The following is a 144,179-nucleotide window of genomic DNA, read 5'->3' as shown; positions in this document are numbered from 1 at the left end:
GGTTCGGATACTGTATGATGGATCGGGGCTTACTCAACACCATTTTTGGCAGCACATGGAAGTGTTTTTAATCTCAAATGTAAGGCTCCCAAGTAGAGCCTAAAAATGATATTGCCCGTAACTTGAAATGGAAAATTATTTTTTGCATGATGTAAAGAGCGTACAAAGGATCTTCTTGTAAGATACCAACATCATTCCTAACTTTCAATCTTTGACTTGCCAATCCAAAAGAAAGAAAAATCAAGTGGGGGATTGATTTCCTCTCATGTTTTATCACTTTGTTTTTTTTTTTTTCTTGTATATTTGGGTGAATAAGATGTTACCTAAGAGTTATATACATGAAAGAGGCACTTTAGAGCTCAGAACTAAAAATTGTGACCAAAAAGCGCCATACAAAGTGTGCAGGTTGCACATGGAAGGTAATGTGTGGTGCTACTATTCAGCACAAACTATTCATTCCCATCGATTCCATGCAACTTGACAGCATAGTGGATTATCCAATTCCCAATATGAGAGAGAGAGAGAGAGAGATTTATGGGTAGCCTTCCACATGATTGTCACCTTCTTTTGTGCATAGAATCTTTCAAATTGTAATAATTACGGGGTTCAGCAACTGGGCATAATTTCTAAAAAGTACTCTTAAAGCTTTTAACGTGGACCGGTAATCGGTTGATCATGGAATTTCTATCTCCCCTGTACTCTGCATTTCACAGACACCAACCATGAAAATTCTGGTATCAAAACAATTATTTTTGGCAAACTGGATCCGTGATTCCAACTTTGACTGTGTTGCTATAGTCGAGACCAAGATGGCTACGTTTGATAAAAAAATTTATTGATGGCAATTGGAGGGGATGCAGTGGTTTCCGATTGCTTACCTCAAGCGGCAGATCGGGTGGTAGTTAATTTGCTGAAGTGGAGTCATCACCTCTCGGCATCAGGGTCCATGTTTGCTTGGTCTTATGCTAGATATTTCGGTATGTATCTGTAAAATTTATGAAAGCACACACACAAGAACAGGCACAAACATGTAAACACAATTTTAGAGTGGTTTAGTCCAAATATGACCTACGTTCACTGTAGGAATCTATCTCTCTCTTTGTTTCACGCCCCGGATAGGAGGTTCATTCTCCTTTTTATAGACAGCCTTAACTGTTACAAGTTTTTGGGGTCCCTTCATACACGAGGAGACCCAATTACAATAGTCATTTTCTTTTTTGGCTTCTAACTCTTTATGAGAAACGAATCCTTGCTCTCCTCAGAATCCTTGATCTATGCAACCACGGGAATACAAGTCTTTCTCAACGTGAGGCCCAGTAGGTCTCTTCTCAACATGTGACCCCTGCTAATGAGAGCCCACACTGTTGTATGGATCTGGTTCTGGACCTGAAACTGTCTTTGCATGCCCCTTCAAGCTAATCTCTCCAAGATTGAAATTGTCTCGAAAGTACTAAAATTTTGGTCCAGGCAATGTTTTGGTAAAGATGCCTGATATCTGATCTTCGAATGAAATAAATTATACTTCTAAATTATCTTGAGCAACCTTTTCTCTATCAAAGTGGTAATCAATTTCGTTCTGGAATGAAACATTGGATTAGCAGTTAAATAAGTAGCTCCCAAATTATCACACCAAAGAACTGGAGTTTTGATTTGACTTTAACTTCAGATCTTTTAGGAGTTGGTTAAGCCACATTAGCTCAGAGGTTGCACCAGCTATGGCTTTATATTCGACTTTTGTATTGAATTGTGCCACAGTTTGCTGTTTATAGGAACTCTTGGATAAGTTAGATATCCATTAGTGAATTTTCAATCATTTGGACTACCTGTCCAGTCTGCATCATAAAACCCTACAAGCTTAAGATTATCTTACTATTTGATGTGGAGCCCATAATTAAGAGTCCCTTTAAGATATTGTAAGTTACACTTCACATGAGTCCAATGATCATGAGTGAGCTCATGCATGAATTGACAAGTTTTGTTGACAGCAAAAGCAATATCTGTTCAGGTAAAAGTTGCATACTGAAGGGCCTCCACAATACTTATGTACTGAGTAAGATTCTCAAGTTCTTCAGTAAATTTGGACAGCTGGATGTTTGGAGCTGCAAGTGTAACTATACTTTTATAATCTATCATATTTATTCTCAACAACAAGTCTGTAATATACTTCCTCTAGGTCAAGACAATGTCTGATGAGTCCTAAATCACTTCAATGCCTAAAAAATAGTGTAGAGACCCCAAGTCCTTTATTAAAAATTCTCAACTAAATACCTAGATGATGTTTTTGACTTCTTGATGAGAGCTTCCTGTTATAATTATGCCATCTACGTATATCAAGATATACATTTTTACATCATGGTCATGACGGATGAACAACAACGAGTCGGCACCATATTCAACAAACTTTAGTTTTTCAAAGTATACTTTTAACCTTTCAAACCAAGCACGTAGAGCCTGTTTCAACCCATACAAGGCTCGATTGAGTTTTCATACATGATAAAGGTTTGTACTTGTCTTCAAATCCTAGAGATTGATGCATATAGACTTAGTTTTTTCAGAAACCCATATAGAAACACAGTATTCACATCCAATTGATGAATCTTTCAACCACAACTAACATCAATAAACAGAATGGTCCTTATAGAAGTGAGTTTAATGACAAGACTAAAGATTTCAAAATAGTGTATACCTTCCTGATAATTATACCCTTTGGCAATTTATATAACCTTATATCTGGCAATAGAGCTGTCAACATGATGCTTAATATTATATAGTCGTTAACAACCAACCAAGTTATAAACACTTGTAGGTACGGTGGAACAAGGGTCCATGTTTGGTTTATGTGAAGACGCCTATTTTTTCTTTCATAGCACATTTTTACCTTGGATCCTGAAACTGTTATCCGTATCTTTTAGTTACGGTTTTTAGGAAGGATTGGGAATACGTTGAAGATTTCCTTCAACGTTGTTTATTTTGTTTTTTGGGAAGGTACTATCCTAACATAGAAAGAGATAGTTGCCCATCGTCTTTTATGTACCCCATCTCTTCTTCTGCAGAAAATATCAAAAAAGAGGAAAAGAGTGCAGAGTTTTTAGTTGTAGACGTAGGCAAACAGCCGAACCACATTACATAGTCGTGTTCTTCTCTTCTGTGCTTCTTTTCTGTGTGTTTATGTTTGAATATTTGGTATCAGAGCTACGAAGATAACCTGCTGCCATTTCAGATCATCATTATGGAGTCGTTTATTGTCTGGATCTGATAGCAGACGTTTCTGCTAATCTCCTTTTTCTGTTGATTTTTTTACGCCTTCCAGCACACAGATCGGACAGCTTCTGCTGATCGTTTGTTGCTACCGTGTGTTGATCCATCTTCCAGCTTGTTGGTGTGACGTATCTTTATCTATGAACATGTGAAGGTTGCTGATCGTGAGAAGGCTGGTTGTCACATTTTCGGTGTTTCTTCTCTCATTGTCATCGTGGTAAGTCTGTGCACTGACTCACATCCTAGATCTGATTTTTATTGTTCCGATAGCGGATCGGATGATCAAAGTAGAAATTAGACATTGCAGCTTGGCAAGCTTGTGCTGTTAAGTTCAGTTTTTTGGGGGAGTCGTGTTCAAGTAGTGCTGCATTTTTTCGTTATTGGTTGTTTTTTGGCATAGCCATTTTTCATATGGCAGAATCTTCACGACTCGCTGGTGTAGCGTCTGAACCCGCTTCGCTGCATCTTAATGGCGAGCTCAGATCTAGCTACTTGAAGTCAGGCCACTTTCTTCGCATCACCACGTCGATGTTCTCAGAAAACAACTATATTAGCTGGGTGAAATCGGTGAAACTTTTTTTGAGTGGCAAATCAAAGGTGGGATATATCACAGGTAAAATAAGTAAACCTGATGTATCTGATCTGACCTATGAAAATGGGAATCAGAAAATGACACAGATATGGGCTGGCTTCTAAATTTCATGGAACCTGAAATTGCAAAGAGTTTTTTATTTATGGATACAGCAAAAGACGTGTGGGATGCTGTAAATGAAATATATGGCGAGAGGAATAATCTTGCTCTAGTGTATGAGCTGCAGATGGAGATTGCAAAATTCACCAGAGAAAACAAATCTTTTAACACATATATTGGTACGCTGAGAGGAATGTGGGACGAACTTCTTCAATATAGGCCACCATCCGGGGATGTTGGGATTAATCAGAAACGGTTTGAAGAAGACAAAGTCTTTAAAGTTTTGGCCGGCCTCGGTCCCGACTATGAACAATTTCGTAGTCAAATTCTAATGACTACTCCCCTGCCATCTTTCAATATAGTATGCTCTATGATTCAGCGAGAGGAGACTAGAAGAAAAGTTATGAACCCACCGTCTCAAAAAAACAAAGAGCAACCTGAACAAATGGCCCTTCAAGTGAGCGATAAGAAGGTAACTGATAATCATACTGGTTTTTTTTCTAATCATGATCGGCAAAAATTCAGATCTAGATTTAAGTGTACTTATTGCAAAAAGACCGATCACACAAAAGAAAGATGTTGGGATCTTGTTGGCAAACCGACTCATGAGAAAGACCAAGGAAAAAATACTGGATCAAATCGTGAGGCTGCAAATTTTGTCACCAGAGAAGAATTAGCTCATTTTTTCCAGCAAATGGGTAAAACAAATTTAGTGTCATCCACTCCCATTAACCCCAGGTGCTCTGACGACAAAGGTAAGAATACTAGTGCTTATGTCTCTTACACCTCTGAAATTGAGTGGGTTGTTGATTCTGGGGCCTCCAATCATATGCTAAGCAAGGATATACCTATCGATCAGCATACACATGTGAAACCTGTGTATACGGCCAATGGGTCTATCGTAATGGCAAAAGGGTCACAAAAATTAAAACTTCTCAATAAGTCTGATAATTCTGAAGTTTTGGTCATTCCTAATTTGGTTGTTAATCTTATGTCTGTAAGTAAGATCACTAAGTATCATAACTGTTTGGCCATTTTTTCTCCTAAGGATGTCGTGTTTCAGGACCGAACGACGAAGAAGGAGATTGGTAGAGGCGTCGAACGAAGTGGATTATATTATCTTAACTCATCTGAAAAAGCCTTGTTTAGTCGTGGGCATGCCCCGAATAACTTTAATGTATGGCATTCTCGCCTTGGTCATGCTCCTCATAGTGTTCTAAAACTTTTGATTCCTGACTTACCTTCTAAAAATACCTCTTGTGATGCTTGTGAGTGTGCCAAGGCTACTCGGTTACCTTTCCCTAAGTTAACTACTAGAAGCAATGTTTTGTTTGACTTGGTTCACTCTGATATGTGGGGACCCGCGCCTGTCGAGTCTGTGTTTGAATTTACATATTATGTTACCTTTATTGAAGATAAATCTCGTGTCACTTGGGTGTACTTTCTTAAACAAAAAAGTGAAGTGACTAAAGTCTTCAAAATGTTTTACAATATGGTGGTTACACAATATAATGCCAGGATTAAGCATCTTAGATCTGATAATGGGGGAGAATATGTCAATGAAGAATTAAAATCCTTCTTGGATGAGAAAGGCATAATTCCCCAAAACACTTGTGCTGGAACCCCCCAACAAAATGGGGTTGCCGAGCGAAAAAATCATCACTTACTTAATGTTGCTTGGTCCATCATGTTTCATATGAATGTTCCTCCTGTTTTTTAGTCTGATGCTATATTTGTTGCTTGCTACATTATTAATCGCATTCCTAGCTCCAGTTTAAGCAATCAAATCCCCATGGAATTACTTCGGAAGAAAGAGATTTCCATAAAGCATTTAAAAGTGTTTGGGTGTAAGTGCTATGTTCATATTCAAGAAAGATTCAGGAACAAACTTGAAAGTAGAGCAGTCAAGTGTATGTTTGTTGGATATTCCGTCTCAAAAAGGGGTTTTAAATGCTTTGATCCGATAAATAAGAGATTATATATATCTCGAGATGTCAAGTTTTTTGAAAATGAGTCATTCTTTATTGATCCTTCCTATGATAGTCGACATCACAAAGAAAGAGATAAGCAAGCGCCCAACATCGTCTTTCCCATATCTCACAATTCTGAATTGGTATGTGAAGATATTCAGGAAAGTATAAGTCCCAGTGGTGTTGCTGAGCCCGGTGAGAGTGGTTTTTCTGAGCCCGGTGAGAGTGGCTCATCTAATGTGCGAATTCAAGAGAGTGTAAGACGGTCTGAACGTGTATCTAAACCACCAGTCAGATTGAGAGACTATTATTATTACTGTTCAGATCAGACGCCCAAAAAGCATTCTATAGAAAATCTGTTTGATTTGACAAGATTGTCTAAGACTTACCTTGCTTTTTTGGCTAACACTTATAGACATCAAGAACCCATGTCTTTCAAAGAAGCTATGCAAGATTACAAATGGAAATCTGCTATGAAGGATGAATTAGAAGCATTGCTAACCATGGTAAATTTACCAAAAGAGAAGACGACAGTGGGGTGCAAATGGGTCTACAAGATCAAATATAACAGTGATGGAACTATAGAAAGGTATAAAGCTCGGTTAGTGGCAAAAGGGTATACTCAAAAAGAAGGAATTGATTTTACTGACACTTTTTCACCTGTTGCAAAAATGAACTTCATCCGGATTCTTCTCTCAGTTGTTGCCAATAAAAATTGGGGAGTATTTCAGCTTGATGTGAAAAACGCCTTTCTTCATGGTGATTTGGACGAGGAAGTGTATATGGATCCTCCCTTGGGATATGACCATGAACCAGGCAAGGTATGCAGACTTAAAAAATCCATATATGGGTTGAAGCAATCCCCACGAGCCTGGTTCTCAAAGCTAAGTTTTGTTCTTACTGATATTGGATTTCAACGTAGCACTACTGACTATACTATGTTTATCTCTTGTATGCCTCAAGGTATTGTTATCCTCTTAGTCTATGTAGATGACATTATTATGACAGGTAACAATGAACAGATGATGCAAAAGGTAAAAATCATTCTCCACACTAAATTTGAAATCAAAGACCTCGGGAAACTTCGATACTTCTTGGGAATCGAAGTGGCTCACTCTGACAAGGGTATCTTTCTATGCCAAAGGAAATATATTCTGGATCTTCTAAAAGACACAGGGATGATGGGAAGCAAGGAGGTGGATACTCCTCTTGAAGCCAATACCAAACTGAGAATAGATGATGGAAAAATAGTAAGTGAGGTTGAAAGCTTTCAAAGGTTAGTTGGAAAATTGATTTACTTGACTATCACTCGACCTGACATATCTTATGCAGTCAGTGTAATAAGTCAATTTATGCATAAGCCAAGATCTACACATGTTGAAGCAGCTCATCGTATTTTGAGATATTTGAAAGGAAGTCCAGGCAGAGGTATTATTATGAAAAGGATTTGGGACCTCAGTGTGCTAGGATATTGCGATGCAGATTGGGCAGGAGATCCAAATGATCGAAGGTCTACTATTGGTTTTTGTACGTTTGTTGGTGGAAACCTAGTTACCTGGAAAAGTAAGAAACAAAGTGTAGTGGCTAGATCCAGTGCTGAAGCCGAATATCGTGCCATGGCTACGTGCTCGTGTGAGCTTGTTTGGATTAAATCTCTTCTTCATGATATGTGAATTGATGTGAACGAACCGATGGATCTAAAGTGTGATAATATGGCAGCTATTTATATTGGAGCAAATCTTATTTTTCATGAGAGAACAAAGCACATTGAAGTTGATTGTCACTTCGTGAGAAAAAAATTCAAAACAAAGTCATCTGCATGTCTCATGTTGAAAGCAACGAACAATTGGCTGACATTCTTACAAAACCTTTGCATCGAGATAAACACATTGATATGTATAACAAGTTGGGGCAAACTAGCATTTGCGCACCAACTTGAGGGGGAGATTGTTATCTGTATCTTTTAGTTACGGTTTTTAGGAAGGATTGAGAATACGTTGAAGATTTTCTTCCGTTGTTTATTTTGTTTTTTGGGAAGGTACTATCCTAACATAGAAAGAGATAGTTGTCCATCGTCTTTTATGTACCCCATCTCTTCTTCTGCAGAAAATATCAAAAAAGAGGAAAAGAGTGCAGAGTTTTTAGTGGTGGACGTAGGCAAACAGCCGAAGCACATTACATAGTCGTGTTCTTCTCTTCTGTGCTTCTTTTCTGTGTGTTTATGTTTGAATAGAAACATGTATGGTTCATTTTCTTCTTGCAATACTTCAGACAAGTCTTGCATGTATAGGATATTTCATAGCTAAAAATAATTGTGGCTTTAATGTTCCATCCTGATACCTGGTTATCATGTGATGGGTTCTAACAGTACTGTGTGTAACAGGGTTTTCCTCAGTAACCTGGTGACTTGGGCTAGGATTTAATTCATGACTAGGCACATCCTGGGACTCTGTAGAAGATGTGGACATATCTGAGTCAGAGTCCACATTCTCTTGGTTTTCATAGGGGATATCTAATGGACGAGGAGGGTGGACGACCAGGAGAGACTGTGATTGCTTTGAGGTTTGAACACAAGAGGCTATTTATTTGTTTAGGATATGCACTCTTCCTTTTGTTCAAGCATTCAAAAAAAATAACTCATAAAAAAACATATATGGAAATAAAAGTTTTTCTTGTAATAGGGTCATAACAAACATAACCTTTGTAATTGGTATCATACCCAATGAACACACAGGCTTTAGATCTTGGAGATGATTTTGAGTCAACATAAGGTCTCAGATATTGGTAACACATGCAACCAAAAATTTTGAAATGGTTATACACAGGCACACATTTCAATAAACACTCGTATAGGGTTTTGTTACCCAGATTTGAACTTGGGAGTCTATTAATCAAATATGCAATAGTATGGAAAGCATCCACCCAGAACTTATTATGCAAAGATGCATGCATTAAGAGACTCATTCTAGTCTCACGGATATGCTTATGTTTACACTCGACAATGCTATTTTATTGATGTGTATAAGGACAAGTGAGACACCTCTTTATCCCATGTTCATTTAAAAATTCAAATAAAGTGCCACTACCAAGAGCAAGTGGTACACATATCCTTCTCTCGAAGGAGATGGAGTAGGCCCCCACATATCGGCATGGACCACTTCTAATGGCGAGCTGCCAGAAAATTTTACTTTTCAAAATAAAGTGTATGGGTTTTATTTATAATGCAACTAGAGCATAAATAATCATCACATGACCTATGTTTATCATATCAAATCAAATCATTATGTTTAAGTCAATTTAAAGTATTAAAATTAACACGAGTCAATCAACGATGCCATACATCCTTAGAAAACTTATAAGGGCCACGAGCAAAATTGACTTTACCTACAACAACTTCATGATTCTCTTTCCTACTCTGAGTCGGCCAAGGGTACAATCCTCATCTACATGTTCCTTATAAGAGAATAGTCACGTTCCTCTTATCCTTAACACAGAAACTGTCAACATTGAATTCAAGAGCAAAATTATTATAACAAGAAAATCTTGTAACTGACAACAGATTTTTCTTTAATGCATGGAACATTCAGAACGTCTATAAGCTCAAACTGATTACCATGAGAAGGTAAAAAAATATTACTTATGCTTCATATTGGGAGATTCACACAATTACCTACCACAACTTCAGTGATATTCCGACTTTCCCATAAATTGATCATCAAAAGTCATATGGTGAGTAGCTCATGTATTCAGCTACAAAAAAGAATCCTACGTACTATTAAGATTCTGACAGTGCAAATGTGATCTATGTACTTGATTTTATAGGGATCAACTCTTGAAGTGTTTGATTCCAACACATGGGTGAGTTTTATAAGGTTCGAAAAATCAACGGTCTAAAATCTTTGTAAATTTTCAAGGCTCCAAATATTTTTTTTTTCATCCAAAACACATGATCGAGGTGTGGATTCCTTGTAAATCGTCTATGCCCAACATATTTTTGGGGTAGAAACTGCCAAAAAATGCCAAAAGAGCAGAAAACCCATTTAGCATATATCATTTAATACTTATCAATTTCGCACCTCTCTCTCTCTCTCTCTCTCTCTCTCTCTCTCTCTCTCTCTCTCTCTCTCTCTCTATATATATATATATATATATATATATATATATATATATATATGATGACGCAGGAGCTAAGAATGGTAAGGATTCATTTGGATCTATTTGCGTTTTGTATTTCTGCTTGTTATTTTTCTTTTGGTTTTAAAAGAAATACGTGATCCACTTACATTGGAAATGATGATCACTTAATAATCATCATTCAGTGGTTGAGGTGAAAGCACTGGAAAATGTGATAGTGATTAAGAAATCGATTATCATTTTCTTTAGACAAATTAGATAAGCTACCGAAACTTATCTCAAACATCAGACAAGCAGACAGAACTTAAACAGAGCCTTCACATGACTGCCATGGAACTGAAAACCTAAGAATTGCATCAATAGCACCAACATGATTAAACTTAAGAAAATAATTGTCCACTATATGGCAAGCTTCACTTGCGTCGTAGAGGAAGGAAACAAAAATCTTTTCAAATAGAGAGGGGCAGATAAGGAGGGATGGGAAGTGAACCTAAGCAAAAGAAGAAGAAAAAGCAGAAGGAAATAAGCCTTTCTTAGACACTTTTCTTTCAACATAAACTACAATCACCTTTTTACTAACTAAACTAGACAAATCATAACTATAAGCCTCATCCTTGTAGTACTTGTTTTATTGTTAGAAAAAATGGTGGTATCAATAGTACCCACCTCCACCCAAACATAGACCTAAGGTGCATGATCCAACAACCCCAGTGCAGTCCATGTTCTAGGAACCTCATTTTAAAAATAAGGAAAAGGTCATTCTAAGCCTAACATCGTGAATCCTTCGGTTTTAAAAGAATTACACATACCTTGCTTCTGAAAGACAGATTTACCTGCATTGAATGGCAAAACTCTGATGATGATCACTTCATTGTTTGTATTGTTTGATGGTTGAGGAGAAAGCATTGCAAAATGTGATAGTGATTAAGAAACCGTCTCATTTTCTTTAGACAATTTAGATAAGCTACTGAAACTTACCTTTTGACAGTGGACGGAGCTCCAACAGAACCTTCACGGGGTTACCATGAAAGTAAAAAACTAAGAACAACTACATTAACGGCACTGAAATAATCAAATTGAAGAAAAGAGTGGTCATGTCAAGCTTTATCCTTGATCGATAAGAGCAAGAGCGAAGAGGAAGGAAACATAAAACTTTGTCAAATAGAGAGAGTGGGAGACAATGAAGAAAGGGAAGAGTGCATAAGCAAAATAAGAAGAAAAAGGAGATGTCATTTTTGCGCCTTGGGTGTGAGTGCTGCTAAAACAGAAAACTGCCCCCGCATTTTCCGTGAGAGGGTGTTGTGTGTTCTCCCCCGGACATGCACTGTAGCTACAGTGTGTGTTTGGGGTCCCGACTGAGCGCTGCGTGGCGCTCAGTCGGGTGTAGGGGTGCCGTGCAATTAACCTTGATCAGCAATCATCTCTTTACCAACTAAACTAGACAAATCATAACTATAAGTCCCAATATTCATGTAGCATTTATTCTATATATTGTTAAGAAAAAATGCGGTATCTTTAGTACTCACCTCCTCCCAAACAGAAGCCTATGGTGCCTGATCTAACAACCCTAATGCAGTCTACCTTCTAGGAACTTCATTTACCGACCAAAGCATATACATTAAGCACGAAAGGAAAAGGTCATTTCTTAGCCTAACACCATGCATCCTTTAGTTTTAAGAGAATTGTGTGACCTTTAATTCTAAAAGACAGACTTATCTGCATTGGTGGGCGAAACTCCGACGATGATCACTTCATAGTCTTCATTGTTCGATGGTTGAGGTGAAAGCGCTGCAACATGTGACAGTGATGAAGAAACTGACTCATTTTCTTTAGATAAATCTATAAGATACTGAAACTTACCTTCCTGTAGTAGGCAGAGCCAGGGGTGGGCATGGGTGGGCGGTCGCCCACCCCAGAATTAGAAACTGATTCAACTCGGGACTCGGCCGAGTCAACTCGACTCGGTGCCCAACTGTAATAACCGTGAGAAAAAAAATTTATCGGACCTGGGACGGGACCGGACCTGACCCAGATCCAAGAACCCAATAGGGTTCAGTGAGTAGGGTCACGGGGAAGGGCTCGCAACGCCTTTCCCTGCGTCACCCACCCCCTTCCTTCTCACCTACCGTAACGGCCATCATCGGCCATTGCGTTACTTCATGAAAGGAAACCCTTCTGGGTTTCCTTATTCAAACCCCCGACGGGTTCTTTATCATCAGAGGGAAGGGGCGGAGCTCTGCGCCTTCTCCCTCTTCCCTCCCCTCTTGTTCCCTCTCCTCGCAACTCTCGTCTCTCTTTGTCTCGTTGCGGCTTTCGACAACCCCAGCACCATCGGCTCCCTCTCGTCCTCTCTGTTTTCCCCTCTGTGATTTCTGGTGAGCTGATCCCCCATGCCAACCCTGCCGTGACGAGCACTGGCGCCTCCCATAGGTAAACCTCGACTTCTATTTTTCTTTTCTCCTTCGATCGGGATCGTCGGAGGACCGACAGAGGGTCGATTTTCTCTGCCGGAGCTTTCCCCTTCCCCCGTGACCATTGGAGGTCCGGCAGACGACTAGTGGCCTCTGCCAGAGCCTCCCCTTTCCTTTGGGGCCGTCAGAGGTCCGACAAAGGACCGAGTGGCCTCTGCCGAAGCCTCCCCCTTTTCCTTCGATGGTTGCCGAAGGGCCGGCAAGGCACAACTGCCTCTGTCAAACCCTCCCCACCCATCTGAGGTCAGGGGGGCTAGCAGAGATCCCGACCACCTTTGCTAGGCCTCCCCTGCCCCTTTGGTCTCTCTGACAGGACGGGGGAGGGGGGGGGGGGGCTCCACCCCTATCCTTGTGCCTGTCGGCAGGGGGCTTTGCCTCTTGCCCCTTTTATCTTTCTGGCAGGACAGAGGGCCTCGCCTCTGTCCTCGAGCCTGCCAACAGGGGGCTTTGCCCCCCTGCCCCTTTGATCTTTTCGGCAGGACTGGGGGCAAGACCAGTGTTTGCAGCTCTTAGATTTCAACAATGATGCATCAGTTTTCAAGTTTAAAATCTTTAGCAGAGCTAGCAGAGATGATGGTAGCAACTCAAAAGCACATTGTATTTTCTCATGTGTATCCATTGATTAAGTTGGCATTAACTTTGTCAGTTGCAACAACAAGTGTTGAAAGAGCATTTTCAGCTATGAACAATATCAAAAGTCATCTACGTAATAGAATGAGAGATGAATGAATCAATGATGCTTTGGTTACTTACATAGAGAAGGAGACATTTGATACCATCAGTGATGATGCAATTATGAATTGTTTTCAAAATATGAAAAAAAAAGATGCCCGTTGTAAAATTTTCATGAATTTAGTCCTTTGTATTTCTTAAGTGAACAATCTTTATTTTAGTTTAAAAGTATAATTTAAGGTTTTATCTTATTATGTTCATAAATTTAGTTGTTTGTGTTTGTAACAATTGTTATTTTAATTCAAAGGCTTATTTAAGTTTTATCTCTCCACGAACGATTGTTCCTCCAGCAAAAACTTTATGGCTTTGCCACTGGTCTGAATAAATGGATCATCCTTCAAGACCATAGCATTGTCTTCGAGACCCGAAGTCTACCCACCCAACGAAAAACTTCTGACTCTGCCACTAGGCGGAGCTCCAACGAACCCTTAACAAGGCTGCCATGCAACTGAAAACCTAAGGACAGATACATTAATAGCACCAACACAATCAAAATGAGGAAAAGAAGAGTCCACCTCATGCCAGACCTCGTCCTTGCTTGATGAGAGAAAGAGTGAAGAGGAACAAAAAAAAATCTAATAAACCACATGCACAATACACATTTTTGAGTACGCATAAGAAGGATCCATTTAATTTAACCTCTCAAGTTATACAAGTATTTTATTCTAGAGCTCTAACAAATAGCGAAATGCATATATCACAGAAGAAGATAATACCAAGAAATGTGTATAAGATTCTACCATCTTCATCTGAACCTAATAAAGAACAGAGCAATGATGTGTATCAAGAGAACGATTGCAGAGGGGTTGATTCATTACCCCCAACACCATTGACAAAGATTGCATGCCATTACACTGAGATGATTCAAATGATGATTGATAAATATTCTGATGCATAATTTCATTTAAGATAAAGGTTGCAAGTGAATCAAAATATCATCACTAGGCAAATGAAGCAATGAAAGGTTTCGATAACTATCAAGTTTGGTACGTCTTCGTACCTCTAAATCTATTATATGAGGGTAAGTTTCTTATTCTTTATTTGTTTATATAGTATAGTGCTTATCATGATAACTCTAATGGATTATTAATTTGTTGTTTTTAGACTAAAATAGATACACAGAAACTAACAACGAGTGTATTCTATAAACTAGTAGATCATCTTCGTACCTTCAGAGCTATCATATGAGAGTAAAATTCTATTTCCTAAGTTTCTTTTAAAGTATAGTGATAAATATGTTTAATTTAATAGATTTTTATTCTATTGTTTACATACTGAATTAGATAGACAAGAACACTGATGTATGTTTATATTGGAATATCTTTATATATATATATATATATATATATATATATATATATATATATATATATATTGATTTTAAATATATATGAACTAATTTTAATTTGTTGTTTGCAAACTGATTTTAAATATATAGAGAGATATATATATCTATAGGAAAATGTGTAGGTGCACGATAGACGCTCAACACATGTTTGCATCAAAATGCACCCTTAGCAATGACAAAAGTTGTCACTAAAGGTCCCTACTGAGACTTTTAGCAGTGATAAAAGTCATTGCTAAAGGTCCTAGACCTTTAGCGGCAACGTTTGTTGGCGCTAAAAGTCTTTTTGCAAAAACAATGACATTGAGCATCCATCGCACACATGATGAACGCTCAACACAAGTTTGTTTTGGTCATGTTCAGAAGTGATCATGCACCTGTGCACTACTATATATATAATTGAAGTTGATATCCTCTTGAATTTGAAAATATGTTTTGTTAATGTTATCTTTATGTTTTTCTAGATTCTCATAGAAGTGCAGAAAATGACGAAAGTATTATCGAGCATTCAATTGTAATGTGATTCAAATATTTGTAAGTTATTAGACTGAATTCTCATATTGCTATGTTTTTGTTGATAAAAAAAATTGAGACTTACTTTTAATCGCTAAAACTCCTTTTAAAAAGATGTTCAAGTCTCTGTCGTCCTTCTTTAGAGGGAATGTAAAGCCAAGACAGGTTTTTCAAACTCGTAGCATGAATCGCACCTCCATAAATTTAAGCATGCAAATAAGATAAAAAAAAATTATATGTTCTAAACAAATAAACTAAAATGTAACAATGAATCTAACTAACTTATCCGGGGAATAACATTTTTTGGACTTCAGGGTTCGTTTAGCTTTTAAGCTCATTTTTAGTTTGACAACACCTTCGCACAGGTTTGACGATTGTTGAAGTGACTTATAGAGCCCCTCTCGGTAGGTATGACTGCTTGAAAGAGAGGGGTATGGCAAGGCTTGATTTGTTCTCTCTAAGGACAGAACTCGGACAAGGAATTTTCAGATCCTTAGATTGTAGGGGTGAGCCCCTATTTATAACTTTGAAAATGAGATTCATATCATGAGATCTTTTGGGTCTAGATCCAACCCAAATGGATTTGAGTCTATCCCAAATGGAGGATAAGACTCATCCCAAAAGAGTCCTGCTTGGAATGAGAGTCCATCTAAAAAAGACTCCTCAAAAATGCATAAGAGGAAGATGAAATTAGATAGAGATAAGCCATTTTGGCTTATCTATATATTCAAGTGATGGGATGGCAAAACACTTTTGGTTGTCCCAACTCGGACCCTGAAATGGGTCTACCCCATAGGCAACTAGGGACAAAGGTAGGTGGGGCGGGACAGGCCGGACAATCAAAAGCTTTGGTCATCCCAGCCTGGATGGCCAAAATGGGTGGTCGTCCCTGGGATAGAAAGACCATCTAGGACAAGAAGGGCGGCCAAAAGCTTTGGCCGTTCCCAGAGACAACAGAGCCAAGCAAAAGACTTAGCCGTTGGGGACTATTTTGGTCATCCAGGACAAGGTGGACAACCAGGACAATAAGAGACTTGGTTGTTCGTAACAAGTTTGACACCCATAACAGCAAAATATTTCATCATTCAAGATTATTTTGGCCTTCTAGGACAAGGTGGACAATCAAGATGACTAAAGACTTGGTCATTCAGGACAAGTTGGACACCCATGACAACAAAAGCCTTGAATGTCCGGCATTGTTTTGGTCATCCGAGACAAGGTGGATAACTGGGACAAAAAGAGACTTGGTCGTTCGAGATAAGTTGGACACCCAGGACAACAAATGACTTGGTCATTCAGGTCGAGATAGCAAAAGACTTAGCAATTCAGGACAAGTTGAACACCCAAGACAACAAAAGACTTTATCATTTGGGATAAGGTGGACAATTGGGTCGACAGCAACAAAGAATTTGCACTCTGGATGCACGAGCTGATAATGTCTGTCATCCGGGTCAGGTTTTTGTTGTTTATAAAAACTTGAGGAAGTGTTTTCCCAATAATGATAGTATTTCCACATTGTGAAAAATTGGGTGTCTACAGTTTTACAAATTTTTTTGAATTGTTAGATTGTACTCATTCTTGAAGTATATTTGTTGCAAGTTTTGAGAGGATGTAGGGGTGGGGTTGGAGAGGATTTATATTTGTTTTTTAAAGTGTGTATATTATAGGTTTATAGAGGATGTATGTTTGTTTTTTTGAAGTGTGTTTGTTGCACATTTATATTTGAATTGATGTTTGAAGTGTATGTTTATGTTTGAGGATGTTTGAAGTGTATATATTTGAATGATTAGATTTAAATGGATGTCATTTTTTTAATGCAATGTAATTTTTTTTAAACTAATATAAAAAAATTATTTTTGCAGGTTTAAGGCCTATAACAGCAACATTCATGTATCGCTGTTATCTGCCTTAACCCTATGTTGCCATTATAACCTATATTGGTGACTTAATTATTGCCATTACAACCTATAATGGCGATATAATTGGCATTGTCATATCTTATAATGATGACTTACTTCTCGCCGTTATCGATTGTAATAGCGAGCTAATTCTCCTCATTATAGGCTATAACGATGACACATAAATGTTGTCGTTATAAGATGGTCGCCGCTATTAGTGTTCCCATTTTCGGCAAGATTCATCGTCAATGTCGGGTCACACATTAACGACAACCTATAAATGTCACCGTTATTACTCAACAAAAGTAAAAATTTGGAAGTCATTTTTGTCATTGTTATAGACCTATAGCGACAAGAAAAATCACCGCTATTGACCCTCATCTTTGTAGTGAAGGAAGTGGCTAAAGAGCAATAGTGTAAGTATAAAATAATATTGAAAAAGATAAAATAAGTGTATATTTAAGCGCTTTGCTTTAAAAAGCTCTATCATATATAGGTTTTAAAAAATCCATTTTTTAAAAAATGCTTTGTTATATGTAGGTTTGTATAACAATTGCTTTTAAAAGATAATGTGTTTCCCATATCAACGAATGTTTGATCGATTATGTATAATATATACAAAAATGTAATATTTTTAGAACCCATTTGGATCTATTTTTATTTATTGTGGTAGTGGTGATGATCAAGGTGGTTTTGGCAATGGTGATAGTTATAGTGATAGTGATGGCAATGGTGATGATGGTGGTGGTGGTGATGGTTATAGTGGAGAAGTGGTGGTGGTGATGGGGATGATGGGAATGAAAATGGAAGAAAATAAGTAGTAGTTGTATTATTTTTGTCTACTCTTGTGAAAGTTTTGGTACTGATTTTGAAAATGCAAATGCTTTTTATTTATTTTTGTTTGCTTTCAATTAGTAAAATTTTATAGATTTTCAATGATGAAACTTTCTTGAGCTCTCTACCACTGTGGCTCAAAATTTGAACTCCAATGAGTTTTTAAGCCTAGGCCATTGTGGCTTAAAATTTGAACTCCCATGAGTTTATGAGCCTAGGTGGAATGAATTCCTTCCACTTGTAAATTGTCAAACAATTGCTGATCAAATGATTTGCTTGTTTATGCTTCTATTGAGGTGTAACATTTTGTTAGTTCATCTAAGGTTTTAAGGTTTTGTTTGGGCTTTTTTAGTGAATTCTCAAGTGGGAATAAGTGGGTTTCATGTAATTTTTATTTCAGTGACAAAAATGGACTTCTTGAGCATTTTGATTCCAGCATGAATTGTATTATAGTTTTTTCTTGGTGTTCTTTGTAAAATACGAAGCTTTTGTTAGCTTTCATTCAACTTCATAACTAATTGGATGTTAGAACTAGGATGATAGAATTCGTGAGGATCATTTATATTCTTTTGATTATCAGTAAAGAAGAGTACAGTTTTATAGTTATTATCTTCTGGTTTCTGGCAGAGTTTCACAAATCCATGAAAGAAGATATTGCAATTCTCTTCCTCTTTGTCTGTCTTTCAAGTTTTTCTCCATCTTTTGTGCATTTATTTATTTTTTTCACTATTTTTTGGGGTTTCTGTGATGATGTGTGGTGAATAATGGTTATCCCAATATGGATGAAGAGGGTTATGAGATTAGACCACCAACCTTCAATATTTTTTCTTTACAGCCTATGCATGGAGACTCTCTTTAAAAGGTGGAGAACCATTTCTCATTTTTTAGACCTTTTATTTTTTCAATTTCTTCTGAGAACAAGAATTTTAGGTTTGTTTTTTTGTTGATGATGTGTGTAAGAAAGTTGTTCATCTTATGATGTTCTTTGCTTTGGTATTTTTTGTGCATTATATGACGTGTAATGAAGGGGTAGATGGCATAGTGAAAAATCATTGCACTATTTTTCAATATATTTTAAAAAATATTGCATTTTTCTCTATTTTATCACATAAATGCACTCAACAATGAGTGCCCATTAGATCCATATTCATAAATTTTTTATCCAATTAAAGATATAGAGTATAAAATCCCAAATTTTGTATCCTGAAAATCATGAATTTTTTTTTAAAATAATTTTATAAAATTACGGCAAAAAAATTCAAACGGGACAAAAACTTGGTGTGTTACTTCTCGATCACATTCATTTTCATTCATGCATTTAACTCAGAAAATTAAACATTCATAAATAAAATAAATGTTCACTATATATCCAAATTTAAGAATAATAATTTATTTAAAAATTTTAAATGTGAATCAGAGTCTTGAGCATGACAGAATGCTCACAGTCAAAAAACACTCAAAGGTTGGGAAAGGCTTGGCTCGATCCCCATCACAGCCTTCGGCCATCGCATGTGAATTCACTCGCTACCTGAAAGCATTTAAAATCAATAGGATTAGACAAACAATGTCTCAGTATGGTAGAGTTATTCAAAACACACAAATTAAAATATGCAAGCATGAATCATTTTGATCTTTTATAAATTCAATTATAACTAATTATATCAAAATTTTAATGTTTGCATATCTAATAAGTCATTTAAACATGCATTCATGAAATCATTTTCACTCAATCATTCACTTACATATGAATAATTAAATGTGCATAAACAATTAAAAATGCATGCACTTATCATTGCAGATATCAACTTTAAGCATAAGTCATCTATTATCTTTAATTAATTTTTTTCGTATATAATGCATGCCATGTTTATCTAATGCATTGTCAAATTATGTTACAATTCTTATCTCTATGGGTACAAACACAGGCAACAGTCTTGAGTCAAAGGCTATGACTCAGGCGGTATTTTCAATCAAAGGTAGTTTTGGCCTGGTCGAGTGTAAAACCTATAAATTTTTTATTTTTTACGAGAAATAATATTGAATTAAGGGTAAAATATTATTTGAGATTAAGATAAAAATTAATTTATAATTCTAATATTTATTAGGATTTAAAATAAATTTTCAATGGAGAATTTATTATGAATCGGGGTTTCAATTTTCATTTAAATTTGAATTTGAATTCGGATTTAATAAATATGTCTCAAATATTATAATCAAATTTGAGTTGATTCGAATCTAAATCAAGACTTAATTTAATGTTAATTCAAGTTTGAAATATACAATAAATTATATTTTTGTTGAAATTGAATTTAGAATCTTAAATTGAATGTAGAAGTAATATATGTGATTCTTTAGAGTATTTTTAATGAATAAAATATTAAAAATGATGAATTTTATGAGAAAAATGTATAAAAAAATAAATTAGCCTAAAATAAATTATAAGAAACATCCTATAAAAAAACAAGGTTGATTTGTGTTGATTTAAGTGAAATTCGCATTCAGAATAGAATTTTTGAAAAAGATAGAACTTAATAAAATAACTCGTAAATTTTATCAAAATAAAGTTGAATAGGATTACAAACAAATCTAAGCTAATTTGATATGTATGTAATATGAATTCAATAAATTTGAATTTAGTTTCATGAGTTTAAAGTCTAATCTATAAAAAATAAATTAAAATACTCAAACGGCACTCGGTCCTAATAACCCAGGTAGAGATCTCTTTTGAAGTTTATTTCGGAGGAAAGAATATTTCTAGAAGAAAATGATTTAAATAGTCTAGACAAATTAAAAGTAATAATGTGAACCAAGTGTCATGATATAGGAAATGTGAGACTTAGAAAAAAATGTTTAAGTGTATGAAAAATACCCCTACATGCCCAAGGGTTCCATCGACCTTATTGAATTTCATTTCTTCATAAATTATTTTTGAAGAATGCGAATTAGCCTTAGAAAGAATATGTAAAATAAATAATTTAAATACATAGAAATTCGAATTTCAATAGATGAAATCCATTCATATTTAAGCCTAATTCAAATTTCATTTAGAGTTATTTCACTAATTTCATATTTTAATTGAATTTGAATTTAAGGTGAATTAATTTAAAATTTATTTAATGGAATGGAACTTGTAAATAAATTAAATTTTATAATCTTGTAGGAGTCCATAGGTGGGCTATCCCATCCCATGTGGCACTCCATTTAAACCTTAAAAAAGGTAAAAATGTAACTTTTAAAATCAAAGGTATTTAAAAGTTTCCAAAACCAAGTGAAAAGTTTAAAAGTCAATACCTACTATATATTGCATTATAGAAGCCTCTGATGAGATAGGCATCCATTTCAAATTACATGGCTGGATCAAAAAGAATAATAGCAAGTGTGGAAAAAGGAAAGGAAAGAAAAAAAAAATTATATATAAACAAGACTGGTCAAAGCAAGCAAGTTTGACATTTTTAAACTTAGAAAAGGTTGGACTATAGGGGTCAACCAGCCCATATGACCCTTACATATATGCTATAAAAATTATATTATAGTATAAAAATAAATAATATAATGCCTAAGTAGCTTAAATGGAAACACAATAAAAAAAGAGATTAGAAAAAAAAAAGTAGGAATTTTTGAAAATCAAAACAATACCTTGATTGAGATCAAGGGTTGGAATTTCCTCCAACCATTGACCTCCCCTAGATTCTATTTAAGCATGGGAGGGGCTCACCGACCCCTATTTGCTCCATTTGATTTTTTTTCTAAGTCTTTTTCCCTTCTCTCAAACCCCCTTCTTCTCTCTTCCTTTCTCCACACCAAACCCTTGGTATCTTCACCCTTGTCTCAACAAGCGAGGCATCTACGTTCATGTGAAGAGCATAAGGAGGTCATGGGTGAGGCCGTTGTTTGTGTTGGATGGCTGGTTCGTGTTAGAAGAGCAATCTTCACCCATAAGACAGATTTTTCATCAAAAAGGTAGGGGTTTTATGCTCTACACGTAAAATAAAATTTGTGGGCACGAATTCCTTTAATTTTTTATAAGAATAGATCCTAAACCTTGCCTCTCACATGAGGGTTTGGCTTAGAGATATCGAAGTATGTGATAGAAAGGGGTTTTCGAAAGAAAACCCCTCTAAAAATCTTATTCTCTAAAAACTGATTTCTTAGAAAATAAAACCATAAAAATTTTGAAATACATGTGTTACTCAAATTTTTTTTGCAAATTTTAGTTTGGATTAGTAGGTCATACTAATATGGATGTACTGTAAAAAATTTGAATGATTTCATGGTTGATTTTATAGGAAAATACGTGTTTTGTAAAAATTCGGTAATTTTAGTGAAAACCATGATATTTCTCATTATTTTTATGTGAAAGTTAATTGAAAATTATAGTGTATGTGCATGTGAATATTCTAAAACTATGACATAATTTTTTTATTTATAGAAAAATTATGTGATTTACTTATTTTAATATAAAATTTACTGAATCCATTTCTGAGGAAATAGTCCATTGTGAGACGGGTTTGTTTTTTGGCCCAACGGCTGTGAAAATAAGATTTGTCCATTGTAGTTTATCTTATATAGTATAGTTGAAATTTTATAATTTTTCTTGCTTAGTTCATGTAAAAAAATTTAGAAATATGAATTCGGGTGCCCCCATTTTGGCCCCACCTGAATGCATATACTCGTTATTAAGTATTTTTTATCTGACACCCAACCATTTTGTATCTCCCTTGTTCGGCAAAGTTTTAATGAGAAGCCTATTGCATTGGATAGCTAATAAAATTTTACATCTACTATAAAATTTTGAGCTATGTTCATGGACTGAGCACTGTTCTGTGATAGTCGGAAGAAGAAAGTATAGGTCTACACAAAAACGTTCTTAACTCCCTCATACGGATAAATTTTTACGAATGGTTTGCGGCATCGAAAAGCTGACAAAATTTTCTACAAACTATGAAGACTATTTTTTTTTTTTGCAATCTTTGTAACATTCGGATAGAGTTAAGTTTTTACGAGATTAAAACTAGTTTCAAACTCGGCAAGTTAATTATTGTGAAAACTATGCATGTGTATGCATATTGTTTTGAATGAATGTTTAGTTGTAATAAAATGTTAAGTTGTTTTCTAAGGGGAATTAAAGTGTTCACTTATGAGACACGAATTGATAAAAAAATGTTAAGGCATAGGTGTGCTCCTGAGGCCTATATTGATTAGATGGATCGAAGTGTCCATTATGCATATTGATGCAAATGTTATGTATTATTGAATATGTTGCAATTCTTTGCATATGACTGACATGTACATGATATGAAAGAAATTTTGAAAAAACAAAAGGAAAATGGTTGTCAAAACTTACCAAAACACATGGTATGCCTTGGCTTGACTTGACCAAGAGTCAAGGGACTCTGTCTAGTCAAGCAAAAGCTAGGATGAGACCACATGGGGCATCCCTATCTCTGGCTCAAGCTAGAAAGAAAAAATTAAAGGAAAAAAAGAAGAAACAAGGAAAAAGGCAAGTATTCTTGCCACCCTCCTTCCTCCTTATTTTGGAAAGTTTACTCATGAGATTTTGTATCTCCATGATGCAGTCTAATGTTGAGGGTTCCCAAATCTTCGTGGCTAGGAAGGAGCAACCTTTCGTGCTCAATTTAATGCCCACGAAACTAGACTAGTACCACTTAGTTTCTCTTATTAAGTATTAATCTTTTAATGTTACACGTTTAAGCTTTGAAATTATTTGTTTTACATAAAATATTCACATAATAGTCTCACTTAAGGGATTTGGCCACTTTAAGGATTATGGATGCATATTTGAAACATTAAATTTGGTCTCATTGCACATGTTTCTTTCTTTTCAAATTTAAACACTTAAGCACAATTAGAGCAATGCACTTTTTGTTACACTAAATGTAGCAAATTATTCACATCATCATCATCATCATGTATATGATAGTCATATAAAAAAAATGCAGCATGTGCAATCCTTTAACATTCACACTTAATTTTCAAGATGGACACTTTGGTCCATTCATTAGCAAGAGGCCACAAAGTCGCACTTATGCATTAGCATATGAATAAGTTCATGCCTCATAAATAGGAAATAAATTCATGCAAAAATTTTTATTTTTAACATAATATAATAGTATGTCATTTATTCGTAAAGGCACATAAAAACATATAAGATTTACAAGTGTTTGATAGGTGGATCATAAACTGGTTTCAAACTTGCGAAAACTCAATATAGAGGTTACAAAAAAATTGCAGTCATCAGATAGAGCTAAAATTTTCATAGTTTGTAGTGAATTTTGTTAGCTTTTCGATGCTACAAACTATTCATAAAAAAAAAATTCAAATGAGGGAGATACGAACGATTTAGTGCAGACTTGTACTTTTTCGTTCTGACTCACTGCTCAGTTCTCATTTCATAAAATGAGCTCAAAATTTCACAAAAGTTATGAAATTTTGTTAGCTTTTCAACACAATAAACTGCCTATAAAAACTTCTCTAGATGAGGGAGATACGAGTAATTTACCGGTCAGGTGTCAGGCCAAAAATATGTATTAACTAGGATATGCATTCAGGTGAACCAAAATTGGCCACCCGAATTCATAATTTTAATTTTTTTATATGAAAATACCATATAAAATTCTAAAAACAACACTATACTACTTTTAACTACTCTACCATAGACAACTCTCATTTTTGCAGTGGTTAGATCAGAAAACATACCCATCTCCCTTATGCCTATTTTCTCAACAATAGTTTCGATAAATTTTGCAATAAAGCATATAAAACATGTATTTTTTCATGACAAAAATAAGAAAAATTATGTTAATCATCACAGTGCCTTCACATGAATATTAACTATAACTTCTAACTAAAATTTGCAGGAAAACAATTAGATATTACATATATTTTTCAAAAATTACAGATTTTATTTTTGACAAAATTGATAGCATGCATACATAATTCTTTTTCATTTTTAATTCAATATTTTGGTGACTTTTGGATATGAATCGATTTCTTCTAGAAAAAATCAAAATTAACCCCTTTTTTATTAAGTTCAATATAAATTCTTTCATAAATCCTCTTTTTAATTTTCTTTTATCAAAAATTGGAATTGGGTCTTCAAACCCGATTTTGGAAAAATCGATTTTTAGAGGGAGTTTTCTTTTGAAAAAACTCTCTTTCTTATATTTCGACAACCCTATGCCAAACCCATAAGTGGGAGACATGGTATAGAGTCGCTCTTTATGAAAAATAAAAAAGAACACATGCCTACGAGTACTTATTTATGTGTCGAGAATATAATTCCCTACCACTTTTTGCGAAATTGACTCTTACGTTTGCGAAATTAAACTTTGGTCATTGGTGTAATTTTTTTTTTTTTGAAATTGATTTTTAAAAAATATTTTCGATGAAAATGATTTATGCAAGCCAGACACCAAATACTAAAAACTGGCTCACAATAGGGTGGAGTCTGGGTCGATCTGAGGAAACAAGAGAAATGCTTTTTATTCCAAAGAAAACTAATCTACTCTTTATTGCCTTGAAAATAAAAATAATTAATTAAATAAATGAGAGTGCGACCCTCTATGGAGAGCTTAAACAAATAAAAATAATAATGAGTGACCTTATTACAAACCCAATTGGATTGAATCAAATAAAATAAAATCGTAAGCTAAAAACAAAATAAAAAGGTCTTCATTGCTTGAGTTGCTCATCCTCTCATTGCATTTTGTTTATACTATGGTATTCTTAGGGCTCCTTAAGAGACTAAGGGGGCTTTTGAGGAGACTTTTTTGTGGCCTCAGAGGGTTCTTTTAGGGTAATTTTGAGGGCTCACCGCACGATCAGTCGCTTTTCTGCAAAAATAAAACACAAAACAAGAACAAAATAACAAAAAACTAGACAAAAAATCAAGGTTAGTTTTATAAAAAATCATAAAAACATGAAATAAACTAACATGCAATACTCATACCATGGAACTAACCACTACACTACAAGACAAAATAGCACAATAAACTAACTAACAAGAACTAATTTGTAACAAACTAATGATTAACTAATTAAAGAAAATCAGAAAATAAACTAGCCAAAAATCAAGAAATAAATTGAAACTAACACATGGACTAAGCACATAAAATAGCCAACTAACTATTGTTATACGGTATCTAATTACTTCATTAACAAGATCTGACACAAAACTAACTAAGCTATGTCATCTAAATGAATCAAAAAAGTGATAACTAAAATAACAAGAATCAATTCAGCATTACTTTGCAAACTCAAGAACTAACTAAAACACAAAAGACTATAACCGGCTAACTATAATCAAAATTCAACTTGATATACTCAATAACCAAAAAATAACAAATATGCTGGTCGGCATTTTAAATTGATGAATCTAAAATAGAATAATGACTAGCTAAACTAGTGTGAATTAAAAAATTATATAATAGATCCAAAAACCGGCTATTTATTCCTATGCATGATAAATCAACAAAAAAAAAGCAATAAATCTAGAGTAATTATGTGAGTTGAGTCTATAATCAAGTAATAATTGTTCTAAGCTACAGTAAGAATTGGTTAACAACGTATTCTACACTATGCTAGAACAGTAATGGAGAAAAACTGCAGATCGGCTAGATATATTTCTAAAAAAATGGTAATCAAATTCTAATAACATAAACCAAATGACATAGACTGACGTGAATTAAATAAAGCTATAGCTGACTAAATGAATTAAAAGCTGAAATTAACCTACAACTTAAGCATTAATATTAACTATACTAATTAAAGGCAACGCGATAATTGAAAGAAAACATAACTCAGTTAACAAAATTATTTTAATCTAATATAAGCAATGAATTAAAAGCTACTGGAACTAAATAAAATATTTGTCTAACTGATAAAAGATGACATAAATCAAAGCTATGTTATGTGGCTGAGTAAAAAAAAATGTTAATCTATGTTTTACTCATTTTTCCTAATCTAATAAATAATCTAACTGATTAAAAAAACTAATTTAATAATTAATGAAAGCTTAATGGCATGCATTGAATAGTAAATGACTAACTTAGAATTAAATTTAAACAAAGAAAATAAAATTGGCTTGACGCCATCTAAAAAGATTCAAAAAACTATAAAAGAAACTAAATCAGCTAATAAAAAAACCATTTAATTTTGGAAATACTGAATATTAAAAATGTGATCTAGTCTAATTCTAACCTAGATCTAACCAAAACTGAATTAAAAATCACTAAAACCCCAGAAAATGTATGCTAAATCTACCGATTTGAATAAAATATTATTATCCTATGCGCAAATCAAGAAAATCAATGAAGCTATTTTATTTTTTTATTTGTATTTTTTAGATGATGAAAATAAAACTAATCTATACTAGATGTAATGAATATGCCATGAATAAACAAAATGATATGCAATGATATGATGTATGCTATGCAGAAAACTAAAACTACGAAACTACAAAAAAATGGGGAAGAAGAAGCAAACCGTGTGATTTACCCTCGATGGAAGGGTTAAGAAGAAGAAGATGTTTTTTCCTTGAGCTTCACGCACCTCAGTCGACCAAGGCAAGAAGAATCGATGATAGAAAAATGTTAGAAGCAAGATGAATCAAAGGGAGAAAGAAAGAGATCGTGGGAGAACCGATTGGAAACGAAGAGGAGGAGGAAGAGAAGAGAAGAGGGAGAAGAGGCCTGCATTTTCTCAGAAGAGAAAAACATGGGTTATAGGCTAAAAAATAATATTTATACTAAATATTAGGTTAAAACAAAATTTTCTATGAAAGTTCAAAAAAAATCAGAAATTTCAAAATAGGTCTTCCTCAAAAACATGTTTTTCAAAAGAAGTTTTTCTAAACTAATTAAAATTAGTTAATTAACTCCTAATCTAATTAAACTATGAATTAAAAAATTCTAAACGAAGCAAAACACTGAAAAATGCAGGGAAGGGCTTTGAAATATGTGATTTTCTTGTATTTTCAATTTCAATGTGATTTCTCGAAAATAAAGATAAAAATGGGCTTTTAATGCGATTTTGTCATGAATCATGTATAAAAATGAATGAATAAAATGCAAAACTTATGCATGATCAAATTCTTCCATGCTTATCATTTGCTAGTCCTCGAGCAAACTGACCCTAAACAAAAAGCAAAAGATAAACAAAGCAAAAACATAACTCATTTTTGTAGGAATCACGATTTCATTTAGCGTATACAACAAGCTCTTTAAACCCTTGGGTTACCTCAGTGGACGAGTAAAGTCTCGTGAGGGTTTGCAGTGATGCTACCCACAAACATCCCTATCATGTATGCATAAAAAATCAACTTCAAAAAGCATTAGGCAATTAAGGAGTTGGTTTTCACAAATATTTCATGTTATTACACTTTCAAAACATAATTAGAGTCTTTTACATGCCACCACAGAGTAAAACTTTTTCTTTTTCTTTTACTTTTCTAAATATCATAATCATTTATGCTTTATTCTCAGAAAATCAAATATATACATGTCATTGTTTACTTATCATCACTCATATATTTTATTCATCACTTATGTATTTTATGCACAGGTTTTCTCAATACTTATTCCTAAGCAATGAACTTCTTCTTTCTTGCTCTTAATTTTCTTTCTTTTTTTTTCTAAATTTTCAATTTTTCCACACTTTTACTTTCTTTTTGTTAAGCACTATATCAAATTTTCAGTTTTTTGTTACCCGTGTAACGAGCTTTCGGTCAGTGACTCCCAGGCTAGACGACCTTAAGGCACCAGATACAAAGTATCCCTCGAACTTAATTGCTCAAGTCACTAGACCTTTAATTTTTATAGTTTTACGTATAGCTTGCTTCTTGTCATATGCAATGTCAATATCTATTAGGCTCTCTATAAAGTCCATATAACGGGTTTTTGGGTCGACGGTTCCCAAACCAGATGTCTTTAGGGCACCAGGTGTAAACATCAATCATGCTCTATTTGCTTAATAGAAATAGGCCCAAGATATCAACTTAGACAGAGAAGTGATTTCTTTTGTTATCTTTTTCAACATGAAACTCAAACACTTCAACTTGTGTCTAAGCCCAGCTATTGGGGAATACAAATAGATCAAACAACTAAACGTATGCTTCTTTTCACTTTGTGAGCTCTTATTTTTAATGTTGTTTATTTGCTTAGTTTTCTAAAAATAAACTGTGCATATTCATACTTGTGATTCAAAATAAACTCTAGCATGCATATATCATCATTTCTTTAAAATCCACGTAAGTGACTATATTTTTCTATATCAGTGTTTGAAAAAAAATCATGGCACGTAAAAATTCTCTAAAAACATTAGATTATGTAAAACATTCATATAGGATCAAACTCATTCCTTAAAATTCTATTTTTTATGAGTTTTCATCAATGTGCAAGTACAAAGATAGAAAAAGATTTGGGTGTGCAAACTACACCCTCCCCCATGCTTGAATTACACTGTCCTCAGTGGCACTCCCTCATGCTTGAATGAAACTGTATGAACGCACATGATAAACAGAAGAAATATGAGGAAAGTAGTAGAAGTTACCTGATCCACACTGTGAAATCTTACCTGATGCGGCATTATACTGGCTCTACCGACATTCCACCTGTCTAAATGTTTATAACTCATAAAAAAATACACAAAATGCAATGCATATATGATCTAACATCCATGTAGGAACAAAGAAAGTAATAGAAAAATAATAAAAGTATTAATATCACAACACTAATATGGGTTGCCTCTCATGGAGCACTAAATTTTACATCTTCGGCCAGATGAATCTCTGGTGACCCTTCATCATCCATGAGATCAATGGATGCTCAATCGGGAGACATGAGATAAATGGTTTCATCTATGACCCTACCCACAACATTTCCTCCAACTCTACTCCTCTAGACCCTGTAAAGGCTCTCTAGCATGCTAAGAATGAGGTTAATCTCCACGTAAAGACTATTCTCACAAGATGACGTGCCATAAACTGAATATCTACATATACAATCATCCAATTGCAAATCAGATTGCTTCTATTGGACGTCCATCACATGGAAGCATTCATCATTTTTTGTTGCTCTCGTGGCAATATAAAAAATGTTTATGCACAAACGCTTATTATTGAAAGAAACATCCATCTCTCCAGTACGATAATCAATACGAACGTTGACAGTGGCCAAGAATGGTCTGCCAAAAATGATGGGGTTTGGTGAGCGACATCAGTGCCCTCCATGTCCAAAATGAGAAAATCAATAGGGAAATAAAATTCCTCGACCTTGACTAACACATCTTTCAAGATTCCTCGGGGGAGCTTGGTAGACCTGTTGGCCAACTGTAAGATCGTCGACGTGGGTTTTAAATTTTCAATGCCAAAAGTGTCATATAGAGAACCCGACAATATATTCACACTTGCTCCAAGATCGAACAATGCACACTCGATGGTCATGTTCCCTATAACACAAGAGATGATCAGTGTCCCAAGATACTTCAGTTTAGGCAGGACTTGGTGGCGAAACACAACGCTCACCTGCTTAGTCAGAAAGATCTTCTTGAGAAGTGATCTTGACATTCTTTTCTGCGTCCAAAGTTTCTTCAAAAACTTTGCATAGGCAGGCAGTTGTTGGATGGTATCCAACAAGAAAAGGTTTATATGAACATGCATGAATATGTCAAGCATTTCATACATTTTAACCATCTGCTTGCCAAAATCATTCAGTTTTACTAAGGCCTGAGGAAAATGAGCTCTGGAAATATATGAAGGAGAAGGCATAGGTCGTGGGCCCTGACTGTTTTTCTTGGGTCTGGTAGGAGAGATTGACTGGTCAATAGATCTGTCATTGAGATCTCTAGTCTTCTTCTAAGTAGGGTGGAGTTTCTTCCCACTCCGAAAGGTCATAAGAGAGTTGGCCTGCTCTTGATGAGACTCTGTGAGATGCAGGTCATGGTGCATGGGTTAATTACCCTCAGGTTGACAACAGACTTGGGTGATTTCCTTCGCTTTGCCTGCTCAAGTCCTTAGCCAACTGTCCCATTTGAGTCTCTAGCTTTGCTATTGACTACATATGAGAACTGAGGTTGGTCTTGATGTCAAAGAAGGCCTTGAGAAGCTTCTGCTGAAAAGATTGACTCGATATGGGCTCTTGAAGAGAAGGCAAGCTAAGCTGGGGAGGGGCCTATGGAATGTGGATCGCAGGTAACCTTGTGGGGGTTACCCGATCTGTGTTGTGTCTAAGAAGGCAGTTAGGGCGTGGCTTGTAGATTGCTCTAAGCAAAGTTGGAGAGATTTTGCCATCCCGAGTTATAGGTGGTTGCATATGGATTGTGCATTGGTCAAGTGAAACCTTGGGCAACACTCACTTGCTTCTGAACAAATTCAGGATAGAGTGGCGCTGCCGGACAGTCTGAAATATAGTGTGCAGGGCTAGCGTATAGCTCGCACACTTTTTCTACATGATTTAATGAAGCTAGGTTGGACAGTAATTGACCAACTTTCCTAATCAACTGGTCCACAATCAACTGGCTCACTTTGATTTGTAATTCATGTTCGAACCCAATTTCATAAATCCCTCCCTTTTTAGGACCACTAGGAACAGATGTGGTATTATTAAGTCTCGAGGACAGGGCATGGTGCATAGAATTTCCACTCAATATTTCGAACAAGGCCCATGCCTCATCCTCGCTCTTGAGCATGAATGTGCCCCCGCACAAAGAATCAACCATATGTCTATCATGCCATCATAAAAATATTGTACCAGTTGCCAACGAGACACCTGGTGGTGGGGACACTTTCAGAGAAGATCTTTTATCCTCTACCAAGTCTCATGAAATTGTTCTCCCTCAATCTGTGAAATGCTGGTGATATTTTTTTGATATTGGTTTGTCTTATCAATCGAGAAGTATTTCTTGAGAAACTCTCTCTGCATATGTTCCCAAGTGACAATTTAAACAGTATCTAAGGTCTTCAGTCAGTGCTTGGCTTTGTCCTTGAGGGATAATGAAAACAACATCAACCTCAATGCGTCATCCCCAAAATTATTAATCTACACTGTAGAGCAGATCTCGAGAAACTCATCGAGATGACGGTAGGGGTCTTCGTTGCTAAGGCCATAAAAGGATGGTAACATTTGGATTATACTGGCCTTGATCTCGAACTGTGGTGCTCCTACAACGGGTCTAATGATGCAGGAGGCGGGAGTATATATTCATTAGGAATGAAATACTCCCTCAAGAGACGGGTTAGTTGTTGATCCTCAACCATGGGGCCACATCGATGGGCTCTCATAATAATGGACTTGGGGTCCTCAACAGGCTCAACAAGCTCAGGGTTAAGTAAGTATTGCCCATGCATACACCTCAGGGTAGACCGATGTAGCAACTGTCCTAAAGCAAAGCTTTCTATCTACCTAACGTGCAGCGTGATCAGACCACAACAAACCACGAAGCAGGTAAAATAAAATAAAGAAAGAAAGCAGTAAACATACATCACACACTTGCACCCAAACAAATATTTTGTGAAAAGCAAACTATGAACATGGTACCAATCATGCGCGGTCACTTGGGGTAGCTTAATAAGTGGGTCATGCAGAAAAAGTAAATTGGTCTCTAGAGCTCGCAAGCAACCTGGTTCTACAAATCTTAATTACTGAAATAAACTAACAATCCTAAATAATGTGCAGGAAAATAAACTAGCAATCCTCGATAAGTAACAAAAAGAAAACTAGCAATCATAAGTAAAATAAGAACACATAATGGGCAATAAAGTGAATACACATATTTCTATCGCCATTTCCCGGCAACGGTGCCAAAAATTTGGTGTATTTTTTTTTAAATAGAATTTTTAAATATATTTTTGATGAAAACGATTTATGCAAGTCAGACACCAAATACTAAAAACTGGCTTACACTAGGGTGGAGTCTGGGTCGATCTTAGGGAATGGGAGAAATACTTTGTATTCCACAAAAAACTAATCTACTCTTTATTGCCTTGAAAATAAAAATAATTAATTAAATAAATGACAGTGTGGCCCTCTGCAAAGAGCTTAAATAAATAAAAATAATAATGAATGGCCTTATTACAAACCCAATTGAATTGAATCAAATAAAATAAAATCCTAAGCTAAAAATAAAAGAAAAGGGTCTTTATTGCTCCTCTCCTTGCATTTTGTTTATACTATGGTATTCTAAGGGCCTGAGGGGCCATTTGAGGGAACCTTTTCGTGGCCTCAAAGGGCTCTTTTAGGGTACTTTTGAGGGCTCACCACACAATTAGTCACTTTTCTGCAAAAACAATGAAAAACTAGACAAATTCAAAGTTAGTTTGATAAAAAATCACAAAAACATAAAATAAACTAACATGCAATATTCATACCATGGAACTAACCACTACACTACAAGACAAAATAGCACAATAAACTAACTAACAAGAACTAATTTGTAACAAACTAATGATTAACTAATTAAAGAAAATCAGAAAATAAGCTAGCAAAAAATCAAGAAATAAATTGAAACTAACACATGGACTAAGCACATAAAATAGCCAACTAACTATTGTTATACGGTATCTAATTACTTCATTAACAAGATCTGACACAAAACTAACTAAGCTATGTCATCTAAATGAATCAAAAAAGTGATAACTAAAATAACAAGAATCAATTCAGCATTACTTTGCAAACTCAAGAACTAACTAAAACACAAAAGACCGTAACCGAGTAACCATAATCAAAATTCAACTTGATATACTCAATAACAAACAAATAACAAATGTGCTGATCGGTACTTTAAATTGACTACTCTAAAATAGAATAACGACTAGCTAAACTAGAGTGAATTAAAAAATTATGTAATAGATCAAAAAAACGGCTATTTATTTATATGCATGATAAATCAACAACAAAAAAAACAATAAATCTAAAGAAATTACATGACTTGAGTCTATAATCAAGAAATAACAAGAATTGGTTAACAACATATTCTACACTATGCTAGAACGGTAATGGAGAAAGAACGCAGATCAGCTAGATATATTTCTAAAAAAAATGGTAATCAAATTCTAATAACATAAACCAAATGACATAGACTGGCATGAATTAAATAAAGCTACATCTGACTAAACTAATTAAAAGTTGAAATTAACCTACAACTTAAGCATTAATATTAACTATACTAATTAAAGGCAACGCGATAATTGAAAGAAAACACAACTCGGATAACAAAATTATTTTAATCTAATATAAGCAATGAATTAAAAGCTACTACAACTGAATAAAATAATTGTCTAACTAATAAAAGATGATAGAAATAAAAGCTATGTTACGTGGATGAGTAAAAAAAAAAGTCAATTTATGTTCTACTGATTTTTCCTAATCTAATAAATAATCTAACTAAAAAAAATTAATTTAATATTTAATGAAAGTTTAATGGAATGCATTGAATAGTAAATGACTAACTTATAATTAAATTTAAACAAAGAAAATAAGATTTGCTTGACACCATCTAAAAAGATTCAAAAAAACTAAAAATGAAACTAAATTGGCTAATAATAAAAAAAACAATTATTTAATATAGGAAATACCGAATATTAAAAACGTGATCTGGATTAAATCTAACCTAGATCTAACCAAAACTGAATTTGAAATCACTAAAACCCCAAAAAATCTATGCTAAATCTACCGATTTAAATAAAATATTATTATCCTACGCACAAATCAAGAAAATAGATAAAGCTATTTTATTTTTTTATTTTTATTTTTTCAGATGATGAAAAGAAAACTAATCTAAACTAGATATAATGAATATTCCATGAATAAACAAAATGACATGCAATGATATGATGTATGCTATGCAGAAAACTAAACTACGGAACTACAAAAAATTGGAGGAGAAGAAGCAAACCATGTGATTTACCTTCGATGGAAGGGTTGAGAAGAAGAAGATGGTTTTCCTTGAGCTGTGTGTACCGCTGTCGATCAAGGCAAGAATAATTGATGATAGAAAAATGTTAGAAGCAAGATAAATCAAAAAAAGAAAGGAAGAGATCAAGGGAGAACTGATTGAGAGCAAAGTGGAAGAAGAAGAGAAGATATGAGAGAGAGGAGGCCTATGCTTTCTTTGAAGGGAAAAACATGGGTTGTAGGCTGAAAAATAATATTTATACTAAATATTTGGTTAAAACATGATTTTCTATGAAAGTCCATTTTTTTTTTAGAAATTTCAAAACAGGTATTCCTAAAAAATATGTTTTTCAAAGAAAGTTTTTTAAAACTAATTAAATTAGTTAATTAACTCATAATCTAATTAAACTACAAATTAGAAAATTCTAAATGAAGCAAAACACTGAAAAATGCAGGAAAGGGCTTTGAAATATGCAATTTTTTTGTATTTTCAATTTCAATGCAATTTCTCAAAAATAATATAAGAATGGAGTTTTTAATACAATTTTTCCATGAATCATGTATAAAAATGAATAAATAAAATGCAACTTATGCATGATCAGTTATGAACTGGGCATCCAACATGTACGGTGGTCTTGCCAATGAACTCCTTACACTCCTCACACACGTGTGTGCCCTTCTTGTTGAGCCAGAAAGAAAAGCACAAGGGATACATATGTAGAGAAGAGAAGAAAGAAGGGGATCAAGGGAGAAGAGGAAGAAAATGGAGAGCAAAGAGGAGAAATATCAAATGGGCAAATACGGGGGGCGTAAGCCCCTCCCATGGTTTTATAGGGTTAGGCATGAGGACAAGGGCTAGATGAAATCTCAGCCCTTGATCTCAATCAAGGCTCACTTTCCTATTCTTAAAATTCTTTTCCATCTTTTTTCTTTTTTTCTTTTGTTTGTTTTTCCTTTTTTTGTATTAAATTTTTTTCTTATATTAAGTTAGGGTATAATGTTTATTTCATACATAGAATATGTTAAGTCTAATATGAAACAAATTAGGTTGGTCAACCCCCTTGGTCCAACCCTTTTCAAGTTTGAATTTTCAAACTTGCTTGCTTGGCTAGCAAGTTTGACTAGTCTTTTTATATTTGTTTATTTTTTTCTTTCCTTTCTTTTTTCCTTTTTTCATTGTCTTCCTTTTTTTTATTTCAGCCATCCCTCTCCTATAATCATTTAGGAGGAGATGCCTTTCTCATTGCAGGCTTCTATGCGAGAAAAATGCTAAGTTTTGACTTTTATACTATGTCTTGTTATTTGGTAAGTTTCAAGGTAACTTGATTTTAAAACTTTATTTTTATTTTATTAACTAAAAATACCATGAAGAATTCAAAGGTATTACCTTTAAATTCAATTTATAATTTCAAATTCAATTTCAACAAAAATACAGATTATTGTATACTTCAAACTTTAATTAAATTTCAATTAAGTCTTAATTTAGATTTGAATCAAACTCATATCTGATTATAATATTTGAGACCCATTTATTAAATCCAAATTCGATCTGGATTCAATTTCCTAAATTGAAATCCAAATTCGATAAACTCCAGAAACTGAAATCGAGATTCAATATGATTTCAAATTAGAATATATACTTAATTCGAATCCTGATTAATATTAAAATTCAAATTAAATTTCAGTTAAGAATTTAGCTTAAACCCAGATTAAATATGATTGAAATCAAAACCCTCATTCAGAATAAATTCCCAACTTGAGATTTATTCTGAATTCTAATTTATGCTTGAATTGTAATTTGATTTTTATCTTGATTTTAAATAATATTTTAGCCTTAAATTCACTATTATGTCTCATGAAATATCAAAATTTTGTGGGTTTTACATATAGTGAGAATTCTCACATGGATTCTATGATAAAACAAATACTAACAAGAGAATCCTCAAGATTGATAATGTTTAAGCATATTCATTTCATAACGTTTGAGAATTCTCAAGATCCATATTCATAATGTTTGAGCATGCTTGGGTAATTCAAATAAGAGAAGTCTTAAGATTGAAAATTCTCTTTCTTCACATTTCTATGGAATGAGAATTCTCTTTCTTCACATTTATATAAAATAAAAAATCTCTTTTTATGAGAATTTTGTTGGCATTCACGTAAAATCATAACCGGAATGTAAAAAACAAAACATACATACTAGTACACAGTGTTCTCCCTAACCTATTGATGCCCACGATAAGCTCAGGTCGTCAAGTTGATTGCGAGTAGGACCCTGAACCCAGTGAGAAAAGAGGACACCTTGATTGCACTCATCAAGCAACTATTCTCCAATTTATAGTGGGAGGAAAGTGGTGGTGGTGGTGGTGGGTTACATATATGGCATTCATGTATGCGAACCCTTCGCATGCCATATTGAATATGAATCTTTCACACTTAGGTAACCCCTTTCTCACTAATTCTTCACTAATGCCCACTAAAGCGTTCATTAATGTCAAACCGGGTCATGCTTATAATACCGAATCTTAACAAGGTCCAAAGAATCCTCAATCAACACAACTCAGATCACTTTGGTGATTGAATGAGTCAATAATTGAGTTCTTTTATCACAAAAATATTCATATTATGGAACATGTTCATGCACACATAACAATACATGCATATTAATGATGAAACGTGTATTATATTATCAAAACATATAAATTCATGCTTAAACTTATATGCATAAATAAATTTTGATGAAAACACATCACAGATGTCATGAATTTAGTCATAATTCACGCTTAAAATATTATGCATAACTTAAATAACATAGGATGCATGCATTAGACATTCACAAGTCATGATTTCTTAATAATAAACACATATAAAGCATGAAAAAACAACAAAAAATATGCTCTTATGGGTAAAACTCAGGATCCTCACGCTGGATCCAGGCCCTGAACTAGTTTTAAAATAGTCAAACTGATATGAAACATGTACAAAAGCTCATAAACCACTAAAACCGAATGCGAAAATCCCTGTTCTTTTATAGATTCATGAAAACATGATATCTACATTCAGGAAATGGTGAAAACCGAGTATCGGTCTCAGAACCGGTTCAATTTTATATGGGTTTAAATAGTACACTAACCTTATTTGGAACCTGATCCAGTTCAATTTGAATCTAGATCCAGTTTCAATGGATTCATGATCGGATCCCTTCAGTCCAAATCAAGACCCAAGTATGATTGGGTCCCACGTCCGGATTCATGATTCAGTCCAAATAAGGTGAGGGTCGGATTCAAATCTCAACCCGGTCTAGACCCAGACCCGAAACCAAAATGGGTCCAAGTCTGATACAGGGTCGGGTCAGACCCAGATCCGGAACCCACATGGATTCGGGTCTGGTCTGATCCGAGGGTTCGGGCCCGGTCCGATCTCCGGGTTCGGGTGCAGACGCTGGGTCCGGGTCTGGACCCGACCTGCCCGGACCAAGGTATGCGTTTTTAAAAGGAAAAGGAAGAAACCGTAACCGTTCGGTTTATCAAATCGGAAAGGCAAACCCCCTCGCCCTCCCCCCTTTCTGTAGACGGCTGCCTCCACCCCCCGTTTGTGTAGACGACTGTCGCCCCCCCCTCCCCCATTTCAGTGGACGCCACCGGCAAGGCCGCCGGCGACGGCGATCGGCTCCCCTCTGATTTTGTTGTTATTTGTTAGGCCTAGGTCCAGCTCTGGTACATCGGATTTCCGATCGCGGGTGTCCCCTCTCTCCTTTCTCTCCCACAACTCGTCCCCTCCTCTGTTGCTCGTGCTTCCCTCGCCTGCCCTAACGTTACTTTCGGCGAACTGACTCTGTCTGCCTTCCTCCAGCACCGGCTCCTTTCTCCGGCACAGGTACTCTCTCTCTCTCTCTCTCTGTGTGTGGCCGAAAAGGGTCCGGTTGTTCGCCCCTTTGCGTGTAATGTGGTTAGATTCATGTATAGTCTAAGTCGGGCTACGTTTGGGCTGCACGCCAAGTATTTGATGGAATTTCTGAGAAAGATATGGCGATTAGAAACTTTGGGTATGTGGTGAATTGTGATGTTGGTGCATAAGAAGTGTTTGACGAAATTCTAAGAAGGATGTGGTATCTTGGAGTGCTGCACATCGGGGTGCATCCCGTGTGACTCATCTTCATATGCTCTTGGACTCTTTGGTAGGATGCAAGTGAGGCCCTATGTCATACTTGTTGATGCTATGGTCGCTCTTTTCATCTTACCGGGTCTAACATGATTTCTCTGCAACACCAACTTGTTTTCTTGCGCAATAGTAATAAAGAACCTACTCAATTTTATGTAATAATTCGTTCTCCACAATTCTTGTATCGGTTTTTATGTGAAGTATGAAGTTTAAAGTTGTGCATTGTAGAAACCCGCATTATCTATCAATCCTTGTTTTCATAGCTATGTAATATGGAATACCAAATTATCTCTCAATCTAATGCTTTTATGTTACTCTTTGAGTGACTAGAATTTGCAGCACTAGTGGAGATAAAGGACAGATAATGGTTTATTTTTCTACATGAACTATAACAGAATGCCACACACAAGATATAGTTAAGTCCTTCGCAGTTATGGGTGAATATTTTGAAATATTTGTTTACTCACTGTGGATGTTTCGACTCTTAAGTTATTTTGATCTCCTTTTGTCAGTTCTTTATTTTTTAAGTGGTTGAGTTTTTATTAACATTAGTATTACTCATGAAATGCAGCGAAACTTTGAGAAACTGTGAATGATATTGTTTCTTGCTTAGGACCATCACCTTCATTAAGCTAACAAAGTTAGCAGCATTTACCAGTGTGGCTGATTGAACGTTACATGTTCCAAGATAATTGTGTAGGATATGCACGTGCAATTGTTTGCAGTGGGTTTCCTTCCATTGATGTTGGATGCACACAAAGGAGTAGCCAAAACACATAGTATAGTAGACCCTTTGCTTAGCTTGCTGCTTTTTTTCTTTTAAAATAAGATATGACATAAATAGGATATTTTGATAGTGTTGGACGTTTTAAATGCTCAAGTTAATGCTTCCCTTTTTTTTTATTATGTGAATCACATGAATATGAACCAATATGAGAATTTCGTTGGGGCGTTCCCTACTGAGCGACACACTGTACTCTATAGGCCCGGAGGCAGTGATAAATGGGCAAGGATTGCTAGGTCGTCGCCCGGAAGCGACGCGTCACACCGACACCCGGGTGCGGTGTCAAATAGGCAAGGGTTCCCTCACTTTGTTGGACGGGTGGGGGTAAAGAAGTCCAAGACCATAAAATTAGGTTAGCCACTTGGAACATAGGGTCTTTAACTGGTAAGTTGGTAGAGTTAGTAGATGTTATGTGTAGGAGAAAGATTGATATTTTATGTCTACAAGAGACCAAATGGGTAGGTGAAAAGGCAAAAGTGATAGAACCTCGGGGATATAAGATTTGGTATACAGGAATAAGTAGAAATAGGAATGGAGTAAGGATTGTTATGAGTCGTGAGTTTAGAGATAATGTAGTTGAGGTCCGTAGGAAGTGTGATAGGATTTTACTTATTAAATTAGTATTAGGTACGGATATTATTAATATTATTAGTGTTTATGCACCTCAAGTAGGTTTAGATGATTTCACTAAGCGTCAATTTTGGGAAGATTTAGATGGAGTAGTACAAGAGATATCTTATGGTGAAAAGCTTTTCATCGGCGGTGACCTTAATGGACATATAGTCATTAGTAAGGATGGATTTGAGAGTATCCATGGAGGCTATGGTATAGGAGAAAGAAACGAAAGTGGAGAAAGGATTTTAGATTTTGGTTTGTCTTATGATATGATCTTAGCAAACACTTGGTTTAGGAAGAGGGAGTCTCACCTAGTAACATTTAAAAGTGGGGTTAATACGAGTCAGATAGATTTTTTCCTACTTAGAAAGAGAGATAGGGGTTGTTGCATCGATCGTAAGGTTATAACGGGAGAAAGTGTAGCTACACAACATAGAGTCTTAATTTTAGATCTTAGAATTAGACAATGTCGCAAAATGGATAGACATAGGATAGACCCTAGAATTAAGTGGTGGGCACTGAAAGGAGCTAAACAAAGAATGTTTGTAGAGCAGGTAGTTAAGGAAGCTGATTGGTGTCTCGAGGAGGATTCAGAATCAATGTGGAATAAGATAGCGGGTGTCATGAGAAAGGTGGCTAAGGAGATATTGGGTGAGTCTAAAGGCGGTGCACCGCTAGGTAAGGATACATCGTGGTGGAACGAGGATGTCAAATTAGCTATTAAGGTTAAAAGAGAGTGTTATAGAAATCTAAATAAGAGTCGTGATAATGAGAATTTGGAGAAGTATATGATAGCAAAGAAGGAAGCTAAAAAAGTAGTTCGAAACGCGAGGGATAAGGTATATAAGGAGGTTTATGACAAGTTAGATACCAAAGAGGGCGAGAAGGATATTTATAGGCTTGCAAAGATGAGAGATAGAAAATCGAGGGATCTGGGTATGATTAGATGTATCAAAGATGAAACACAAAGGGTTTTAGTCAAAATGAGGAGATTAAGGAGAGATGAAAAGATTATTTTGATAAGCTATTTAATGAAAGTCATGCTCAGGATCTTGGAAACTTGTCCATTCCTTTTCATGAGATGAATCGTGACTTCATGCGCAAGATTCAAAAGAAAGAAATTGTAGAGGCTTTGAAGAAAATGAAATCAAGAAGGGCAGTTGGCCCATATGGTATACCTATCGAGGCTTGAAAATGCTTGGGAGAGAAAGGTTTAGAATGATTAACAAATATTTTTAACAAGATTTGGCGGACAAATAAAATGCCTAATGAGTGGAGGAAGAGTACTTTGGTGCCTCTATATAAGAATAAGGGTGATATACAAGATTGCATAAACTATCGTGGTATAAAACTCATGAGTCATACTATGAAACTTTGGGAGAGGATGATTGAGTCTAGGTTGAGGAAGGTTGTCATGATATCGGAGAATCAATTTGGTTTTATGCCTGGAAGATCAACTATGGAAGTTATACATCTTCTTAGACAACTTATTGAGAGAAATAGAGAGAGGAACAAAGATTTGCATATGGTTTTTATTGATTTGGAGAAGGCATACGATAGAGTACCTAGGGACGTTCTCTGGTGGACAATGATGAAGAAATGTGTTTCTCTCAGGTACATTAGTATAATTAAAGATATATATGAAGGAGTAGTAACCAATGTCCGCACTTGTGGAGGGGTGACAACCAATTTTCCTATAACGGTTGGGTTACATCAAGGATTTTCTTTAAGCCCTTTCCTATTTGCTATAGTGATGGATGAGCTTACAAGATCAATTCAAAAAAATGTGCCGTGGTGTATGTTGTTTGTTGATGATATTGTTTTGATTGATGAGTCTAGAGCTGGGGTTAATGCTAAGTTAGAATTATGGAGACAAACATTGGAAGCAAGAGGTTTTAAGTTGAGTAAGAGTAAAACATAATATATGGAATGTCAGTTTAGTAAGCAACGAAGTAGTGAAGCTTGGTGAGCAAGAAATACCGGTGGATGATTGTTTCAAATATTTGAGATCTATCATTCAAAAGTATGGAGATGTAAATCATAGGATAAAGGTTGGGTGAATGAAATGGAAAAGTGCAACTTGAGTGTTGTGTGATCGTAGAATGCCATTGCGGTTGAAGGGAAAGTTTTATAGGACGACTATTAGGCCTGCTTTACTATATGGTACGGAATGTTGGGCTGACAAGAGACATCATATTCAAAAAATGAGTGTAGCTGAGATGCGTATGCTTAGATGGATGTGTGGAAATACAATAAAAGATAAGATTCGGAACGAGGAGATACGTAAGAAGGTAGTGTTAAAATGTATCTAATATATATATATATATATATATATATATATATATATATATATATATATATATATATATATATATATTTGGTATATTACATCAATACCCGATAGGGGTATTTTTGTAATTTCACCTAGTTGTTTTAGGAAACAACTATTTTCGTTTTTTTGATAAAATGTATTTTTTAGTTTTATTTTTTTAATTCTTTTTTTCCTTCTTTTGAGGACTAAAAGGGGCTCCAACCCTAGAGTCGTTGGAGCCCCCAACGGTCACAAATGTGACCGTTGGGGGCTCCCAACGACTCTATGGGAGCCCCCTTTTGGCTCTCTTTTTGAGGCCTTTTGGCCATTCCTTTTCCTCTCTCCCTCCCTCTTGTATAAATAGGGGTGAACCCCTTGTATATTTTTATTCTTGAGAGCTTTCTCTCTTCTCAATAAGAGGCTTTTTATATTGTTGCCTTCTTAAAGGCTTGTGCTTGTATTGTCCGTTTGTGGACTTGTGATATTGTCTCTTTTATTCATTGTTGTAAGTGCTTGTATGCACTCTTTATATTTCCGCAATATCTCTTTACATGGCATCAGAGCCACTTGATTCTTGAAGGAAAGGTGTGGTTCGTGTATCTCATATTTAGTGGACATCTTCTCACTTCTTGGCAACATCATGGAGACAAAGATTGACCTATCTTTCAAGCTCAATGGAAAGAATTATATGATGTGGGCATCGACAATGGAAAATAATCTCAAAGGAAAGAAGCTTTGGGGTCTTGTCATGGGTACCGTTCCGGAACCTAAGCTTATGCTCACGAAGGTAGAAGAAGGTCAAGAAAAGGCTCTTGAAGGAAATGCTCGCCTCAAGGCCATTGAAAGTCATCAAAAGGAAGTGGAAGATTGGGAAAGCAATCACGCAAAAATCCTTGCGTGGTTTATGAACAATGTGGAGCTTAAGGTATGTGCTAATATAGCTAAATTTCGTAGAGCCAATGAGGCTTGGTCCTTTATGAAGGGTATGTATACCCAAAAGGATCTTGCAAGAGCATACTTCTTGCAAGAAAAGATTAGAACCACCAAGCAAGGTGATTCTAGCATTCAAGACTATTATAGTGCCCTAAACCCACTATGGGATGAATTGGCTCTCTTGGAGCCAAAATGGGTTTCTATGGAAGATATTGATTTAAGGCAAAAACAAATGGAACAAGAGCGATTGTTTCAATTTCTTTTTGGGCTACGTCCCGAATTTGAGCAAGTGAGATCTTCACTTCTCCATAGATCTATTTTTCCTCCTATTGAGGATGCTATTGCCGAAATCACTCAAGAGGAGACAAGGCTTGGCATGAGTAAGCATGTTGATGAAGTCCTTGCCGTATCAAAACCGGGTAACAATGTTAGAACCTATAAGCCTCTTCATTTTGGGAAACAAAGAAACTACAATGGAGGAAGAAAAATGATTGTTTGTCATTATTGCAATGAGCCGGGTCACATTAGACCCGCTTGTCCAAAGCTTATTGGAACCTTCAAGCCTAAAGTTGCCTCTCTTGAAGAAACTATCACCAAAGAAGATGAAGGCAAGAACAATGACATCAAAGAAACTCTTGGACAAATATCTATGGCTCTCCAACAAATGTTAAAAGTTTCTTCCTCCATATCGGGTGCGGCTATTGCTTCAACATCGTACGTATTCTTGGATCCTTGACTCCGGAGCTTCTTTTCATATGACCCCTCATGAAAATGCACTTAGTGATGTTTGCACCAATTCAAAGGACTTTTGTGTCTCTACGGCCGATGGAACCTTTTTAAAAATTTCAAGTATTGGCTCTTTTAAAGATTCATAAATTTTTTGTGTTCCAAAAGTAAGAGTTGTTCCCAAACTAAATTTAAACCTATTTTCGGTTTCTCAAATTGCCGACCATGGATGTGAAATATCTTTCTCATCTAATGGTTGCTTTGTGCAGAATCTCCGGTCCGGGAAGCGGATTGCGCAAGGCCATAGAATGGGAGACCTCTATTATATGAACCATCTTGATCTCCCTACAAACTATTTTTGTTCTTATGTCCAAGAAAAAAGCATGGAAACTTGGCATAAAAGACTTGGTCATCCAAGTTATTCCAAAATGTATCTCTTTCCTTTTTGAAACAAATTTTGTAAGGAAAAAGAAATTAATTGCGAAGATTGCATTTTTGGAAAAATGAAGTCTATTCTATTTCTAACTAGAACTTTTCTTTCATCAAGGCCTTTTGAATTGGTGCATTCGGATGTTTGGGGGCCTTCTCTGGTTATGTCTAAAGGGGGCTATTCATATTATGTTACGTTTATTGATGATTTTACTCGGTATGTTTGGATTTATTTCCTTAGTCATAAGTCAGAAGTATTTACTTTCTTTAAAGATTTTCATAAAAAAGTTCAAAATCAATTTCAAAGTAACATATCTATTTTAAGATTCAATTCCGGTGGCGAATACTTATCTCACGAATTCCAAAACTATTTAACCCAAAATGACATTTGCCATCAAAAGTCTTGTCCTAGGACTCCCCAACAAAATGGCCTAGCGGAAAGGAAACATAGGCACATTATAGAAACCGCTAGAACATTACTTGTTTCTAGGAATATTCCAAAGAAGTTTTGGGCCGAAGCCGTTCTAACTTCAACCTATCTAATCAATAAAATGCCCTCTTCTAAGTTAAAAAATGCTTCTTCCTATGAAAAACTCTTTAAATTTTCACCCGATTTCAACCTTCTTCGTATTTTTGGTTGCAAATGTTTTGTCTTATTACATAAGAGGGATAAGTTATCTCCAAAAGCAATTGAATGTGTTTTTCTAGGATATGGTGAAAATAAAAAAGGGTCTAGATGTTATGATTTTAAGAATGATAAACTATATGTTTCAAAAGATGTAACATTTCTAGAAGAAGAAAACGGTTTTGATAAAATAGAAGAAACAAATGAAATTGATTATATATTCTTATATGATCTTATTGATGACATACAAGAAGATTTTCTTGAAAACATAGTCGATACTCGTGAGGTATCCCCTCTTGACATAACACCCTCAAATGATAGTGATTCAAATATAAATGTTCATGATAGTGATACCAATATAAATGTTTACTCAAGAAGAAATCAAGAAAATCCTATTAGTGCTCTCGAAAAATACTCTCAAATTTCTGAATCCACTGAGGAACCACAAGTTTGGCATTCTTCTAGAATATCAATACCCCCAAATAGGTTTGTATCCTATGATTCATTAACTCCTAACTATCGAGCATGTTTAATAACCCTACATTCTTACTTTGAACCGGCCCACTATAATCAAGCTAAATCTATACCTCATTGGGTTGAAGCAATGCAAGTTGAACTAAATGCTTTAAAAAAGGCGAATACTTGGGAAATAGTTAATCTACCCTCACACAAAAAAACCTATTGGTTGTCGCTGGGTCTTCAAAGTTAAAGCTAAAAGCGATGGCTCTTTAGAACGATATAAAGCTAGATTAGTTGCTAAGGGATACTCCAAAAAATATGGCATTGATTACGAAGAAACATTCGCTCCCGTAGCTCGAATGACTAGTGTCAGGACCTTAATAGCTGTCGCATCAACCAAAAAATGGCCTATTTATCAACTTGACGTAAAAAATGCTTTTTTAAATGGAAGTTTAAGTGAAGAAGTTTATATGGATCCGCCACCCGGAATAAATATTAAGCAAGGTCAAACACTTCGGCTTTTGAAGGCATTGTATGGTCTTAAACAAGCTCCTAAGGCTTGGTATGATCGTTTCAGTGATATCATGATAAAGTTAGGATTTCATTCTTGTTATACTGACACTGCTCTTTTTGTTAAACATGCAGGTTCTAGTATCATAATTTTGTTGCTTTATGTTGATGATATGATTATCACTGAGAATGATCAAAGTAGTATTATTAATGTTAAAAATATGTTAAAAGATAATTTTGATATGTCTGACTTAGGTTTTCTCAGATATTTTCTTGGAATTGAGGTTGCATATTCTCCTAGAAGATATATTTTGTCACAGATGAAGCTTGCTGCAGATATATGTTCTAAGTCTGGGATTTCTGATGATAAGAAAGTAGAGACTCCCGAGGTTATTAATGCCAAATTGCGGTTGGAGGATGAGGTTCTTCTGGAAGATCCCACACCTTACAGACAACTCATTGAGTCTCTTACCTATTTAACCATCACCAGACCAGATATCACTCATGCGGTTCACTCAGTTAGCCAATTTCAGCATGCTCCTACAACTGTGCATATGAGTGCTGTTCTCTGAATCATCCGCTACATTCGGAATACCATCAATAAAGGGCTATTTCTATCCTCCTCTTCTTCCTTGAATCTTCTTGCTTATACTGATGCAGATTGTGGAGGTAATCCCAATGATCGAGTCTCAACTACTGGTTTTTGTGTCTTTTTAGGGGACTCTTTGATTGCCTGACGATGCAAGAAGCAACAGAAAGTTTCACTATCATCCACTGAAGCTGAGTACCGGGCTATGGCAACCACGACAATGGAACTTGTATGGCTTCGCAGTTTGCTTAAAGACATGGGAGTTGATATTATCGAAGCCTCAAAGCTATGTTGCGACAACAAGAGTGCCATTTGTATTGCGAGCAATCATACTTTTCATGAGCGTACAAAACATATCGAATTGGATTGCCACTATGTTCGTGACGAATTCTTACGAGGAACTATTGCTCTTCCATATGTCACTTCAGAATATCAGTTGGCGGACTTCTTCACTAAAGCTCTTCCGGCTCCTCGCTTCATGTTTCTTCTTGGCAAACTTTCCGTCATTTCCCCGTAAAGTTTGAAGGGGGTGTTAAAATGTATCTAATATATATATACATATATATATATATATATATATATATATATATATATATATATATATATTCTGTATATTACATCAATACCCGATAGGGGTATTTTTGTAATTTCACCTAGTTGTTTTAGGAAACAACTATTTTCGTTTTTTTGATAAAATGTATTTTTTAGTTTTATTTTTTTAATTCTTTTTTTCCTTCTTTTGAGGACTAAAAGGGGCTCCAACCCTAGAGTCGTTGGAGCCCCCAACGGTCACAAATGTGACCGTTGGGGTCTCCCAACGACTCTATGGGAGCCCCCTTTTGGCTCTCCTTTTGAGGCCTTTTGACCATTCCTTTTCCTCTCTCCCTCTTGTATAAATAGGGGTGAACCCCTTGTATATTTTTATTCTTGAGAGCTTTCTCTCTTCTCAATAAGAGGCTTTTTATATTGTTGCCTTCTTAAAGGCTTGTGCTTGTATTGTCCGTTTGTGGACTTGTGATATTGTCTCTTTTATTCATTGTTGTAAGTGCTTGTATGCACTCTTTATATTTCCACAATATCTCTTTACAGGTAGGCGTTGCACCCATTGAAAATAAGATGAGAGAGAATCGTTTACGGTGGTTTGGACATATTCGGCAAAGACTTAATGATGCTCCAGTTAGAAGGATGGAGAAATGGGAAAATATATTAGTTAAAAGAGGTCGGGGTAGGCCTAGGAAGACTTGGATGGAGATGATAGGAAAGGATATGAATGCTTTGAACCTCACCGAGGACATGGCATTGGATAAAAATGATTGGAGAAGGATTCATGTGGAAGACCAAAAATGATTTTCATTGTTGGTTCATATCGCCGACCCCAATTGTTTTGGGATGAAGGCGTAGTTGTTGTTGTTGTTGTGTTGTATGTGAATCACATGATAAATTGAGGTTCTTTCGGATAAGTCCAATTTTTTATAGTTATGAAAAAATTATTTTTACTTAAAAACTAATTGTTATATGTTATTTTGATGAAAAATGTACAAAATCACATCTACTGTCATCCAAACGGAAATTTTCAGATAACTAGGTTACATACAGGTTAGTAGCTGTCATCCAAACAGCAAAACCAGGTTTTCAAGGTCTTTTAGGAACCAGGTTTGTAGAAACCAGTGTTATTAAAAATGCGCCTCAAGGCACAAAAAGCGCGACTCGCCTCAAGGCGAGGGGCTTTATGCCTTGAGGCGCAAGGATAAGGCGTAAAAGCCCCAAGGCGTGTGCCTCATAGGCCTTGAGGCGCACTCCTCGAGGCGAGACATGCCTCAAGATGAGGCGCGCACGCCTTGAAATTTTGGTCAAATGAGGGGTCAAAGTCCTCATTTGACCAAAAATTAGGGTTTAAAAAAGGGCCCCCGACCCTATATTTGTTTTCATGAGTCTCTCTCTCTATCTCTCGTATTTTTCTCACATAGTCTCTCTCGTCTCTCACACACAATCTCTCTCTCTCTCTCTCGTCTCTCACACGCAGTCTCTCTCTCTCTCTCTCGTCTCTCACACGCGGTCTCTCTCTCGGCTACGCAAGCTTCTTCATTTAGGTAATGCTCCTTCCCCTCTTCATTTACAAAATTTATTTTTTGTTATTTTTCTGTCATTTAGATATGAAAGAAATTTATATATATTTTTTGTTTTCTGTTATTTTTCTGTGTGAAATAACAGTCTGCAGTTCGATTGAGTTCTACTCTCTTTTAGCGTTAAATTTTGGGCTGGTATACAACATGAAATATTTAGAATTTATGTTGTACAACATGCATTGTATATACATTTATATGTATGTGTATGTGTGTCTATGTGTGTGTGCATGCGTGCATGTTTGTATTGGCAGCTACTGATTATGTTAAAAGCTCGGTATAACATAATGATTATTTGTGAATATCTGAGTTACTAGTTTGACCTTGCTGTTGGTCATAATGTTTATTCTTAAAACTGGTAAAGAACAACATTAGTGGTTGATTTTTACTATATGTTGTTTCTAAATTATTTTTGTTGTTTTCTTATATTGCTAAGTATGCTTGACACCTTATTTTTTTATAATTTTAATTGTGGCTTTAATTTTACTCATCTTCAAGCCATTGTATTGATGCCTCTTTACTCAAAGACCACTGCTTATATTTTGCATGTCACATAGTAGAAAACAGAATTAGATTGAATTTCAAATCTGTGTATTGCAGGTCACATAGTAGAAAATAGAATTGTTGCATTAATGTTACTTTTACATGTTAATCTCATATTTTTCAGTATTTATTTGAGATTTTTTATTACTTGTTGGTTGTTGCTTCATCAATAAATCATTTTTTATTTATTTGTAATTTGAAATATTTTTTATAGTTTTTTTTTAAGTTTTCAAATTTTTTTTAAGGCTTACGCTTTACGCCTCGAGGCTTACGCCTCACCTCAGATTTTGGTGGAGCGCCTCGCTACGCATCAACGCTTTTCATAACACTAGTAGAAACCAAGCTTTTTAAGCTCGTCATCCAAACGAGGCTTAAGCCCTCTTTGGATGCGCCGAAACCAGGTTAGAAACTTGGTTTTGGGTATGTTTGGATAACACCCCTGATTTCTCAAAACCGGGTTAGGTCTAAAAACTGAGTTAAAACCTGGTTATGAAAAAACAAGGTTTAGGGTGTTTTTTCATCACCCTAACCTGGTTTTTCAGGGATCCTCTCTCTCTCTCTCTCTCTTAACTCAACCCCTCGAAACCATCTCATCTTCCTTCACTCGTTTGCTGCTGCCTCCCTCAACACTCGACAACACTCATCTCCACTGCTCTTCTGCTGATCCTTTGCTGCATTGCTCTCCTTGCATGCCTGAGTCATCCAGTGACGTTCTCCTCAATCACCAGAAACCTCTCTCTCTCTAGAGAGAGAGACCCTTTTCCAACCAGCCATGTCTGGAGGCCCTTCTCTAGCTGACATTTCAATCTCATTCTACATATTTGCTGTGTTTGTGGTTTCTCTTTTCTTTGCATGTTTTTTCTATGTGTGTTGGTACCTATGTGATTTTCTGCCATTTTCTGACTGCCTTTCCAATCTCATTCCACATGTTTGATTCTCTTACAGGTTCCTATTTGGTTTTTGTGTGTTTCCTCTTTGATTGGTTACTAGATCTTACCCTTTCACTTAGATATTTTAATTATGAGCATGATTCATATGTGAATGTACAGCTTCTTATCATTGCTAGATGTGATTCTATGGGTGATTTGTATTTGATTCTGTTGTCTCTGAGTTGTTTTCAACCAAAACATGACAACCCATTGCAAAATTTGGAAGGGGCCTGTATAATCTGGTTAAAAGTAACTGATTACTCGTGCATCTGAATCAAACCTAATCCCTTGGTTTGTTATTATGTAGCACTGATTTGTTATCATATTATTTCATTATCATATTGTCAAAGTTGTTATAATAAAATTTATAATTATTGCTTGGTCTAACAATAGAATTATTGTTGGAATCCATTAGTTTGATTTGAGGCAAACAAAAAATTTTGGTCATGAATGAACGAATGGACCAAAGATTTAACTAAATCTTGGGGCCTCAAAAGCCTTCTTGTGCTTCAAGTAGTTCAATATAATATATATCCATGTTTGTAGTTTTCTGATGGGAACTTCCATCTCTACAGTTAGTAAATATCCGATTTACTGATGTGAACAGAGCTTGAAAAACATTTTATTATGTAGGTTTTTATTTTTTCTAGCAATGGATAACCTTGCCCAAGAGATGCTGGGTAGCCACAGTTTGGGTTGTCATACTTCAGGTGATAGGGGCTGCCCTCAACCTATGTCACATGGGTGCGGGTGCGGGGGTGCGGCACTTTCAAAAACCTAGGGTGTGGGGGTGCGATAGGGGCAAAAATGTAAAAAAAAATTATAAATATTTATATATATATATATAATTTTGAAGTTTTAACAGTTAACATTTAACAATTAACATTGTCATAATATCATTCATCAATCATCATTCATGCAATATATCAACCTAAATATCAATCAAATAAGTAAAACAATTACATAAATCAACTTAAATATCAATCAAATAAGTAAAGCAAAAAAGAACTAAATTACATACCAAAGTATATCCTGATGAAGTAATTGATCTTAATAATTTTCTTCTTCATCATCAAATGCATCATTAGAAGGAATACTGGGCTCAACTAAATCCATGCTTGTTATGTTGAAATCATGCTCTCTCTTGAAGTCACACTATTCTGGGTTTACATCCAAAAATTTGGATGTTTCTTGTTTGCGTTACAAACAAAATTTGAAAATGTTAAATACAATACAAGTATATTTAAATGAAAAACTAAGAAATAATCAAATAACTAAGAGAATAAATTAGTACCTGTATTCATCATTGGTTCGCGAAAGTAATCAAAGATTTGAATGAACATATACTAAATCCTCTGCACGCTTGCTAGTGAGTTTGTTTCTCTTCATGTTGTGGATTTGAGAATATGTGATCAAATTTCTTTTACAACAAGATGAACTAGCAGGTTGCGATAGCAATCTTAATGCAAGACGTTGGAGAAGAGGTGTTTCTGATCCAAATGTTGACCACCATGTGATAGGATCTATATTATCCTATTCTCTCGTGAATAATGCCGGTCCATATAATCTCGAAGATGAAAAATTTTCAAACTCTTGTGTGACTTGATGTAAAAGATATGCTTCTGAAAAAAGTCTTGTCATACACATATTTCTATGTCTTGATAGCTCTAAGTCTAAATTTGGAGGGACACGACCAATACCACCAGCCCGCCACTTATTTGCATAATATTTTGGATTAAGAGAATGTGCCATGCAATGCAAATGAGTGCTGCTTTTATCCCATCTTCTGACTAAAATTGAATAAATATGATTAAAAAATTCTGTATCATCAAATGCAGGATTTTTTTTTTCATGCTTGAAAACTATAACTTGTATTTTTTCAATCATATTATCCCACATTTCATAAACTCTGTGAAACATGGACCTATCCTTATCAACTTCTCTTAACATTTCCCAAATAGGTTGCGTAAATTGAAGGAAGTATAACACTCTGTCCCAAAACTCATCATCAAGAATGCATTTTTTAATTTCTTCAGCCTTGATATAATCATCAACACGATAGAATGTCCAATTTTCATCAGTCACCATGTTAATCAAAGCATTCTTCACTCTTTTAATCCTCTTCACCATCAAAATGATGGATGCAAAACGTGTTTCAGCGACCTTCAACAATTTCAGGTCAGAATGCCCATTAAATATAACATTAGCACGATGGTGGTTAACAACAAAATTCCTAATGCTTTTGACATTTCTTTTTGAATCTTCGATCCATGAACATAAAGCATATGCTTGTGAGTTTTCTTTCTTCTTTGGGCTTGCAGATGCTCTTTAGGGTCAGATTTAAGCTGTGTGCTACACAGAGAGTCTAAAAAATATGAGGGTACTCACTCTCCAAACTCAACGCTGCACTTTTACAAACTGGAGCATTGTCTGTAATAATTTGTACCACTTTCTAATTACCCACTTCTTTTCTGACTTCTATAAACAATTTCTTCAAATACTCTGCATTTTTATATTCTCCAGATGCATCAACTGCTTTCAAGAATATTGGGCCACTAAGCGAACAAGCAATGAAATTGATCAATGAAAACCTTTGAATATCTGTCCATCCATCAGACACAATAGAAACTTCATTTTGCTCCCATGAATATTTTTTAATCTCCAACAACCTCTCCACATTCGCCTTCTTTTCTGCAAGAAGTGTGGTTCATATTTTTTCTGAACTTGGAGGCACATAGCCACTCAAATTACAATTTGCCAAGGATGTTACTAAATCCTTCCAATAATGATTTCTAGCCGCATTAAATGAGAGTGAACTAGAATAAAAATACCTCCTAGCTTTTCTATCAAATTCTTCTCTCCCATATGTATTGAATGCTGCTTGTATTGTTCCTCTACCTCCTATATTGATTTTTTTTCAGCATCTTCTTGGTGGGTTGCAAATGACACACTAACTGCACAAGAATCTGTCATTGCCTTTCTCTTCTCATATTCTTCTTGTATTTTCTTGTATTGTCTTCGTATTGCCTCATCAACTTTTCCGTATCCTGAAATGCCATATCCTGATATCTTCAACAAATGAGCCTTCACTCTTGTGTAAGACCCAACAAAATCTCTTTCGCAGAGCTTGCATCAAAATCTTTTGTTTCCACCACCTCCTTCTCCAGCTTTTGCAAGTTTATCTACATGTACCCATAGTGGCCCCACATCATCAATCCCACTACAACTATCAACAAAACTAGCAGCAAAACTCACATGTTGGGATAAGGATGACGCAAATCCTTTTTCTTTATCCGTCATTTTTATCTTGAAAACACAAAAAAAATACATTCAAAATTTCAAATCAATTATACAGACATTATCTTGATATAAAAATATATATAAAATCAGGAGCAAGGAGGGGGGATCTACCCCTCCCCTGCCAAAAACAGGGAGGGACGCAGCCCCTTCCCTGAAATAAGAGGGAGAAGGGACGGGGGCTCGACCCCCTCCCCTGCCGAAAACAGAGGGAGCAGGGGGGGGGGGCTCGGCCCCTCCCTTGAAATCAAAGGGAGCAGGGTGGGGGGCTCAGTCCCTCCCCTGCCGAAAACAGAGGGAGCAAGGGGGGCTCAGTGAGAGGGGGTGCCTCGACCCCTCCCCTGCCGAAAACAAAGGGAGCAGGGGGGGGTCAGCCCCTCCCCTGCCGACCCAACAAGAGAGCTAGAGGAGGGGCTCAACCCCTCCCCTGCCGACCCAACAAGAGATTGAAGGGGGGGGGGCTCGACCCCTCCCCTGCCGAAATCAGAGGGAGCAGGGGGGGCTCGGCCCCTCCCCTGTTGACACAAGAAGAGAGCGAGAGAGGGTACGTACCTGCGAAAGGAGAGGAGGAGCCTATGAGGTGGCGCTGGGGCGTCAGTAGGAGAGAGCTCGAGCTGAGCGGGAGAGGAGAGATTAGGGCAATTTTTTTGACCTAATCCTCCTTTTCATCGGGGATTTTTTTTAACGCCGAAAAGTAGGTGAAAATGACCCTGGGTGCATTGACCGCACCCAGGGGTGTGTTGACCGCACCCGGTGCCGCACCCGCACGCGCACCCGTGTCGCGTCGATGCGGGTGCGGCACCTGTTTTGTCGAGTCCCTGTGACCTAGCCCTCAACTAGAAAAACACAAAATGTGAAATTTACAAATTAATGGTTCCAATAATTATTAGAATTTTCATTAAATAAAAAAGAGATGTATGTACTTGATGGTTATTCAACTCACCAGTGGTGATACTCCACAGTGTCAGGTTGGACATTGGTTGAAAATTGGGGACCTAGTTAGAGTTATTGACTGGTGCATTGGTAATCCTTGATGAGCCATGATAAGGCTTTGTTTTAGGTCGACAAATGGGTAGTCTGGACTAGCACTATTTTTTGAGTTAAACTTGTTTTTTCAGTGAAACCATGTTTATTGTTCTTGGGGAACTTGTGAATCTTTTGGGTTAAATTGTTTTATTACTAGATTAAACTTTACTTCATAGTCTATTAGCCTATTTGCATAAAAAAATGTATGTAAATTATCTCTATACATGCCAATAAGCTGGTGACTTTTGACTGGTAGCATACATTGCTATGGTTGGTCACATTGTTTCTCTGTTTGAATTCTTCTACCTATATATGGACTCAGAAATCAGAGCCATCGTGGCTCAGTACATGCCACTTGACAGCCAATCAGAGGTCCCAACTCCCAAGTCATATACTGAGGAACACATATAAGATGAAACCATCACTGCTCTTATTAAGACTTGAAACTGTTATTACTTTTGATCCATTTCGATTCAGTTGAATGATCAGAAATCCTGCAACTGAGGTAATCCTGTCATGTAAAATTACTACTGTAGTAGTAAGGAGCTGCTTTGTGTCTGATTTTCAAGAGGATATTAAAATTAAGAAGATGAGACAAAGATGGCTTACTGCTTTTTGCATCCTTGCAAATTTTGACAAAATCATCTGTAACGGGAGGAAGATGAGTCTTGTTTTTGTACTTTTCTTCTCCACTTTAATCATGGGCGTGCACATATGCAAAATTTGACAGACCATAACAGAAGCAAGAATGGCATGACGGATATTTTTGACAAAAAGTTGGTATTATTTTTTTACATTCGGTTCCATAGACTCGATCCTTGTATAAGTTGGAATTTTAAGTTAAAGGCCTTGTTTAACCATTCTTATTGTGTTTCTTGAATTTTAAATCTTATGGTCCAAGGTAATTGTTGAGTAGTTGTAACTTCAATTCTCTTTGAAGTGGTGCTACTCGAGTAAATAATTTTATCTCATGGGTACTTCTGGTTTTAATCATTCTTGCCACAATTTAGTATTGATGTGTAGCATTCTTGTTGTGAGAATGGTTCATATTTTCTACTTGTTAGTTCATGTTTATTTCATTGTCAACAGTCAATCAAAGTTGATCAGCTTGTCAATTCTATGAGTTTATCCAAGTCCTCCAAATGATCTTGTTTTTGCAAGTGATCAATTATTTCTAGCTTTGAATGCCTACACTACCAGATGCCTTTGCCCAACTTGTAAAAGCAAAAACTGCTAGAAATCCATGTTACTGATCGCTGATTTTTCTTTACAATTGTAGACTATAAGAGTTAGATTTAGTGAGGAGGAATTGAAATTACCTTTTTTTTTCTTGCTTCCTGAAGAACATAGTGGAACCAAGGAAAATTGTCTCTTGCTTATTTATAGAAAGTGTGTGTACTATGCATATAACTACGCCCACTTAGTATAAAACTATAAACTATAGGTGTAGGCTGCATCTTCTCAATCAAACTTATAGATGTATTCATCATAGTTTGTTTGATAAGAACCACACTTTGGATCATGTTTTTGAACATAAAATATGATTTTTCAAGTCATAAAAGTTTAGTAAGTTACAGGCCATTAATTTTTGAAGATCTTGAAAAACATACATGGACACAATTACATGATCCAAAACTATTTTCTACTAAAAAAATGTGATTCTTAAAATGACTTGTTATATTTCTGGTGAAAACCAGGTTTATTGTCATTCAAACAGCACTTTCAAATAACCAGGTTTAAAACTAGATTAGCAGTTGTCATCCAAACAGCAAAACTAGGTTTTAAGGGTGTTTAAAAAGCCAGGTTTTAAACCAAGTTTTCAGAAAATCTGGTCTTCAGCAAACCAGGGTTTTAAAGCTGTCATCCAAACGGGCCTTAGAGTTTTTGATGGTTTGAGAAATCTTGGGCTTTTGCTGTAAGGTTTTCAATGTACAGGAAAGTAATGATGCATCTCCCACCATAATCTTGAACTGTATGTCTATGTCCAAGTTCATATGAATATGAGGACAAAACCAATTGAAGTTCCGCATCCATGTTCTCACGTTAACATCTTAGATATATCCTTGTTTCATCATAAAAAAAAAGTATGAACATCCCAATTGCTGCTATGTAGTCAATTAAAAATGTTCAGTGCAATGTTGTAAAAATCATTTCATATCGCACGATAAGATACAAAGCATCGTAGTACCGTTATAGCCTCAAGATACGGGTTCCAGTATGCTTTCACAACATTGGTTCAGTAACATATGGTCCACTTTGTATTAAATTGGATGGGTTAAACATAGTCTTATGATCTTAATTACCTTTAATTAAGATTTCCCATGGTTTCCTTTTGTGAAGTTCAGGTTCCCTCTTCACGTGTTTGGGAAAGCCAGGTATCCTATATTTGTGAATGATGTGTTTTTGGTACCTTTGGCTATTAAGGTTATTTTCTTTTTTGCTTTCTTCTTTTCTCTATCCCCTTGGAAAATGTTTATTGTTGGATTTCACCTCTAGTTATTTATTCAACTTTTGCAGAAGATCTTTATGTTTATGTCATTTTATTATTTTAAGCACTTTATTCTTGTTTCTTAGATTGCTTTTTTTTATACAACTATCTCATTTGGATTGGTGTAAATTCCTTCTCTTTTTTGATTCAGTGTAGCTGATTTAATCCCATCATATATTTGGAAAGTAAGAAATGGGAGATGATGCGCACCTACGGACTTGGGTCTCTGAGAACTTGTTCTCACTCTTGGGCTATTCACAGCAAGCCATCGTGACCTTTGTTATTGGAATATGTAAGCGACCTATTTGTATATTCAAGTTTAAGCTTCAACTCTTTGGATTTTTCTTTACCACCTGTTACACCTGGAATTCAAAATGTTTATGTGCATATTCTTATTCAATGATGTATGAATCTTCACAGCAAAGAAATCGGCTTCACCAACTGATGTGGTTCAAAAGCTTGTTGAGAATGGGTTCTCATCATCAACAGAGACATACAAATTTGCTGAAGAGATCTATTCTAGAGTTCCACATAAGGCTGCTGGCTTAAATGTAAGATTTGATTTATAGCGTTATAAATCATTGTCTTAAATAATTGAGGTATTCCTTGCTCCATTGATGTTCTTTTTCTTTATCTATTTAGTTTGTTTGTTGTTCCTTGTCATTTTTGGGTTAGGCAAAATTGAAGGTGTGAATATGAATGAAGATATCTAGATTGCAACTTACCATTATGAGAAACTGTCCGAATGAAGATATCTAGATTGCAACGTACCATTATGAGAAACTGTCCATCTGTCCATAAGGGATGGCATTTGTTAGACTATCTATATGAACCCATATTTTTGTTGTATATTTCTGCTTATATATTCAGTTGTTAATTCTATGATTTCTATCTTGCTACAAAATAACTTAATTCAGTATTTACTAATTTCTTATAAAAGCAGTAAATGGATCTGAGCCTTTTTTTGTTGCGCACATTGCAATAATCAGCTTGGTGTATAAAAAACAACTAATAATGATCCTAAAAATTTGGTAGGAGTGATCTAATTATCTATATGATTGGGTACCATGTAACAACTGATGATGTCAAAAATACCATGAATATTTTCTTATGTTATTAACATTGCTCATCTATCACTAGATTTGCTGTTATGGATGTTAAGCCTGACATTTTCTTAGGAGTGATCTGCATATCTATATGCTTGGAACATGCAGCAGCCAGTGGTGTAAAAGTGTTATAGACATCTGCCTGCAGCATAACATATTCTTTTATCTTGACCTTCAAGCATTTTTGAGAGTCAGCAGGCTACTAGTCAATGCAAATTGAATCTAATGTATTGAATATTCACTAAAATCAAGCTGGCTTGAAAGTAGTCTTTAAATGGGTGATATTTGATATAGTGATAGAGATAACCTTATTTGTCTTGATCCAATATATATATGTATATATATATACATTTGCTATAGGAAGAGTTAATATTGTCTCAATATTTTTACCTGGAACCAAACATATATTTGGACATTTTTTTACCTTTTAGGATTGATATCGTTATGGACACCTGATGCTTCCATTATTAGGAGTTTAAGAGGCACATCTTAGTGGAAGATTTTTTTTTAAAAGAAAGATAGCATCTAGCAGAAGAATCAAATTATAATTCTCTTGCGTTTGTGAAGTTTGTTAAATATATTTTAGTATAATTTTCCTATGATGAGTTACCAAAAAGCATAGAAAGTTGTACTATTTGCTAGCAAGCTAATGACTTGCATATTTCTAAATAATGATACCTTGTTTTCGTATGATATCAGAGTTACCAAAAGGCAGAGAAAGAAGCTGCACTGTTTGCCAGGAAGCAAATGGATTACACACTTCTAGATGCTGACGATGAGGAGGATGGGGGATCTACACTCTCACCAGTTCCATCCAAGCATTCCCATGCTCGATCTAAGCATATTAGAAGGAAGAGGCAAAAGCAAGAAGAAGACGAAGAAGAAGAGGATGACAATGAGGTATTATACCATACCGTGTCATAACTCATATATCTGTAGCATATTGTTTGTTACCTTAAGTTGTTATAGTAACATTTGATTAATGTTGAAGGTTTCTGTACCAGCAGTTAGGAGAAAAGTAGAAGTTGGATCCTCCGATGATGATGAACTAGAGGTACGTCTCATGACTTATTTAAGAAGAGAGCGAGTTTTTGCAGTGCATATGCATGTGATTGCATGTGAATATGCATCAGTGTTGGTTCTGTATTCTTGTTGTGTTTCATTCTGTTTCTTTTGTCCTTTTTCCCTCCTTTCAAATGGACAAATAAATCCAAAATGGCTAAGAGCTTAATACTTCATCCCAAGCTTTGCAATGCCATACATTGCTACAACTTTAATGCTAACCTCTTGTAGCTGATGCTTCTACTTAGATCCTTCCTGTTTCAATGGACCAGGAGTCCAATCCAACTAGGTTGAAGCTATATCACATGGATACGGGGACACAGCCATTTTTATGAAATTTTCAATATGACTTGTACATAAAGGGATATGGAACGACAATCAAAATGGAGTATCCGTGTGACAGGGTTGAAGTGACATCATAATAAAATCCATTATTTATGTTTAGAACCTGATTTATGAGGCACAAGATGGTGTTATGTTTTGAATGTGGTTAAGGAATTATACTGAATGGGTTTGCTCGTGTGATGAATTTTTGCACCTTCCTAGTTGCTGATTGATGGAAAAAGAGTGGCCATGGTCTGAAGGATCTCATCAGTTTAGGGATGGGTATTTCTATGGAGGATTGCAGAGACCCTAAAAGGCTAATGCCTTATTTAGCTTGCATGAGGATTTTAATGGTGCTTTTCCCCAAGAAGACTACTTCATATGGCAGTAAAGAAACGTTTGCCTATTTTATCCCTTCACTTTAAGACTTGAAATTCCTTCATTAAAAAACAACTACGGTGGGTGACTGCTTTGGAGCTGTTCTGTGGATTCTATTGTAAAGCCAAAAATATTCCTTTGGAGGAGGAGGATTCTAAAGGGGATTTAAAATAGTAGGTGGTGACATTTTTAGATAAGACAGGAGACTCTGGAAGATTCACATCATAAGGCCAGTAGCTGGAAAATGGTGGTGACCATATATATAGCCACTAGAATATGCGAACTCGGGTGTGAATTAAGCATTTCTGATGCTTTTTTTTACAAATCCGACCCTGCAGATGCATTGAGCATGGTCCATTTGCTAGGAATAGACTGTTAGATCATATGTTTTTTTGACAAAAAAGCACAATTTTAGATGCTTGAATATTTACACAAATTTTGAGCCATTGATTTTCAAGCTATAAAAAATCCTGCTTATTCATTGCAATCAGATGATTCAAGAGCCGATCCCTTTAAAGCCAAACATGTAGATCACATCCGTAAGGTCAGGTCTAAGAAAAAACACAAAAAACCTGTGAAAATCTCAGTTCACACTTTAGTTCTCATATACTAGTGACCCTACTGAACGCATTTGTAGGGTTGGATTTGCAAAAAAAAAAAAAAGAATCAGAAATGCCTAGTTCATGCTCTAGTTCTCATACTCTAGTGACTTTGGTTGCCAAAAGCGCTAAGCAGAGCCTAAGTGAAAGACCCCTGAAAGGCATAGTCAATGCCTAGGTGGGACCAAAAGAACAAAACATTGAAAAAAATTGAAATATCATCATAAATTATTAAATTTAGTTAACAAATATATGATTATGACGATGAGTTAAGTATAAGTGTGTAGTGTTGTTATCTTTCAAATATATAATTCCACCCCACCATTGTGTAATGAAACAAGAGGAAAGCGAAAGTACATTGTTCACAAGCACAAATATAAATCCACTAAGGGATAATACAAAGACACAAAGACACTACATGAGCACAAAGTTCATACAATGGTTACAAAGAGCCTAAATGTGCACAAGCACAAGTCCTCAAAGGGACAACACAAAATCCAATCAATGACAATACATAAGATCACAAGAGACACTAATAAACACATACAAAAGAACACAAAAACATAAAAATAACAATCTTTTATTGATTATAGAATGCTTAGGAAAAGCATTAGCCAAAATAGTGACAGGATGTCCTTTTTTATATACATCTCAAAAGGGGCCAAGGGAGCTGCCCCATGTTGTCGTTGGGAGCTCCCAACGACTTTATGGTCATTTGACCATAAGGCCCCTACATAAAAAGGGAATTACAGAAGAAATGAAAAAAATAAAGAAAATACAAAAAAACTGACGTGCCCCTAATGGGCATAGCCTATTACATAAATGTAAAATGACAAAAATATCCCTAATGGGTATTACTTATTACAACAATTTAAAAAAAAAAAATATATATATATATATATATATATACACACATACACATAAGTATAGCTAAACATATATACTTATACGTACAACTTAACACGCCCTCCTCAAACTTACAGTGTGATTACCGAAAGTTTGAAAATACAAAACCAAAGGGAAGGATCTAAGTCTTCATTGATAATCTTCGCCAAATGCCTTCATCGGCTATCTCCATCTTCTTGATGCATCAAAAGCATAATTCCTTTCTCAACCCATATCATCTTTAAGAACCTGTAGAATGAACAAAACAAAGGTTCAAACTACACAACGTAAGATATCCTAACCAAATAATTATTAAAAGAAAACATTTTAACCTAATAGTTAAAAAATAGTCATAGGTGTATAAGTAGATATATATATATACACATTTGGTATATGCAAATATATATATACATATATATATACATATATTGATAATACCTATTTATGTTTGTTGATGTAATAGGTAATACCCATTAGGGGTATTTTTGCCTTTTTACTTGTTGTAAGAAGTTGTGCCCATTAGGGGAACAACAACAATTTCTTTTTATATTACTTAAATGTCCTTTAGCTAAAGCTAAATGGCATTTAATTGTTTCATTGAAAGAGCCCTTGGGACTTCCCCAACTGCTCTATTTGTAGCCGTTGGGGAGGGTCCCAAGGCCCTCTCCCTTGTTGGTTGTGTATAAAGAGGTTGAACCCCTCTCTCTTTAAATGCTTGACTCAAGCAAATACCCTCGATAAAGCTTTATATTTTTTACACGTTTCTTGCCCGTTTGAGGGTTTATGATTGTGTTCTTGTGTTTGACCCATAAGTGGTCTTTGTTTATACGCACTTTTGTGTGTTTGTAAAGCCCATAAGCGGCATTCTGTTATTTTTTGTGTATTTGATTACATGGTATTACAGCATGAGGTGATGTTGAAGTGAATGAACTTTCTTTCCAAGGTATGCGTTCGTGATCTTCATCACTTTGGAAAAGTTCATCTCTCTCTCTCCATCTTCTCTCTTACTCTCTCTTCTCTTAAAACAATGGCTGCAAATGAAGTACCTGTCAAATTTGATGAGAAAAACTATAACATGCAGGCCACCGCTATGAAAATGATCTTGGTTGACAAAGATTTGTAGGACTATGTCGATGGTTCCATATCAAAACCTCAACCTATTCTCACTAAATCTATTTATGGGGAAGATGGAGTGACCAAAGAGGAATAACTTTGAAGTATGTGTCAAAAACCTTGTAAAAATATATTGGAGTTTTAGAGGGCCGATGAAGCATCAATGTTTATCAAATAAACCTACGCCCAAAATGATACCACCCATAAATGGGAATTTCAGGCCAATTCATAATTGTAAGCAAGGAGGAAAAGGTGTTAGAGAGTACTATGGGACTCTCAAAAGACTATGTGACCAAATTGTTAAAATGTATTATTCAATCATTGTAATCATATATATATATATATTATATATATATAAAGGATGATACATATACATATATGGTATATATGCATATGTATTTTCCTAATTATATATATAAAATGTATATTTCTCTATTATTAGTCATAGGGGTAGTTTAGTCATTTTACCTATTTTTACGCATATTCCATTTGGAATGTGATTGTAATTTTCTTTTTCTTTTTTCTTTTATCCTTTTTGAGGTTTGCACCACCTAGGAAGGCTCCCCAAAAGAGTCGTTGGGGAGCCCCCAACGGTCCCAGATGTGACCGTTGGGAGCTCCCAACGACTCCTTTGGGAGCCCTCTATGTGGCTCCTCTCTTGTAATATAAATTGGGGTCTTCCCCTTGTAATTTGATATTCTGGTAGGAGTCTTTGCTCCGTGGCAATGTGTGTTACACCCTTCTTCTCTTCAATAATATCAACTTATGCCTTATAGGCATTTTTGCCCCTTTCGTGGGTTTATGTGTTAGCACATTATGTGCTTGTGTTTTGCCCTTTAGTGGGTGTATCTGCACTTCATGTGCATGTATATTGGTTCATTATTGAACCTAATGTATTCAAAGCCGTTTCCTAACATGGTATCAGAGCAAGGTTGGGATCGAGTTGCTCTTTGTTGCATTGGGAAGCGTGCTATTCAAGAAATTTTAAAGAAAAATGGTGAAGTTCTCATTTCTCTCTTTTGTTTCTTAAATATATTCGGCATGCATTATATTTCTTTAAGTATTGTGCATTATGAAGAATTAGATATGTTTTGCATATGTGTTCTCCTTGTTAGTATGAGTTTGGGTTCTTAACATTTCATTGAACCTTTTTTCGTATATTATTCTTTTTCATATGTCTTTTCTTAAAAGTCTTTTATTGGTAAATTCTAAAATCGGTGAACTTGTTCTTTTCGAATAATTAAATATGTTATTGCTCAAAACATGGTCCATTGGAATTTTTGAATTTATACCTAATTTTGTTTATAAGAATATCGTTTGTATGAAAAATAAGTCTTTTAAGAAAGTTATGTTAAAAGTAAAATGTTTGTGAGATATGTAGCATTGCTCACATACTCTCATCATAATTGTTGGTTCATATTAAAGGTATATGTTTATCCACTAAAATGTCCTATATGAGGCTTTTCATAATATCACGTGTCTTTGAAAAGAGATTGATATATTTTAACTATGAAAAATTCTTTATTAATTTTTGATTTTCCTACCTAATGAGTTTTTTTTCTTCATATGAGCAATATTTGATTAAGAAGGCATTTTATAATACCGGTTGAATTAAGTTTTAAAATGATCTCATGAAATATGATTATTCTCTTTACATTCTTCAATTCAATTTCAAGAATGTGTTTTATTATAAAATTTATGGTCTTTATTAATGTTTGTTGCATACTTATTACATTAGGAGTCATAATGGCTTTTCATAATATTATGAATTTTTGTTTATAGATTTATGCCATAACGCAATCCTATTATTCTTTGTTGTTGGGATTTTCTCCACTTTAATGAAGTTTTCCCTCTCCCTTTCGTATGTACCCTCATTTGGGGATTGTTTTTTGTGTTGGATCTCTCTTTAAGAGGCCTTTTGATCCTTGTGAATCTTCATATGAGTATATACTCTTTGAGAAGATTTCTTGATTGTTATAAGCTTCCTTTTAAATAACAATATTGGTTTTTATGAGACTTTTTAAATATTACCATCTTTATGAATGCTTGAGAGCTCTCTCTCTCTCTTTTCAATAAGAGTTGTTTATATTGCCCTCTTTAGGGCTTGTGTTTGTTTTGTCCCTTAGTGGACTTGTGAGATTGTTTCTTTTATCGTTGTAAGTGCTTCCGCAATATCTTGTTACATGTCCTAAATTTGCTCATTTAAGATTATTGCTTGTGTAGTGCCTTAATGCCTTTGTATTGTACCTTGTTGAACTTGTAATAGCTCTTGTGCACTTTGTATTTGTACTTCCGCATACTTCATTATATTTATGTATGTACATACGCATATAAGTATATATAGCTAAACATATATACTTATATGTACAATTTAACACATTGTTCTTTTGTTTTGGGTAAATGGTTTGCCATTTATGGACTATTCCTATGCATATTGTTTCAGTGAAGTTGTAAGGAGTTACTGAATTGTTCTTCTTTTCTCACACTTAAAGTTTGTTTGTCGAACTTTTCATTTGCAGTCAGATGAAGTTAGGTTGCGTGATCAACAAGAACGGATGGAGTTGGAAAAAAGGCTTAGAGAAAAGGATGCAGCTGCCACAAGGAAGGTATTAACACCCTTGGTTACATTTTTTAGATAAATTCTATTGGCCATGAAGAGCAAGCTACCTGGTTAATTTTTTGGTGTTTTATGTTAGCACGTCTCTTGTCCTTAAATATAGCTTTCTTATCATTTATCATCCACACATTTGTTCGATAGTTATGCCAACTGCATAATTTTTTTCTCTTATTACAGATTATGGAGCGAACACTAACACGAAAAGAGGAAGGTAAGTGAATTAAGTTTAACTTTGAATCTATATGTGGATTTATCAAGTTTGTCCTTATCTATATGTTATAAATAACAGATGAAGCAATTCGGAGATCAAAAGCTTTGGAGGATAATGATACTTCAAACTTAAGGTTCCACCCTTAGCATCTTGGTTACAGTGTTTATGTTGCTTTTAGACCTTGAGTTTCATATTTAAAAAGAATGCACATTTAAATCGCCTGATAACTGTCTCGTATTTGGACACAGAAAAGTTTCAAGGCAGGAATATCTAAAGAAGAGAGAGCAGAAAAAATTAGACGAGCTGAGGTATATTTGATCAATACTAATGTTCTGAATGCTTGAATTCTGTTGATGTCCTATATCATTTTGTTACTCTTAAGGTACACTTCATTTTCATGTGCTCTAAACTTTTTGCTTTCATTGCTTAGAGATGATATTGAAGATGAAGATTATCTGTTTGAAGGTGTACATGTGACAGAGAGGGAGCACCAAGAAATGAGGTAATTGCGATGTTTGTCTAGGTGTCACAAAACCGAGTTCCTTTATTTCTTTTATACTTCAAAAATTGTGCTGTTTCTATATCTGTGATCAAATTATATTGTGTTCTACTTGTTGACGGCAACATTGTCAATGCAAATGAAATAATTTTAAGGATTAGAGTAAGTGCTCTTACAGATTTACCATATATATGTATGTATGTATGTGTGTGTATATATGGAAACATCATATCATAATCAACAACTCTATTTGTGATTGCAACTTTGAGGCAAATTTCTCTTGCTTTTCAAGATATAAAACAAAAGGTGCTTGTTGTTTTGAAAAACCAAAAAGCGGCAAATCTTCCTCTACAGTAAGTTTTAGAACATTTGATATGCAAACAGTTTGTGTTTGAGCTGATGGATAATGATGATGATGATGGTATAATTAGAGAGTTATAGGATATGTCCTGTACCAGCATCGGCATGGCTCGACATGTGTACGACACCGTTCTGGAAGTACCCATGTTACGTAGTGATCCACTCAGACACATTGTCAAAGCGCCTATGTTCTGTGCAACTTGGCTTTCAAATATAACCTCAGTTCAGGATGAACTAAACTAGGAATTTGCATGCTTTAGTTCATGGCTTAATGTGGAGCTTTTGTTTGGCATTTTTCTATTTGTGATGCTAATATACCTGGATGGATAACACTGAAATTTTAATTTTTATTGGTTTTAATTTTTGAAGTAAAGGAAATAGGTTATTGAAGTTAAAAAGCTACAAGCACTAGTATTAAGGATTATTATGATGTACTTCAGATAGAAATTAGATATTTGGTTGATTGCTCTCTTTTGTTGGTGTTAAAAACCTAAACCTTGGTTAGTTTGATTTTCTTCCATATACTTCCATGTTACCTTGTTACTGGTATTGGTTTATTTAGAAATGAGATTGGATTAGGATATGTCTAGGCTCTTGTTTGAACTAGCTTTTTAGGTGAGAGGTCATAGCAATGACATATGGGGCCTATACAATTGGAACTTGTAGTCTTAGATTTTTATATCTACGTTTGAAGTATTTTACCACCAGCCAAGGTATAACAAAATCAATGTTCATGCGTCATGTCATTCTATGTTTTGTCCAAATTTTATTATTTGTTGCAATGTGCACGCAGGCTATGATGGATGTTTGGTGTATATTCAGGTATAAGAAGGAAATATACAACCTTGCAAAGAAGCGAGTTGAAGAGGTGGATGAGATCATGGAGGTAAATGCTATTGCTTGGCTGTCACATACATGCAGCTTAACTCAATTTTTAGCCTTTTCCTGCTCTATCTGTGGCATGTTTATTTATGGCTGCTATAGTTGTGCTGGTTTTAATGTGCGTGCACAATTTTATTGTTCACTGCTTAATTTGGAACCTTTTCAGTCAAATCTTGGCAAAATTAAGTAGTCTATTTCACCTGGCAGAATTTGTGTTCGAACTTGGATTCTGTTTTTGTTGTGTGCGTCGCTGAACCGGAACCTTTTTCGGTTAAGTCTAGGCAAAATTAAGTATTCTATTTCCTTCAGCAAATAAGTGGTAGGTAGGAGCCTCCCAGAACCCAATGCGATCTGCCTCTTGTAGCATGTGAAGACAAGCAATTTGCGGTCAAGAGGGCAACTGCAGTTGTTAACTTCCATGAGCTATGTCACATGGGTGCAGGGGCGCGGCACTTTGAAAAAACTTGGGTGCGGGGGTGTGGCAAAAAAATAAAAATAAAAATAAAAATAAAAATAAAAATAAAAATAAAAATAAAAATAAAAATAAAAATATATATATATATATATATAAAGTCCAAAAGTTAGACATAAATGACCCTGGGTGCATTGACCGCACCGGGTGCCGCACCCGCACGCGCACCCGTGTCGCGTCGCGTCGACGTGGGTGCGGCACCCAGTTGGCCGAGTCCGTGTGACATGGTCCATGAGTTTAGGACACAACATATGTTATATGAGCACATTCATATTCACATACATGCACAGGAGCCTCCAGAAGCAAATGCAAGCTGCTTCTTCTCTTGCACCAAGATCTCTGGTCGCATGTGAAGACAAGCAAAATACAGCAAAGAGGCAGGTGCCATGTTGTTAACTTCCATGAAGTTTAGCATGCAACTCATCACACACACACACACACACATACATATATGCGTGTTTGTGTATTCATGTGTAGATATGCCTCAAAAAGCAAAGGAGTGATAAATACCAAAAGTTGGGACTCAATGTGAATGGAAAATCATGAAAAGAAGGAAAATGAGAATTACAGACCTGATTGTGCATATGAGAGTAAAGACATGACTCTCATTCATCTATCAGGAACCTTAGCTGGGAAAAGAAGGGCTTACTATTGGCGCAAATAAATACTGTTTGGAACCTTTTTTGGGTGACTAATGACTGATTCAAATTGGTCTAATTGTAAAGATATCGGCATAAGGTTTGTGCTAATGGGATGGGCCATATAGTTCATTTTATTCAAGAGTAGGCATAAACAAAGTATCTATGTGTACTGCATGAGCTCTCAAACCTAGGGGAAAATGAAGAATGATTGGGTTGCAGTCTAGCAACTTACTAGAGTTTGGGCCATAATTTGGTCAGACCCAAGACACCATAGTAGTGCTTCAGAGAGAAGTCTGAAGAACTGTTCTCTTGATGTTATACAGGCTTGTCTATAATATTATGCACTTCACCAGATTTGTGAACCTCAATCAACTTCTAAGATTGTCCCAGCAGAAGCCTGGTGTTGGTCTACATGAAACTCCAGGTTATCTCCTGGATGAATTCTAAAGTTTCAATGATTGGATATTTTATAGTATAACCCAAATTTGATGTAGGTCCTGAAACTTGGTAGCATATGGGTCTAGCAAGGATGCCCAAGCCCTTACTCAGTATCTACACAAGATCACCTGGATTTATGAGAGGATATGGTTCAACCAGTTCCAGTTGAAGAGAGTTATGGATGTGGAATTTATTACAATTGGCTCTACAAGAGGATGGGTGCAAGAAGCAATGTACAGAGCGGGAAGTGAGAAGTGTTTAGGAGATGCATTGATGCATGAATTATGAAGTGAAGCAATTAAGAAGCATTGAAGGAAGTGTGTAAGAAGCATTAATTGGACCAAGTAGGAAGAAACATAAAAAACAGTAGTTAAAATGTATTTCAACTTTTCTACCCAACATTTAACTATGTTTATAAGGAAAACACAGACAATCGATTTAGCCAGAAATGCATATATCAAGGAAGTTCATTTTTTATATTTGGGAAAGCAAGCAGTCTATTCACTTGAAACACATTCTCTTAAAACCTTGGAAGTGTGTAGTTTCACGTTTTCTGTATTGAGCTTTCTAAGAAGTGAGCTTCTGAGGTTCTAAGAAGCCATTGTAATATGTTCTGGTCACTGTCATGGAATCAGTGATTGATCTGGCCCACATTTCTGTGCATCCTATACAATTGTTTTTTTCAGACTCTAGATTCTGGATATCATCTTGCCTCTCTTCAAAGTTTGGTTGACTTCCTATCCTTGATATGTGACCAGACTTGTTAATACTTAGTGCATTACTCCTCTGATGTATGGATTTTCCTTTGAACAATCTTCTGCCTTAATAATTAGTTGTGATATATGGGAAACAAGCAAACTTTTTAAAAGGAGCTTATTGCTTCACAGGGTATGTACTTTCTGTTTATTGTGACAAGTATCCTATATTCTAGGTAGCAAGAATTCGCAATGTGACTTGTAGAAAGTGTCAATGCTTTGTGCTTCAGTGAAATAGCCATATGTTGTTGGTATACATTCTCTGATCCTTTCCTTACATCACAACTATGCCTTATCTTAGTTGCGCCCTGCAGGTGCTTGTGAGTTGTTGCATTCTTGCACTCTCTGTCCCGTTAGGATAGTGTACCATCTTTACTATCCGAAGGAGAGCGTCATAATTCTCACCTTGTCACCTTAGGATAGCATCATAAGGTAGATCATGAAATGCTTCATTACTGAAGCCCGTAAGAGGTACCTCCTTTTCTCCTTATATCTTAGTAATGATTAGTTTGGGTTTCAAATCTGACCCATCCACTAATCCCCACAACCCTTTTCTCCATATGAAATGCTTCGTTATTGAAACTCCATGTTGCAAAGTTTGTGCCATTGAGTTTCATGAGTATTAGGGTGACATTATCATTGTCATCCATGTTTACAAGGTCTGAGAGAAAGAGTAGAGGATAGAAAGGAGATAATCAAAAGTATCACAAGCACTCCACCACCAAGATGTAATGAGATATTGCGGAAATATAAAGAGTGCATGCAAGCACATACAACAATGAATAAAAGAGAAAATATCACAAGTCCACGAAGGGACAATACAAGCACAAGCCTTTAAGAAGGCAACAATATACAAAGCCTCTTATTGAAAAGAGAGAGGAGCTCTCCAAGATGAGAATACACAAGGGGATCACCCCTATTTATACAAGAGAAGGATGAGGAAAAAGGAGGGCCAAAGGGCCTCAAAAGGAGAGCCAAAAGGGGGCTCCCATAGAGTCGTTGGGAGCCCCCAACGGTCACATTTGTGACCGTTGGGGGCTCCAACGACTTCTATGTTGGAGCCCCTTTAGGTCCTCAAAAATAATAAAAAAAGAAATGAAAAAATAAAAAATAAAAATTACATTTGTTCAAAAAAGAAAAACAGTTGTTTTCTAAAACAACTGTGAAATTACAAAAATACCCCTATCGGGTATTGATGTAATAAACAGAATATATATATATATATGTATATATATAATAGGTACATTTTAACACCCCCCCTCAAACTTTACGGGGGAAGGACGGAAAGTTTGCCGAGAAGAAACATGAACCGAGGAGCCGGAAGAGCTTTAGTGAAGAAGTCTGCCAACTGATATTCTGAAGTGACATATGGCAGAGCAATAGTTCCTCGTAAAAATTCGTCACGAACATAGTGGCAATCCATTTCGATATGTTTCGTACGTTCATGAAAGGTATGATTGCTGGCAATATAGATAGCACTCTTATTGTCACAGCACAGCTTTGAGGCTGCAGTAATATCAACTCCCATATCTTTAAGCAAACTGCGAAGCCATACAAGTTCCATTGTTGTGGTTGCCATTGCCCGGTACTCAGCTTCAGTGGATGATAGTGAAACTTTCTGTTGCTTCTTGCATCGCCAGGCAATCAATGATTCCCCTAAAAAGACACAAAAACCAGTAGTTGAGACTCGATCATTGGGATTACCTCCCCAATCGGCATCAGTATAAGCAAGAAGATTTAAAGGGGAAGAGGAGGATAGAAATAGCCCTTTATTGATGGTATTCCGAATGTAGCGAATGATTCGAAGAACCGCACTCATATGCACGGTTGTAGGAGCATGCTGAAATTGACTGACTGAGTGAACCGCATGAGTGATATCTGGTCTGGTGATGGTTAAATATGTAAGAGACCCAATGAGTTGTCTGTACGGTGTAGGATCTTCCAGAAGAACCCCATCCTCTAACCGCAACTTGGCATTAATAACCTCGGGAGTCTCTACCTTCTTATCATCAGAAATCCCAGACTTAGAACATATATCTGCAGCAAGCTTCATCTGTGACAAAATATATCCTCTAGGAGAATATGCAACCTCAATTCCAAGAAAATATCTGAGAAAACCTAAATCAGACATATCAAAATTATCTTTTAACATATTTTTAACATTAATAATACTACTTTGATCATTTCCAGTGATAATCATATCATCAACATAAAGCAACAAAAATACGATACTAGAACCTGCATTTTTAACAAAAAGAGCAGTGTCAGTATAACAAGAATGAAATCCTAATTTTATCATGATATCACTAAAACGATCATACCAAGCCTTAGGAGCTTGTTTAAGACCATATAATGCTTTTAAAAGCCGAAGTGTTTGACCTTGCTTAATATTTATTCCGGGTGGTGGATCCATATACACTTCTTCACTTAAACTTCCATTTAAAAAAGCATTTTTTACGTCAAGTTGATAAATAGGCCATTTTTTGGTTGATGCGACAGCTATTAAGGTTCTGACACTTGTCATACGAGCTACGGGGGCGAATGTTTCTTCGTAATCAATACCATATTCTTGGGAGTATCCCTTAGCCACCAATCTTGCTTTATATCGTTCCAAAGAGCCATCGCTTTTAGTTTTAACTTTGAAGACCCAACGACAACCAATAGGTTTTTTGTGTGAGGGTAGATCAACTACTTCCCAAGTATTGGCCTTTTTTAAAGCATTTAGTTCAATTTGCATTGCTTCAACCCAATGAGGTATAGATTTAGCTTGATTATAGTGAGTTGGTTCAAAATAAGAGTGTACAGTTATCAAACATGCCCGATAGTTGGGAGTTAAAGAGTCATAGGAGACAAACCTATTTGGGGGTATTGATATTCTAGAAGAATGCCTAACTTGTGGTTCCTCAATGGATTCGGAAATTTGAGAGTATTTTTCGAGGGCACTAATAGGTTTTTCTTGATTTCTTCTTGAGTAAACATTTATATTGGCATTGCTATCATGAACATTTGTATTTGAATTACTATCATTCGAGAGTGTTATGTCAAGAGGGGATACCTCGGGAGTGTCATCTATGTTTTCAAGAGAATCTTCTTGTATGTCATCAATAAGATCATATAAGAATACATAATCGATTTCATTTGTCTCTTCTATTTTATCAAAACCGTTTTCTTCTTCGAGAAATGTTACATCTTTTGAAACATATAGTTTATCATTCTTAAAATCATAACATCTATACCCTTTTTGATTTTCACCATATCCAAAAAATACACATTCAATTGCTTTGGGAGATAACTTATCCCTTTTATGTAGTAGGACAAAACATTTGCAACAAAAAATACGAAGTCGATTAAAATCGGGTGAAAACTTAAAGAGTTTCTCATAGGGAGAAGCATTTTTTAACTTAGAAGAGGGCATTCTATTGATTAGATAGGTTGAGGTAAGAACGGCTTCCGCCCAAAATTTTTTTGGAATATTTCTAGACACAAGCAATGTTCTAGCGGTTTCTATAATGTGCCTATGTTTCCTTTCCGCTAGGCCATTTTGTTGAGGAGTCCTAGGACATGACTTTTGATGACAAATGCCATTTTGGTTTAAATAGTTTTGGAATTCGTGAGATAAGTATTCACCACCGGAATCGGATCTTAAAATAGATATGTTACTTTGAAATTGATTTTGAACCTTTTTATGAAAATCTTTAAAGAAAGTAAATACTTCCGACTTATGACTAAGGAAATAAATCCTAACATACCGAGTAAAGTCATCAATAAACGTAACATAATATGAATAACCCCCTTTAGACATAACCGGAGAAGGACCCCAAACATCCGAATGCACCAATTCAAAAGGCCTTGATGAGAAAAAAGATCTAGTTGGAAAAGGAATAGACTTCATTTTTCCAAAAATGTAATCTTTGCAATTGATTTCTTTTTCCTTACAAAATTTGTTTCCAAAAGGAAAGAGATACATTTTGAATAACTTGGATGACCAAGTCTTTTATGCCAAGTTTCCATATTTTTTTCTTGGACATAAGAACAAAAAAAATTTGTAGGGAGATCAAGATGGTCCATATAATAGAGGTCTCCTTTTCTATGGCCTTGCCCAATCCGCTTCCCGGACCGGAGATCCTGCACAAAGCAACCATTAGATGAGAAAGATATTTCACATCCATGGTCGGCAATTTGAGAAACCGAGAAAATGTTTAAATTTAATTTGGGAACAACTCTTACTTTTGGAACACAAAAATTTTGAGAATCTTTAAAAGAGCCAATACTTGAAATTTTCAAAAAGGTTCCATCGGCCGTTGAGACACAAGAGTCCTTTGAATTGATGCAAACATCACTAAGTGCATTCTCATGAGGGGTCATATGAAAAGAAGCTCCGGAATCAAGGATCCAAGAATACGTACCGGGTGATGATGTTGAAGCAATGGCCGCACCCGATGTGGAGGAAGAGACTTTAAGCATTTGTTGGAGAGCCATAGATATTTGTCCAAGAGTTTCTTTAATGTCATTGTTTTTGCCTTCATCTTCTTTGGAGGTGGTTTCTTCAAGAGAGGCTACTTTAGGCTTGAAGGCTCCCATAAGCTTTGGACAAACGGGTCTAATGTGACCCGGCTCATTGCAATAATGGCAAACAATCATTTTTCTTCCTCCATTGAAGTTCCCTTGTTTCCCAAAATGAAGAGGCTTATAGGTTCTAACATTGTTACCCGGTTTGGATACGGCAAGGACTTCATCAACATGCTTACTCATGCCAAGCCTTGTCTCCTCTTGAGTGATTTCGGCAATAGCATCCTCAATAGGAGGAAAAATAGATCTATGGAGAAGTGAGGATCTCACTTGCTCAAATTCGGGGCGTAGCCCAAAAAGAAATTGAAACAATCGCTCTTGTTCCATTTGTTTTTGTCTTAAATCAACATCTTCCATAGAAACCCACTTTGGCTCTAAAAGAGCCAATTCATCCCATAGTGGGTTAAGGGCACTATAGTAGTCTTGAATGCTAGAATCACCTTGCTTGGTGGTTCTAATTTTTTCTTGCAAGAAGTATGCTCTTGCAAGATCCTTTTGGGTATACATACCCCTCATAAAGGACCATGCCTCATTGGCTCTACGAAATTTAGCTATATTAGCACATACCTTAAGCTCCACATTGTTCATAAACCACGCAAGGATTTTTGCGTGATTGCTTTCCCAATCTTCTACTTCCTTTTGATGACTTTCAATGGCCTTGAGACGAGCATCTCCCTCAAGAGCTTTTTCTTGATCTTCTTCCATTTTTGTGAGCATAAGCTTAGGTTCCGGAACGGTCCCCATGACATAACCCCAAAGCTTCTTCCCTTTGAGATTATTCTCCATTGCCGATGCCCACATCATATAGTTCTTTCCATTGAGTTTGAAAGAAAGATCAATCTTTGTCTCCATGATGTTACCAAGAAGTGAGAAGATGTCCACCAAAATAAGAGATACACGAACCACACCTTTCCTTCAAGAATCGAGTGGCTCTGATACCATGTAATGAGATATTGCGGAAATATAAAGAGTGCATGCAAGCACATACAACAATGAATAAAAGAGAAAATATCACAAGTCCACGAAGGGACAATACAAGCACAAGCCTTTAAGAAGGCAACAATATACAAAGCCTCTTATTGAAAAGAGAGAGGAGCTCTCCAAGATGAGAATACACAAGGGGATCACCCCTATTTATACAAGAGAAGGATGAGGAAAAAGGAGGGCCAAAGGGCCTCAAAAGGAGAGCCAAAAGGGGGCTCCCATAGAGTCGTTGGGAGCCCCCAACGGTCACATTTGTGACCGTTGGGGGCTCCAACGACTTCTATGTTGGAGCCCCTTTAGGTCCTCAAAAATAATAAAAAAAGAAATGAAAAAATAAAAAATAAAAATTACATTTGTTCAAAAAAGAAAAACAGTTGTTTTCTAAAACAACTGTGAAATTACAAAAATACCCCTATCGGGTATTGATGTAATAAACAGAATATATATATATATATATGTATACATATAATAGGTACATTTTAACACAAGAGAGCACCTCCAATAAAGAGCACGAACACACGAGCACTCCACCAACAAGAAAGCACCTCTAATGAAGAGCACGAACACACGAGCACTCCACCACCAAGAGGGCACAACAATCTCACAATTACTTGAGTAAAAATTGTAAAAAGGATTTTATCTCTTCAAAGTCATGAGTGGCACAATTCTCAATTCACCAAAAAATCAGCTTGATCTCCAAGCTCTGATACCATGTAAGAAAACACGGTTCTCAAAAATATATTCATCGAGAGAACAAGGTGGACACTCAAAGAGTTCCACCAAAGTACCAAATGAACACACAAACCACAAAATGGAGTCACACACAAACACCCACTAAAGGGGCAAACACAAGGAATAAAAAATTGATCAAGACCATGCAAGAAGCATACTTTGAAGAGGGTTTTGCCCCATATTTATAAACAATGAGGAGAGGACTCATAGAGAGTTGCTGGGGTCCCAATGACTCTAAATAGAGCTGTTGGGAGCCCAACGACTACCTATGTTGGCTAGTCAACAAATGTTGACTAGTTCAAAACCAAAAAGCAAAAAACCTAAAAAGTATAATCCTAGTTACACTCTAGTTATATTACATATAAATATATATGTACATTTAATTTTAACAAATCATTATTGGCTCATGATGTTCATCCCAGCAAATAGATGTTAACCTGTAGTGGTCCAATACTATTATGTTTTGGTGCTTTAAAATTCTCATTTCTTAATTGTAGCTAAACCAGATCTATTTTCCACTGGAATTTGACTTATTTCAAGCTTAATATGAACTTTGTTATGTATCTTCATTTTCATGTAGTATAAAAAAGAACATATGGCTTATCATATACTTGGGAGTTGCTCAGCTGGGTTACACTGATGCTTCCTATTTAGATATTGTTTGCCCAAACTTGCTACTACTCATGGTTTAGGACTATGTCACCGGGGCACACTACTTTAAGCTCATCTCTTCAATGACACACACAGACACTTGATATGTCACAGACATGACAAGAATTTGACCACATCTGACATGATCAAACGACTCCCTATGTTCGAGATCTTTGATGTAGAGGGCTCAGAAGAGGGACCGAAAGGTACATCCGGGTTCATAACAGGCAAATATTGCAATTTGAGCCCAACATACTCAAGAGGATCGAACATACTTATTTTGGATTGTGGGACCTGTGGTACACGTGTCAGGGGGTGTTGAGCCTTGCTGGACACGGTGGAGAAGAGGTCTAAGGTTTCGCGTGGTTGCGGATAGGGCGAAACAGTGGAAAACAAGGTCAAACTGCTAATTGGGTAGGTGCGGTTTGGGCTTAGTAAGCGTTCGGGTAAGGTTTTTGGTCCACAACTGAAAGGACCTTGTTCAGGGGTTCTAGGGTCACCTAGGAACGTGTAAGGGTTTGATATAAGGCCTAAACAGAGAGAAAAGGTGCATACGGTCATGGGTTTTCGGTTTAGGGAAATCAGGTATTTCAGGTACTCGACATGCGATTTTGAATTTCAGGTTCAAGAAAGTTACTAAAAGTTATTCTATGGCTATGGAAAAACTATATGGGGTACCTTGTGTTAAGATATGATATACATATATGTATATGTATATATTCCACTGTAAACTGAAATACCCAGCAGGGTTTCTTCGATCCTTTTACCTAATAGGCGTCAGCCCCTAATGGGCTGACATTTTTATATTTTGTGTACTTTATTTCTGTTTTTTATAGTCTTTTATTTCTGAACTGTATTTCTGCTTTTTACAGTCTTTCTTGACTGACTGTGAAAGGGACAACCCCATATAGCTGTTGGAGCTGCCCCAACAGTCATATGGAGCTGCACCCTATAGCTCCTCAATGTGTTATAAATAGGCCTTATCGACCCTTGTAAACTTAACTCATTTTTATGAGTATATATGCAATAACAATTCTTTAGACCCTTGTGTGGGTGGATCGGTGACTCAATCAAGTATTCTACTTGATTGAAAGTGTGTTCTTGCATGTGTATTGGATTCTATCTATTTGAATATATGGTATCAGAGCTTTGGTGTTCCAAAGAACATTTGTTCAAAAAGAGATCGTGATCAAGAGGAGGATCGTGGACTTGGTGGCACAACACATCAAAAACTCGATTGTTGCATCGAGAAGCAGACCATCTCCAAAAAAAGTCTTGTATTGCATTCTTTCTCTCTCTTCCTTTTTTCTCTTTTATTTTTACTCGTAAATGGAGAATAAGAAGGAAGTAATAGTCTCCATTCCCGTACGCCTAAATGACACTATGTGATGTGGGCTTTCATAGTTAAACATAAAATATGGGAAAAGAGACTTTGAGGGTTGGTTGACGGCACCGAAAAGGAGCATAAACTCGTCCTTACCAAATTGAAAAATGAAAAAGAAGTTGCGCTTCAAGGAGAGAAAATGGCTAAAGTCGTTTTTGAATATGAGAAAAGATGGAATGAATGGAGGATGGGTTATTCCAAAATTATTGGATGACTCATCAATAGTGTGGACATTAATAAATGTTCTAGTTTAACGAAGTTTGATTTCACTAATCATGCATGAAAATACCTTAAAGTCATGTATAGTCTTAAGGATATTGCGCATATATGTAATGTCCAAACTAAAGTAAGGACGATGACTCAAGGAGAGATGAGCATAAGAGAGTACTATAATGCACTCTCTCTCCTATGGGATGAATTTGATCTTTTTGAGCCAAAGTGACATTGTCCACAAGATGTTGAGCTCTGCGAAAATCAAATCAAAGCAGAGCATTTTTATCAGTTCATAAATGGGCTTAGGCCCGAATTTGAAGGAACTAAATCCGCTCTTCTTCGTAGAGGAGGGGTTCCTTCCATAGTTGAAACCCTTGAAGAATTAACTATAGAAGAAAATAGATTGAAAAAACCATCCACTTCTAAGGATGAAGAATCCGTGCTTGCTATGTCAAAGCTCAGAAATCATACGAAGAGTTATAAACCACCTCATTTTGTAAGAAAGGAGAATGGTAGAAACCCCAACTATGAAAAGTGATTCAAAAAAATGTGGAAAAATTATTTGCTACCATTGCTATGAACCGGGACACCTCAAGCCTTTTTGTCCCAAAACAAAGGAGGACTATAAAGGAGACAAAAGAGTGGCTTCAATTGAAAGGAGTGAAGTGGACGACTCCAAGTGCATCGGTTCGCTCTCCTTAGCTCAATTAATGAAGGCATTACAACCTATGCTTAAAGCTCAATCTCCTTTATATTCGGGAGCGGCCATATCAACAAGTGACAACCATGGTAAGACCTCTTGGATCCTAGATTCCAGTGCTTCATTTCATATGACTCCTAATGAGTTCATATTAACTGAATGCAAGTTTAACTCAAATGATTCTTGTGTTTCTACTGCCGATGACACATCTTTGAAAATAAAAAGTTTTGGTATTTATCAAAAAACACCTATCTTTTACATACCAAATATTAGAGTAGTACCAAAATTAAATTTAAACCTCTTATCGATTTCTCAAATTGCGGACTATGATTGCAAAATAGTTTTCTCATCTAATGATTGTTTAATACAGGATCTCCAGTCAAGGAAGCCGATTGGGCAAGGCCATAGAACAGGAGACCCCTATGTTATGGACAATCTAGAATTGCTAAAATAACGTTTTTGTAATTTTGTGAAAAAAAAGATATAAAATTTTGGCACAAAAGACTAGGACATTCTAGTGTGACCAAATTACAATTGTTTCCATTTCTTTCAAATTGTAAAAAAGAAAATTTTGTATGTGAAGATTGCATTCTTGGCAAAATGAAGTTTTTATCTTTTGAAATAAGACATCTTATAACTAAGAATCCATTTGAATTAGTGCATTCAGATGTATGGGGACTCGCACCGGTCATATCCAAAGGAGGCATTTCTTATTATGTTATATTTGTGGACAATTATAGTAGACACTCTTGGATACTCTTTTTGAAACACAAATCAAAAGTATTTGATTGTTTTAAAAAATTTCATAATTATATGAAAAATTAATTCAAAACCAATATTCAAATCTTTAGAACTGGCTTCGGGGGAGAATTTGTGTCAAAAGAATTTGAAAACTATCTTGGCTTGAATGAGATTATAAACAAAAAATCGTGTCCATACACCTCTCAACAAAATGGTCTTGTCGAAAGAAAGAATAGACATATTATTGAAACCACTAGAACACTTCTAGTATCTAGAAATATTTCAAAAGATTTTTCGGCCGAAGCCGCCCTTATAGCAGTCTATTTGATAAATAGAATGCCTTAAAAAAATATTGAAAACATTTCTCTTATTGAAAAACTTTGGAAAACATCTCTCGATTACAAAAGGTTGAGGATCTTTGGGTGCAAATGCTTTGTTCTTACCAACAAAAATGATAAACTCTCTCCTAAAACCATTCCTTTGTGTGTTTTTGGCCTATGCCGAAAACCAAAAAGGATATAGATGTTATGACATTGAAATAAACAAATTATATGTTTCTAGAAATGTTATGTTTCTTGAAAATGAAAACATGTTTATCAAAGATAATATCCAAGAAAGTTGTGATTATTCATTCATCTTTGACCTAGTCAATGATAATAGTGAAAATATTTATGAGAGCCAACACATACATGAGGCAAATGAGAACGTGAGTAGGAATCTTGATAGTGTAGACCTATCTCACAATAATTTACAAACCTATTCTTGACGTACTGAAGGTCACCCACCATGTGCACTAGAAAGATACTCCCAAAACCAAGAAGATCCTTTTATTCTTAGAAAATCCATAAGAATTTCAAAAGCTCCTAGTAGATTTGTATCATATGATTCTTTTGAACAAAAGTATAGATCTTGCCTAATGGCCATTCACTCGTATTTTGAACCTCAATCATATCATGAGGTTAAACATCGTCATCAATGAATTAAGGCCATGAATGACGAGTTGGAAGCATTAGAAAGAGTAAAAACTTGGGAGATTCAAACATTACCTAAAGGAAAAAAAACTATAGGATACAGGTGGGTTTACAAGGTAAAAACCAAGTACGATGGAACATTAGAAGGATATAAGGCTATATTAGTGGCCAAGAGATATAGCCAAGAATATGAGATTGACTATGATGAGACATTTGCCTTTGTTGCTTGCATGACTACGGTTAGAACTCTCATTGCTATAACATTAATTAGAAAATGGTCTATATTTCAAATGGACGTTAAGAATGTCTTTTTAAATGGTAATATAGATAAAGAGGTGTACATAGATCCTCCACCTGGCTTAACTTTAGTACATGGAAAAACTCTCTGATTACTTAAGGCCTTGTATGGCTTAAAGCAAGCTCCAAAAACTTGGTATGATAGGTTTAGTGATGTGATGACACAACTCCATTTTAAATCTTGTTTTACTAATACCGCATTGTTTGTTAAGTCTTCTGATGCAGGAATGGTGATTCTATTACTGTACGTAGATAATATGATAATTACAAGGGATGATAAGCATAGAGTTAACCATATAAAAGATGTGCTTAAAGCCAACTTTGATATGACAAATTTTATTTTTTTATGATATTTTCATTGATCGATACTCCGGAAGTCATAAATGCCAAAATGAAGATAGATAATGGAAAAACCTTGCAAGATCCAACCCTCTACCGATAGATGCTTGGGGCTTTGTCTTATCTTTCTATCACCTGTCCTGATATATCTCATGCTATTCATTCTACTAGTCAATTTCAGCATGCTCTCACTACAGTGCATGCGAGTGCTGTAATGAGAATAGTTAGATATATTAAAAAATCTATTAATCTTAGCTTGTTTCTATCATCCTCCTCACTAGAAGTCATTGCCTATTCTGATTTTGATTAGGGAGGAGATGTCAATGATAGATGCTCAACAACTGATTTATGTGTATTTGTAGGTGACTCTCTAATTTCATGGCGATGCAAAAAATAGCAAAAGGTATCACTTTCTTCCACTGAGGCTGAGTATTGTGCCATGATAACCACTACATCTGAGTTAGTATGGATGAGACAACTTCTTGAAGACTTATCTTTCTATCACCTGTCCTGATATATCTCATGCTATTCATTCTGCTAGTCAATTTCAGCATGCTCCCACTACAGTGCATATGAGTACTGTAATGAGAATAGTTAGATATATTAAAAAATCTATTAATCTTAGCTTGTTTTTATCCTCCTCCTCACTAGAAGTCATTGCCTATTCTGATTTTGATTGGGGAGGAGATGTCAATGATAGACGCTCAACAACTGATTTATGTGTATTTGTAGGTGACTCTAATTTCATGGCGATGCAAAAAATAGCAGAAGGTGTCACTTTCTTCCGCTGAAGCTGAGTATTGTGCCATGACAACCACTATATCTGAGTTAGTATGGATGATGCAACTTCTTGAAGACTTGGGGGTTCATATCACAGAACCTTCAAAATTGTGTCGTGACAACAAGAGCGTTGTGTACATTGCGAGCAATCATACATTTCATGAGAGGACGAAACACATTGAGATGGATTGCCACTACGTTCGTGAAGAATTCCTACGAAGACTATCACTTTGCCTTATGTTTCATCAGAATATCAACTCACGGATTTCTTCACCAAAGCGCTACTGTCACCCAGATTTCACTTCCTACTTGGCAAACTCTCGGTGGTTGTACCATGAGTTTGAGGGGAGGTGTTAAGATATGATATACATATACGTATGTATATGTATATATTCCACTATAAACCGAAATACCCACAGAGGTATTTCGGTCCTTTTACCTAATAGGCGTCGGCCCCTAATGGGTTGACATTTTTATCTTTTCTGTGTATTTTATTTCTGCACTGTATTTCTGCTTTTTACAGTCTTTCTTGACTGTGAAAGGGACAACTCCACATAGCTGTTGGACCTGCCCCCAACAGTCACATATGTGACCGTTGGGTGCAGCCCCAACAGTCATATGGAGCTTCACCCTATAGCTCCTCAATGTATTATAAATAGGCCTTATCAGCCCTTGTAAACTTAACTCATTTTTATGAGTATATATGCAATAACAATTCTTTCGACCCTTATGTAGGTGAATCGGTGACTCATTCAAGTATTCTACTTGATTGAAAGTGTGTTCTTGCATGTGTATTGGATTATATCCATTTGATTACACTTTGGAGGTCTGTAGTAAGTTTGAATGAAGTTCTCCATGTTCTGAAACTCGAACACATGATCTATAATTCAGAGATGCCGCTAGACTCCCCAAAGAGGCAGAAACACATGGTCTGGGGTACTGTGGGGGCTGGGGCTCCTGAGGAGGGTTGAACGACCTACCCTTGGGGGTCTGAACTGCATGTGAACCAAGGAAGTTCAGAGAAAGAGAGGAAAAAGAGGGTTGTGAGAGAGGAGAGAGAGAGAGAAGAAGACGTCCAGAGAGGGAGAGAGAGGAACGACTAGAGAGAGAGAGAGGGTTTTGAGAAAACCTCAATATAACTTAATGATAAAAAAGGGTTCTCCTGACCTCTATTTGTAGCATGAAGGTATGGACTAAAGTTCTAATTCATAAGCCACAAAAGAATCTTACCGTGAAACAAAAACTAGACTGGAGAGAGGATTCTAGAGTGCTACCTCTGTCGGGACTCCTACTCTAATTAAAAGTTCTAGTTAATTAATAAAGAAAACTTAATTATACTATTCCTAATTAACGTCCGTAACATCTAAGAGGGGGGGGTGGGGGGTCTCACCATGTTCCTTTGATTAGACTCTTCCATGTGGGCTCTGCTAGGTGGCTTTCCTTAGTTCTGACATGGACATGTGTCTGGGTCTCGTTCTTTCTAGTATGGACATGTGTCCATTGATTTTTTCACATATAAAGAGGACACATCAGTTGCCATGTCACTCTCCTTAGCCCCACCTTGACCTAAGAAGCCATCTTTCACGGTTGAGGTGACATTTGGATTATGGAGCTCAGATCCTGGTGAATTTGCTGGATCTAGGAGTTTAACAACTCCATCACGTTCCAAATCACCTTGCCCCTAAGGTCTAAAATTTGGGAACCTATTTTTCAAGTCGAATTCCCATGCCCATGTGGTTGAGTCCCTTCCGCTATTGTCCCACTCAATGAGATGATTTCGTATCATTCGATCATACTTTCGTAGTTTTTTTGTGTTCAAGATGGCAATGGACTGGGGCACACAGTCTTCGTCCTAGGGCATATCCATAACCGTTAGAGGCTCACCATGGAACAATTTGATGCGAGATATGTGGAAGACAGGATGGATCTTCACCTCCTCAAGGAGTGCCAAACTGTAGGCCAATTTCCCTATCTATTCCTCAACTTGGTACAGTCTCTAGTACTTGGGCAGGAGCTTGTGGTAGTCTTGGCCCAAGAGAGTCTTCTCTCCTCTAGTCCTGCTTTTCAACCATACCCAATCTCCTACCTTCAACACCCAATCAGATGGACCCTTGTCATAGATATGTTTCATGCGTTGTTAGGCCTTTGTGATGTCCTGCTTCAACATAGAGAGAATCTCATGTCGCCCACTTAGAGCATGATCTGTCTCGGGAGATGCAACACTCCCAGCCACTGACGGGGGAGGGAACCCGCATAACGCTTTAAACAGAGTCATCTCTATGAAGGAATGATGACTTGTGTTGTAGGCGTACTCCACCCATGGTAGGAAGTGGTGCCACTTGTTTGTGTGGTCTCCTATGAAGCAACGAAGGTAGGTCTCTACCATTTTGTTTACAATCTTCGTTTGTCTATCTGTTTGACGGTGGTGAGCGATACTGTAGTTCAACTTTGTCCCGTTAAGCTTGAAGTATGTGGTCCAAAATTGACTCAAGAAGATCAAGTCCCAATAGCTTATAATGGTCCTTGTCATCCCATGGAGCTTCGCCACATGACTTACAAACTGTTTAGCAACCAATTCGGCGGAGTACTCTCGTGGCAATCCGATGAAGTGAGCATACTTGGAATATCTGTCCACCATTTTCATGATGACCTCTTTCTGCTCACATGAGGGCAAGGATTCCATGAAGTCCATAGAAATATCTTGCCACGCTTGCTTGGGGTCGACAATGGCCATAGCAACCTGAGTTGTTTCATCGCCTCATACTTATTGGCTTGGCAGACTATTCATTCACGTACATATTCACAAACACAAGCCTTTATGCCCAACCAATAGAAGAGTGCTTTCAGTCTTTGGTACGTTTTGGATATGTCCCCATGTCTGTCACTAGGTGTGTCATGCACCTCGTGCAATAGAGCTTGGATCACGCCATTTTCTGACGGTAGGTAAATCCGTCCTTTATAGAGCAAGATCCTACCTCTAACTGTCTGGTTAGGGTGACTATGTGGGTTTGTACCCAACTCACACAATCTTATGAATTTCACTATGGCATGTTTGGTCATTACGTGCCTTATATCATGCATCACATTCAATAGTGGTAAGTGTGTGCAAAAGATAGTCACCCTAACCACACAGTCACCTCTAACTATGTGGTTAGGGTGACTATCCGAGTTCGTACCCAACTTACACAATCTTATGAATTTCACTATGGCATGTTTGGTCATTACGTGTCTTACTCCATGCATTACATTCAATAGTGGTAAGTGTGTGCAAAATCGATGTATTCTTGAATCACCAGGAAAGTGCATCGACTACTTTGTTCTCCACGCCCTTCTTGTACTGGACCTCAAAGTCATATCCCATGAGTTCTTCGCGGCCCATCTTTGTTAGCCGATGGTGGTGATATGCTGTCCCAGCAAGTATTTAAGGCTTTCGTGGTCGGTTCACACGATGAACTTGTGCCCAAGGAGGTAGGGGCACACTTCTCCACCACAAGAATCGTAACAAACATCTTCTTGTTGTAGGTAGACAAGGCACAACTTCGGTTGGGCAAGGCTTTGCTCATGAACGCAATGGAGTGTTCCTCTTAGGAGAGGACATCACCTACCCTACAGTCACATGCGTCCGTCTCTACCACCAAAACCTTGGAAAAATCCTGCAAGGCAATAACTGGAGCTTGTTGTAAGGAAATGAATTCCACAATTGGATCTTCAAGTGATGCTCACAACCAATCTCACAAAAGAACGACAAAGGTTCACAAATAGCATACACTCATAAGAGCCACTAGGGTTCATACACCAAACTCAAAAAGAGTATGCAAAGCAAAAGGGAATAAGAAAAGACTTTCATTCAAGTGGGAGAAACCCACACTCAAGAATACAAAATAAGAGGGGAGAATCCCCTATTTATAATACAAGAGAATGAGAGGGAAGAGGGAGTCGTTGGGCTCCCAACGACTCTATTGAGAGCCGTTGGGAGTCCAATGGCTCACTCTTCTTTGTGCTTTTTGACTTTGGTCAAAAAGCACAAAGACTTAAAGTGTCTAAAAAGAAACTAAAAAAAGGAAGATAACTATCCTTACCCTAACTAGACTATATAACTAAACTAAAAAAAAGATTAGATATGAGGTTTGTATTGCATATGAGATAAGCTATGAGATTACAAATGATAGTTTTCTTTTAACACTCCCCCTCAAACTTTCAGTTTAATAACCGAAAGTTTGTCTAAGAGAAAGTGAAATCGAGGAGCAACAAGAAGTTTGGTAAAGAAATCTGCCAGTTGATATTCTGAGGAGACATATGGAAGATCAATGGTGTCGTGTAAGAATTCCTCTCGTACGTAGTGACAATCCATCTCGATATGCTTAGTCTGTTCATGAAATGTTCGGTTGCTGGCAATGTAAATATAACTTTTGTTGTCGCGGCAGAGCCGTGATGTTCCTGTGCACATAACTCTCATGTCTTGAAGCAATCGCCTTAGTCAAACTACCTCCATGATGGTTGTAGTCATGGCTTTGTACTCGACTTTTGTTGATGAAAGATAGACTTTTTGTTGCTTGTTGCACCTCCATGAAATCAAAGACTCACCTAGAAACTCACAAAAACAGTAGTTGAGTGTCGATCATTAGGATCACCTCCCCAATCTGCATCAGTATAAACAGTTAATTCTAACGAGGAAGAAGCAGATAAAAAAAGTTCTCCAACAATGAAAGTTTTAATGTATCTAATAATGCGTAAAACATCTCTCATATGAACAATAGTAGGCACATTCTGGAATTGACTTGCGGTGTGAACATCATGCGCAATGTCGAGTCTAGAAATAGAGAGATAAGACAATGCCCCGATAAGTTGTCTGTAAGGTGTATGATTTTTCAGTGACTCTCCCTCATCAATCTACATTTTGACATTCACCACTTCAGGAGTGTCAACCTGTTTTTCATCAGAGATACCAAACTTGTCAATAATATCCAGGGCAAATTTAGACTGAGTTAACAAATAACCTCTAGAAGAATAAACAACTTCTATACCAAGGAAAATTTTTAAGAATCCTAAATCACTCATTTCTAAATGTGTTTTGAGATTTTTTTTGATATTGTTAACTCCCTGTTTATCACTTCCTGTGATGATCATGTCGTCCACATAGAGAAGAAGAAGAATACTACATGCATCAGAATTCTTAACAAATAAAGTTGTGTTAGTAAGACAAGATTGAAAACCAAAATCAAGCATAACTTTACTTAATTTGTCATACCACGCCTTTGAGGCTTACTTAAGGCCATACAGAGCTTTATGTAAACGAAGAGCTTTCCCTTGAGGGATCTTAATGCCAGAAGGTGGTTCCATATATACTTCCTCAGCTAGGCTTCCATTGAGAAAAGCATTATTGACATCCATCTGGTATATATGCTATTTCTTTACAGAGGCAAGAGGAATTAAGATCCTAACTGTGGTAATTCTGGCGATTGGTGCGAAGGTTTCTTCATAGTCTATTCCATATTCTTGGGAATAACTTTTGGCAACTAGTTGGGCTTTAAACCTCTCAAGAGTACCATCACTCTTGGTCTTAACTTTGTATACCCATCGGCATCCTATGAGCTTTTTACCTGGCGGAATATCTTGAATAGACCACGTATTTGCCTTTTCTAAGGCATTTAACTCTGCTGCCCTAGCTTTGCCCCATTCAGGGTGTTCTTTTACTGTATCATAATTAGAAGGTTCTGTGTAAAAGTGTTTTAAAGCGATGTAAGCTTGATGTTTTGGTGAGAAAGACTCATAGGATACAAATTTTCTGGGAACCTTTGACACCCTAAATGATCTCCTGGTTACTATTTGATCTTGTGCTTAAGTATATTTTTCTAGAGCAAAGGTTATTCAGAGTTGCCCCGTCTAGAGTATTGAATACAACCTTGATTATCATGAGATGATTCATTACTTACTATGTCATTTTGATTTTCTAGATCAATATTGCCTTCACTGATCTTTGGAGCTAAGTCCAATAGGAAAGAGTACTCGTCTATTTCTCTAGAGTTCTTTATTTCAAAAAAACTTTATTTTTCAAGAAAAGATACATTTCTTGACATATATAACTTTCTAGTTTTGAGATCAAAACATCAATAACCTTTTTGATGGTTTGCGTAGCCAAGAAACACACACGGAATAACATAAAGAGAGAGTTTGTCATTTTTGTTAGAAAAAACAAAGCATTTACACCCAAATACCCGTAATCTCGAATAATATGGGATTTGTTTGATTTTTTTTTCAATAGGAGATATATTGTTTGGTGAAGATTATGACATTCTATTAATGAGAGACTGCAGTTAGAGTAGCTTTGACCCAAATTTTTTTTAGTACTTTGTGAGTAATGAGTAGAGTTCTTGTTGTTTCTATAATGTCTATGCTTTCTTTCTGCTAAACCATTTTGTTGTGGAGTATAGGGACATGACCTTTGATGTGTAATTCCATGTAAATTCAAATAGTCTTTAAATTCTTTTGATAAGTACTCTCCCTGAATCAATGCGAAAAATGAAAATATCATTTTTAAACTGATTTTTAACTAAGTTGTGAAATATTTGAAAGTGTAAGAAAACCTCAAACTTATGTTTGAGAAAATAAATCCAAGTATGCCTTGTAAAGTCATCTACGAAGATGACATAATATGTAAAACCTCATTCAGATATGACAGGTGCAAGGCCCCATACCTCCGAATGAACTAACTCAAGTAGTCGAGAAGCGACAAAATTTCTTTCTTAAAAAGGTAATTTCTTCATTTTCTAATAATGCGTTCTTCACATTTAAAGGGTTCAAAATTACAAAAATGTTCCATCTTTGGAAAAAATCGAATCTTGGATATACTAGGATGGCCAAGTCTCTTGTGCCATAGATCCAAGTTCATTTTTTGAACATTACAACATAAATCATTCTTGAGAATTTCCAAAAAATCTATGTAATATAGGCCTCCTTCTCTATGGCTTTCTCCAATCATCTTCCCTGACTGGTGATCCTGCACTCGACAACCACGAGAGGAGAAGGAAACATTATATCCATGGTTAGATAATTGAGAAACAGATAAGTGATTGAGGTTTAACTTATGGATATATCTAATTTTTGGAATGTAAAAACCTTCTGAGTCTTTGAAGTTATTTTCAAAATTCCCTATTCCTTTGATTTCAAGTGATGTCCCATCAGCGGTAAAAACATTTGACTCATTTGAGTTATGGCATTTAAATAATATGTTTATATTTGGTGTTATGTGAAAGGATGCACTTGAATCAAGAAACTAAGGATATTTACCTGGATCAGAAGTGCTAATAGAAGAGACTATGGCTCCAGTTGATGAAGATGCTCCCTTGAGTAGTGGTTGAAGTGCCTCCACCGGAGGCAACCTTTTTCTCGTAATGTCTCTTCAATTTTGGAGAATGAGTTTTCATATGTCTTGGTTCACAACAATAATAACAAATAAATTTTCTTTTCTCGGATTCATTTTCTTGCCTTTCATCATTTGTCCTTCCGTAGTTTGGGGGTTTGTATATTCGAACATGATTTTCTGGTCTGGATACGGCAAGAACCGAGTCATCATCACACTTGGTGATTCTACTCTTGAGACTATTTTCTTCCATACTTAGCTCTTCTATGGTGTCTTCTATCGAAGGCACCTTCTCTCGATGAAGAAGAATGAACTTAGTAGATTCGAACTCCGATCTTAATCCGTTATTAAATTGAAAAAAGTGCTCTGCATTTATTTGGTTTTGACGAAGTTCTATATCTTGTGGGCAATGCCACTTCGTTTCAAGAAGTGCCAACTCTTCCCATAACTCCGATAAGCTATTATAGTATTCTCTAATACTTTTGTCTCCTTGAACCATATTTCTAACTTTGATTTGTAAGTTGCACACATGTGCAATATCTTTAAGAGAATACATTCTCTTAAGATAATCCCAAGCATCATTGGCATGCTCAAATTTTGCAGGGCTTGATCATTTCTTGATGTCCACGTTAGATATGAGCAAAAACATAATCTTGGCATGTCCCATTCTCCATTCTTTTCATTTTTTTCATAAGTGGCAATAGCTTTAATTTTTTTCATTTATGTGAGAAATTTCTAGCTTTTCTTCTATCTTTGTGAGGATTAGTGTAGGTTCCAAATCGGTCCCATCAACTAATCCCTACAAGCCCTTTTCCCATATAAGATGTTTCATGATAGAAGCCCATGTAACATAGTTTGAGTCGTTTAGTTTGATGAGCTTAATGGTGACATTATCGTTGTCATCCATTTTACAAGTATTGAGAAAAGAAATGACAAAGAAAAGAGTAAAGAAGATGGGAAAAGAGATGACCAAAGGCAATGTTACTCCACCACGGATGATGTGTACAAGAATTCCTCTAATCTCCCAAGCTTTTACACGATCACCACTTGTAAAGAACTTCACCTTTTTCTTAAAAAAATAGAATTTCGAATGATACGTTTCCCAATGCACCGAGAAACCTTAGCTTGATCACTCCAATGGCTTTGATACCATGTAAGGAAATGAAGTCCACAATTGGATCTTCAAATGATGCTTACAACCAATATCACAAAAGAACCACAGGAGGTTCACAAATAGCATACACTCACAAGAACCACTAGGATTTATACACCAAACTCAAAAAGAGTATGCAAAGCAAAAGGGAATAAGAAAAGACTTTCATTCAAGTAGGAGAAACCCACACTCAAGAATACAAAATAAGAGGAGAGAATCCCCTATTTATAATACAAGAGAATGAGAGGGAAGAGGGAGTCGTTGGGCTCCCAACGACTCTCAATAGAGCCGTTGGGAGTCCAATAGCTCACTCTTCTTTGTGCTTTTTGACTTTGGTCAAAAAGCACAAAGGCTAAAAGTGTCTAAAAAGAAACTAATAAAAAGGAAGATAACTATCCTAACCCTAACTAGACTATGTAACTAAACTAAAAAAAGATTACATATGAGGTTTGCATTACATATGAGATAAACTATGAGATTATGAATGATAGTTTTCTTTTAACACTTGTCACATGACTTCCTTCAACCTCTCGAAAGCATTAATGACTTTTTTCAAGGAGGTAAGGGGCTGAGCTATGAGACCATAGTCTCTCATGAATCTCCAGTAATATCGAGTTAGTCGGAGAAAACCCTGAAGTGCCCTCACGATTTGTGGCTTGGGTCATGCTTGCATCGCATCTTGTTTGTTTGGATCGGCTCAAATGCCTTAGCCAGAGACAATATGGCCAAGATAACTCACTTATTCTTGTCTAAAGAGGCACTTAGTACATTTTAGCATATAAGTGATGCTCTCGTAAGGTGTTCAAAACCACACACATGCTGCATATGTGTCCCAAGAACGACTATACACCAATATATCGTTGAAGAAAACAAACACAAACTTCCGTAGCATATATTTGAAGACGTCGTTCATAATAGCTTGAAAAGTTGCAGGTGCATTGGTCAACCCGAAGGGCATGACCGGGAACTCATAGAGACCTTTATGAGTCTTAAAAGTCGTCTTATGAACATCGTCATGGGCCATACGGACTTGGTGGTACCTCAAACAAAAATCTAGCTTGGTAAAGTATGCAGTACCATGCAACTCGTCAAGTAGTTCCTCGATGATTGAGATCAAGAACTTATCCTTTACGGTGATGTTGTTTAAGGCCTTGTAGTCGACACAAAACCTCCATGTGCCATCCTTCTTCACCAAGAGCACCGATGAGGAAAAAGTACACACTAAGGCGGATGATCCCTTGACCCAACATCTCTCCCATGAGTTTCTCAATCTTGTCCTTTTGGGAGGGGGCGGTTCATGGAAAGTATGACCAAATATCAAAATAATGATAGGAGACTAATTAATTAGTTCCTCAGAAGCCGGATGTGAGAGGCATTGAAATGGTTTGTCACCCTGAACCTTCAAAACATAAGAGAATTCAAGCATATCATAAATTTTTTTATGTAAAGGTTCAGATTTAATGTTAGGCTCTTCCCACCATCAGGCAGTTATATGATCTAAAGTAAAAAAAAAAGGCGAATGTATTCATGAATTCATCAACCGATGTCAGTCTATGGCAAGCAGGATGAAGGAGTCCATCTCAGTCTCCCATGCACTGGTCATCCTGATGGACAACTTCTCTCAACCTCTACGGAGCTTCATCAACATGGCTCAGGTTGAAACACATGTCTAACTCATCAAGAAGGCTACAACCTTTGAGGTAGACATCAAGAGAGGAGTGTACGAAAGGTTCCTAAGAAAAATAACAAAGGACACAACATGTACAGGAAGTCAGACTCGTCTAAGGGATAGGTCAACGCTCTAAGAACCTAAGGATAGAACTCCAGAAAGAACAACGATAAGGGTCGGAAGGCAGACAATCAAAATGGCTCCCCAAAGAGGAAAAATGAAAACAGATATGGGGCAATCCTAAGTGGACCAGAGATCAAACGTTTGCCAAGTTCAAGCAACCTCAGTCACACGTTCATGGGTCTTGTGCCCTCCTTCAAGGGTATACGATGGTCTTAGAACCATCTAGGAGGCAGCCCATGTGGCTCAACAAACACATTAGAAAATTTTGCCAATAAATCTGCCATATCAAGAAAAGCGTCTAAGAGGACTGGGACGTTTTTTGGCTCTACCGCTTGTGTGATAAGCAAACAGGCACTTTGGATACCTTGTAGCTGCTTCAATGCCCCCTTATGCTGCACTTACTCCGCTTTAGGAGGTTTGATAGCAACAAGCTATGCCCCTTCTGTCTTTGCAGAAAGACATCTCCATATTGGAGAAGTCTTAGGCTACTTTTCTTAAAGTTTGTAGCCAATGCATGCCTAGGACTACATCGATACCATGGATAGGTAGGACGTATAAGTCTACAATAAATTTATCTCTTTGGAGCAGCAAACACACGTCGGGACAAACCTCTAAACACTTGAGGTTAGTCCCGTTGCCAACCATAACATCGAAGGAAGGGTGCTCCTTAAAATTGTACCTGATTTCTCGGACTATGCTCTCACAAATGAAATTGTGAGTGCTACGGGTCTCGATAAGAACGTTTACCTCCCATATACTTAGGCGACCATGGATCCTCATGGAGTTGGGCATAGATGCACCTGAGAGTGCGTGGTAGGAGATGTCATGGCAAGGCTCCTCCTCACAATCTACCTCATCTGATGGTTGGTCGTCTAACAACTCTTTTACAAAGTTCGATTCTACCATTTAGAAGATGTGATAGCACTTGCACGTGTGACCCTTAAACCACTTCTCATTATAGTTGAAGTACAACCCCTTCTTGATGCGGTCCTCACGCTATGCACGTGAGATGAGTTCCACCTTAGGGGATGACGTCACCTCTTTCGATGAATCAGACTTGGTTTGGCCACCCGAGGAACGAGCGCAAGCATCGATAGGCGGATTCGGCCTTCGCATGGCTTGGAGTCTCTTTTGCTTTTCGTCATGAAGCTTGGCTACCCTATAGGCCTCATCTGGACTCATCACAACTGCAACTAGGGCCTCGAAGTGAAGGTCCTCATGCAACCGACCAACGTATGATCCGAGCAAGATTTCTTCATCGACTTGGGGTAAAAGCGTTCATAAATTCTCAAATTCTGTTGGATACTTGTCCAAGCTGTTGTTAAATTTGTAAATCCAGAGTTCTACCATGCATGAAGGATGAGGAACAGAGAGAGAGAAGGAGCTGCAGAGAAAACCCGATTCCACCTTGCTAGAGTCGGCTGCTAATCTTATTCATTTATATGACATTACTAATATAAATTTTAGGGTATTAAAATACCCTTTTACAACACGCACGTCTTTTCACCCATTATAAACAAAATATGCACGTCTTTTCACCCTCCCTCAAGTTGTGCATGCTTCTGAACCATGAAAAACTTGCCATTCAACATCCAAAATCTGTCTTTTGTCAATCCTTTTGTGAATATATCAGCTACTTGATCTGTAGTTCGTACAAATTCAGGCTCAATCTCTTCTTCTACCTTTTGTCTCACAAAATGTTGATCTATTTCAATATGTTTGGCACAACTGTGATAAATGGGATTAAATGACATATTGATGGCACTTTGATTGTCACATAAAAGAAGAGATCGATTCTCCCACTTCTGTCAGTAAGTGTCTAATCCAAGTAGCTTCAGTAGTAGCGGCTGCCATTGACTTATATTCGGCTTCTGTACTTGATCTATCAACAACTTTTTATTTCTTACTACTCCAGGAAACCAAATTCATCCCAACAAACACACAATAGCCGAATACCGATCTACGTTCATCTGGGTCTCGCGTCCAGTATACATCAGTATAGACAGTAATTTCATGGGCATTTTGCTCATTTTTCTTTCTCTTATACAAAAGACCATCCCCATCAGTTCTCTTCAAGTACCGAAGTATTCGTTTAACTGCTTCTATATGCCCTTCACATGGCTCATGCATGAACTGAGATACTTGATTTACTGAGTAAACAATATCAGGTCGAGTGAAAGTGAGGTATTGTAACATGCCTACTGTGCTACGATATTTTGTAGGATTCTCATATAGATCTCCATCTTGAGAACTGAGTTTCTGGTTAAGAACACTAGGAGTTCCCAAGGGTTTGCAATCTTTCTTACCTGCCTTATTGAGGACATCAATAGTGTACTTATGTTGAGTGAGTCATTTCTTCAGAAGTACTGTCAACTTCAATTCCAAGGAAGTCTCGTAGTTTACTAAGATCCTTCATTTTGAATCTCTGATTCAAGAGATGTTAGACCTCCTCAATATGCACTTTGGAGTTACCTGTGATGATAATATCATCTACATATATCAACAACAGAGTAACTATGTCTTGATTCTTGAATATAAACAAGGAATGGTCAAGGAGAGATCGCCTAAAACCATATTTTTGTATTTCAAGAGAGAAACTATCAAACCAAGAATGGGATGCTTGCTTCAACCCGTATATCGTCATTTTCAATTTGCATACGTATTTTGTAGGATTGCCTTCTGCATAGCCTATGGGTTGTTCCATGTATACTTCCTCCTTCAAATCTCCATGGAGAAAAGCATTTTTTACATCAAGTTGACTAATTGTCCATTGATGTTCAATAGCTAAAGAGAGTATGACTCTGATTGTCCCCATTTTCACCACTGGACTAAAGGTTTCATCATAATCCTGTCATTGCTCCTGTGTAAATCCTTTGGTTACAAGTCTCTCCTTGTACCGTTCTATAGTCTCATCCGGTTTGTACTTTATTTTGTACACCCATTTCGACCAAACTACATTTCTGTTGGGTGGTCTCGGTACAACATCCCACGTACCACATTCATGTAGACCCTCCATTTCTTCATTCATTGCTTTAATCCATCTTTTAGAATTTGATGCTTGAGAAAATGTTGTGGGTTCATCTTCCTTGCTCAAAGCTGTTAGAAAAAATTGAAAATCCAGTGAAAATTTTTCATAACTGACCCATCTTTCTTTCGGATGATGACAGCGAGTGGATCTTCTAACATCAAAGGTAGAAGTGGATGTAGATGATGTATCCATTTCCTGATTAACAATAGTGGGCGCCTCTCTTCCTCGACGTGTATAAAAAAAGACCTTTATACCTTTTTGGGTCCAAGGATGGCTCTGTCCTCTCCTGTGCAATCAACTTATCAACATGCATAAATTCTTTATCCTTTTGATCACAATCCGAAGAACAAATATTGTTAGTGCTGGAGAAAAGTTCAGAATTCAACCAAGGATGATAGACCTCAACTCTGGAATTTGAATAAGGACTAATGCATCGACGATCAAAATTTAATTCATCAAAGATAACATTTTTTGATATTTTGATGCACTTGCTCATGGAATCATAGCACCTGTATCCTTTATAGTCATATGCATAGCGCACGAACCTGCACTTCAAAGCCTTGTCTTGAAACTTATGTCTCATTGAACTGTCAATATGAACATAACATGAACAACCAAACACGCGCAAATCATGATAGTTGAGATGAACTTCAAATAGAGAAAAGTTAAGGAGACTTGTTCTCCAAAATAGTAATGGGCAATCGATTTATCACATGGACTGCAGAATGAAAGGCTTCTGTCCATAAAGTAATTGGAAGATTACTATCATGTATCATACTCATTGCACTCTCAACAATATGTCGATGCTTCCTTTCAGCAATATTCGCTTCAGTCTGTGTTGATTTTCCTTTATTTAGGGGATTGAACCAAGAGTTAGCTTTGATGTACCCCTTTTTATTACACAGAAAACAAGTAGGAATTGGCCTTTGTCGTTGTGAGTTGGGATATATGTTGGGTATAGGTAATAGTCCACGACCTCCTTGTCCACTTCTTCCTTGTCCTCCCCTTCCCTTAACATCATAACTTCCTCGTCCTCGTCCATAAGCTACCCCTGTGGCAATAACATCTTCGTCCCTATATGCATAGATGATTCTTCAGAAAATCCTTTTAAGTTCATATCATATTGAAGTAATTTTGCACACAGGTGTTCAAATCTAGGCAGCTCAGGTAAACATAATAAGGAAGTGACAATAATATGATAGACATGCCCTAATCCACTCAGAGTTTGTTGTACCATATCTTTATTAGTCACTGCACACCCAACTGCTAGTTGATCTGTGATAGTCTTCATTTTGTTCAAGTACTCCATGATAGTCATGGAATCCTTTCTTAACATATGAAATTCCCTTTTAAGAAATACAATCCTAGCCTGAGAAACCTGTGAATATGTCTGAACTAGTCTGTCCCAAAGTTGCATGGCTGTACAGTCGTCTGAAATTGCCATAAGCACCTCTTGTGACAACGTAGATGTAATATAAGCAACTAGCGCCTGGTCTCTTTTCATCAAAGCTACAAATTCTGGATTTCTAACATATAATGTGGTAGATGCTCATTTACTGTCCTTTTCTTCTCGTGATATAAACTCTAGAGGGACTGAAACAGACCATCCAGATGTCCAGAAAGATCCTGACTCCTAATGAAAGAAATGATCTGCTTCTTCAAAGTCAGGAAATTGGAATTGTTTAATTTTTCAGACACGAGTTGACTGAAGAAGCTTGAAGAAAGACCAGATTGAGTAGGAAATGAATCCATGTTTCACAATAATAAGAATATGTCCAGCACACAGCCCGATAATAGCTAAAAAAATCAATATATCGAAAGACAACTTTTAACTTCATGGAAATTTTTGCAACCTCTTACTCTTTTTTTTTTTGACAGAACAGTCACACAGGTGACTAAAGTAACTAGAACCTCCTTTTTTTTTGCAGAATGGACTATATCAGGCTACGTGAAGAACAATAGGCAATAAATAAAAGGAAAAACTGATTTAATATCTAATTCAAATCTGGTATCTAATTTAAATTAGATATTGAATTCTGATCAGATTTGTAATTATCCAGATTTGAATAAACAGTTAAGCACAAAATACAAAAATTAAAAAGAACATATGAGTAAAACTCAGATCCGATATTGATTTAAAGCCGTTCAAGAATGAAAAGAATGAATATGTCAAATGGCAAAAGAAGCCAGATCTGAATCTGATCAGATCTGATCAAGAAAGGATAAAACGAGGTTAATAGACAACCGATTACGTGATCAGATCAGATTCTGATCAAAACTGATCAACAAGATAAGTTAGAACCAGATTAAGAGATAAGAAGACAACACAAAAAATATTAATAACAGAGGAGCGTGATTAGATCTGAATCTGATCAGATCTGATCAAGATGGTGATACCAAGAAATATGTTGGGAATAAGATGATGAGACAAAATCGGTTTTGACAGAAAAAACGTGATCAGATCTAATTTTAATCAGATCTGATCAAGATCGAGAAGGAGGAAAAATATTGAGAATCGTTTTTTCTGACTTGGGGGACTGAATGATCAGATTCAGATCTTTTTAGACATACCTTTGGAAGCAATCCCAGATCCAGCTCTAGCGTGGCTCTGATACCATGTTAAATTTGTAAATCCAGAGTTCTACCATGCGTGAAGGATAAGGAACAGAGAGAGAGAAGGAGATGCAGAGAAAACCCGGTTCCACCTTGCTAGAGTCGGCTGCTAATCTTATTCATTTATATGACATTACTGATACAAATTTTAGGGTACTAAAATACCCTTTTACAACAAGAAATAATTACATATGTGCCATTAATGAAAGGGCATGATTACGGGTCTGGATCCCTTGACCCGTGACCATTTATAAACAAAACACACACGTCTTTTCAGCTGTCCCATTTGAGATTTTTGAGCTCCACATGGTGATTGACTAGCACAATTGGCTTGAATCTATCCATTATTTGATCAATAAAATCAGCCCAAGCGGGCTTACCGTGTACGATGTCCAATTGTTCGTACCATGGAAGGGCACCACTCTCAAGGCAGGCGACTGTTTTGGCAACATGTGCCTCGGGGGGCATGTTATGACATGTGAAAAAGTGCTTGAGTTTAATAATTCACTCACACACGTTCTCACCAGCAAAAGAAGTGACTTCAAACCGAGGTTTCTTACCCATGTCCCATGCAAAGTCATGCAGTGGCTCCCCGAGAATCGATTCATTCTGGTCCTCCATGCGTCCACCGACAAAAGTGAAGCCGTGGTTGTTTGGCTGCCTCAGTGTGTTGAGCGGGAGGGCGTCAATGCGATCCACGAGGTCTGCAATCGACCTTTCAATACGCTCCAAGCAATTGCCTTGCTCCGTGCTTGCTTGACATTGCTGAAAAAGGTTGGCTTGTGTATGTTCATCAATCAGCCGGGCCTGTTCCGCATGCCTGCAGATTTCTTTCGTCTTATCAATGTTGGAGGGCGGCAAATGTTCCATTTGCACAAGTTCACTATCATACCGATTTGTTAGAACCTTTGGGATCTTTGATGTAGAGGGTTCGGAAGAGGGACAGGAAGGTACGTCCGAGTTTACACCAGATGAATGTTGCAATTTCAGTCCAACGGACTCAAGAGGATCGAACTTGCGATTTTTGGATCGTGAGACCTGTGGTACACGTGTCAAGGGTGCTGTGGCTTGCTGGACATAGTGGAGAAGAAGTCGAGGTTTCTCGTGGTTGTGGTTAGGGCCAAACAGTGAAAAACAAGATCAAACAACTAATCAGGTAGGTGCAATTTGGGCTCGGTAAGCGTTCAGGCAGTGTTATCAAAAATGCGCCTTGAGGCGCAAAATGCGCGCCTCGCCTTGAGGTGCGGCCCTCTGTGCCTCAAGGCGCAAAAAAAAAGATTTCTAAGACATAATCAACAAAGTTTTTGTTGGTTAATCTCATATATTTTTCAGTTATATAATAAGCTGTCACAGGAATTCGGCCAGACAGGTGCCGCACCCGCGTCGATGCGACGCGGGTGCGGGTGTGACACCGGGTGCGGTCAATGCACCTAGGGTCATTTTGGTCCTTTTTTGGATTTTTTTTTAAATTTGCCCTATGAAATGGGCTGCGGAGGGTCAGGGGGGGGGGGGGGGGGAGGGGGGCTGCCCCGCTATAACCCCCTGCCAGGGGTGGCCCCACCTTGACCCTCGCCCGCTGACCGCGCAGCGGGACCCACACCGGGGGAAACCCCCGAACCCCCTTCTCTCTCTCTCTCTATATATATATATATATATATATATATATATTTGCTGCACCCCCGCACCCAAGGTTTTTGAAAATGCCGCACCCATGTGACATAAGTAATAAGTTTATTAGTATATTACTATATTTTAACTTTTGTTGGTTAATCTCGTATATTTTTCAGTTATTTCAGTCATGTAATTAGTTTCTTAATATATTTTAACTTTTGTTGGTTAATCTCATATATTTTTCAGTTATGTAATCAGTTTTACTTTTTTAGTTAATTTTATATGTTAATCTCATATTTTTTAGAATAATCTCATATATTTTAACTTTTGTAGGTTAATCTCATATATTTTTCAGTTATGTAATCATTTTCTTAGTATATTTTAACTTTTGTTGGTTAATCTCATATATTTTCCAGTTATGTAATCAGTTTTTAGTTACTTTTATATGTTAATCTCACATTTTTTAGAATAATCTCATTTATTTTAACTTTTGTAGGTTAATCTTATATATTTTCCAGTTATTTCAGTTATGTAATCAGTTTCTTAGTATATTTTAACTTGTTTTGGTTAATCTCATATATTTTCCAGTTATGTAATCAGTTTTTTAGTTACTTTTATATGTTAATCTTATATTTTTTAGAATAATCTCATATATTTTAACTTTTGTTGGTTAATCTCATATATTTTCCAGTTATGTAATCGGTTTGTTAGTATATTTTATCTTTTGTTGGTTAATCTCATATATTTTCCAGTTACGTAATCATTTTTTAGTTACTTTTATATGTTAATCTCATATTTTTTAGAATAATCTCATATATTTTAACTTTTGTAGGTTAATCTCATATATTTTCCAGTTATTTCAGTTATCTAATCAATTTCTTAGTAATTGTTAACTTTTTTTTTGTTAATCTCATATATTTTCCAGTTATATAATCAGTTTTTAGTTGCTTTTATATGTTAATCTCGTATTTTTTAGTACTTATTTGAGATTTTCTATTTCTTATTGGTTGTTATTTCATCGATAAAGCATTTCTTTCTTTATTTTTATTTTTAGATATCTTTTTATAATTCTTTTAAAGTTTTCAAAAAAAAAAATTGAAGCTTATGCTTTACGCCTCGAGGCTTACGCCTCGCCTCGGTTTTTGGTGCAGCGCCTCGCTACGCCTCAACGCTTTTCACAACACTACGTTCGGGTAAGGGTTTGAGTCCAAAACTGAAAGGACTGGTCCAGGGGTTCTAGGGTCACCTAGGAACGTGTAAGGGTCTCATATGGGGCCTACACAGAGAGAAAAGGTGCAGACGATCATGGGTTACCAGTTTAGGAAAATCAGGTATTTTATGTACTCGACATGATGCGATTTTGGATTTCAGGTTTAGGAAAGTTACTAAAAGTCATTCCAAGACTATGGTGATAAGGCCTGGGTTTTCAAGGGCCTTTAAAACGCTTGATGCATTGGTTGCAGAAGACTGCAGGGGCGGTTGGAGATGCAGAGAGTGTGGATGGTGAGCGGAGGTAGGTGATGGCGCACCGATGCGAGGGGAGGCTTTCCGCCCAAGTGTACAAAGGCTATTGCGGAGGGGGCTTTGTGTGAGCGGGCGGACGTGCACGCGACGATAGGGTAGCCGCCTTACGGTGCGATGCACCTCCTGGGTGTGCGCAGGGATGCAGGCAATGTGGCCCCTGATACTATGTTGCCGAGGGATCTGCGGCCTCAGCGATGCAGGCGAATGCGCGCGGGGGAGAAGGCGTTGTGCGCGCGAGAGCCTGTTGGCACTAGGAGAAACTCTTCGTGCGGTGCACTCCTTGCACGCGCGCGAAGGGCTAATACAGCGACATGGGCATCACCGGGGTGAGTGTGGCAGTGAGCAGGCGTGCGTGCTCCCCCCTGGCGTGAGGGGTTGCAGTCTCCTGCAGATGGCCGCTGCGGTGCTTCACCGAACGGGGAAAAGGAGAGGCGGGGCACCCGTGTCGCACCCGTCCAAACAATGGAAGGAACTCCGGGGTCAAGATCCATGTGATCGTCGGCCGACCAGAGGAGGACCACGCCTCAGGCTGCCCACCGTAGGAGGTGGATTCTTCCCAAGGCTTGCGCCGGTTGGGGCTAAAGAAAGAAGAGGGAGAAGGGAACCTTCAAAGGGGATTTCTATTCCAATTTTTCAATGCCTTCCCTGTTACAAAAAGGGGCTCTTATAGCCCATTAGAAAATGCGCCTCCTTATGAGGCTGAATACAAAAAGGAGTAACCCGTTAGGGTTGCTCATCCCCTGCCATCCCTGCAGGTTGCTGAACACAGGCGCCCAGGACTGGGCGCCTGTTTGCCAAAAATGGCCCCTGTCGCGCATTTGCCGCAGGGGCCCGCCCTGCTACTTCAATGTGGTGCACCTGCGCACGCTACCCTGCCGAGACAGGGGTGGTCTGCTGAGAGCCTCCTGCAATCGCAGGTCCTGTCAACTGGAAACCCCCTGCTTACTCCTCCCTTGTCCCCGACAGGGGGCAGAGTCAAGGCTTGCCTGATAGTGACATGCGCGCATGGCCGGTTAGGCCAATGCGTGCAGCTGCAACCACAGTCCGTCTTGTGGGAGCGTATCAATGGAGAGGCTATAGGGGGTACCTTGGAGGTTTGTAGCAAGCTTGGATGGAGTTCTCTACATTCTGGAACTTGGACACACGATCTGCAACACAAAGATGCAGCTCGGCTCCCCAAAGAGGTAGAAACGCATGGTCTGGGGTACTGCTGGGGCTCGGGCTCCTGAGGAGGGTTGAATGCTAGCTCTTGGGGGTCTGGATCACACGTGAACTAGGGAGGTTCAGAGAAAGATAAAGGAGATAGAGAGAGTCGTGAGAGAAGAGAGAGACATAGAGAGAAGAAGACGACCAGAGAGGGAGAGAGGGGAACAACTAGAGAAAGAGTTCTCAGAAAACCTCAATATAGTTCAATGCTCAAAAGGGGTTTTCCAGACCTCTATTTATAACATGAAGATATGGAGTGAAGTTTTAATTCATAAGCCACAAAAGAATCCTACTTTGAAACATAAACTAGACTACAAGGATTCTAGAGTCCTACTCCTGTCAAGACTCCTATTTTAATTAAAAGTCCTTAGTTAAGAAAAAAAACTTAATTAGGCTCTTCCTAATTAACTTCAGAAACATCTAGAGAGGAGGGGACATCTCACACTGATCCTCTAATTAGACTCCCTCCCATGTGGGCCCCGTTAGGTGTCTTTCCTTAGTTCTGACATGGATATGTGTCAAGGTCTCGTTCCTTCGGGTATAGACATTTGTCCATTGACTTTTTTCACATATGAAGATGACACATCAGCTGCCACATCACTCTGTTGGGCCCCACCTTGACCTGGGAAGCCATCTTTCATTGTCTTCCCATATTTCATTGTTGAAGTGGCGTCAGGATCCTGGAGCTCTGATCTAGGACCATAACATCAACATATCAATGAACACTTTCGTTCTTTTTTTTTTGAACAAATCAAACACAAAATCATACCTTACAAAAGGGTATTTTGGACTTTAACCGATTTCTCTTTTTTGAACCACCCAACAACCAACACCTTTAAGAGCATTTTGGTCTTTTGACCAGTTTCCCTTTCACTGAACAACCTTGAGAGTCCAAAACACAGTCTGTCATTCACGAAAAGGTCCTTATATAGAATTAGAAGCACTCTTAGCTTCTCTCATCTTTTAATACAAGACTATTTTTGTTTTCCTATGAAAGGTCCACAACACTTTACACTTAATGTATAACAGTATAAGACTCTATTATCACTTATTACATTGGATTTGTGATTCAAATAATAATTTATAATATTTATAAATAAACAAGCTACACATTTATAAAATTTAATAGTTTAAATATGAACCATATTTGTTGCATTGCTGTTGAAAAAAATCTGATCATATAATCCATAAATAAGTTGGGTTAGGTCGAACCTATCAATTTATATCAATATTAGAATATTATCAGAGATTATATTGTGAACTTGGTGACACTATTTCATTCAGGTGCACATAAAGTCATAAAACATAATAAAACTATATATATATATATATATATATATATATACATAAGTGTCCTCGTGTCCCTATTTTAAAATTTTTCTCAAACCCGCGACCCTCTTTCGAATCTTGTATCCTTTTCTGTCCGTCTTTGTGTTATAGGTTTAAGATAAGCTAGTACTATGCAGTATCCCATTCTTTTCACTGTTAAAGTATGCATGTATTTTTAGTGTTGTATTAGTAAAGTCAAAGTAGTCATGTTGTAAAGATCAAATCAGACCAGATTTTCATTTTAGCATAAGATGGATCTATTCTTATTGTTAAGGGTATTTTAGTCATGAAAAGTGTAATAAGGGGATCGACCCCTATATGCTGTGTCTCTTCTTTTTGAGCTAATGAAATCCCTCTTTATACTCTCCTTGTGTTCCTCCTCTTGTGCCTTGATGCCATATCTTGATACTCACAACTTCCCTTGATTCCATTGGAATATTTTCATCTGCACCTTTGGGTAGTTTAATTCCGTGTATCCATTGGAAGAGATAAGCTCAAATGGGTTGATGTTGCTAGAGGTATCCAATTATGCAAAACTAGTCTCTACAACAAAATCTCAAGTCAGCATACTTTGTTAACTTCCCATTTCTATATTCATTTCAAGTAGACTGGTTTTCTGTGTTTGAACAAAATTGTGTACACTTTTTAATGGATTGATATTTGTGGAATATCTGAATAATCTTATAACCAATTCATTGTACTTGTAACTTGAAAATGTTCATTCTTTAGGATGATAATAGCTTACTGAAGCTGCTCTTCTGCTGTTGCCTCACTTGTTTCTTATTTGTACTTTTAGTTATGTTTGTTGGCCTATCATTTGACAGTAAGTTACTGAGGTTATTATTTCTGAAGGGCAGTATAAGATGCCTGATGCTTATGATGTTGACGGTGGTGTAAATCAAGAGAAGAGATTCGCTGTGGCACTGCAGCGTTACAGGTCAGTTTATTAATGTATCTAAATGTCAGTTCTCTTCATGCTGTCTCATTCTTATGGTTCTCATGAAATTGTAAGTAATCCTTTTTTTATGCAACACGATCATCATTTCCTTAGTGGCCTTTGTAGTTATCTGGTTCTCATTTGAGCAGAGATTCTACTACTGGAGAGAAGATGAACCCATTTGCAGAACAGGAAGCATGGGAGGAGCATCAAATAGGTAAAATTTCAATTTTGGTCATGACCTTTTATGTGATCTATAGATTTTACCATGTTAATATCAAAATGGTCTTACTATATTAGCATTAAAGATACAGAGTTGGTTAAATAATATTTTTATTTTACTTCATTAATTTCTTGCAGGAAAAGCAACTCTAAAATTTGGGTCGTTAGACAGGAAGAAACAGACGGAGGATTACGAGTAAGAAGTTATCATCTGGCACTTAGACTGATTCTGTCCATCCTTTTAAGCACTATTTAGTAACTATAACGTCTATGGCTGCAGTGGTATAATATATTTGAATGAGGATATGAATATTGCAAATGCATAAATATATTGACATGAAATGATCTGATTCATCTGCATCTCGTAATTAGCAGTCCTGGTGTTGTGTTAATAATTCGAGTCTCAGGATCTAAGTATCTCATTCCATTAGGTGGTGTCTGATGGCCAGACACATTTGTCCAAGACTGACTCATCCTTGAAGAGTGTGTCCTGGACAGAAGAGAGAGACACACCTATGTGTGACGTTTTGTCTCAGGACTCTCACCAGAGTGGGATGCAATGGACTGTTATGTCCAATTTTGATGGGACAGAATTGTTGGGTGTTTGATAGTGCCATGGGGCCTGCATGATTTGGGGTGCAACAGTTCCCCACAGGCTGTTGCATCCCCCCAATCAAACGCCTTCCTAGGGCCCACTTGGTTGTAGAATTTTCTAGCCAGGACTCTTGAGGATCGTAGTATTCTCCAACATCCCATGTTTGCTGCATTCCAGGATTCACCACTTTTGGGATTCTTGAGTTCGTGGAGGCCTGCACTAGGGCTGGCTGGGTTTATACCCATCTTGGTTGCGGCCGATGAGTACCGTCTTCTTAATATTGCTAGTGCATAAATAATATATATATATATATATATTATATTACATGGGTAAATATGTGGTACTAATGAAGGTCTGGAACAGGGTTACCGGAAGCTTCTTAGGTAGGTGAGAAGCATGCTTTCCGGAAACTCGCTTCGGAAACTTGATACTCCTTGCTTCCGAAACTTCATGGGAATCTCGATTCCCCCACGCTTCTTCTATGCTTCTCACACACATGGTCTATGCTTTCTATATGCTTTTCTCACGTTTCTTTTCATGTTTTTTCTCTCATGCTTCCACTCACTTCCCATGTACTCTCTAAATTGGTAACCATCATTGTTAGATTTTAACAAAAAACTAACTCTTTTACTGAAAAATCATGAAATATAAGAATAATGAATTTTATTTTAGTTTTTATTTGCTTCTTGTTCGATTCCTATTCGGTTACCATATTGCTTCATTTTTTATTCCTATTTCGCTTTCAAATTGATACTTCGCTTCCTTCGTATAAATTTTAAAATGTCTCACTTCTCGCTTCCGCTTCCTAGTTTGACAACCTTGGTCTGGGACTATTCAGTAGAAATCACCTATTTTCATCATTTTTTTGTAGGTCAGACCACACAGATAGATGTTTTTCTTAGTAGCAAATGGACTATTGAATTATATGCCTATGAAATGTACACAAGATTTTCAAGGGCTTCAGAAATCAATGGGCCACAATATATTATAATTCCACAACTCAAAAAATCGTAATCTTGCATTGGGGAAATATGGTCCAAGGTCTGATCCCTAGAAAACAAGACATGCTGAACACATCTACATGGGTCAGATATGAGTCAATACAGCTTGCATGTATGATTTCCAGCTGAATAGTTCATTACCTTCATCAGTACTGAATATTTACTCCACACACACACACACATAACAAATGGGAGATTTGTGCAGTGAGAGCAATCAAAATTTCATAATTAAAAATGAGCATAAATTGAGGTTTTCCTAGCGCCCTTGGGCAAGCTTCAGCCATCATTTAAGAGGAAATATATGTTTTTTTTTTTTATATTTACATGGAGAAACTGCCTCCAGGATCAGAGACCTAGCCGCTGGCTCTGCCTGCTGTACTTACAAGTTACAATCACTGTCCTGGCAGTGTAAAACTCCATGGGCTTACCCCTTGCCCCCAGGGAGCCATGAAATATATGTTGTCCATTGTCTATATTCGATGTTCTATCTCAACTTTTTTGTCCTATCCATAGAGGTTGAAGGTTCTATGAATATATAGACCAGGTTTTGTTCAAGAGGATAGATGTGGCCTACCTCTATAAGTTGCAGTATTGTCCATCATTCTTGGCATTGACTCATTTTATATAATTCTTGTCAGATGCAGCTGTAATGTAATATCCTTAATTGTGTTAGGTATGTTTTCGAGGATCAGATTGAGTTCATCAAGTCATCTGTTCTGGATGGTGTCAAGGTGATTCCAGATGATGTTTATTCAATGTGTTACACAAGCTTTTTTTATACTCCTTACTGTGATTGCTTGGATAAATTGCCTAATTTGCTTCTTTTTATGAACTTTTTCCTAAAATACAGTATGAAGATCAATTACCCATGGAGACTGAGTCTTCAAGTGCCAAAACTATGCTACAGAAACTGCAGGTGCGGTGCTTTTGGAATATCACGTCAAATGGAAACCTTCTGTTATGGCCTCAGCCCCAACCTAAACCCTAAGTTTTTTTAGCCGGACATCTTAAAACTTCAGTTACTATGTATATAAGTGGACATGGTTACATGCATGGATGCACCCATGCATATGCATGTATATGTGTGTCACAGTCAGATAAATAACATCTTGAAAAATATCATGATATTGTTTCAATGCATTTAAAAGCAATTTTAAATTTCAATTATGGTGTTATTTTCCATATAGTGTTTTTTTTTGAAGAAAAATTGGTAGGCATGAAAAAATATTGAAGTTGTGATGATCTTCTATTTCTACTTGTTATGTAATTTAAGTATGATCCGTAATCTTTTGATTTTTTTTATGAAATTTTCCTCATAAGTTTTGTTATTTTGATTTTCTATGATGCAACAACATATAAAGCAAATTTTGTGAAGTCATGAGAGAATATTTAGCATTGGGCAAGATGACCTCTTGGGTTGATCTTCTGTTTCTTTTTTTCCTTCTTCAAATTCAAGTGTTATAAAAAGGTACTCATTTCCTTCAATCCTTTTTTAAGCAGTACTACTTTTTGTTTTGCAAAGAAAAAAATGTAACCTATTTTCAATTTGTAAATATATGCATATCTTTGGCCATTTTATTGTTGAACTTGATAAAATTTTAATGTCAAATCTTATTTATCGATCTGAGTACTAGAGTCCATCAGTATGGCTTGGTAGATGGAACTTTCTTTTTTAAGAATGCAATGTTTTCCTGAGAGTTGCACCTCAAACCCACCACCCCAAACCCACCCAATGCCCCTTAGAAAAGAAAAAGAAGAAGAAAAATGCCATGAGAAACTGCCTTGCTGAGAAATCGGCAAGATAAATGGTAACCATGACTCATGCACACGTATATTATCAGATCATCTACTTTTTTGTTCATTATTTGATTTCAGCTATTTATTCCTGTACTTTGTGCATAGGATGAGAGAAAGACTTTGCCTATCTATCCTTATCGAGAGGAGTTACTTCAGGCTGTTAATGATCATCAGGTCTGTGAAGTTCTTTTTACTTTTTGTTTTATTGAGAATTGCTTTATCTTATGACAAAATGTGCTGTTTTTCTATTAATGGTAATACTTTAGATTCATATAGATGGTTAGGGAATCTTCTGGGGCAACATTTCGCTTCAAACTTTGCATGATACAAAGTCTGATAAAATTGATCTGTGGCTGTGATCATTAACTGGTGTAATGATGAATATGTTAGTCAGGATCAATGCACTGTCTGTAATCCATTATGAGCCACAAGAATGCATTAACCTTACAGTTTTCCCACAATCCTGAAATATATAAAGCAAACTTTCGTGACAACCATTTATCTGCAATTGAAGCATAAATTAGTTACACTGATGGATGCTCCAGAGGCTAATCCTCTTGTTCTTAACTTTGTATTTCCATATACTTCCTGTCCATACCTTGCACATACTTCTACTCCTACTCCTAGTCATTATGGCTTTTACTGTTGGTCAACGTCACTTTCATGTGATGGTTGTATAGAAATACTATTGAAGTCATTCCTTGACAAGTTCCTGCCCCACTAGGTTTCTACTTTTGTGTTTAATGAGGTTGATTTGTGCCTCTAGCTTCATCTGGCTCATTCCACAAACTCAAGCAGGCCGTTGTAGTAGTTAATTATAAGCCATTGATGAGTGGCTTGACTTATTCCTTAATCCTGTTTCCAACAGTATTCATGGATCTAGAGTTTTTCATATTTAAGATTATTAGGGTAAGATATCTCTTTGTTCATATGCCTCAGCAATGTCCAGGATGTTATTCCATGTGCCATGATTGTGTAAATGTATTGTCTTGTCAAGAGTTTGGTGGATCTTTAAGAAGTTTGACAGGATATCAACATTCAAAACCTAAAATGTGCACAAAATCATAAAAGGAACCATTGATACTTCACCTGCCATTAAGAGAATAATAGTCGTTGGCATCCATGTAAACATGCATGAGCTGTAGAACAAGTGTGTGTGTGTGCGCGCGCGCACGCACACTTGCACATTGAACAGGCACCAATTTGCTAGATATAGTTCAAAGTTCTGTGTTGTGCCAACTCTTATGATATCCAGACCTGTTTAACCTTTTCCTTCTGCTACGTCATCTGTCATGTCCTTGTTAACCTTATGAATTTATATATCCATTATCTTTGATTTTCTTTGGAATGTACAAGTCAATTACAACTAAACAGGGCAAGCCTTCATAATGATGATTCTGTATCATGTTTCTACCATTTTCTAGAAAGCAGAATTTCCGTAATGTTTCCATTTGCAATCTTTGCTGCTTTCAGGTTCTTGTAATTGTGGGAGAGACAGGTTCAGGGAAGACTACTCAGATCCCTCAATACCTTCATGAAGCTGGTTACACAAAAAAAGGAAAGGTACTATTCGGTTAATGCTGTTAGATATAATGTTTGCAAATTTTACAAGTTAGTGCCTGCTTCTTTTCTTTGACTTTAAGGTAGTGTTTAATATTTTCCCTTTTTTGTTTTCATCTGCTTATATTTATCTTAATTGAAAATATCCTGTAATGGAGTCTGTTGCAAAATGTGAGATTATAATTGTTAAAGTGTATATACATACAATGTATGTATACGTTTATACATATGTGTATATATTTTTGTAAACTTTTTATTTTTATTTTGTATTTATTTTTTTGTTCTTTTGACTAATCTTTGACTAGCTGTTGGCTTGGACTAGCTCCAACGACTCTTTTGGGCTCTCCATTGTGTATATAAAAGGGGGTGAACCCTCTCAATTTTTGTAGTACTTATTGCATTTTATGTGATCAATAAAATATTATTTTTTGATATTTAAGCCTTCTTTGTGTGTATCCCCTTTGTGGAATTTGTGAGTGTATCTGTAAAGACCACTTTTGTGCTTGTCCGATTTTGGTTTTGCTTATGATCGAAGGCTCCTTGGTTCTTCTCATGGTATCAGAGCTACGCACTCTTGGAACTTGAAGATAGTATTGTTCGTTGGTTCGTGAGATTGTGTTCTTCTCGCACTCTTGTTGGTGGTTGCAATTTAAGCTTACTTGCTCATTGATGATCACATTCAAGTGTTCGTGTGATTGTGTATTGCTCTTTTGAAGATTGGCTTGGTTCGTTGGTTCGAAGTGCTTGTTGATCCTATTCAAGTTCTTGGTGCGGTGCTCGTGCTCTTGTTCATTCTCTACATCTTTTTCTCTTTCTTAGCTCTTCTCTTTCTCCCTCTCTCTCTCTCTTTTCCCTTGTAAGAATGAATGACAAAAAAAGTGTCACCATCATGCCCATTAAACTCAACGATGTAAACTATGTAATTAGGTCTTCTATTATGAAGCACCATATATGAAAAAAAATGTTGTGGGGATTAGTAGATGGATCTGACCTGAAGCTTAAACTAGTTCTCACTAAGATGGAGAACGAGAAAGAAGTTCCTCTTTTCGCTGGTAAAAAAACTAAGGCTATGGCTAATTATGAGAAAAAATGAAAAGAATAGAGAATGAAACATGCCAAGATTATGTCTTGGCTCATCAATAGTATAGATATCAAAAAATGCTCTAGCCTTGCCAAATTTGATCATGCCAACAATGTTCGGAAATATCTTAAAAACATCTATTCCTTTAAAGATATTGCGCACGTGTGTAACCTACAAAACAAAGTTCGAACCATGACTCAAGACAACAAAAACATTAAGGAATATTACAACGAGTTATCGAAGCTTTGGAAAGAGTTGGCTCTTCTTGAACCAAAGTGACATTCCTTAGAAGATATTGAATTCTGCTAAAAGCAAATTGATGTGGAATTTTTTTTATCAACTTGTGAATAGATTAAGGGCCGATTTGATGGATTCAAATCGGCCCTTTGGCATAGAGGAAAGGTTCTCTCTATTGTTAATACAATATAAGAACTAAGTACGAAAGAAAATAGATTGAAGATTTTTTTTGAAAAACGATAAAGAATCTGTGTTGGCCATCTCTAGGCCTGAGATTCTATACTCGTACTTATGGACCACCTCACTTTGGGAGACAAGAAAATAAATATGACAACAAAATAAATATTATTTGTCATTATTGTCATAAACCGAAACATATTAAACCTGTGTCCTAAGCCAAGAAGCGAGAAAAATAATTATATGTAAAAGAAAGTGGCTATGGTTGAATTGCTTCAAGAGACTAAGGACAACTCTCAAGACTTATCCATTGAAATAGCCAAGTCTTTCTCTCAATTGGTATAAGCTCTCCAACCTCTTCTTAGAGGACCGTTTTCTTCAACTGGAGTTGCGTTCTCATCCTACTCCAACTCCAGTAAGCTTCCTTGGCTCCTTGATTTTGGTGCATCTTTTCATATGACATTAAATCATGATATTTTATTTGAATGCCATATCAACTCAAGTGTATCAAATGTTTCTCTTGAAATCAAAGGAACAAGACATTTTGAAAAAAATCTTTCAAACACAAATTTTTTTATTTCAAAAAATAGATATATTCTCATATTAAATTTAAACGTTCTATCTTTTTCTCAAATATCCTATTATGGTTGTAATATCTCATTCTCTTCAAATGAATATTGGGTGCAGAATCGCAAGTTAGAGAAACTAATTGGGCAAGACCATACAGAAGGAGGTCTATTATATTAGATTTTTTGGTGATACCCAAAGATACTTTTTGTTGTAATGTCCAAAAATTAGATTTAGATTTATGGCATAAAAGATTAGGACATTCAAATGCATCCAAAATTCAATATTTTCAAGATTGAAAAAGTTTTATAATATTAATGACGTGAAGATTGTGTTCTTGGAAAAATGATGAGATTACCATTTAATGATAGGATGTTTATTTCATTTAGACCACTTGAGTTAGTTTATTCGGATGTTTGGGATCCAACACTAAATATGGCAAAAGGTGGATATGCATCTTATGTAATATTTGTGGATGATTTCACTAGATATACTTGGATTTAGTTCGTTAATTATAAATCTGAAGTTTTTTCTTATTTTCAAAACTTTTATAAGTTGGTTAAAAATAGATTTAATAATGACATTTCCATATTTTGTAATGATTCCGGGGGAGAGTTTTTTGTCTAATGAATTTAAAAATTATAACTTACATGGCGTCACACATTAAAGATCTTACCCACACACCACAACAAAATGACTTAGATGAAGGAAAACAAACGCCAAAAGCTTGTAAGTGTAGAAACTTCAAGAACATTGATAGTCATGATCTTATAAATAGAATGACATCCTCGTCTTTACAAAATATATCTTCGATTGAAAAGTTTTTTGAACTCACTCCCAATTATTCTAGATTAAGAGTTTTTTGTTGCAAATGGTTTGTTTTAACTAATAAAAATGACAAATTTTCACCTTGATCCATTTCTTGTGCTTTCTTTGATTATGCTAACAACCAAAAGGGATACAAGTGCTATAATTCTAAGAATGAAAAAATTATATATTTTAAGAAATGTGACTTTTGAAAAAAGAAAACTTCTTTGATAATGAAAAATCTAAGGATGTAACTAAGTATTCTTTTTTGCTTGATCTTGTCTCAAAATAAGTTACTGATGATTGTGTTTATGATCTTGAGAATGTTAATGAGTCAAGACACATAGTATCTCTTGAAGAACAATTTCATGATAATCAAACTTGTGTGCAATACTCTAGAGGTGGGAATAAAAAACCTCCATGTGCATTCAAATTTTTTTCTAAATTTAAAAGTGAAGATGAACTTCAAAATAGATCTTCTAGAAGATCAAAACCACCATCGAAATTTGTATCCTATGACTCATTTTCTTCAAAATTCCAATCATGCATAGCCTTGATTCATTCCTATGTGGAACCTCCATCTTATGATAGAGCCAAAGAAAATTTTGAATGGGTTAAAGCCATGAAAATAGAATTAGAAGCATTAAAAAATGTTCAAACTTTGACTCTTTGAAACCTTCCACAAGGAAATAAACCCATAGGTTGTAGGTGGGTATATTAGGTAAAAACTAAGAGTGATGGAACTCTTGAGAGATATAAAGTTAGATTAGTTGGCAAAGGTTATTCACAAGAATATGACATAGATTATAAAGAAAATTTTGTCCTTGTTGCCCGCATGACCATCGTTAGAACCCTTATAACAATTGCTTCACTTAAAAATTGGTCCATATATCAAATGGATGTTAAAAACACTTTCCTCAATAAAAATCTTATAGAAGAAGTGTACATGGAGATACCCTCAGGTATGAGCATCCTCAAGGGGAAGGCTCTTCACTTACAAAAGGCATTATATGGTTTAAAACAAATGCCAAAAGCTTGGTATGATAAATTTAGTGAAGTTATGCTTGATATTGAATTTAGATCTTGTTTAACTGACACTGCTCTGTTTGTCAAGAAATCTGATGCAGGTACAATCATTTTACTCCTCTATGTGACAACATGATTATCATTGGAGGGGACAAACAGGGAGTTGAAAATATTAAAAAAAAATTGAAAATTAATTTTAAAATAACTGATTTGGGTTTTTTAAGATACTTCTTAGGGATAGAAGTTGCTTATTCTCTTAGAGAATACCTATTGTCTCAGTCTAAATTTGCTTATGAAATTATTCTTAGGTCTAAAATCACGAATGATAAAAGATTTGATACTTTTGAAGTCACAAATGTTAAAATGAAAATTGATGATGAGGAGCCTTTTGATGACCCCACACCCTATTGACAACTTATTAGAGCTCTCTCTTGTCAATTATCAGATTAGACATAGCACATGTTGTTCACACAACCCGTCAATTTCTGCATACTCTTATATTTGTTCATATGATGGTTGTTTTGTATATCATTAGATATCTTAAAAATTCCATTTCTAAAGGCCTGCTTATGTCTTCTTCATCTGCATTAGACTTACGTATACTGATGCAGATTTAGGAGGTAATCCCAACAATAGACACTCGACTACGGGTTTCTGTGTTTTCTTAGGTGAATATTTAATCTCGTGGCGATGCAAAAATAATAAAACATTTTTCTTTCTTCAACAAAAGTTGATTATCGGGCCATGACCACTATTACAGTAGGGATGGTATGGTTGAGAAAAGTGTTGGCTAATATGGGAATCCAAATTCAAAAAGCTTTAAAGATGTGCTATAACAATAAGAGTGCTATCTACATCGCCAACAACCGCACATTTCATGAGAGAACCAAGCACATTGAGATTGATTTTCATTATGAATGAGAGAAATATCTTCAAAGGCATCATTGATTTTACCTTATGTCACATCAAAATATCAATTGATAGATTTCTTCACCAAACCTCTCTCAGCTCTTAGATTTCACTTCTTTCATAGTAAACTTTTGGTTATCTCACCATAAGTTTGAGGAGTGTTTATATATATATATATATATATATATATATATATATATATATATATGGTAATGCTGTGGTGCTCCGGGACTACCTACTCTCACATACTAGAAATCATGGTTGTAGGTTGTATCTTCTCAATTAAACATTATGGATGTACCCAACATAGTTTATTTGATATGAATCATGCTTTAGATCATGTTTTGTTGGACATAAAAGTAGGATTATTTATATTATGAAATTTTGATACATTGTGAGCCATTGATTTTTAAAGGTCTTAAAAGACATACATATATGTTATAATCACATGATCCAAAACTTGTTTTCTACTAAATAATGCTTATAGATCATATCTATAGAGTCTGATCCACTAAAAAAGTTTAAGAAATCTGACAATCTAAAGCTTCCAGGAGCACCCTATCATTACCAATATATATGCATCTATATGTATACATACCTATGTATGTATATGTATTATATATGTATATACATATGTTTATATATGCATTATATGTATATATATTTTATAAACTTTTTCTTTTTATTTTGTATTTATTTTTTGTTCTTTTGACTAGCGTTGGGCTACCTCCAACGACTCTTTTGGGCTCTCTATTGTGTATATAAAAGGTGAACCCCTTCATTCTTTGTAATGCTTCTTGCATTTTATGTGTTAGATTTCACTAGGATCTATCACACGTGAAAGAGAGATGAAAGAGAAAGGAGCTGCGGCTGTCACGATTTCCAATAATGAAATCGTGACCTAAAACATGTATATATATCCTTCGTTTACTGTATGGGTCGGGTCTGATATATTATCCAGACCTGGAATACAAAATAACAAATATAAGTAAAAAATACATAGACAAATAGACTTTTTCACCCCCCTTCAAGTTGATCATGGTGTTGAACCATGAACAACTTGCCTTTAAGTGTCAAAAAACAATCCTTGGTCAAGTCTTTTGTGAATATGTCTGTAACTTGTCTTTCAGTGTTAACAAATTCGGGCTCGATCTCCTTTTCTTCAACCTTTTGTCTCACAAAATGTTGATCTATCTCAATGTGCTTGGTATGACTGTGATAAACCGGATGATGCCTGACCCATGTGACTTCAGCAGTAGCGACAACCATAGATATGTACTTAGCCTCAATACTTGATCTGGCAATGGCCTTTTGTTTTCTACTGCTCTAGGATACTAAGTTTCTTCTAATGAAGATGCAATATCTTGATGTAGACCTTCGATCATCTGAATCTCCTGCCCAGTCTGCATCACAATATACAGTAATCTCGTGCATGTCCTTGCCAGGTGGTTTTGGAGAATATATCAATCCATCCCCAACTCTTCCTTTCATATATCTGAGTATCTTTTTAACAACCTCCATGTGCCTAGTACGCAGTTCATGCATGAACAGGGACACCTGATTGACTGAATAAACAATATCAGGTCGAGTGAATGAGAGATATTGTAACATCCCTATTACACTGCGGTACTTGGTGGGATCCTCACACAAGTTTCCATCATGAGCACTCAGTTTTTGGTGAAGAATACTTGGAGTCCCTAGAGGTTTACAATCCTTTATACATGCTTTGGTTAGAACGTCCATCATATACTTGTGTTGGGTGAGAGTCAACCCATCAGCTCGACTATCAACTTCAACTCCAAGAAAATAACGCAGGGCACCAAGGTCTTTCATTTTGAATCTCTGACTCAGTAATTTCTTTACTTCTTTGATATGATTCTCAGAGTTTCCTGTGATGACAATATCATCAACATAAATTAGCAATAAGGTGATCACATTTTGCCCTCTAAAGATGAACAATGAGTGATCTAGCAGGGAGTGAGTAAAGCCATGCTTCTGAATCTCAAGAGACAAGCTATCAAACCAAGAGCGAGATGCTTGCTTTAGGCCATAGATAGCCCTTTTTAGTCTGCATACATTTGTCTTACAATCTTATTCATAGTATCCAGGTGGTTGCTCCATGTAAACTTCCTCATTCAAATCTCCATGCAAAAATGCATTCTTAACACCAAGCTGACTGAGTGTCCATCCGTGTTCAACCGCTAAAGAAAGAATGATTCAAATCGTTCACATTCTCACCACTGGACTAAAAGTCTCATCATAGTCTTGTCCTGCTTCTTGTGTGAAACCCTTTGCCACGAGTTTTGCCTTGTATCATTCAATGGTCTCATCTGGTTTGTATTTTATTTGTAGACCCATTTGCATCCTACCACATTTCTGTCAGGTGGTCTAGGAACAATTTCCCAGGTTCCACATTCATGCAAGGCTTGCATCTCATCATTCATGGCTTCTACCCGTTTCTTAGAAGTGACTGCCTGGTGGTACATAATAGGTTTATCTTCCTTGTTGAGAGCATTAAAAAAGAGTTGAAAATCCATGGAGAAATTGTTGTAGTTGACCCACCTATCAATAGGATGCTGCATGTGAATGGATCTCCTAACGTCAAGGGTGTGTGAGGAGGTAGGCTCAGCCTCTTGAGCCCGATTTAGGAGTCCTGAAGCAGCCGTTCTTTGTCTAGTGTAGGAAATGCCCTTATACCTTCCCGATTGCAATGGTGGTGTTGCTTCATAGTTCTGCGATTCCGATGTACCAACGATCTATCAGATTTTATATTTGATACATCGTCTACAGGAAACAAGGCGAGAGAGAGAGAGAGAGAGAGAGAGAGAGAGAGAGAGAGAGAGAGAGAGAGAGAGAGAGAGAGAGAGAAACCAATGGCTGGGGCGGCTCACGATACTCGACCTCCAAGCCCTAACCATTTAATATAAACAACAAATATACAACTATCCTTGTAATATCAGAGATATTACAAGGATGCCATTAATGATAGTAAAACATGTGTTGCATTAACATACCATGCGTATGGATCTGGATCCAGATCCATACGCAAGCTATATTTTAACACCCTCCCTCAAGTTGTACGTGATTTTGGATCATGTACAACTTGCTCTTCAATAGCCAAAATTGACGTCCTGTTAACCCCTTGGTAAACAAGTCTGCCACTTGATCTTCTGTTCGAACATGACGTAGTTCTATCTCCTTCATCTTGACTTTCTGCCGTATGAAATGTTGGTCAATCTCAATGTGCTTCGTTCTGCTATGCTGGATAGGATTACATGCAATGTTTATTGCGCTTTGATTATCACATAGAAGAAAAGATCGAATAATTGTCTCCCCAAGATCACTCAATAAGTGTCTAATCCATGTGGCTTCTGCCGTGCCTGCAGCCATCGATCTGTATTCAGCCTCTATACTCGATCGTGCCACTGCCTTTTGTTTTCTGCTGCTCCAGGACACTAAATTGTTTTCAATATATACACAATATCCAGAGACAGATCGTCTCTCATCTGGATCCCCTGCCCAATCTGCGTCTATATAAGTGATGAGTTCATGTCCTCTATGCAAATTATCGTTCTTGCGATAAACAAGTCCGTCTCCTATAGTTCCTTTTAAATAACGTAGAATGCGCTTCACAGCTTCCATATGACCCTCCGTTGGAGCATGCATAAACTGGGATACCTGATTGACAACATAAACTATATCAGGTTTGGTAAAGGTCAAGTACTGTAACATTCCCACTAGACTTCTATACATTGTAGGGTTGACACAAAGATCACCATCTTCAGAGCTCAGCCTTTGATGTAATACACTAGGAGTACTGACTGGTTTGCAGTTCGTCATCCCGGCTCTTTCCAGAAGGTCAAGAGTGTATTTTTGTTGCATGAGTGTCAATGTGTCTTGTTGTCTGTCAACTTCCACACCAAGAAAGTACCTCAACTCCCCTAAATCTTTCATTTTGAATGTTTTCATTAAAAACTGCTTCACGTCTTGCACATGATTATCTGAACTCCCAGTGATCACAATGTCATCAACATATATAAGAAGTATAACAATGTCTGCCTTTTGGCAAATAAAGAGTGAGTGATCCAGAGAGCATCTTCTAAAACCATAACTTTGAATTTGCATAGAGAAACTTTCAAACCAGGAACGGGACGCCTGTTTCAACCTATACAGAGATTTCCTTAGTTTGCACACCCAGGCAGTAGGATCCTTCTCGGCATAACCAGGAGGTTGCTCCATATACACTTCTTCCTTTAAAGTTTCATGCAAAAATGCATTTTTAACATCCATCTGGCTAAGGCTCCAACCTCGATCGACTGCTAGGGATATAATGACACGAATAGTACCCATTTTTGACTACCGGACTAAAAGTTTCATCGCAGTCTTCACCATATTGTTGTGTGAATCCTCGAGCAACAAGTCGTGCCTTATATCTGTCAATGCTTCCTTCAGGCTTATACTTTGTTTTATAAACTCATTTTGAGCCAACTACATTTTTTCATTCTGGCCGAGGGACTATTTCCCAAGTCTGGCATTCATGAAGGGCTTCCATTTCTTTATTCATAGCTTCAGTCCAATGACGGGATTGAAGAACTTGATTAAAACAAGTGGGTTCAGCCTGTTTTGTGAGCTGAGACATAAACAACTGGAAATCAAGGGAGAAGGTCTCATAACTCACCCATCGTTGAATAGGATGCTTAATGCGTGACGGCCTTTGAGCCGGATCATTGGCGATGCTTTCCACATTCCTCGGCTCTGTATTTTTGTCCTGTCTAGTGTATACCTGCCCAAAGAAGCGTTCTAGTGGGGGCTTAACTGGAGATGATTCAACATGTATTTGTGAGTCATTCAACTCCCTACTCAAGCCGAAGGAAGGACAATTTGTCTGACATGTTTCTCCTGTATTAGCAAAAAGATTTGCGCTCATCCATGGATCATATACTTCTAATTCTCGAGATGGAAACGCTGCAGAGTCATTGACCTGAAAATTTCGTTCGTCAAAAACAACATTTCTGGATGTCCTAATACGTTTTGTAGTAGGATCATAGCATCAATAACCTTTGTATTCATCTGCATACCCAACAAATCTGCACTTGACAGCCTTGTCCTGAAACTTATTTCGCAGAGATGAATCAATATGTACATAACATACACAACCAAAAACACGCAGCTCATCGTAAGAGGGATGTTGCCCGAATAAAGTATAATAGGGAGATTTCTGATCCAAAAGTGCCATAGGAAGATGATTTATGATATAAACAGATGTGTGAAAAACTTCTGTCCAGAGACTAACGGGCACATTGCTATCATGTAACATGCTCATCGCGCTCTCAACAATATGCCTGTGTTTCCTCTCTGCAACCCCATTTTGTTGAGGAGTATGAGGGCAAGAAACTGTTAAAATGTATATCCCAAAATCGTTGATGTAAATATAAATATATATACTTATATATTTAGAGATACATATACATATAATATATATGTATATGTATCTCTCTATATATAAATATATATATTTATATATATATTTTATTTTCATGTTTACCCGATAAAGGTATTATTGTAATTTCCCCCTCTTGCGCATATTCCATTTGGAATATGTTGTATTTTTCTTTCTTTTATTTTTTGTATTTTTTTATTCTTTTTATTTTTGCCTTTCACAAAAGGTGCATTGGGGGTCCCCCAATAGAGTCGTTGGGGGCCCCCAACGGTCACAAATGTGATCGTTGGGGGCTCCCCAACGACTCCTTTGGGAGCCCCCTTGCACCTCCTCTTTCTTGTATAAATAGGGGTGTTCCCCCCTTGTTTTTCCCAAGCTTGAGAATCTCAAGCATCCGGTTCCTTCTATAAAATACATGCCATTGTGCATGTTTATTGTTTTTACGCTTTTGCGTATTTGTTCAAGTGTTGTGAGAGTGCCTTCGTGCACATCCTTTCCATATTTTTTGTGCTCGTATGCGTATTGTCTTTTCATAGACAATTTCACATGGTATCAGAGCAAGGTTGATTATTGAAGATCGTGGGATTCTCTTTTTTTCGAGTGCCTCGAAAAACGTGCCTTCCGATCTTTGAAGATTGAAGTGGTGGATCTTCTCAAATATTTTAGAAGAATCTTGTGCAAAATTGGTGTTGGAAATATTGTGTTGGTACGCTTTTTTCTCTATCTCTTTTCTCTCTAATGGGCGAAAAGAGTCCCATTTTGCTCTTGGTTTCAAATTAAATGGGTCCAACTATCATGTTTGGGCCGGGAATATGGAGGCTCATATAAAAGGGAAAGGTCTATGGGGATATGTTCTTGGCACAATTCCGGAACCGGAACCCAAGATTACCATAGTAAAAGAAGGCGAAATCAAGATTCTTGAGGGAGAAGAAAGAACCAAAGCTCTTGAAGAATACTCCAAGAAACACGATGAATGGGAAATGAAGAATTTCAAGATTCTCTCATGGTTTTTCTCATCCGTAGAAACCAAGATTAATGCCAACATTATTAAATTAAAAAAGGCATCGGAAGCTTGGCATTATCTTGAAAAAATGTACACCTCAAGGGATCTCTCTCATAAGTATTACCTTCAAAAGAAGGCTATCTCTCTCTCCCAAGGTGAAATGACGATTAGGGAATACTTTGCCGATCTTTCCTCTATTTGGGATGAGCTTGCAATGCTTGAACCAAAATGGAGTGGAGAGGCAATTGAGCTCCGTCATAAGCAACCTGAAGAAGATCGGTTCTTCAATTTCTTAAATGGGCTAAGGCCCGAATTTGAGCACATAAGGTCATCTCTTCTCTCCTCTTTCACTCCCCCTTCTCTTGAAGATGTTCTCACCAAGTTAAGTGGTGAAGAGACTCGTATGAATTTATGTAAACAAGGACCAAATGTCCTTGCGGTCCTTTGTAATATTGAAGAACATAGTGAGGTCAATGCCGTATCAAGACCCGGAAACAATTTAAAAACCTATCGTCCCCCTCATTTTAAATTCTAAAATCAAGGTGAAAATAGTGGTCAAAGAGGAAAAAGGGACTATAGAAAAACTATTTGTCATTTTTGTAAAGAACCGGGACACATCAAACCCGTATGTCCTAAATGGAAAAGACTTCTAGCTATGGCTACCACTGGTGTACCGCAGAAGGATGAGGCATCTTCAAGTGGGACCCTTTCTATAAATCAAATAGTGGAAGCCCTTCAACCTCTCCTCAAGGGATCTACTTCCGGTGCGGCCGTATCCACTTCTTCTCTTCCAGGTAAAATCTCTTGGCTTTTGGACTCTGGTGCATCTTTTCATATGTCTCCAAACTTTTTGTCACTTTCCGATTATCTGAAAAACCGTTCCCCATCTTATGTCTCCACTGCTGATGGAACCTCTCTTGAAATTAAAGGAATAGGTAATTTTGAAACTCAAGAGTTTTCTATTCCAAAAATCAGATTTATACCTAAACTTAACTTAAACCTCCTCTTTGTTTCTTAACTCACGGACCATGGCTGTAATATTAAATTCTCTTGTGACAAATGCTTGATACAGGATCGCCAGTCCGGGAAATTGATTGGGGAAGGCTTTAGAAGAGGAGATCTATACTATATGGAATCTCTTCAAGTTCCAAAAGTTTTGTGTAATGTTGCCCGACATAAGGATATAAATGTATGACACAAAAGACTTGGTCACCCTAATATCACCAAGTTATCATATTTACATTTTGCAAAAGACCTATGTAAAAGCTCTTTTTCTTGTAATGACTGCATTCTCGGAAAAATGCGCAGCTTACCTTTTGAGCAAAGAACTATGTTCTCTTCCAAAACTTTCGAAATTGTTCACTCAGATGTTTGGGGACCCGCACCTGTTGTTTCAAAAGGAGGTTTTTCTTATTATGTAATATTTGTGGATGACTTTTCCCGTTACTCGTGGATATATTTTCTTAAGTTTAAACATGAAGTGTTTTCATGTTTTAAAAATTTTCACTCAATGATTAAAAATCAATTCAATAGCAATATAAAGATTTTTAGAAGTGACTCTGGGGGAGAATATCTCTCCAATCAATTTAAGATATATCTTGAGGATCACGGTATTATTCACCAAAGGTCTTGTCCTAAAACACCTCAACAGAATGGGTTGGCTGAAAGGAAACATAGGCACATTATTGAGACCACTAGGACTCTTCTTATATCTCAAAATATTCCTAAAAACTTTTGGGCCGAAGCAGCCCTTGCTTCTGTTTATTTAATAAATCGTCTACCATCTAGGTTATTAGGTAAAATATCTCCTTTTGAGATATTACATAAGCTTGAACCTGATTATAATAGGTTAAGGGTCTTCGGATGTAAGTGTTTCATACTTACGGATAAGAATGACAAGCTTTCACCCAAGGCTATCCCTTGTGCTTTTCTTGGTTATTCCGAAACTCAAAAAGGGTTTCGTTGTTACGACCTTCGAGAGGATAAGCTATATGTCTCTAGAAATGTAACTTTTTTAGAAAATGAGAGTGGTTTTGAAAAAAATGTTTCTCAACAAGAAAATTTTGATTACTCCTTATTCGACCTGTTATCTAGTAATGATGACATATCCAGTGATGATGATGTATCATTAAACCATGATGAGGAAAATAATGAAGATATTGGTAAACATAATGATCCAGAAAGTAGAGTTCCAAGTGAGCCTATTACCTACTCTCGTAGAAACCATGACACCTTTAGAAGTGCTATTGATCAATATAGTGAACTTTCCACTCCTCTTGACCATAGAAGATCTGAAAGAAATAGAAGACCTCCAACTCGCTTTGTATCGTTTGATTCTTTTTCACCCCGATATAGGGCTTGTCTTAGTGCTATTCACTCTTATTTCGAACCAAGAAATTTTGCAGAAGCTAAAAAATGTATAGAATGGCAAGAAGCCATGCAAAGTGAACTTAATGCTCTTAAAAGGGCAGAAACTTGGGATTTTCAAAATCTACCTATAGGAAAGAAAACTATAGGTTGTCGATGGGTCTTTAAAGTTAAAACTAAGAGTGATGGTTCTTTAGAAAGGTATAAAGCTCGCTTAGTTGCTAAAGGGTATGGGCAAGAGTATGGAATTGATTACGAAGAAACCTTTGCCCCTGTAGCTCGGATGGTTACCGTTAGGTGTCTTATTACTATTGCATCTATTAAAAATTGGAACATTTTTCAAATGGATGTTAAAAATGTTTTTTTAAATGGTGATCTTAACGAAGAAGTATATATGGATGCCCCACCAGGCATGATAATTCCTAAGGATAAAGTTCTTCGTCTTCGTAAGGCTCTCTATGGCTTAAAGCAGGCCCCCAAAGCCTGGTATGATAGATTTACCAGTGTAATGTTGGAAAATGGTTTTTCATCGTGTTATACTGACACTGCTTTGTTTACTAGAAAATCTAATGCAGGGATTGTAATTTTATTACTTTACGTTGATGACATGTTAATAACAGGTGATGATGTTCAAGGAGTCAAGGGTATTAAGTCCGTCTTGACTTCAAAATTTGAGATGTCAGACTTAGGTTTTCTGACATATTTTCTTGGAATTGAGGTTGCCTACTCGCAACGTGGTTATTTTTTATCTCAATCTAAACTTGCCTGCGAGATTATTGACAGGTCAGGTATTTCTGATGACAAAGTATGCGAAACTCCTGAAGTTGTGGGAGCAAAAATGAAGATTGACGACGGTGTTCCTCTAACCGATCCTACTTCTTACAGGCAGTTGGTAGGGTCTTTAATGTATCTTAGCATTACTCGACCCGACTTGTCACATGCTATACACATCGCCAGTCAGTTTCAGCATGCTCCTACAACCATTCATATGAGTGCTGTGCTTCGCATCATCAGATATTTAAAGGGAACGGTAAATAAGGGAGTATTCCTATCCTCTTCCTCTGAATTGAAATTGCTTGCTTATACTGACTCAGATTGGGGAGGTGACCCTAGTAACCGTCACTCCACCACTGGTTTCTGTGTTTTCTTAGGTGAGTCCTTGATCTCATGGCGATGTAAAAAGCAACAGAAGGTCTCTCTGTCATCCACTGAAGCCGAATATAGAGCCATGACATCTACCACCATGGAAATTGTATGGATTCGAAGTCTTTTGGAAGATATGGGAGTGTTTATCAGAGAACCAACAAAGCTGTGCTGTGACAATAAAAGTGCAATTTATATTGCCAAGAATCACACCTTTCACGAGCGAACAAAGCATATAGAGATGGACTGCCATTATGTCAGAGAAGAATACTTGAAGAAGGTCATTGATCTACCATACGTGAGTCTGAGTATCAACTTGCTGACTTCTTCACCAAAGCTCTATGTTCGCCCAGATTTCACTTCCTCCTTGGCAAACTTGCGGTTATCACACCGTAAGTTTGAGGGGGGGGTGTTAAAATGTATATCCCAAAATCGTTGATGTAAATATAAATATATATACTTATATATTTAGAGATACATATACATATAATATATATGTATATGTATCTCTCTCTATATAAATATATATATTTATATATATATATTTTATTTTCATGTTTACCCGATAAGGGTATTATTGTAATTTCCCCCTCTTGCGCATATTCCATTTGGAATATGCTGTATTTTTCTTTCTTTTCTTTTTTGTATTTTTTTATTCTTTTTATTTTTTGCCTTTCACAAAAGGTGCATTGGGGGTCCCCCAATAGAGTCGTTGGGGGCCCCCAACGGTCACAAATGTGACCGTTGGGGGCTCCCCAACGGTCACAAATGTGACCGTTGGGGGCTCCCCAACGACTCCTTTGGGAGCCCCCTTGCACCTCCTCTTTCTTGTATAAATAGGGGTGTTCCCCCCTTGTTTTTCCCAAGCTTGAGAATCTCAAGCATCCGGTTCCTTCTATAAAATACATGCCATTGTGCATGTTTATTGTTTTTACGCTTTTGCGTATTTGTTCAAGTGTTGTGAGAGTGCCTTCGTGCACATCCTTTCCATATTTTTTGTGCTCGTATGCGTATTGTCTTTTCATAGGCAATTTCACAGAAACCTGTCGACTTATTCCTTTATCCCGAAGAAAGGCAATAAACTCGTTCGATGAATACTCTCCTCCACCATCACATTGTAAATGCACAATATCACAAGCAAACTTTGTTTTGACCATCGAATGGAATTCTCGAAATATTTGAAAAACTTCATGCTTGTGTTTTAAGAAATATATCCAAGTATAACGGGAATAAGAATCAATAAGGATAACATAGTAACGACTGCCCAAAAGAGAAGGAATAGGTGCGGGTCCCCAAACATCAGAACAAATAATCTCAAATGGCTTTGAAGCTCTTTTATTTATAATATGAAAAGGAAGAACATGACTCTTGCAGAGTTCGCATGAGGAACATTTATTATTATTATTAGAAAATGAACATAAACTAGACTCTGGAAGGAGACCATCAGATACAAGGTTTTCAACGAAACCTCGATTACAATGTCCCAAACGACTATGCCAAATATCTGGCTTATTACAATGAGATGAATTAAAAACTGCCAATGAAGGAAAAAACAAAGACTCTGAAGGCGAAGACACTGAAGAATGCTTGGACGACTTCAACTGGAGGACTGGGACTGAAGACGAAGATACTGAAGGGATCTTCTTGAAGACGTACATGTTTCCTTGTCGCTCCCCCTTAGCGAACGTCTCCTTCGTTCGTAGATCCTTAACATAAACAGAAGAGGGAGTAAATTCGACGGAAGAATTCATATCGTCAACAAGTTTAGCTACAGAAACAATATTCTTTTTAATATTAGGAGCAAGAAGGACATTGGACAAGTGAAGTGAGGACGTTGACATAGGGATATGTGCATTGCCAGTATGACTAATGGAGTGATAAGTTCCATCTCCCGTAACTATACTACCTTTTTCAAAATAAGGCAATAAGTGAGATAACTTACCCGCATTACCCGTAACATGTGTGGCGGCACCTGAATCAACATACCATTCGCCTTGTTCATTTTGCTTGATCGTCATCTGTGACAATGCTGATAACAAAAGTTGTTGCACATCTGTGGATGGCCCTTTTGTGTCCACAGCAGTAGCGGATTTATTTTCAATTTTGTTTATTTTTCCTCTATCCTGTAGATTGAACCAGCAATCAGCTTTCACATGTCCTCTTTTGTTACATAAGAAACAAGTGGGCACTCTCCTCTGATTCCCTGTGTTAAAACTCCCTGAAATATTGGGTGTAGGCAAGATACCACGTCCTCCCTGCCCAAAACGTCCGCGGTCTCTGCCTCCTTGATGCCCTCCATTCCATCGTCCAAAACCTACAGAAGTGTCCATGGCCAAAACTGAATGAGGACGAGCTGATTCATTTCCTTCTGCCCTTTGCTTCATAATCATCTCATGCTGGGGAAGTTTCGCTTGGAGGTCGTCAAAAGTGGGCAAGTGAGGAAGGCATGATAACGCTGTGGTAAACATGTCAAAGTCAGGACCCAATCCATTGAGGAGTTGTTGAACTTTATCTTTATCTGCAATAGCACTTCCAACAACAGCCAATTGATCAGTAATACTCTTCAAGCGGCCTATGTATTCCATGACTGTCATGGAGCCTTTCTTCAAACTTTGAAATTCATTTTTTAAGAACATAACTCGGGATTCTGATATCTGAGAGTAAGTCTGTGACAACTTACTCCACAGATCCGCCGCAGTGCAATCATCTGAAAGAGTAACCAACACTTCTTGAGAGAGTGTTGACGTAATATAAGCAACTAAAGACTGATCTCGCTTCCTCTAAACTGTATACTCTGGATTCTTAATGGAAATGGTAATTGTGTCACCTTTCTCATCCTTGGTTTCCTGCAAAATAAGCCGTTGTGGTATAGGAACTAAACCATCCAAATGTTTATCGAGATCCTGACTCCGTATAAAAGGAAGGATTTGCCTTTTCCACGTCAAAAAATTAGAATGAGTAAGTTTTTCTATAACAAGCTGACTCAAGAAATTGGCAGAGGGACCGGATGATGAAGACGAAGAGTAATCCATATCAGTAGAATAATGAATAAGCAAACAAGATGAATGAAAAGAAATAAACAGATTTGGGATCACTTAATCAATCAGTAAAAACTGTAATAAGGCAGATACTTGTACGACCAAAAATGCTGCACAAAGAACACTAAAACAGCAATGAAGAAAGGAAAGGAAACTTGTGGAATCAAAACTGGTTTGAAATAAAAAGGGAACAACAATCGGTGATGTGTAAAAAAAAAAAAAATTGAAACCAACACAGATGATAGAGTAACAGAAAAGAGAGAACTTAGGATGAACACAGTCGATGAGTACGCTGAAGGAGGAACACGCTGAAAGGAGGAACGCGCAATCAGAGATTTTATATCTGGTACGCTGAAAGTACCAACTTTCAGAAGGGGAAACTGGTACGCTGAAAGTACCAACTTTCAGAAGGGGGAAATTTGCCGTTTTATATCTGGTACGCTGAAAGTACCAATTTTTAGAAGGGGGAACTGGTACGTTGAAAGTACCAACTTTCAGAAGGGGGAAATCTGTTGTTTCAGAACTTCTTCACGCATAGGGAGTTCTGCTGTTCACGCTGACCCCATCTCGATGAACACGTTGAAGGAGGATACGCTGTTTCAGAAAGGGAGATCTGTTGTGAAGATACGCTGTTTCAGAAGGGGAAAATCTGCTCTTTCAGAACTTCTTCACGCACAGGGAGTTTTGTTGTTCACGCTGACCCCATCTCGATGAACACGCTGTGCTCTGATACCATATCAGATTTTATATCTGATACAGCGTCTACAGGAAACATGGCGAGAGAGAGAGAGAGAGAGAGAGAGAGAGAGAAACCAATGGCTGGGGCGGCTCACGATGCTCGACCTCCAAGCCCTAACCATTTAATATAAACATCAAATATACAACTATCCTTTAATATCAGAGATATTACAAGGATGCCATTAATGATAGTAAAACAACATGTGTTTCATTAACATACCATGCGTATGGATCTGGATCCAGATCCATACGCAAGCTATATTTTAACACGATCTTGAGACTCTCTTCTTCGTGTTGCACACAGTTCGAATGACATTCTTTATTCGGACTATCAAAGAGCTCTGAATTCAGCCAAGGATAATAAACTTCAACTGAGGTAGAGGATATGCCACTTGTGCCAATTTTATGATCGAAGTTCAGCTCATCAAAAACAACATTTCTGGAGATTTTGATGCATCTGTTAATGGGATCATAACATCTGTATCCTTTGTAGTGATCCATATATCACACAAATCTACACTTCTGAGCATTATCCTGAAACTTGTTTCTCGAGGATTGATCAATTTGCACATAACAAACACATCCAAAAACACGTAAGTCATGATAATTAGGATGAATTCCAAAAAGGCAATAATAAGGAGACTTGTTTTCTAAGACAACCATGGGCAATCTATTTATCACATGAACAACAGAATGGAAGACTTCTGTCCACAAATTAATGGGAAGATGACTTTCATGAAGCATACTCATCGCACTTTCAACAATATGCCTATGTTTGCGCTCATCAATCCCATTCTGTTGTGGCGTGTGTGGGCAGGTCACTCTTCTTCCTATCCCATTATTTTGAAGAAAAGAAATGAAGTCATTGGATGTGAGCTCCCCTCCTCCATCACATTGGAAAAATTGAATGAACTTGGAGAATTGATTTTTTACTAAGAATAGGAAGTTCTAAAACAAAAGGAAAGCTTCAGACTTATTTTTTATGAAGTATATCCAGGTGTATCGAGAGTAATTGTCAACAAAAATTAGATAGTACTTGCTTCCAGATCCAGAGATGGCTGGAGGAGCCCCCCATACATCAGAACATATTATCTCAAAAGGCTTTGAAGCTCTCTTATTAATGGAACAAAAAGGTAATACATGACTCTTGCATAAAAGACAACTGGAACACTTTTGACTTCTCTCTTCCACATTGAGACTTTCTTTTGGAATGAGATTATTAGAAATAAGTTTCTCAATAAAATGACTCCCACAATGCCCTAAACGACTGTGTCATAGAGAAGGCTTATTACATTAAGAAATACTAAGAACATTTTCATAAAGACATAACTCTAATGGAGACTTCAAATCCGGGTGAGCAAGACAAGCCGAATGACATGGATCTTCTTGAAAGACATACATATTGCCTTGTCTCTTTCTTTCAGCGAATGCTTCCCTCATGCGAAGGTCCTTGACCTGCACAGAGAATTGAGTAAATTCGACTGAAGCATATTATCATCAAAAAGTTTAGAAATAGAGACAATATTTTTCTTGATATTGGGCGCATGAAGGACATTGAAGAGTTCAAGAGTAGAATGTGACATGGGAATGATAGACTTTTCAATGTGAGTAACAGGGTGGTAAGATCCATCTCCAGTGACAATCTTACTTTTTTCAAAATAGGGAGTATGTTTGAAAAATTTACCTGCATCACCGGTCACATGAGTTGCTGCGCCAAAGTCAACGAACCAAGTTCCTTGTTCATTCTGCTTTAGATTCTATCCAGACAAGGCAGTTATTAACAACTCTTTAATCTCTCCACTGTCTTTGGTGCTGCTAGACTTCCTTTTGGATGTTGCTTGATGAGACTTTCCTTTATTTTCAGGATTATGCCAACAATTCGCCTTGATATGCCCCCTTTTGTTGCACAAGAAGCATGCGGGAATGAGTCTTGATCCCTGAGTAACGGTGGGAGTAGGAAGTAATCCACGTCCCCCGTGTCCATTTTGCCCTTTTCCTCATTGCCCTCATCCTCAACCATAAGTCATTCTTGTGGCAAAGACTTCTTGGGTATTCGTATGTGTGTGATTATCCTCAGAAAAGCCTTTCAGAGTCATTTTGTACTGAATTAATTTAGCCTGAAGCTCATCAAAGGTGGGAAGAGCAGGCAAACACAGTAACGAAGTAACAATCATGTTATATTCTAATCCCAATCCACTCAAGGTTTGTTGCACCATATCACTGTTGCTCACTGCACATCCTATAACCGCAAGTTGATCTGTGATAGTCTTCATCTTGTTTAGATACTCCATGATAGTCATGGAGTCTTTTCTCAGTAGCTGAAATTATCTCTTGAGAAAAACCATTATTGCCTGAGAAACTTGTGAATATGCCTGAACCAGTCTCTCCCAAAGTTGCATGGCTGTGCAATTGTCAGGAATTGCAATAACCTCTTGAGAGAGTGTAAAGGTAATGTACGCGACCACTGACTGATCTTTCTTTTCCCAGTTGAGATATTCTACATTTTTGACACACAATTGAGATTGCCCCTTTATCATCCTTCTCTTCTCGTGCAACAAATTCCAGTGGAGCTGAAGCGGTTCCATCCAGATAACCTAAGAGACCTTGACTCCTTATGAAAGTAATGATTTGTCTTTTCCAAATCAAGAAGTTTGAGGTGGTCAATTTTTCAGAAACAAGCTGATTGAGAAAACTCGAAGAGATACCAGATTGGGAAGAATGAGAGGAGTCCATGGCTTAAAAGTTAACAAGGTCATCCCTTCTTGCCTTTGTCCTATTTTTTTTTGTATGATAAATGCAGGAAAGAGAGCAGAACAACTCACACTGAACAAACTTTGATAAATCGCAGATAGAAACTATGCTGGTTCAAGGACAAAGGGTTTCATGAATATGGAATTTGACAACAGGTGTATTTCATGTACAACGATTTGCAGACACAATGATTTGTAGGCACAACGATTTGTAGACAGCGATTTGTAGGCACAACGATTTGTAGGCCCAATGATTTGTAGGCACAACTATTTGTAGACATGGCGATTTGTAGGCACAACGATTTGTTGGCACAACGATTTGCGTGATTCAGCAATCAAGAAATATGGTATTCCAGATCTGTTACTGATGGATGATCAGATCTGATTGTTTTAGACAAGGTTTGACAGAAATAGGAATGGCGAGACCAAGAATATTCACGATCAGATCTGAGTATTTTAGATCTGACAGAACGAGGAAGCGTGAGACGGGGAACATGCACGATTAAGAAAATTTGAGATCTGACGCAAGGATTGAACATTTCAGATCTGGCGCATGTACATGATCAGATCTGAATATTCAATACAAATCATGAGACGAGAATAGAAAGAAGAACTAAAGTCTTTTAGGTCTAACGCAGATTCACGTCAAATCTAAATATTCAAGCATGAAGAATAGTAGAGAAGGAGTAAATGAAAGAAATAAGAAGAAGATGAAAGAAAAGTGTGGAAGAAGAAAACCTCTTGATTGAATGCAGGTTGATCTCTTAGGTCAGACATTCTGGAAGCAACTTCAAAGCTCTAGATGAATCTATACTCTGATACCATGTTAAATTTCACTAGGATCTGTCACACGTGAAAGAGAGATGAAAGAGAAAGGAGTTGCGGCTGTCACAATTTCCAATAATGAAATCGTGACCTAAAACATGTATATATATCCTTCGTTTACAGTATGGGTCGGGTCTGATATATTATCCAGACCCGGAGTACAAAATAACAAATACAAGTAAAGAATACATAGACAAATAGACTTTTTCAATGTGATCAATACAATATTATTTTTTAATATTTGAGCCTTCTTTGTGTGTATCCCCTTTGTGGGATTTGTGAGCGTGTCCATAGAGACCACTTTTGTGCTTGTTCACTTTTGGTTTTGGGTGGACTTTTGCTTATGATTGAAGGCTCCTTGGTTCTTCACACTAAGTTAGCAGCAACCATGTTTATGTGCATTTTTTTTGTCTAAAATCTTGTTTTGCTCAAAATCTGATCTTTTGGCCATTTTACCCTCTATCATTTTATATTTGAACCTTTCCCTACTGTAGAGCACTTCCAGATGAGAGTCCAAACTCCACACTGTGATGCTACAGTGTATGCACTCCCCCAAAACCTGTCCCCCTTCTCTCTCTCTCTCTCACCCCATTTCTCTTTCATGTTAACTCTTTCTTCCCTTGTGAGATCTGTTGGAGAAGCTTAATTGTGCTCGATGTCTCCAGAAATCTTCCTCTCAAAACAATTTAGTATCCACTGATTGATACTATATTTCTTGTTTTAACAACTTTTCATTGAGTTACCAAAACACAAGTCCTTTGATAAATCTCGGAGAGTGAGAAAAGTCCTTTGATATATAAGGTGGTTGATGGTAAATTGTTGTAAATGCATGATCAAATCTAGATTTCATACTAAAAAAAGTGGGATCTATAAAAATAAAAAATTAGAAATTTAAATTTTCCTGGATTCAGAGGTTAATGTTCGGTAGGAATATGTGTTGGATGACATTTTCCTTGATTTCAGCAAGGCAGATTTGGTAGAACACATTGTTCTTAGTTTATTTTTAAGAAACTGGAAAAGTACACCCTGCTTTTGGAAATAGTAGGCAGTGCTTATTAATTCCTTTTTCTGTACTTGGCAAGAACTGTTCAAATGATTCAGTCCTAAATCAAAATCCTTCTTTCTGCCATCATTCTACACATGTACTACATAAGTTTCGACTTGCATCAGTTGACTCAAACTGACCTAGGCCCAATCCTGCCCTATCAGAACACCTTGGATGGAACCTATAAGCAATAGTTGGGCCTGTTAAGTATGATCCCATGTAGGCCTTGCCTGGACCAACAGATTAAATGCCATCTGGTTCTGACTATTGAATTCGTCCATCAAAATGTAGCCTAATTTTATAGTGGCGCTTCTTGAGCATAACACATTAAATGTGAACCCAACTTGTCCTGACTTGGATCCACATGGTCCAACCCAAATCTGGCCAAGCAACATCTGATTACTGCTCACCTATGGCAAAGTCTAGTTCACGTGGGTCCTAGATGCAATCCCATGGAACTGGATTGCCACCAGATTTCAGTCCAAGTGTTGTTCTCAAGTTGGTTATAGATGGTCATTGAGAAAGCAAAATCGGGGACTAATGAATGTAATTTTTGGTCGTCTATGTAGATGAATCATTTCATGAAATTTCAATCATTTTGTAAGTCCATAAATCTTAAGTGTGTTTAATTTTTTTTATAGCATTTAGTTGTTTGTCCTGTTAACAAAACAATTTCAGGGTGACACATTCTTAAGAAAACAACATACTAAAAAATATTCTGGTGAAGATGTAATGAAATAAGGTACAATGAAACAATAGTGAAACAAACACAATGCCAACAAAGGGCTTTAATAAACTCACTTAAGGTTGGTCACTAATGGACCAAATACAATCTCAAAAGAGATAAAAATACCAAACAGTACAAGAGGCATACAAGCCTATGATGGAAAAAAACTCTAGAGAAAACCCTCAAATGCTTGTAAAAGCATTGAGGAATAACAAGGGAGTGAGGCTTTATTTATAAAGCCTCACTCCAACACATGGGCAGCTCTTTGGACTGCCTTCCAACAGGGGTGGTAGTCGTCTAGTTGGACTGCCTCCCAATAGTCATATTTTGGCTGTTGTGCCCAACAGTCATAAATATGACTGTTGTGCCCAACAGTCATAAATATGACTGTTGTGCCTAACAGTCATAAATATGACTGTTGGGCAGTTTATTTAAAACAATGCTAAATTACATTTCAGTCCCTAGTGGATTGTACTATATGATAAAAGACAAAAATACCCTTATCGGGTATTTGAATACAATTTTATTTTTAACACTCCTCAAACTTATGGGGAAATCACCGAAAGTTTACTAAGAAGATACAAAAATTGAGCCAGTGGAAGAGCTTTGGTGAAGAAGTCTGCAATCTGAAATTCGGACTGGACATATAATAGTCCCCTTCAAATATTGTTCGCGAACATAGCGACAATCCATCTCAATATGTTTTATTCGCTCGTGAAATGTGTGATTGTTGACTATATAGATGGCACTTTTATTATCATAACATAGCTTTGAAGGTTTTGAGACATCAACACCTATATCGGAAAGTAGTGCTCTCATCCACACAACTTCAGTGGTTGTGGTAGCCATTGCCCTGTACTCAGCTTCCGTAGAGGATAAAGACACTTTTTGTTGTTTTTTGCATCGCCAAGAAATGAGAGAATCACCTAAAAACACACAAAAGCCGATAGTTGAGTGACGGTTATTGGGATCTCCTCCCCAGTCAGAATCAGTGTAAGAAATAAGACTTAAAGATGAGGAAGAGAATAAGAATAGTCCTTTAGATATAGTTTTCTTGATGTATTAAACTATTCTTAATACTGCACTCATGTCGACGGTTGTGGGCGCATGTTGAAATTGAAATGTATGGCATGCGCAATATCTGACCTTGTAATGGACAGGTACATCAATGATCCAATAAGTTGTCGATAAGGGGTTGGATCATCTAATAATACTCCATCTTCAGCTCGCATTTTCGCATTTATTGCTTCAGGAGTATTAGCATATTTTGTGTCAGTGATTCCTGAACACTCAACAATATCAGCTGCAAACTTGATTTGAGATAAAATGTATCCTCTTGGTGAGTAGGCTACTTCAATTCCTAAAAAATATCTCAAAAAACCAAGATCAGTCATATCAAACGATTTTTTAAGCAAAATTTTAATATCTTCAATTTCCTTTTGATCATTCCCTGTGATGATCATATCATCAACACACAAAAGAAGAATGATCAATGAGGTACCTGTAGATCTCACAAAAAGAGTAGTGTCAGTGTAACAAGATTTAAATCCAAGTTTTAATATCGTACCACTGAACCGATCATACCATGCTTTATGGGCTTGTTTAAGCCCGCATAGGGCTTTTTGAAGACGAAGGACCATGTCTTTTTCAATAGACAGACCAGGGGGAGGATCCATGTATACTTCTTCATTTAAGTTTCCATTCAAGAATGCATTTTTAACATCTAACTGATATATCGACCATTTTCGAATGGATGCTATAACAAATAGAGTTCTAACTGCAGTCATACGAGCTATACTGGGGCAAAGGTCTCTTCATAATCTATATCATATTCTTGCGAATATCCTTTTGCAACAAGTCTTGCTTTATATCTCTCAAGAGACCCGTCACTTTTTGTTTTAATTTTAAACACTCATCTACACCCTATTGTCTTCTTTCTGATAGAAGATGTTGAATTGTCCAAGTGCGAGTCTTGTGTAATGCATCTAATTTATTTTTCATGGCTTCAACCCATTCGTTTATATTTTTGGCCTCGTTATAATTGGATGGTTCATGATAGAAATGAATGGCTAAAAGACATGCCCTGTAGTTTGGTAAGAAGGATTTGTATGAGACAAACCGACTTGGAGGCCTATGTGTTCGTTCTGACCTTCTAACACTAGTTTCTTAAGTATTTGTTAGTTGATTATATCTGTCAAGGGCACATGGATGCTCCCCAGTATTTCGTCTAGAGTATTGAAGAAGATCTTGAGATAGTTCACTACTTGAGTCATTAATAGATTTGAATGTTTCAATATCATTACTAATACCTTTATTTGGTAACAAATCAAATAAGAAAGCAATCTCGGATTCTTCCTTAGGAACTTCAAAATCAAATCCATTGTTATTTTCTAGAAAGGTAACATTTCTAGAAACATAGAGTTTATCATTTGTTTTATCATAACATCAATATCCTTTTTTATTATAAGCATAACCAATAAAGACACATTTTATGGCTTTAGGAGAGAGTTTGTTATATTTTTCAAGAATCACGAAGCATTTACAACCAAATACCCTTAGCCTTTTTAAATCAGGAGAAATTTTAAAGAGTTTTTTAATAGGAGACTTGTTTTCCAAAGTTTGAGAAGGCATTCTATTTATTAGATAGATTGCGGTTAGGGCAGCTTCAGCCCAAAATTGCTTTGGAACTTCTTTTGAAATAAGTAGAGTTCTAGTAGTTTCAATGACATGATGATGTTTTCTTTCAGAAATCTCATTTTGTTGAGGTGTCTTAGGGCATGATTTTTGATGCACAATTCCATGACTTTTTAGATATAATTGAAATTCATTTGAAAGAAACTCTCCCCCAGAGTCAGAGCGGAAGACTTTAATATTTGTTTTAAATTGATTTTTAACTAGATTATGAAAGTTTTTAAAACATGAAAAAACTTCGGATTTGAGTTTTAGAAAGTAAATCCAAGTATGTCTACTAAAATCATCTATAAATGTAACATAGTACAAATAACTACCTTTTGACATAACAGGAGCGGGACCCCACACATCCGAATGCACTAATTCAAAATTTTTATGTGTCATAGAGGTTCTAGACCCAAAAGGTATCATTTGCATTTTTCCAAGTATATAATCTTTACAAAAAAATTTCAAAAATGGAAAAAGAGATAATTTGGATATACGTGGGTGTCCTAATCTTTTATGCGAAAAACCTATATTAATGTCTTTGACATGAGTACAAAACGAGTATTTTGGTAAACACAGGAAATTCATGTAATAAAGGTTTCATCGTCTATGGCCTTGCCTAATCAGCTTCCCTGACTGGAGATCCTGCACCCAACACGCCTTAGATGAGAAGAATACTTTACAATCATAGTTAGTAATTTGAGAGACCGAAAAAAGATTTAAATCCAGTTTGGGAATGACTCACTTTTGGAACAAAGATTTTTTTTGAAATATCATCAAGGTTTTCTAAGCTTTTGACTTTTAAAGAGGTACCATCGGCAGTTGACACACATGAGAAATATGATTTAGTGCAATCGAACAATAGAGACTCATTATGAGTCATGTAGAAAGAAGCACCTGAGTCTAGAATCCAAGAGGTCTTACCTGGAGGAGACGAGGAAGAGATGACAGCTCCGGATGTAGAAGGTGTAGCCTTAAGAAGTTGTGAGACGGCTTCTTCTATTTGAGCAAGATTTAATTCATTGAAGCTGCCCCCTTTTCTTGATTCTTGAGGTTCTTCACTTAAGACAGCCACCTTTTTAAGTTTGGGACATTCTGGTCTTATATATCCGAGTTCCTTACAATGATGACAAGTAATTTTTCCTTTGTATCCTCCTCCATTGTGTCCTTCCCCATTGAACTTCTTCTCAAAGTGAGGTGATTTATATGTTTTCACAAAATTGTTGGGTCTTGCCATGGCAAAGACCTCATCATTAGACTTGTGCATTCCAAGTCTTGTCTCTTCTTGACAAATTTGAGCAAATGGCCTTACTTATAGAAGGAGAAGTGATCCTATGAAGTAAGGAAGATCTTACTTGCTCAAATTTCGGTCGAAGGCCATAAAGAAAGGAGAAAAGATTTTCTCTTTCGATTTGGGTCATTCTCGTATCAATGGCCGAACCTTCCCATTTTGGTTCTAACATGGCTAATTCATCCTAAATAGGAGATAAAATACCGTAAAAATCTCTTACACTTTTATCTCTTTGTTTTGAATTACGTACCTTGTCTTGGAGATAATAAAGTCTAGTCATATCCTTTTGGATAAAGGTACCTCTTAAAAAGTTCCATGCGTCACATGCCTTCTTGAATTTGATGATATTGGTGGCGATCTTGAACTCCATGGTATTCATAAGCCATGAGAGTATTTGTGCATTGCTTGCCTCCCAATCTTCCAATTTATTTTGGTATTCTTCCAAGGCTTTTTCTTTTTCTTCTTCGGATAAGGCTTTGAATCTCCTTCTCTTCTAGTCAATTTGAGTTGTGGTTCACTAGTAGAACCACTAACAAAACCCCACAAATTTTTTCCTTTGATATGATTCTCCGTAGTCGTCGCCCACATCAAGTAGTTGTTTTCATTGAGTTTGTAGGTTATGACGGTGGCAGACTCTCTTTTTCTTATAATGAATACTTGAGTTTAGAATGGAGGAGATAGAGAATGATCAATAATCGAAGAACACTTGCTTCACGAGATTCTCCTTCTTTAAGAGCCTAGCTCTGATACCATGTAATGAAACAAGGTACAATGAAACAATAATGAAACAAAGACAATGCCAACAAAGGGCTTTAATAAACTCACTTAAGGTTGGTCACTAATGGACCAAATACAATCTCAAAAGAGATAAAAATACCAAACAACACAAGAGGCATACAAGCCTATAAGATGGAAAAAAACTCTAGAGAAAACCCTCAAATGCTTCTAAAAGCATTGAGGAATAACAAGAGAGTGAGGTTCTATCAGCACATGGGAGGCAGTCCAGCTCTTTGGACTGCCTTCCAATAGTCATTATTATGACTGTTGGGCAGTTTATTTAAAACAATGCTAAATTACATTTCAGTCCCTAGTGGACTGTACTATATGATAAAAGACAAAAATACCCTTATCGGGTATTTGAATACAATTTTATTTTTAACAGAAGATGCATAAATGCTTAAGGTGAAGAGAACAAGGATGAGTCCTTTTGACTTTGTGAGTCATGAGGTTCTTTGTTGAGATGGTCGCATGCCTTGAGGCTAAACTAAACTCAAACAATTGCTTGGTGCAATGGTAAGTGCTCATGGTCTTCATGAGGCACGGGTTTGAGACTGGAGGGCGGCCACTTGTAGAAAAGCAGAAGGTTAGAACCCCTCCTTGCATTCCCCTCTCTAGTACATTCGAGTATGGAACTGCATTGGATGGCCCTTTTTATGTGTTGAGGCTAAAATATGTGCTTTGAGGGACCAGATAGGTACATCAATCTAGTGTCTGAAGGCAGATTGGATTATTTTCTAGAAGGCTGTCTGACTCTCTCTTTCTCACTCTCTCCCCCTTTGTATATGTAATGAATAAATTGTCTTAAACTTTCTCCACTTGTTTCCAGGTTGGTTGCACACAGCCGCGCCGTGTTGCAGCAATGAGTGTTGCTGCTCGAGTTGCTCAGGAGATGGGGGTTAAACTTGGCCATGAGGTTTGTTTCTTTTTGCTTTCTATGAGTATTTTACCAGGCTTTTATTTGTCTTTGGTTCTTATAGCTACTGGCTTCTTTCCCCTATTTAATTGATTTTTTCCAATATCTGAATTTAGAAGAAAACAAACTTAGTTCTTGAATAAAATTAATAGGTGATTCTCTATTTCTTTTGTGCCTGCAGGTTGGGTATTCGATACGTTTTGAAGATTGTACTTCTGACCGGACATTTTTGAAGTATATGACTGATGGGATGCTGTTAAGAGAGCTCCTTGGTGAACCTGATTTGGCAAGCTATAGGTACCTAAACGCTGGTCTGGACAATGTTCTACCGAGTTGACATCATGCTCCCATTTGCCCAAGATTGATGTTCTTGGTGTAGTTCATAATCATATCATGTTGTTGGCTCCGTTTTAGTTGGCCAGGGTTGATGCTTGATTATCGTGCTGTAGAGTTATAATGGTGTATGAGGCTATCATGCTGTTAGCTTCATCCACAAGGGTTGGCTGACGATTTTGTTTGTTTTGTTTCAGTGTTATCATGGTGGATGAGGCTCATGAAAGAACACTATCAACGGATGTTCTGTTTGGTTTAGTAAAGGTATGTAAAATTTCCTTATTGAAAATGTTGCTGATACTCTGTTTATATGATTCTTTACCAAATATCTGACTTTCAAGTAATGGTATGCCTATGTTTTGTTGCATAGATTCTTGTAATTTCCTTGATATGCAAAAGATATAGCCTTATATTTTTGTATCTTGATAACCAATTTTGGTAATGCTTAGGTTTTAATGAACTAGAAATCCTTTTGGTGCATGCATGATTGATGAACACTGACTGTCAAAAGATAGTGGAATTGTGTTATCAGCTATCTCTTAAAATGTTATTGACTGTCAAAAGATAGTGGCATTGTATTAACGGCTATATCTTAAAATGTTTTCCTAGGACATAGCTCGTTATCGGCCTGATCTAAAGCTTCTCATATCAAGTGCAACCCTTGATGCTGAAAAGTTCAGTGATTACTTTGATTCCGCCCCTATTTTTAAAATACCAGGGAGGCGTTTCCCTGTTGATATACATTATACAAAAGCACCAGAAGCAGATTATCTGGATGCTGCTATTGTTACTGTACTACAAATTCACGTGACACAGCCATCAGGTGACGTACTTGTGTTTTTTACGGGACAAGAAGAAATAGAAGCAGCCGAAGAGATTCTGAAACACAGAACAAGAGGCTTGGGAACAAGAATTGCAGAACTAATTATATGCCCAATTTATGCCAATCTTCCAACAGATCTCCAAGCTAAGATATTTGAACCAACTCCTGAAGGTGCTCGTAAGGTTGTCTTGGCAACAAATATTGCAGAGACATCGCTTACCATTGATGGAATAAAATATGTCATCGATCCTGGGTTTTGTAAATTGAATTCTTACAATCCAAGGACAGGTATGGAATCATTACTTATTACTCCCATCTCTAAAGCATCTGCTTTGCAGAGGGCTGGTAGATCTGGGCGTACTGGCCCTGGAAAGTGCTTTCGTTTGTACACTGCCTACAATTATCACCATGATTTGGAAGACAATACGGTACCTGAGATACAAAGAACAAATCTTGCAAACGTTGCACTAATGCTTAAAACAATAGGTATTAATGACCTGGTTAATTTTGATTTTATGGACCCACCACCATCTGAGGCATTACTCAAGGCTCTTGAGCAACTTTATGCCCTTGGTGCACTTAATAGCAAAGGGGAGCTGACAAAGACAGGGAGGAGGATGGCAGAGTTTCCTCTTGATCCTATGCTCTCTAAGATGATTGTTGCATCTGATAAATACAAATGTTCTGAAGAGATTATATCAATGGCTGCTATGCTCTCTGTTGGTAATTCTATTTTCTACCGGCCCAAGGATAAACAGGTCCATGCTGATAATGCAAGAATGAACTTCCACACGGGCAATGTAGGGGACCACATTGCACTGCTGAAGGTTCCTTTTCTTATAAGGTTTTTATGGATTTGTTTTTTCTGGTTAAGCTTTGGTCATAGTGTATTTATTAGTAAGATATTTTACTGTGACAGGTTTATGATTCATGGAAGGAAACTAACTTCTCTACTCAATGGTGTTTTGAGAATTATATTCAGGTATTTGTATGGTCCACTTCTACCTTACTAGTTTGTGGGACTGGTTGTTAGGGATGAGCATATAAAGTTCCAGAAAATGCTGCTATGTATACTGTTTCTTTCTCACTATCAGGTGCGGAGTATGAAACGTGCTAGAGATATTAGAGACCAGTTGCAAGGGCTGCTAGAGAGGGTAGAAATTGAACTTACGTCTAATCCAAATGATCTTGACCCCATAAAGAAGGCCATAACATCAGGTATGGTACAATCACTTTTAGAGTACTATTCGATAAAAAAAACTGGTTTTAACTTGTAAGTGACACAATCTATGATATTTCTTTCATTGAATCTCATGTCATTTGTTTGTAGGATTTTTCCACAACTCTGCAAAGCTACAAAAGAATGGTGCATATCGCACTGTTAAAAACCCACAAACTGTTCATATACATCCAACCTCTGGTCTTGCACAGGTAGTAGCAACTTTTAATTGTTTTGTGTAAATTACAAAGTCTGAGTAAAGTCTTTGAATAGAAATTTCAGCCAACCAATAAGAGAAGCTACTAAGTTGCCTTCTAATAGGAGACATGTAACCATTATTGTGGATACTGTTTTTTTTTTCCCTTTTGATAATCAATGAAGCAAATCATGTCTACATCCCACCTCTGGCCATGCACAGGTAGTAGCTATTTTTTATTGTTTTCAGTAAAGTATGAAGTCTTGATAATGCTTTTGAATGAAAACTTAGCCAATCAATGAGAAGTTACCAAAGTTTACTTCTCATAGGAGAATATATCTGTTGTACTGGACACTGCATATTTTTTGCTTTGGACTCTTTTCTTTTCCTATTTTTCTAATCAGTGGAAGCTAAGCATGTAGAGGAGGGGATGGATGTCAAGCAGAAGCCTGTTAAAATTCAATGTATGTTTTTGCCAATGAGCAACAATTGGCTGGATCAGGTCAAATACCCAACCACCCGTAATCTGGTTTGAACCAGATATTGGAAGTTAATCCTAGATATGATTGAAAAGGTGGACTGTTGTGGATAGAAAAAGGAAGTTTGTTGAATCTTTTTTTTTTTGTTGGGAGTTTGGTCAAAGTGGCCATTCTAGTTCTAAATGCATTTTTCTTGAATTTTGCGCCTGGACTGTAATGCTAATATTTTGAGGCATACTCCAATTTTGGAAATTCGGGTCATCTTGCTTCTGACTGAGATTATCTTAGATAGTGTCTCTTGCATTCTATCCTTTGGCTAGGCATTTGGATAATAATGTGGCTTAGTCTACATTGTTCCAGGATTAGCTTCTTTGACTTGATTTGTTTCATTTTTGTTTTAAGGGAAACAAGAATATATGATTTCTTGCAGGTTCTTCCTAGATGGGTCATTTACCATGAATTGGTCCTTACGACAAAAGAATACATGCGCCAGGTAGGGATTTACTTCATCATCGTTAGGATATACATATCTACAGTGATTTCTGTTGAAAAAATCAGTCTCTTTTGAGTGCAGGTTACTGAGCTGAAACCTGAATGGCTGGTTGAAATTGCTCCACACTACTACCAGATAAAAGATGTTGAAGATTGTAAGTCTCTCTCATTGTAATTCAAGTATGGAGTATTTTTTTAACAGTTCTCTGGTCTTTGTACTTTATAATCATAACTCAAAATTGTAATCGTAACTCCAAATAACTCAGCTTTTAGGCCTTTACACTTCTTGATTATCTTAACTTTCTGATTAATTAATTCTGTGGGCAGCTGGAACTCAAAAGCTACCGCGTGGGAAAGGTCGTGCGGCTCCAGATAGTTAGTTCACTCAATCTCATGAAGTTGGTAATCTTGTATAGCAAGTAGATAGCAGCCTTGTTTGGACCACAGATTGCAGATACATCTTGGAGCTACCTAAAAGATACTTCTCGGAGAAGTTGAAGACTCAGGACCACCCTGATTTACTGCCAGGAATATGAGCCTTTCGAGATGTACAAAGTTGAAATGTGTTGCCGATTACTATTCGATTCCTTCTCGTAGAGTTAGGGCCATAATGTTGTATAATGTAACAATTATATATGCTCCATTTGTATAAAGTCCTTTGCTTGTATGCTTCAATTTTTTTCTTTCAATGTTTTTCGTTTCACTGCTTACTCTTGCAAGAAGCAATGCAAGTGCGAGGCGAGTGTTCGAAAAAAATGTTCTTGGAAGTATAAGAGGACGCAATAAATGGAGTAAAAAGAGACATAAAACTTTTTTTTTACTTGAATGCATGTTTAACTCTTGGTCAAAAATGTCGATAATATGTAAGTTTTACAATAAAAGTAAAACCAATTTTCTTAGCATGAAAAGTGCATTTTGCATCAGCGAAAGTTCAATTTTTATTTGTTTTCGTAGCGAACTTCTTAAAATGAGCTTCTGATGTTCTTAGAAGCTTCCAGTAACTGATCTACGTTCTTCCTAGCCCATTTTCTTATGGACCTGATGCAGACCCAAAAGGATGGTCCATGTGGGTCTCAGTTCTGATCTTATATCTGGTCTCAAATTTGAACTTGATCTAGTTGATTCGGTTGGGGCCTATAGCACATTTCATAGACATTCATCTCTTGTAGAACCTAAACAGGACTGGCTCACCTCCACTCTTGGCGAAAGGAAGTGTTCTGTAAAATGTTGGAACCTCGAACTGGTAAGATTCAGGTCCTGGTTTGGGTTCCCTTTATGTGGTAAAGGGGGTCTGGATCTGCATTTGGATTGACTTCGGTTTTTGACATATAAAGCCAAAATCCAGATTCTTGTCTGAGCACCTCA

At 36.7% G+C, this 144,179-nt stretch overlaps 1 protein-coding gene across 2 annotated transcripts; it reads left to right on the top strand.

Moving 5' to 3' along the window:
• Positions 1–38,269: 38,269 nt before the first annotated feature.
• LOC149839352 (pre-mRNA-splicing factor ATP-dependent RNA helicase DEAH1-like) lies at positions 38,270–143,623 on the top strand. Of its 2 annotated transcripts, none has more exons than XM_090002487.1 (28): positions 38,270–38,629; positions 57,453–57,593; positions 57,722–57,852; positions 59,107–59,307; positions 59,399–59,461; positions 65,288–65,374; positions 65,563–65,596; positions 65,675–65,729; positions 65,845–65,904; positions 66,027–66,098; positions 67,278–67,341; positions 104,478–104,557; positions 104,707–104,774; positions 104,918–104,975; positions 107,049–107,106; positions 107,226–107,291; positions 108,278–108,346; positions 109,646–109,735; positions 139,186–139,272; positions 139,454–139,569; positions 139,803–139,869; positions 140,215–141,255; positions 141,348–141,410; positions 141,523–141,646; positions 141,759–141,859; positions 142,753–142,815; positions 142,897–142,969; positions 143,142–143,623. In XM_090002487.1, the coding sequence occupies exons 2-28, from the start codon at positions 57,494–57,496 to the stop codon at positions 143,192–143,194; spliced, it is 3,144 nt and encodes a 1,047-aa protein (XP_089858613.1). In that variant the 5' UTR covers positions 38,270–38,629; positions 57,453–57,493; the 3' UTR covers positions 143,195–143,623. The 2 variants fall into 2 exon arrangements, with proteins under 2 accessions (XP_089858613.1, XP_089858615.1); XM_090002489.1 differs by having other exon boundaries at positions 38,492–38,629; positions 57,458–57,593.
• The last annotated feature ends 556 nt before the right edge of the window (positions 143,624–144,179 follow it).

Source organism: Nuphar pumila, chromosome 4 (assembly GCF_984573655.1).
Source record: "Nuphar pumila chromosome 4, dmNupPumi1.hap1.1, whole genome shotgun sequence".
NCBI classification, from domain to species: domain Eukaryota; kingdom Viridiplantae; phylum Streptophyta; class Magnoliopsida; order Nymphaeales; family Nymphaeaceae; genus Nuphar; species Nuphar pumila.
Note: the sequence above shows the minus strand (reverse complement) of the source record. Positions and strands in the feature narration are given on the sequence as shown.

Bases quoted from the DNA above. Each gene is read 5' to 3' on its own strand.
- LOC149839352 (XM_090002487.1), top strand. From the start codon at position 57,494: ATGGGAGATGATGCGCACCTACGGACTTGGGTCTCTGAGAACTTGTTC. The intron at 59,462-65,287 runs GTACGTCTCATG...TTTCATTTGCAG, and splicing joins CCGATGATGATGAACTAGAG to TCAGATGAAGTTAGGTTGCG. The intron at 141,647-141,758 runs GTATGGTACAAT...ATTTGTTTGTAG, and splicing joins AAAGAAGGCCATAACATCAG to GATTTTTCCACAACTCTGCA.